The sequence below is a fragment of the Lissotriton helveticus genome, chromosome 7 (assembly GCF_964261635.1).
Source record: "Lissotriton helveticus chromosome 7, aLisHel1.1, whole genome shotgun sequence".
Classification (NCBI taxonomy): Eukaryota; Metazoa; Chordata; class Amphibia; order Caudata; family Salamandridae; genus Lissotriton; species Lissotriton helveticus.
The window spans coordinates 518,264,262-518,408,440 of NC_136068.1; the positions used below are offsets into that span (position 1 = coordinate 518,264,262).

Below are 144,179 nucleotides of genomic sequence, written 5' to 3' on the forward strand. Positions count from 1 at the left end.
GTTGTAATCCAGCAATTTGATAGATATTTTACTTAGCCGTGGTGAAGCATTTTGTACACCGGAGGCAGAAAGGATTTTAATTAAGGGTTTGTGGTCTGTGCGTAGATGTACATTGTATCCCCAAATGTATGCTCTGAAGTAATTGAGCGCCCATGAACAGGCCAGCATCTCACGTTCGATCACTGAGTATTTCTCCTCAGCAAGGGTGAGCAAGCTCGAAGCAAAGGCCACAACCCATTCATGGTTCAAAGTATCCTTCTGTGCTAGCACAGCACCCAGTCCTTTGTTGCTAGCATCAGTGGTTACAAAGATGTCAGCTTTGGGGTGAAATCCTTTGAGAAAGGGTGCATCACTGATTTCCTTTTTGATTGTTTCAAAGGTGTTCTGACATTCCAGGGACAATTCAAATTTTGTTCTATTTTTTAGTAATTGTCTTAAACTGTACATTTTTTCTGAAAAATTTCTAATGAATTTCGAGTAATATTCAGTTAATCTGAGAAAGGCTCTAACATCTTCTTTACTGGATGGACAGGGAGCAGTGAGAATGGCATCCACTAAACCTTGTTTTGGTTTGATACCATCGTGGCTAATAGTGTGCCCAAGATATACCACTTTGTTCTGGGATAGTTTACATTTGTCTAACTCAACAGTTAGTCCATGCATTTTTAGTTTGTTAAAAACTTGCCTAAGGCGTGTGTCATGTTCCAATTGGTTGCTGCCCATGACAAGGATGTCGTCTTGGAAAAACCTGATACCATCAACGCTGCGGCCGAGGCTAAACCAAACGGTACTCTGGTGAAACGGTAACAACCAAATGGGGTAATAAATGTGATGTATTTCTTGCTGTCCGCGTGTGGGGTATTTGGTGATACACTCATATCATTGGTGGCATTGAACATCTCACAAATACGAGGTAGTGGGTACTGATCAACATTAATATTTTTGCTAAAAACCCTAAGGTCGATGCAAAGTCTAATTTTCCCATTGGGACGTTTGACCACTACTAAGGGAGAAACCCACTCCGCAGACTCAACTTCTTCAATTATTCCATCTTTGACCAGTGTTAGACCTGTCAGCCCTTTGGGTGGTCCCTCCTATTATTTATTTATTTTCTCCCTTTTTCTCTCCTAGTAATTTTCATTTTTATGTCCACTGGAATTTTTGGGTGTTGTCCTAGGGGTTAGGTACTTCCTTGTCCCTATAATTTTTTAGGCCTAGGTGTCCCTCATTATGGTGAAAATGTAGAGACACAAAATGGTGGCTTGTAACTGCTACAACTTTTACCTCAGAAGTTCTGACCCATAGGACTACATAGGGAAACTCTAGAACCTTCCAGCTGGTTCTGGTAGCCTGAGGCCGGTCTATATAAGGCCAGTATCAGGGCGGCCATTTTAGAGTGACCAGTGAGAGCACGGGGTGGAACTGGTGAGTAGAGAAGCGACGTTGAGGAGGAGGACAGCGCACTATAAGGAGTTGGATTGACCTGTGGGCCGGCTGTTCTCCTGTACTGATGCGACCCCTTTCGTGTTGACCAAACCCTTGCATGGCAGTCCACATCTAATTTCTCAAAAGACCCCCGTGTTACTCCTAATGCCCCTGGAACCCCGAACTATGTAGCTACTGAGGAGCTGAAGAAATCTAGCTCTGAGGGGACATCCATAGCAGCAGTGGAACCTGATTCTCCCCTTGTACTGCCTGTGGAGAGTTAACCGGCAGGGCTGTGTGCCCAGTTTAACGTGGACACGACGCGTGAGGGAAACAGAACTCACCGCGTGAGGGACTCGTGGGGCCAGCTGACGAACCTGTGGTGCAGAGGCGCTCCTCTCCGGCGTGGATTCCTTCCATTGTGCTGGTGGAAGCGGGACCCGGCAGAGGCTCTGTGACTTCTGGAGGAAGTCGGAGGTGGCGTCCGAAGAGGCGGACCAACGCTGGAGGAGGCCGGACGTAGGCGGAGTTTGACGCGGGTGGAGCCAGCGAGTGAAGGATCGCGGAGGTACGAACGAACGCCGCTACGGGCAGGTAGAGGAGGAGAGCGCCAGAGCTCCATGTCTGAAGAGAGGGAGGGCCAGACGGTTCGGGCCCCAGCGGTGCGTTCCCCGAATCAGAGGCACAGACTGGGGGACTGTCGGGAACTCACATAACCCTGCACAATAAATGAAGTAAGCTGGGAGCTGTCCTGGGCGAGGGTGGCGGTAAAGACGGTCGGGCCTTGATCTTAGTGGGTGACTGAACCGGAGGCTCAGGGCGTGGCACACAGGCCTGAGGGGTCGAAAATCAGACATTCCACACGAGCAGTATCCCTTAGGAGTAGGATCTGTTCATTCCAGAAACTGCCGTAAATTGAGAGGAAGTTAACTCGGGGAGGGAGAGATCTCCGGATAAACTGCTCAGACATCAGCCACTGGAAATCAGGGCCGGAGGGCTGTATTAAAAGACAGGAACTAACTTTATGTCGTGAATCTAGGGCATGGGAATGTTCTTGAGATAAGCTCAACCCTCGCCTGTTGGTCTAGAGCAACTGTTTGGCAATCTGAAATGCATCATTAATTTACCTGTCTTCTTTTAGACATACAGCTGGTTGATACAGTTTACAAGAGTGCTAATGGGACAGATTTGCTGAGCAGCTGTAACGTCTAGCTATTATTGACCCCGAGTTCCCAAGGGTAATGTACATGACAGAATACTCACAGAGGCGCATTATTCTGGTGAATCATCTTATTTAACCTGTGATATTAATGCTGAAAACTGAAAGTACAAGGGTAATTGTTGTGGGTCTACCCTCTTAAGAACAGATAATATGAAATGTAATGTGTAGTCTTGAGGACGTCAAGAAGTGAATGTATTGTATTGTATTGAATGATAAACCCTGCTAAGAGACGAAGAGATACTAAAAGAAGATTTTTATAAAACAGACCGTATTTTTCTAAATTGGTGTGGAGTGATTCTTTTCTAGTGGATGGGCGCTGAGTTACTGAAAGAGTGAGATGCATGCACAACACAACTGCCTTTGGGATTAGCTGTTCCTACTCTGTGCCAGGCTACCCTATGTGGACTGGTAAACCCAGGTCCAACATATTTGGTGTTCAGCGGTGGGATTAGAGCTTGTGCTTGCTTCCACTTAGCAGTGGCTTAGTGTACTCCACAGACCTACGCCTGGAGTTTTCTCCTAGCGGACTCCCTAATTAATATTTTTGCTTTTCCAAATTTACTCCTGGTGGTGGGTGGAGGTAACTCTCACTTTGCCCCTTTCTTAACTTCTTCTGAGTGGCTGTCCCTGACCCTAAGTGGCAAAATGGAATTTGATCTGGAAGAATTGGAGACCTATACTGCGGCCCAACTCAGAGACTTTTGCCAGAGAGAGGGGGTGTACTTCAAGCGAGTTGCGAAAAAGAGTGAACTTCAAACTAGCTTGAGGGCATGGGGGAAGCGCACCAGGAGGGGAAGATGGAGGAGGAAGAGGGTGACCAGGACACTGTCATCGAGGTTGATGGTCTGTACCCACCGGAGGGGGGGAACCTACTAACAGGTCCTTGGACACTCTCAAGGGAGGGCAGAAGTGTTTCCGTGAGGATTCTAACTGAAGCTGAACTAGTGGACTGGAGGGAGGAGAGGCAGTTGAAATGGGAGTTGGCGAAATTAGAGAAGGAGAGGGAGGAGAAGAGGCTAGCTCACGAACTGAGTATCAGAGAGTTAGACCTTAAGGCCCTGCAAATAGGGACTCCCAGTACACCTAATGGTGGCAGCGAATCCAAAGACACCAGCAGAGAACCCAGACCCTACCTACCCAAGGACGTAGTCGCCAGCTACAGCGCAGGGGATGACATTGCAAAGTGGCTGGCTGCCTATGAGGTCTCCTTAAGAGCCCATGGGATATTGGAAAAACACTGGGGGGGTGGTTTGTACAAATACATGCCTCCGGCAGGAAGGGATACCCTTTTGGCCCTAGAGCAGGGAGAGCAGACCCACTACCCCACCATGAAAGTGGCGCTGATAAAAAAGTTTGGTCTGACTCCGGAAAAATACTGACAGAAGTTTAGGAGCAGCCACAAACTGGGCACACAGAATTGGGTGGATTTCCTAGGTTATGCAAAGAAGGCCCTAAAGGGTTCGGTACAAGGCAGCGAGGTGGGGGACTACGAGGGGTTGTACGATCTTATCCTCAAGGAGCACCTACTCGAGAAATGTTTTCCCGAGCTGCGACAACACCTGGTGGACAGCAAGCTGACCAGCCCCCGGAAGCTTGCTGAGGAGGCGGACATCTGGGCTAGTACCCGGGTGTCCTCAAAGGGGACTGGAGGGGATTCCCAAAGGACCGGACAGGGCGCTCCCCAGAAGAAAGAGGGGGGGGATAAAAAGAGGGAGTTCTCAAGAGGCCCCCAAAACAGTTTCCAGGGTAAGGGAACAGGATTCATTCCCAAGGCTAACCCGCCAAGAAACCCTCATCCTGATCATAGTCAGCAGCCAAGGGTTGTCCGCTGCTATGAGTGTGGTGGGGTTGGGCACTATAAAGGAGACATCAAGTGCCCAAAGAGACCAACCCCTCCCACTGGAGGAAAAGCCCCAGGAGTAGCTAGTGTAGTGCTCGGGGAGGAGTTGCCCTTGGATAAGGGGGGGGAGTGGGCGGGTGTCACCTTAGTGTCCCATGGAGATCGGGAGATGGTTCCTAAGATCCAGGTGCCCACAAATACTACTAAGTATGGGCAGTAGGTCACCATCAATGGCCAAAGAGGGGAAGCTCTGAGAGATACAGGAGCCAGTATGACTATGGTAAGAAGTCATCTGGTGTCTCCAGAGCAGGTGATTCCACATGTACTCCACCCGCCGCGATGGCTGACGGCAGAATGGGTCACTACCCGGTGGCCGAGGTTCCCTTTGAGTGGGAAGGGGTTGCAGGTCTACTTCGAGTTGCCGTAAGCCCTGCTGTGCCAGTTGATTGTCTGTTGGGGAATGATATGGAGCACAATGCTTGGACGGAGGTGGAATACCGGACTCATTCTGAGATGCTGGGTCACCTGACTGGGCCTGTGCCAGCACAAGGTCCGCGACTACCCGGAGGGGGAGTTCGCTTGGGCTGGAACCTGGAACAAAGGCACAGCCAGCTGCCAGAAAGGGAAAGATTCGGGGACAGGAGAAGCCTGCCTCGGCATCCATGCCCCGTGAGACGGATAGGCCACCTGCGGTGGTGGACCAGGAGCCCACGGAGGGGGATGTTATCTCCCTGGAGAACCTACCTATCCCTGCTGAGTGGCATGTGGAAGGAGGGCCAACCAGGGAGGAGTGTTGTAAGGACCAGAAGGAGTGCCCTACCCTTGAGGGACTGAGGCGACAGGCCGAAGCCCAGGCAGCAGGTAACGTTACGGGGAACTACCATATTTACTGGAAGGATGGTCTCCTCTACAGTGAGCCAAAGGCACCAGTGCATGGTTCGTCATGGGCCTTGGTTGTCCCTCAACGTTACCGAGCCTTTCTTTTAGAACTGGCTCATGAGATACCCTTGGCAGGACACTTAGGTCAGGACAAGACCTTTGCCCGGCTTGTCCCCCACTTTTATTGGCCTCAGATGAAGGTGGCTTCCGACACTTACTGCCGGACATGTGTGTCTTGCCAAGCCAGTGGGAAAACGGGTGAAGCTGAAAGTTCCCCTGGAACCACTTCCTGTCGTTAGCACCCCCTTTGAAAGGGTGGGCATCGACATTGTGGGGCCGTTGGATCCACCAACTTCAGCTGGTCACAGGTTTATCCTGGTTCTGGTGGATCACGCCACACGGTACCCAGAGGCCATTCCTCTGAGGACCATTACTGCACCTGCAGTGGCGAGGGCCCTGATGGGGATCTTTACCCGGGTGGGTTTCCCCAAGGAAGTTGTGTCCGACAGGGGGACCAACTTCATGTCAGCTTACATGCGGGCTATGTGGAAGGAGTGTGGGGTTACCTACCGGTTCACCACTCCTTACCACCCACAGACCAATGGTCTAGTGGAAAGGTTCAACAAAACCTTGAAAGGCATGATCAGAAGTCTGCCTGAGAGCCTGCGGAGGAAATGGGACGTCCTCCTACCCTGTCTGTTGTTTTCCTACAGGGAAGTGCCACAGAAGGGAGTGGGCTTCAGCCCCTTCGAACTTCTGTATGGGCACCCTGTGCGTGGACCTCTCAGCCTGGTGAAAGACGGATGGGAAAAGACTCCCAGGAAGCTTCCCCAGGATGTGGTGAGCTACATGCTGGCCTTCCGGAGCCAAATGGCTAAGTTGTGGAAGCAAGCTTCTGACAACTTGGAAGCCAGCCAAGCAGTGATGAAGGAGTGGTATGACCACAATGCTCACCCTGTGGAGTTGGAGCCTGGCCAGAAAGTGTGGGTGAAGGAACCTGGAGAGCTTAGTGCCCTCCAGGACCGCTGGACAGGCCCCTTTGAGGTGATGGAGAAGAAGGGTAAGGCCACTTACTTAGTGGATCTGAAAACCCCTTGGCAGCCCCTGCGGGTGCTCCATGCTAATCGTCTCAAACCCCACCATGAGAGGCCCAAGGTCATTTTGATGATGGTGACTGATGGAGCAGAGGAAGAGGAAAGCGAGCCTCTCCCTGATCTTTTTTCGTCTCAGGAAAAGGATGGGTCGGTGGAGGGAGTGATTCTCTCCCCATCCCTAACTCCTGAGCAGCGGGAGGACTGCCGCCAGGTCCTGGGGCAGTACTCCTTGCTGTTCTCCCTTGTCCCGGGAAGGACCCACCTGTGTACCCATGATGTGGACACAGGAGACAGCCCACCTGTGAAGTCTAAGACCTACCGGCTGTCAGACAAGGTGAAGGCCAGCATCCACGGTGAAGTCACTAAGATGCTGAAGCTAGGAGTAATTGAACCTTCAAGTAGCCCCTGGTCCAGTCCGGTGGTTCTGGTCCCAAAAGCTGCCCCACCGGGCACCACTCCAGAACTAAGGTTCTGTGTGGATTACCGGGGACTGAATTCAGTGACCAAGACTGATGCTCATCCGATCCCTAGGGCGGATGAACTCATTGACCGGCTGGGAGCTGCCCAATACTTGAGTACCTTTGACCTCACCTCAGGGTACTGGCAGATCTCCCTTACAGATGGAGCAAAGGAAAGGTCAGCCTTCTCCACGCCTGAGGGCCACTACCAGTTCTGTGTAATGCCGTTTGGGCTCAAGAACGCTCCTGCCACCTTTCAGCGGCTGGTGAACCAGGTCCTCTCCGGGATGGAGGCCTTCTCCGCTGCTTACCTGGATGACATTGCCGTCTTCAGCAGCAGCTGGGAGGACCATTTGTGTCATCTACAAGCTGTTCTCCAGGCCATGAAACAGGCTGGCTTGACAATCAAGGCCAGTAAATGTCAGATCGGGCAGGGGTCGGTGGTGTACCTAGGCCACTTGGTGGGCAGGTGAACGGTGCAGCCCCTCCAGGCGAAGATTGAGGCTATCATGGGATCCCCCCAAGACCCAAACAGAGGTCCGAACTTTCCTGGGCCTCACAGGATATTACCGTCGTTTTGTGAAAGGGTATGGCACCATTGTGGCACCCTTAACTGAACTCACTTCTAAGAAGCGACCCCGACGGGTAGTCTGGACAGAGGCCTGTCAACGAGCCTTTGACACCTTAAAACAAGCAATGTGCGTGGCTCCAGTCATAAGAGCCCCTGATTTTTCTAAGGAATTCATTGTCCAGACAGACGCGTCAGAGCATGGCATTGGGGCAGTGTTATCACAACTCAATGAGGAGGGTCTGGATCCACCTGTTGTCTTCTTGTCCAGGAGACTGCTTCCCAGGGAACAGAGGTGGAGTGCAATTGAGCGGGAAGCCTTTGCGGTGGTATGGGCTCTGAAGAAGCTGCGGCCACACCTGTTTGGCTCGCACTTCCTTGTACAGACTGACCACCGGCCCCTTCGTTGGCTGATGGAAATGAAGGGGGAGAACCCTAAGTTGTTGAGATGGTCCATCTCCCTACAGGGAATGGACTTCCGGGTGGAACATCGGCCTGGAGTGGACCACGCCAATGCAGACGGTCTCTCCAGGTATTTCCACCTTAGTGCTGAGAACTCCCAAGGGGTTGGGTAGCTCTCCCCACTTTCAGCTGGGGGGGACGGGTGTTAGACCTGTCAGCCCTTTGGGTGGTCCCTCCTATTATTTATTTATTTTGTCCCTTTTTCTCTCCTAGTAATTTTCATTTTTATGTCCACTGGAATTTTTGGGTGTTGTCCTAGGGGTTAGGTACTTCCTTGTCCCTATAATTTTTTAGGCCTAGGTGTCCCTCATTATGGTGAAAATGTAGAGACACAAAATGGTGGCTTGTAACTGCCACAACTTTTACCTCAGAAGTTCTGACCCATAGGACTACATAGGGAAACTCTAGAACCTTCCAGCTGGTTCCGGTAGCCTGAGGCCAGTCTATATAAGGCCAGTATCAGGGCGGCCATTTTAGAGTGACCAATGAGAGCATGGGGTGGAACTGGTGAGAAGAGAGGCGACGTTGAGGAGGACAGCGCACTATAAGGAGTTGGATCGACCTGTGGGCCGGCTGTTCTCCTGTACTGACGCAACCCCTTTCGTTTTGACCAAACCCTGCCATGGCAGTCCACATCTAATTTCTCAAAAGACCCCCGTGTTACTCCTAATGCCCCTGGAACCTCGAGCTGTGTAGCTACTGAGGAGCTGAAGAAATCTAGCTCTGAGGGGACATCCGTAGCAGCCGTGGAACCTGATTCTCCCCTTGTACTGCCTGTGGAGAGTTAACCGGCAGGGCTGTGTGCCCAGTTTAACGTGGACACGACGCGTGAGGGAAACAGAACTCACCGCGTGAGGGACTCGGGGCCAGCTGACGACCCTGAGGTGCAGAGGCGCCCCTCTCCGGCGTGGATTCCTTCCATTGTGCTGGTGGAAGCGGGACCCGGCAGAGGCTCCGTGACTTCTGGAGGAAGTCGGAGGTGGCGTCGGAAGAGGCAGACCAACGCTGGAGGAGGCCGGACGTAGGCGGAGTTTGACGCGGGTGGAGCCAGCGACTGAAGGATCGCGGAGGTACGAACGAACGCCGCTATGGGCAGGTAGAGGAGGAGAGCGCCAGAGCTCCACGTCTGAAGAGAGGGAGGGCCAGACGGTTCGGGCCCCAGCGGTGCGTTTCCCGAATCAGAGGCACAGACTGGGGGACTGTCGGGAACTCACATAACCCTGCACAATAAATGAAGTAGGCTGGGAGCTGTCTCTGGGAGAGGGTGGCGGTAAAGACGGTCGGGCCTTGATCTTAGTGGGTGACTGAACCGGAGGCTCAGGGCGTGGCACACAGGCCTGAGGGGTCGAAAATCAGACATTCCACACGAGCAGTATCCCTTATGAGTAGGATCTGTTCATTCCAGAAACTGCCGTAAATTGAGAGGAAGTGAACTCGGGGAGGGAGAGAGCTCCCGATAAACTGCTCAGACATCAGCTACTGGAAATCAGGGCCCAAGGGCTGTATTAGAAGACAGGAAATAACTTTATGTCGTGAATCTAGGGCATGGGAATGTTCTTGAGATAAGCTCAACCCTCCCCTGTTGGTCTAGAGCAACTGTTTGGCAATCTGAAATGCATCATTAATTTACCTGTCTTCTTTTAGACATACAGCTGGTTGATACAGTTTACAAGAGTGCTAATGGGACAGATTTGCTGAGCAGCTGTAATGTCTAGCTATTATTGACCCCGAGTTCCCAAGGGTAATGTACATAACAGAATACTCACAGAGGAGCATTATTCTGGTGAATCATCTTATTTAACCTGTGATATTAATGCTGAAAACTGAAAGTACAAGGGTAATTGTTGTGGGTCTTCCCTCTTAAGAACAGATACTATGAAATGTAATGTGTAGTCTTGAGGACGTCAAGAAGTGAATGTATTGTATTGTATTGAATTGAATGATAAACCCTGCTAAGAGACGAAGAGATACTAAAAGAAGATTTTTATAAAACAGACCGTATTTTTCTAAATTGGTGTGGAGTCATTCTTTTCTAGTGGATGGGCGCTGAGTTACTGAAAGAGTGAGATACATGCACAACACAACTGCCTTTGGGATTAGCTGTTCCTACTCTGTGCCAGGCTACCCTATGTGGACTGGTAAACCCAGGTCCAACAACCAGTCTGTTCAGTTCGAGTTGAACATCATTTCTTACCGAAACTGGTAAATGTCTTACCTTGTGAATGCATGGGATGGCTGAGTCTTTCAGTTCAATTTTATGTTGAAAACTGTTAAGGAGACCTACTTTACCGGAGAACACTTCTGGAAATTCTTTGTGGATGGTATGTTTACATGACTCATCAACCGACAAAACAGGGTCAGCAGTATTGGGGTTGAGGATAATGCCAAGATCAGCTGGATCACTCCAACCAAGTACCGAAGGTCCTTTCTTAGCCACAAAGAGTCTACAAAATGCTTTCCTGTTTTTGAATTCGAATTCTAATTCACGTGTTCCTAGAAACTCAATGTTGTTGCCAGTGTAACTTCTTGCAATGACATTAGATTTTTCGAGTGATGTACCAATTTTGTCTGTGAACTGTTGTTTCCAAACATTCTCATTAATAATAGTGAAAGGAGAACCAGAATCAGCCATTACGTTTACAGTCACCCCACCCAATTTTACATCACACATCGTTTTTTTTTTCTTTGTGGGTGTGAGTTACAATACATCATATTCAATGGAGAATACGTAATTGATGCTGTTAGAATCTGAGTACTCTGAATTTTCCTCTGCTGAGTCACTCTCCTCTTGAATGTGTTTGACATGTTTGCTTTGTTTGAAAGATCTTCTATTACATGCTTTTGCAATGTGACCGGTCAAACCACATGACATGCACTTTTGATATCTAGCAGGACATTTTGTGTAATCAGCTAAATGGGTGGGAGAACCACATCGAAAACACTTGAGTTCAGAGAGATCATTGTTTTTCATGCTGTGACTCTTCTCAATTCTGTGTTTAGATTTGTATTGTTCACCTTTCTTGTGATAATCATGTGCGATTTCCCTATTGTTGGCTTTTTGTCTCAGTTTGTTAGCATTGGATGAATTAATTGCTTTAACTAAAACTGGCTCATCTAAAACTGCCTTGGCTCATCTGCCAGTAAGTTCTGCCTTTTTAACCAAAGCGACAACTTCCTTTAAAGAACATTCTCCATTCACCCAGAGTTTGTCTTGGATATTTGGGTTGCTAGCATGCATGATATTTTGATCACGAACAAATTCCTCTTGTAGTTGTCCAACTCTGCAGGTTAAGTCTAAATTGTTCAAGGCAGCAACATAATCATCAGTGCTCTCATCTTTACCATGTTTTCTCCTTGAAAATTTGTAATGGTCAACAGCAACACATACAATAGGCGAGAAATGAGCATCAAGATCATCTAAGGCATGTTGATAAACATTGTTGCCTTCTCTCAGTTTTTTTTCTATGTTGTTGTAAGTTTTGACACCCCCAGGACCTAAACAGTACAAAAGCACTTTTTTTTTTCTTTTCAGCTGTGAAGTCCTCATCTTCCACAGTTTCAATATAATTAGTCAAATACTCTTTCCACTCCTTCCATGGCATGCATGGAGCACCTTTGAGGGGCAGAAACGCTTGAGGCTGCGCAAGATTCAAAGAACTCAGTGCACACATGACGATTTAAAGTCAAAGAAGGAATCCAAACAACTTCCTGCTTTTCATGCACAGTGAAGGTCAGCGTTGCAGTTGTTATTACAAATATCTTTGGGGTCCTTCTTCACTTATCACTACAATAATGAATCACACAGTAGCAGAAGAGTGTGAAAATGATGTCAGACCGGAAAAACTAAGGACACATGTGATACTCGAATAAGCAATCTTCCTTAGCTTTCTTTACACGCTAGAGTACTTTCAGTTACAGAAGGCAGTGTTTTATTTAAAAAGGCCTTTTTTTAATCATTCTTAATGGTGTGCACATCACCGTGAATGTGCCAGAGTTGGAATCGAACTCACCAAATTGCCGACTATAATGAACTCCAATATGGCGCCAGACGCTGCGTTCCAGTGACGTAGGACGCACGTGGGCATGCGCAGAAGATACACAGAGAGAGGCATCTAGGCGCGAAAACACGCTGACAGGAAAACAATGAAGTAAGCATGCAACACTGCCGAATGCCCCAAGGAGGTGAGTAGATGCGCGGGAATCAAAGTACCTGTGACCCGGAGGTCCGGCAGCCGAAGAACACTCATTGGCAAGGCTGAGATCATCAATCAAATGCTTTGCTGGATCAAAGGATGCATCAGGTGGGCACACGTCCGTAGACAGGAGCCAGAACACGAGTAGACGCTCTTAAGCAGCAGAAAGGCACAATGCTTAGAAGGCTGAAGCGAAAACCCAGGTAGGAAGCCAGTTCTTCATTAACTCTGTTAACTACGCCTTTCTTGATTCCTGAAGTTGACCGTAGATGAGGCTGGAATACATGGAATCCGCGGTGAGGGGCTGTGATTTCCGCTCATCGCCACTTGTAGAAAGTAGATGAAGGAGACTGAATAGTAACATCAATAGTAAGTTTATTATCAACAGCCCCAGACCTGGTGCGGTGCGTAGGTAAGGAAAAGATCTCAAGAATGACAGTTAGTAGTTGGGGAAGGACAAGTGGAAGGGTGGAATGTTGAGGAGCCAATGGGAAAGGAGAGGGGACAATGGGTACTCTCGCGCAGGAGAGGTGGGTTGTCACCGTCACGCGCAAGGATCACGAGAAGGTTGCAGAACTGGAATACAACAAACTAAAAGCCCAAATCACCTTGAAATTCAGTAGCGGGTTTCCATAAAGCAACCGTCGAGGCAAAGCACACTGTCACAGGCCCAAATCTGTAGTTTTAAGAAAGGGGCATAAATAAGTATTCTATCTCTAACCCGGACTGTTAAACCGGAAAAATCCCACGTACCTGAGTCCGCCTCGCAATTAACTTCGGGGTGGAATGCCTCTGAGTATTGTCAAACGCCACCCCATCTTACACTCGTCTTTAAATACTCGCCACTCTGAGGGCCAAGGTCATGGAAGTTCACTATTACTTCAGTTCACGCTAATAATTAGAACTCTATAGTCAGCGGCAAGACCCGTCCGCCATCTTGGAAGAATAAATATCCTTCGACAATCCAACAAACCTACACTAGTTGTACAGATATCAGTCAGTTCATATTGTTCTAACATACATCTAGGACGAAAAGGTATAAGCTAAAAAAATATATTCGTCTTTACTCCTACAGTGCCCCTCAAGTCTCAACGATACAATTCAGATAACCTAATGTCGGTTTTATAAACACATTAAATAAAGTCAACCTATCATAGTACCCTCAGAATTCTCAATACAGAAAGCAGATCAGCCCCTAGCAGTCTATGGAACAGGTACAAAGGTTGTTCATGGTCAACCCCAGTTGAAATAGTACCAGCCCTAACTTAACTAACTAATGTCGCTCTAGAATTTTTTTTTAATAAATAGATTAGATAAAGTCACCTTCTGATGGGCAGCCCTGCCAAGTATCACGCATCAGGCGTGATACTAACGCATTTCAGTGTGGTGTTCCTCACCACTGCACTGAAATACAAAAGCCACGCATAATAGAGCCTCCTTAGCTGTAAAGCTGGAGCTCTAGTATTCATGCACCATATTAAAACTGAAACTAAGCTGGAGAGGCAGCGCGGCATGGGCGCTGCACCCGGTATGCTTGGGGGCTGGCACAAAGTCCGCGGCACTATGATACAATGTAACAATATTGACCAGACCCTGCATTGTACGTGTTTGTTATAAATCCGTGAGGACGTGATAACTCATGTGACCTGTAACAAAGGCAGGACATCCTCACACTGCCGCCCGGCGCTGCGCGGCCGTAGTTCAACAGAATAAAGTCACAGACTGCTTGCACTGTGTGTGCCACAGACGGAAAATTATTTTAAAATGAAGATCCCGCGAGTCGACCAGGTCACCCCTACCCCACACCCCCACCCGACGACCGGTGCCACCTGTGGATTACATGGACGTTACAGGTCTGTCCTCCTGCTCAACTACCATCTGCGGTGCAAGCAAGTGGGCGAAATAAGTTTCGGCTGTGCTTTAAATTTCGGCCCAAGAAATCACTGAGTGCGGTGCCGATACAGCTCCTCCGAACTTGTTGCAAGAACCGCAGTCTAGTGCAGGTGAACCGCAGTGCTGGGCGCCAGGACAAGGCACAGCCTGCCAGCAGCTGCTCACTGCCGCCTGGGCTTGTAATAAATCGACGACCAATTGTATGCGTAAATATGAGATCCCGCCTGCACTCGACCCCAGGCCCACCAGCGCCGGCTGAGAGTGACTCGGAATGGAGGCAGGCCATTGTTACAGCCAGTAAGTGAAAGTGCAGCAAATATAGGTCCCATCACTGTAACTGCACATTAGAGCGGGAGGAAGCCTGAATGTAACCTGACCCCAGCCCACTGGGCCACGGCGCTGCCTCAGCAGCTGCTGTGAGGAGGAGTCCACAGGCTGCATCACAAGTGCCCCAGAGAGTGAACGCAGGTAAAGTATATTTATTTCTTATTAAACTAAGTAAACATTATTTGTGCCACAAATAATGTGTTAATTGCTTATAAGACTAGTAGACTGTGCAACTTACTCTTTTATTATACAACTCAGTTACTCAGTGCGTCTTTTTTTAAATACATTACACCCTGCTGTGACTGGGCTGTGACCCCTAGGGTATGAGTGTGCCTCTACTGCCCTTCGATTTCTGGTGCTTTGCTGAAGTTCTAAGATCTTCTTAGCGTTTCTTGTTGCTCTAATGGGTGTAATGTCTAATATTTATGTGTTTCCCTGGTCATCATTGCTTAATTTTGCTTGTGACAAAGTGTCACTCATAGTCGTTGAAATGTCACTCATAATGACACTGAAATTATGAACATGTCACACATAGCGATTTGAAACCTTGGCAGCTATGGATGGTATCCCTAAAAATTCTCAAATTACAATGCAGGTCTTTAGAACAGGAACAAAAACAGAAATGGTTAGTGTTGCACCCTAGTTGTAATAGTGACAACCATAACTTAGAAGTGAGATAAATAGCAGAAGGCATATACCTCAAACATAATTGAACAATGAGCAACAGGTAGCAGATGGACGTAAATGAGCAAAACTTGGGACACTGCTGATCATCTCGTCCCTAGGATACGCTCCCACTCCTCTCTCGAATTCAATCATTTTCTCGCCGTATTCAACTGGGAAATATACCATTGCTCACGTGCTTTCCGCTTCGAGTGGATATTGCCCCCTCTCCTGTCTAATTTGACTTTTTCTAGAATAAACCAGAGAAAATCATTTTCTCTATGACCAAGTTCCAAGAAATGGGGCAAAAGTGGTGCCGTAAGTTTCTTGGTCTTGATGGCAGACCTATGTTCTTGAAAACGGGTGCGAACCTCTCTCCCAGTCTCCCCTACATAGCCCTAACCACAAGGGCACAGCAGGAGATATATGGCATTCCTACTTCTCCAGTTATTGAGAGTCCTAGATCTAAAAACACATCCGTTGTGAGTGATTTCCTTGGTTTGTAGGCATTGTGGACATACATTACATGTACCGCATCTGACATTGCCTACAGCCGGGGTATTCAAAATAGTCCTCTGGGTGTCCTGATTATCCTCTCGGTAAGTATGCACCAGCATTTCTCTTAAGTTCCCATTCTTTTTGAATGCATACAAGGGTCTCTCTATCTTAACATCTTCCTCATGATTCAGTATATGCCAATTTCTATTGACAATGTTCTTAATCTGGTTACTCATGTTGGAAAATGTACTAACAAAGACTACTTTATTAGGAGGTTCCTTCTTCGCCACCGGTCTATTAACCAGTGCATCTAGTGAGCCAGTTAAGCCAGTAAGTCAGGCTTCTTCTAGGGGATTTCATCCTAGATTCTTTTTTTTTTAAAGAATAGGGTGCAGCAGTGCATTGTAAAATACAATTTGCATATAAATTTGCTAAAATTTCATTGGCATTGAAAGTGCACTTATTAAATATTCAAGTCCTTCCATGGTATGTCAAGCCAATGAAACCCGACGTTTCTTAGGAGTTGACCCATTTTCCCCCCAAAATAAGCGGTGAGTGCCACATGTCAAAAATTACCTCCATTGTGCCAAGGCCAGTATTTTCTCATGGGTGCCTCCAAATGCCATGGGTGCCCCCTTAAATCATCAAGTGCTACAGCAACAAATGATGGACAGAATGCTGAATAAATCAACCATTCACCCCAGTCAAGAGATTTGGGTTAAATCCCTCGTTCTTTTGCTAACTACGCCTCCCCAGTTTGGACCCAGCCATATGCAAATCAGTCTTGACCCTGTACTGCCAAGCCAGGTCCTCACTGGACAGGAAACAAGCATCATGGGGCCGGTTTCGGGGTTTCACCCCTCATCACCCAGGCTAGCAGTACTATATCTCAAACCTGGAGGTAGTCCAACATCCTTATATAGAAAATAAAGAAAGTAATGGCGGAAGGGACTTTAAATAGCCCCCAATAGGAAATGATGTTAAAATTAATTAATTCATTTGAACTTTTAAACTATTTATAAAAATATTGGATTGAATGGGGATAAATAGTGCATCTTAAAGCACATTTTTCATATGCATTTGCTAAAATACCATAGGCACTGAAAGGGCATTTACAAAATATTCAAATCCTTTCATGGTTTGCCAAGCCAATGGAAACTGACGCTCCCTAGGAGTTTTACCCCATTTTTTTAAAAAAAAATTCAAAATTCTTTCCATTGTGCTATGGCCTACATTTTGTCATGGATGCTCCTTTATATTGAAAACGGAATTTCGCAATTGATCACGTCCTTATACCATAGTTGACCCTTATGTCAAATATGACCTGAGTGTGTCAGGGCCAGCATTTTGCCATGGTTGCCGCCACAACATATGCCAGGTTGTTCACCTTTATGATACAATTTACTTCCAGTGTACTAGAGCCAGCATTCTGCAACTGGTGCCCACATGCCAAGAATCTCCTCAAGTTTGCCGGCATTTTTCCACAGGTGCCCTATATGCAATGAATTACCTGAAGTATGTCAGTAGCAATATTTTACTATTGGTGTCCTTTATGCCACGAATATACCCTGTGTGTCAATGCCAGTATTTTATCACAGGTGTCTGCCATGCTACGATAGCCTTAAGTGTGCCAGAGCCAATATTTTGATCTGGGTGTCTCTATAAGACAATATTTACCATCAGTATGCCATGGCTACTACGACAAACTTGCAAGAATCACAACACGTTCTTACACTCACGTTCGCTCACTCACACTCATTCTCTCAGTCATTTTTTCTTGTTCACACTACTTTGCACCCCTTACACTCATTCATTCTCACTCTCACTGAAATTCACTCAATCTCACTCATACTCACTCGTACTTACTGACGCTCAATCTCACACAATCTCACTCACTACCTGTCACTGATTCTTACCCACTTTCATTAACCCACACATGCTTTAAACATACAGTCACAAATACACACAAACAGATACGCTCTATCACACATTAACACACTCTACCCCACAAGCAAGCACACAATATACATTTAAAACCATTTTTCATTACGAGAGCTGCCATCAAAGGTCTCGTCTCAGTTCTGTTTGTTAGATTTTTTATAACACTAATAGAAAATATTAGAATATTATTCCCCATTATTAACTCAAAAAATGGGCAGAAAATAAGGAATGCGGACCCACCCATGTGTTCTTGACACTGATTTTGAAAGCTCTAAAGCCATGGTTGCAAAGGCAGATCCAGGGGTCGCAAGGTTTAAGCCAGGGGTCACTGCTGCAACCCCTGGTGAACAGAGGGCTTTTAGAGAGTATTTATATTTCTGAATCGTTCACTGCCTACATGACCATTGAGACAAAGGATTCCAAAGGACAGTGCTAGAGGTAGCAGATCTTACCTATTGATTTGGGGTTTCCTATTGACTGGGTGGTGGTGATCTGGAGTCTTTGTCAGTGAAGAGAAAAACAGCCTGTTAATAACTATTTTTTTGTGATGATGAACTATGTTTTTTTATTTTACGGAGTTTTATATAGCACAAACTTGACCCGAAGATATTGGGTATCAACAGTCCCTGTATTTAAAAAAGGAGACCGAAACTGCACACTAAACTATAGGCCTATCTCCCTGATAGACTCCATTGTAAAGGTCCTAGGGGGCATTATCCTGAAGAGGCTGTCCATTTGGGCTGAAGAGAATAAGATCATCTCTGATATACAATATGGGTTCCGTAGAGGGCATTCCACCTTGGCTCAGTGCCTCAACCTCTACCTACTCCTGGGAAAATACACCATCGCACGACCAGGAACAGTTTACATGGCCTTCATGGACCTTTCCTTGGCTTTTGACTGTGTCAACCGGGGAAAGTTGTGGCAGTCCATGGAGGCCATGGGGGTAGAGCGACACCTCGTGAACTTTTTAATGGACTTACACAGCGACACAAAGGCTAACGTCAGATACACCAGGGATCTCAAGGTCACACGAAGTTTTAGCACTAGTCGGGGGGTAAGGCAAGGGTGCATCCTCGCCCCCTTTCTTTTTAATTTATATATCAACGACCTAGAAGATCACCTGGTTAAGACGGGGCGGATTATCCGTATGTGGGTCGTCGGGGCTTACCCGTTTTATTATACGTTGACGATGCCGTCCTGTTAGCCCGTACCCCCAAAGGGCTTCAAACACTATTGGACGCCTTTTATGGATTTATGTTAAAACGAGATCTGCACATAAATAACACCAAATCCTATGTATTGCAGGTAGGGAAGGCAGCTAGAAAACAGCATATGTTTAATGTCAACGATACCAGGGTGCCTATTTGTACTTCCTTTTCTTATCTAGGGGTACTTCTAGACCAACAATTCAACTGGGTCGCTTGTATGAACAGGAAAAGGGGAGAAGTAGTTAGGGCTAACGCTGCGCTTTTTGATTTCGCAGCTAGAATGGGTAACAGACCGGTGGCAGCCATGTTGAAAGTTTATCGCTCTAAGAGTATAGCTATAGCCACCTATTGGAGGGAACTCTGGAGTTACAGTAATCATGCGTGCCTACAGATTGCCGAAAATAAATTAAAAAAAAACCTCTTATGTGTCCCACAGAGAACCCCTAACTTATCAGTACATGAAGAAACTGGCATGCCTCTTTTATGCGACACTTTGTCACTGCGCCCTCTTCTGTTCTGGCTGCAATGTTGGCTCAATAAACATCTAGGGCTAACACATAGCTTGTTAAAAGAAACTCTTAGCCTAGACAATATGTCCAAAATTCCCTGGCTGAGTTATCTTAAAGAGAGTTTCCGCAAAGAAGGGCGACCAGATCTTTTTTTAAACCCGGCTAACAAATAAAGATTCTATACTCATAAAACAGTCTTTTATTACTCGCAAAAAGCTGGACAGAGAGGGTAGGGAATTATTGAAGCCTAGTGTACGCTTCCACCTTCTGTAAAAAATCTCACCTGCGGAGGAGCAATATTTACTCTGGCCCATACCAGCATATGACCGTTTCCTTTTAATCAGGTTCAGGCTTAATATGTTTCATCTTTTACTGGCTGTCCCCAGGGGCTGCCATAAAGGGATGGTGTTAGCACCCTGTGGCTGCGACTCCCAGTCTCCACACAACTTGCTTCACTTTATGTTTTTTTGTAAATATTATGATTTCCCAAGGATCCTCTACCTTAAACCCATTTTAAAAAGGATGAACTTTGTACAAACCGGCCTGCTCTATTTTATTTACAAATGTTGAACCCAGAAATTATACCCCATGTGGCGGGTTTTTTAAAATGTACTATGAAGTATAGGAAATGCCTGGACATGTAAGAATCATTAAGAGCTAAACTTTTTAACTGTTTCTTTTTCAAAGTGCAATAGCAGAACAACCACTGTCATGAATTGTGGGCTCTCCATATGCTGTATTTCGTTTTGTAAGCTTTTTAAATGTAGCTTGGAATGCTATGTTTTACTGTAATATGAACGTTTATGCTTTTGTATACAAAAAAAACGAATAAAGTACTTTTGAATTTGGGTATCAGAGTGCTTTCCATAGCACCAGTTGCGTTACATGAGGACACATTCATTTTTGGTTAGGCACAGGGAAATTAAGTGATTTGCCCAGAATCACAGGATGTTCAGCGTCGTTGCTGAGACTCAAACCCAGTTCCCCAGATTCGAGGACGACCGTGTTAGACCAACTCCTCTCTCCAAATGTGCTTGAGCACATGTGTTTTAGGGCTTTTACATTTGTTGTCTGCCTTGAGGATAAACTGTAGTCATATGTCCTCCTAAAGTGTTATGGCCGCTGAGCACCTGGAGAGTGGTTCTAAAATCTATGTGTAAAACAAAAGAATATGCATATTCACTTTTCAGTGCCGATAATTGAAAACTTTGATGATTTTACTGATTTTCCTTCATCTTACCAATGTGCAAGCTGAGTATTCTACATGGTACACTCACTGTCAGTCTCTGATTGGCCTGGGTGTTTAGCTAGGGCCCAGGGACTGGTGTGCTCTCCGCTTGAACTTTCATCTACCGCCCGATCTTCTTTCCATCACCGCACACTAGAGACATGTTTCCTTGGATATTCTTTTCTTGTCCTACTGCTTGGACAGGTGAGAGAATTTTGTAGTCCTCTTTCTTTCTTTCTTTCTTATGTCAGAACAATGCATTTCTACCATGGTGTAATAATTGATTCTATCAGGGCTTTAAGTGGAATGAAAAAACAAGGGGGTCTCTCAAAGGGGCTTGGCCGATGTAATTAAGGGCGTGGCTTAACTACACGCAAGCTAAAAATCTGTGCTTAGCGTCGTGTGCCGCCCAACTGGTATTTTGCTGCTTCTGTCATTGCATACAAATATATAATACTGATGCAACAAGTAACATTACGCCTACAACAAGCCAGGGCTTTTTTCTTTGCCAATGGTTGTTGTTTGAGTAAGATAAACCAACAACTATGGCTTCGTTGAATAGAATATTGAAAATGCTTTAGTTCTGAAATGATGAGACTGCAAAAGTACTATAGCAGGTCTCTTTGAAGTTACCTCAAAAGCGGTGAAGGGTGGAACTGACACAGAGGTAAGATGTTTTATTTCACCCTGAGGTAAAAAATGGAGAGCCTGATAGAGACCCGATTTGGCACCTGCTTTATAGAATTGCTGGTGCTCAAGCCCCGGCCCATTTAAAGCCCTGGATTCGATAGGTGTTACGCACATTGGAATTTGTTTTGGTTTCTTTCCTTTTAACCATCTTTAATTGCTAATTTAAATGTGTATGTGCTATTTTTAATCTTTGAAATATAATTTACATTCATTAATATATACAATATTCTCATACCTTTTTGTCAGGCTCTCACAAAAATACTTTCATTACTTTAAAATAAATTACTCACAACAAATGTCGGGTCACTTGCTATGACCTTCCTGTCCGAGCTTCCTGTGAAATCCCTCTCATCTCCTTGCTTTGTGAGTCCCTAAAAGGACAAAATCTGTTCTTCAGTTGTTTATAACTCTTAATAGCTATTTGTTTTTCTTGCAATTTACTTTAAATGCCAAATGTACCTTAGGAAAATAGGCTTAGCTGAACAGTAGGCTGAGAACTGAAGATGGTATACATTGTTCAGCACATTGTGTGCACTTATGTTTAAAGAGATGAGTCGTTGACCAACAAGTACGTTTCCTTGAACATTTATTCCTGGGATAAGGAGCCCACGACCAGCTGGAGTCCTTCCTCATGGATGCCCAGAGTCAACTGCCATAACAGTACACAAAACTCCATAAAGAAAACTCTGATGGATGAGGAATGGAAATCAGACTATAAAAAGCAAGCATAACAAAGGAGTCTCGTGCATGAGAATCCAATAAACCATTACATATTGGTTCATCCCCCTTCCCCTTGTAACAAACCAAACAAAAGCAAGAAGGAATGAGAAAAAAGACAAAAATGTAACTTACATAGACATCCTTAAAGCAGCTAGGCATGGACACATTGTGTGAACTTCTAGAAGGATATAAGAGTGTTGTGGTGGGAGTGTTATTGACTGGGGGCACAGCAACACATCAAAGCCACCACCCAAATGAATGCAATTAAGTGATGTATTTTTGGCAACACTTGCCTGTGACTGTGTATATAGATAGATAATGTATCGATATGTACATATATATACATATAAATACATTATACATATATATTCACATATATACACATATATATTCACACACACACACACGAATGCCGGAGCGGCCAAATAATAAAAAGCTGCAGTCTTTACTCAAGTTCGTGTCTCCTTTTTCCACCGCCTGCCACTTCCTGTGTTCGCTCATTCCTGCCGGTTCCTTTTGACGCCTGCTTTCGCCCTTTGGCACTGTTTCCAATCTTTCTCTTTCTCCTTCTATCTGCCTTTCTGCGCTTGCCAAAGTCAGACAATGAATAATAAGTTCCAGTCCCTAAAAAAGCGCGCCGGTGCCAACCACCTGCAACCACCACTCAGATTAAGCAATGGGGCTCGTTAGGTGATGATAGAGATCTCGTAACATCAACAAACAGTAATCTCACGTCAGTCTGAGCCAGACGCACGCCTGCGTCACTCTGTGTACTGGGTTTACCACGCCTTCCTTGGCACTGCTGTGTGCGAGTCACCCCTTGCTGTATAAATGCGCGCGGCTGCTGCTCTCCCAGGTAGCACTGGGCCGCACACCTCGCGCAGGTCTTATCTCTACTCGACTGGAAGCTTTGAGGGGTTCGGCAGCTTCAAGACATGACGCTTCTACAATTCTCCTTGCTTCTGGTGGCATGTCTGCACTCAGGTGAGTCACTGCGCATGCGCCCTCTAGTACAATGACACCCTAGGCCAGTGGTTCCCAAACTTTTTTGACCTGTGGCTCCCCTGACCTAATCGGCAGTTGGCCGTGGCTCCCCACCATTTGTTTACCGGTGGGTGGGTGGGTGGTGTGTACCTCCTGTTATCTTCCTTAAAGTATTTGGGACGCAATGAAGGTATTATATTGGTTGGAATGCTTGAATTATTAATCTCATCCACTGGCAATCACTTTGGCTGCATCCCAATCCATCGTTTTTTCCCCTGGTCCCAAACCCTTATTTATGCCAGCTGCTGCTTTCAGTACCTTTTGGTACTGAGACCCGCTCTGAGAAAATGGAACATTGAGTTTGGTCTGTCGTAATCAGTATCCCCAGCCTTATTTTTACACTAAAAAGGTCTGTCCTTCCATCTGTGTGCCCATCTATATCCAAACATATTCAACCATTTGCACACCTATCCACCATATATCCTTCCGTCCATCATTTCACTCACCCATCCCTCCATCCACCCTTTCACTCATCCATCCATTATTCATCTACCCACCCTTTCACCCCATCCATCTGTACAATCATCCATGCATCCACTCTTCCACCCAGCCATCCATTCACTTACTCATCCATCCACCCATTCACTTACTCATCCATTCACCCAGTCATTTATCCTTCCACCCATTCACCCTTTCAGTCATTCATCCTCCCTTTCTCTCTCCATCCCCCTTTCACTTATCCATCCATCAACCCACCCATTTACTCATCATTCATGAATCCATCCATTGATCCTATTACTCATCCATTCTTTCACTCATCCAACCATACGTTCACTCATCCAGCCATCCGTTCTCTCATCCATCCACCTTTTCACTTCACTCATCTATCCATCCTTTTGTCCATCTACCCCTTTTCACTAACTCATCAATCCTTACATCCACCCTTTCACTCATCCATCCATTCACCATTTCACTTATCAATTCATCCATCCACCCATTCACTTGCCCATCATCTACCCTTTCATTCATCCACACATCCATCCTTCCACACACCCATCCACCAATTCACTCGCCCATCAGCTGCCCTTTCACTCATCCATCCATCCTTTCACACACCCATCCACACTTTTACCCATCCATCTACCCTTCCACACATACATCAACCCTTCCACCCATACATCCATCTATTTACCTTTTCTCTCATCCATACTTCCATTCATTCACTCATCCATCGTCCTTTCTTTCATTATCTATCCATTCCCCCTTTCATTCATGCATTCATCCTTTCAGTAATCCATCCAACCATTCAGACATTCCTTCACTTATTTACTCACCCACCTTTTCACATTATGAGCTGAGCCTTTGTTTGCAGAGTTGCAGGCAGAAGAGTCCCATTAAGAATGAACTACAGCAAGGGGTGGGCTGGTGGAGAGTTCACTATGCTCCTGCACATAGGCAGACTGAAAACGTAGAAGTCATGCATGATGCACAGTGCCAGGATGTGAGGTTACTGTAACATGGTGTTGTTTCCAGGGCTTTAAGCGGTGTAAAAAAACTGGGGGGTCTCTTCAAAGGGGGTGTTTGACGTAATTAAGAGCGCAGCTTAAAACACCTTGGCTAAAAATCTGCGCTTAGCATAGTGTTCCGCCTCACTGGTATTATGTTGTCTCTGTCATTGCATCCAGATATATAATACAGCAAGTATCATTACACCTCAACAAGCCAGGACTATTGGCTTTGTCAATGGTTGCTAGTTCCTTAAAGAAAAAAAAAGGAGCAACCATGGCTATGTTGAATACAATATTGAAAATACTTCAGTTCTAAAATGAGAGGACAGTGAGAGAACGATAACCTGTTCTTTTAAACTTATTTTACAGGCTTCTTTGAATGAAGTGTTTTCCTAACGTTGCAGCTGGGCGTTTTACTTTTTATCGTACAGAATGCCCTTCTGTACACTGAGGCAGGAGGAGGCCGCCACATGGTGTCACACCCCCAGACTGCCCCATTGTCATTCAGTAATTGGCAATCAGCCCCATACAGAATTTCAATGGGCGGGAGGGGCTGCTCTTGTGCTCCTGGAGGAGTGCGAGGCGCCTCCAGCAGCAGGGGTGAGGCCTCTCACAGGGGAGCAGCGCTGCTCCCTGTGATGGCCAAAATTACAGATAAAAGGCCCGTGGAATTTACGGACAATTGGTCACCCTAGTGTACGCGGCGCCCCTGGCACCTCATTACGGCGCACTGGGGCGCCGCGGCGCACAGTTTGGGAACCACAGCCCTAGGCCAAAGAGCAGGTTTTCCCAGAGAAGGGGGTTACCAGAAAAATGTGTGAAAGTGGTGATGGATTTAGGGAAGTAAAGGGAGGGTAGTGTGAGAAGGACAGAAGATGATTAAAGGGAATGAGAAGGGATCGGAGTAGTGTTCTAAAGAAAACTTGGGGGGGTCCTCATTCCATGTCACCATGATCCCCCACTTTCAGGACGGCTGACCTATTCCACATGCACAAACTGTCCCACCTGCACCGTGTCTCACTTCTCTCCTGTCATTCTCTCCTTGGCTAGTCGCTGTGATGTCGGGCCTCAGGCCCACATCATGCAAATAAAGGACACAGGCTGTATTAGAGTTAGTGGGTTAACTGGCCACGAGCACGTGCACCCGGGCCCATTTATTAGCCGGGTCACGTCACTCGTGACGCCGGTGGTGGATGGGTGCGGGGTGTGTTTGCCCGCTCCCATAGGGGGAGTGGTTATTAAACCAGTGCCTGGCGAGACACTAGAACGTGTCTCGCAGGACACTACATTCCTTTCCACGTTTATTAAAGAACGAACAAAATGATGGTCCACCCTGTAGGGACAAAACAATTAACTAAAACACCACAGAGTCCATCAGTCTTCCGAGACAGGTGGCAGGAAGACGCCAGACGTGGGCTGTGCCTCCGCCTTGCTGAGGTTGAGTTTCAGTGCCGGCGTGACACGTATTGTGTGGATCCTCTCTTGCCTGCCTTGGGGCCACTGCCGACTCCGTCTTGAGGCGGTGTGAGGAAAGACACTTGATACTGATCTTCACCCATGACATCTGCAGTCAGGAGCAGGGATTCCGTTTGACTTAGACTGCTGACACTCTGGGGTGGACGATCATCTGGGGACGCGTTGGGATGATACACGGTTTGCGTTTGCTGTGACTTGTGTTCCGCTCTCCCGTGAGGCTGTATCCAGGGACGCCGGTTGACGCTCACCTGGGGAAACAGATTTTTTTTTTTAATAAAGATTTTATTCACATATTCACATCATATACAGCTTCTATGTGCCTACAACCCGGAGGCCGGCAGCAGGTGACATTCGTAAGGCACTTTCTGAACACAGCTGTATCGCCGACAACCCTGGGTTTCGGCAGCGAATCAAAGTGAACAGTGATTGTAGTCAAACGGAGCACAATGAAGGCAACATGTCAATTATCCACTTAGTGTAAAATACGGAGAGCAGCCAGAGTGCCTTCTACACATTCTCTCATTGATCTAATTAAACAAGTCTCTCAAAAAACCCACCCCCCCAACCCCTGTGTGCCTGTAAAAATGCCCGTTACTTTCTGAATAATAGTGTATCTGCATAGCTGGTGTCAACCCATGGACTACTGGAATATGTAGTTTGTAATATAGTGTACAGCTTACGATGTGAGTGTGTGTGACATTTCTATTAATCATTCTGCAACCAACAGCCCGCATCTTATGAAGTACTTCCAATTGTAGGAGTCAGTCTACCCCGCTTGCTCGTGATCCGCCCCACCAGGATCCCCCTGGGGAAACTTTGGGATGATACTCGGTCTGCGCTCGCTGCGGCTTACTCTTGGTTCTCCCTTGAGGCTGTATCCGGGGACGCCGATTGACGCTCACCTGGAGACGTATTGGGATGAGACTCAGTTTGCGCTTGCTGCGGCTTACTCTTTGTTCTCCCTTGAGACTGTGTCCAGGGACGCCGATTGACGCTCACCTGGGGAAGTGGTGGGATGAGACTCGGTTCTCACTTGCTGCCGCTTTCATGTGGTTATCCTTAGTGCTGTCGCCAGGGCAGTTGGTCTGCCTTGGTGTCTGTCTGGTGTCTTTGGAGGTGTTCTTGGGTTGTGTTGCTACGAGTCCTTGGGCTTCTCCTCTTGTTGTCTTTGACATACCTGTGGGTGTGCAGCTCTTCTGGGTAACACCATTTCCGCTTTTCTTCTTCTTCTGGGGCAGTGACATGCCACATGTTCCAACAAGGCCAACGGGCCTATTAACTTCAATGGTCTCGCGACCATTCGGGCGAGCCTTCAGCCGCTCTTCTTGGCGGCATGGCAAGCAGACCCTCGTGTTGGGTGCTCCTTATTCAGGGAGTAGCTTCCACGGGCAGTGGTGAGCTGTGGTGGTGGCTGGCCACGTGTGGTGTACGACTCTCCTCTTGTCAGCCTTGGGTTGCTGATGACTCCTGCTTGCAGCAGTGTGAGGGAGGAAACTGTGATGCGTTCTGCACCTTACGGGCTCTGTTGCTGCTGTGGAGATTTATTGCAAAAAACACAGTTGATGGACAGAATGTAGAACAATGTCATACATTCACCCCAGTACAAGGATCTGGGCCTAAATCCATCGTTTTTTTGCACTCCACACCACCCTGGGTTAGACACTGGCTATATGCAAATCAGCTCTGACCCTGTGCCTCATGGGAACAGTCCAGTCCGAACTACCAAGCCATGTCTTTCCCAGACCGGAATCAAGCATCCAAGGACCGGTTTCTGGCTATCAGCCTTCATTCAGCCTGGATAGCTTGACTCCAGTGGTGTGGAGAGCCTGGGACTCACGTCTGAGCATACCCAGCCCACTCGGGGTGAAAATTGCAAAAAACACAGTTGATGGACAGAATGTAGAACAATGTCATACATTCACCCCAGTACAAGGATCTGGGCCTAAATCCATCGTTTTTTTGCACTCCACACCACCCTGGGTTAGACACTGGCTATATGCAAATCAGCTCTGACTCTGTGCCTCATGGGAACAGTCCAGTCCGAACTACCAAGCCATGTCTTTCCCAGACCGGAATCAAGCATCCAAGGACCGGTTTCTGGCTATCAGCCTTCATTCAGCCTGGATAGCTTGACTCCAGTGGTGTGGAGAGCCTGGGACTCGTGTTTGAGCATACCCAGCCCACTCGGGGTGAAAATTGCAAAAAACACAGTTGATGGACAGAATGTAGAACAATGGCATACATTCACCCCAGTACAAGGATCTGGGCCTAAATCCATCGTTTTTTTTGCACTCCACTCCACCCTGGGTTGGACACTGGCTATATGCAAATCAGCTCTGACCCTGTGCCTCATGGGAACAGTCCAGTCCGAACTACCAAGCCATGTCTTTCCCAGACCGGAATCAAGCATCCAAGGACCGGTTTCTGGCTATCAGCCTTCATTCAGCCTGGATAGCTTGACTCCAGTGGTGTGGAGAGCCTGGGACTCACGTCTGAGCATACCCAGCCCACTCGGGGTGAAAATTGCAAAAAACACAGTTGATGGACAGAATGTAGAACAATGTCATACATTCACCCCAGTACAAGGATCTGGGCCTAAATCCATCGTTTTTTTGCACTCCACACCACCCTGGGTTAGACACTGGCTATATGCAAATCAGCTCTGACCCTGTGCCTCATGGGAACAGTCCAGTCCGAACTACCAAGCCATGTCTTTCCCAGACCGGAATCAAGCATCCAAGGACCGGTTTCTGGCTATCAGCCTTCATTCAGCCTGGATAGCTTGACTCCAGTGGTATGGAGAGCCTGGGACTCACGTCTGAGCATACCCAGCCCACTCGGGGTGAAAATTGCAAAAAACACAGTTGATGGACAGAATGTAGAACAATGTCATACATTCACCCCAGTACAAGGATCTGGGCCTAAATCCATCGTTTTTTTGCACTCCACACCACCCTGGGTTAGACACTGGCTATATGCAAATCAGCTCTGACCCTGTGCCTCATGGGAACAGTCCAGTCCGAACTACCAAGCCATGTCTTTCCCAGACCGGAATCAAGCATCCAAGGACCGGTTTCTGGCTATCAGCCTTCATTCAGCCTGGATAGCTTGACTCCAGTGGTGTGGAGAGCCTGGGACTCACGTCTGAGCATACCCAGCCCACTCGGGGTGAAAATTGCAAAAAACACAGTTGATGGACAGAATGTAGAACAATGTCATACATTCACCCCAGTACAAGGATCTGGGCCTAAATCCATCGTTTTTTTGCACTCCACACCACCCCGGGTTAGACACTGGCTATATGCAAATCAGCTCTGACCCTGTGCCTCATGGGAACAGTCCAGTCCGAACTACCAAGCCATGTCTTTCCCAGACCGGAATCAAGCATCCAAGGACCGGTTTCTGGCTATCAGCCTTCATTCAGCCTGGATAGCTTGACTCCAGTGGTGTGGAGAGCCTGGGACTCACGTCTGAGCATACCCAGCCCACTCGGGGTGAAAATTGCAAAAAACACAGTTGATGGACAGAATGTAGAACAATGTCATACATTCACCCCAGTACAAGGATCTGGGCCTAAATCCATCGTTATTTTGCACTCCACACCACCCCGGGTTAGACACTGGCTATATGCAAATCAGCTCTGACCCTGTGCCTCATGGGAACAGTCCAGTCCGAACTACCAAGCCATGTCTTTCCCAGACCGGAATCAAGCATCCAAGGACCGGTTTCTGGCTATCAGCCTTCATTCAGCCTGGATAGCTTGACTCCAGTGGTGTGGAGAGCCTGGGACTCACGTCTGAGCATACCCAGCCCACTCGGGGTGAAAATTGCAAAAAACACAGTTGATGGACAGAATGTAGAACAATGTCATACATTCACCCCAGTACAAGGATCTGGGCCTAAATCCATCGTTTTTTTGCACTCCACACCACCCTGGGTTAGACACTGGCTATATGCAAATCAGCTCTGACCCTGTGCCTCATGGGAACAGTCCAGTCCGAACTACCAAGCCATGTCTTTCCCAGACCGGAATCAAGCATCCAAGGACCGGTTTCTGGCTATCAGCCTTCATTCAGCCTGGATAGCTTGACTCCAGTGGTGTGGAGAGCCTGGGACTCACGTCTGAGCATACCCAGCCCACTCGGGGTGAAAATTGCAAAAAACACAGTTGATGGACAGAATGTAGAACAATGTCATACATTCACCCCAGTACAAGGATCTGGGCCTAAATCCATCGTTTTTTTGCACTCCACACCACCCTGGGTTAGACACTGGCTATATGCAAATCAGCTCTGACCCTGTGCCTCATGGGAACAGTCCAGTCCGAACTACCAAGCCATGTCTTTCCCAGACCGGAATCAAGCATCCAAGGACCGGTTTCTGGCTATCAGCCTTCATTCAGCCTGGATAGCTTGACTCCAGTGGTGTGGAGAGCCTGGGACTCACGTCTGAGCATACCCAGCCCACTCGGGGTGAAAATTGCAAAAAAACACAGTTGATGGACAGAATGTAGAACAATGTCATACATTCACCCCAGTACAAGGATCTGGGCCTAAATCCATCGTTTTTTTGCACTCCACACCACCCTGGGTTAGACACTGGCTATATGCAAATCAGCTCTGACCCTGTGCCTCATGGGAACAGTCCAGTCCGAACTACCAAGCCATGTCTTTCCCAGACCGGAATCAAGCATCCAAGGACCGGTTTCTGGCTATCAGCCTTCATTCAGCCTGGATAGCTTGACTCCAGTGGTGTGGAGAGCCTGGGACTCACGTCTGAGCATACCCAGCCCACTCGGGGTGAAAATTGCAAAAAAACACAGTTGATGGACAGAATGTAGAACAATGTCATACATTCACCCCAGTACAAGGATCTGGGCCTAAATCCATCGTTTTTTTGCACTCCACACCACCCTGGGTTAGACACTGGCTATATGCAAATCAGCTCTGACCCTGTGCCTCATGGGAACAGTCCAGTCCGAACTACCAAGCCATGTCTTTCCCAGACCGGAATCAAGCATCCAAGGACCGGTTTCTGGCTATCAGCCTTCATTCAGCCTGGATAGCTTGACTCCAGTGGTGTGGAGAGCCTGGGACTCACGTCTGAGCATACCCAGCCCACTCGGGGTGAAAATTGCAAAAAACACAGTTGATGGACAGAATGTAGAACAATGTCATACATTCACCCCAGTACAAGGATCTGGGCCTAAATCCATCGTTTTTTTGCACTACACACCACCCTGGGTTAGACACTGGCTATATGCAAATCAGCTCTGACCCTGTGCCTCATGGGAACAGTCCAGTCCGAACTACCAAGCCATGTCTTTCCCAGACCGGAATCAAGCATCCAAGGACCGGTTTCTGGCTATCAGCCCTCATTCAGCCTGGATAGCTTGACTCCAGTGGTGTGGAGAGCCTGGGACTCACGTCTGAGCATACCCAGCCCACTCGGGGTGAAAATTGCAAAAAACACAGTTGATGGACAGAATGTAGAACAATGTCATACATTCACCCCAGTACAAGGATCTGGGCCTAAATTCATCGTTTTTTTGCACTCCACACCACCCCGGGTTAGACACTGGCTATATGCAAATCAGCTCTGACCCTGTGCCTCATGGGAACAGTCCAGTCCGAACTACCAAGCCATGTCTTTCCCAGACCGGAATCAAGCATCCAAGGACCGGTTTCTGGCTATCAGCCTTCATTCAGCCTGGATAGCTTGACTCCAGTGGTGTGGAGAGCCTGGGACTCACGTCTGAGCATACCCAGCCCACTCGGGGTGAAAATTGCAAAAAACACAGTTGATGGACAGAATGTAGAACAATGTCATACATTCACCCCAGTACAAGGATCTGGGCCTAAATCCATCGTTTTTTTGCACTCCACACCACCCTGGGTTAGACACTGGCTATATGCAAATCAGCTCTGACCCTGTGCCTCATGGGAACAGTCCAGTCCAAACTACCAAGCCATGTCTTTCCCAGACCGGAATCAAGCATCCAAGGACCGGTTTCTGGCTATCAGCCTTCATTCAGCCTGGATAGCTTGACTCCAGTGGTGTGGAGAGCCTGGGACTCACGTCTGAGCATACCCAGCCCATTCGGGGTGAAAATTGCAAAAAACACAGTTGATGGACAGAATGTAGAACAATGTCATACATTCACCCCAGTACAAGGATCTGGGCCTAAATCCATCGTTTTTTTGCACTCCACACCACCCTGGGTTAGACACTGGCTATATGCAAATCAGCTCTGACCCTGTGCCTCATGGGAACAGTCCAGTCCAAACTACCAAGCCATGTCTTTCCCAGACCGGAATCAAGCATCCAAGGACCGGTTTCTGGCTATCAGCCTTCATTCAGCCTGGATAGCTTGACTCCAGTGGTGTGGAGAGCCTGGGACTCACGTCTGAGCATACCCAGCCCACTCGGGGTGAAAATTGCAAAAAACACAGTTGATGGACAGAATGTAGAACAATGTCATACATTCACCCCAGTACAAGGATCTGGGCCTAAATCCATCGTTTTTTGCACTCCACACCACCCCGGGTTAGACACTGGCTATATGCAAATCAGCTCTGACCCTGTGCCTCATGGGAACAGTCCAGTCCGAACTACCAAGCCATGTCTTTCCCAGACCGGAATCAAGCATCCAAGGACCGGTTTCTGGCTATCAGCCTTCATTCAGCCTGGATAGCTTGACTCCAGTTGTGTGGAGAGCCTGGGACTCACGTCTGAGCATACCCAGCCCACTCGGGGTGAAAATTGCAAAAAAACACAGTTGATGGACAGAATGTAGAACAATGTCATACATTCACCCAAGTACAAGGATCTGGGCCTAAATCCATCGTTTTTTTGCACTCCACACCACCCTGGGTTAGACACTGGCTATATGCAAATCAGCTCTGACCCTGTGCCTCATGGGAACAGTCCAGTCCGAACTACCAAGCCATGTCTTTCCCAGACCGGAATCAAGCATCCAAGGACCGGTTTCTGGCTATCAGCCTTCATTCAGCCTGGATAGCTTGACTCCAGTGGTGTGGAGAGCCTGGGACTCACGTCTGAGCATACCCAGCCCACTCGGGGTGAAAATTGCAAAAAACACAGTTGATGGACAGAATGTAGAACAATGTCATACATTCACCCCAGTACAAGGATCTGGGCCTAAATCCATCGTTTTTTTGCACTACACACCACCCTGGGTTAGACACTGGCTATATGCAAATCAGCTCTGACCCTGTGCCTCATGGGAACAGTCCAGTCCGAACTACCAAGCCATGTCTTTCCCAGACCGGAATCAAGCATCCAAGTACCGGTTTCTGGCTATCAGCCTTCATTCAGCCTGGATAGCTTGACTCCAGTGGTGTGGAGAGCCTGGGACTCACGTCTGAGCATACCCAGCCCACTCAGGGTGAAAATTGCAAAAAACACAGTTGATGGACAGAATGTAGAACAATGTCATACATTCACCCCAGTACAAGGATCTGGGCCTAAATCCATCGTTTTTTTGCACTCCACACCACCCCGGGTTAGACACTGGCTATATGCAAATCAGCTCTGACCCTGTGCCTCATGGGAACAGTCCAGTCCGAACTACCAAGCCATGTCTTTCCCAGACCGGAATCAAGCATCCAAGGTCCGGTTTCTGGCTATCAGCCTTCATTCAGCCTGGATAGCTTGACTCCAGTGGTGTGGAGAGCCTGGGACTCACGTCTGAGCATACCCAGCCCACTCGGGGTGAAAATTGCAAAAAAACACAGTTGATGGACAGAATGTAGAACAATGTCATACATTCACCCCAGTACAAGGATCTGGGCCTAAATCCATCGTTTTTTTGCACTCCACACCACCCTGGGTTAGACACTGGCTATATGCAAATCAGCTCTGACGCTGTGCCTCATGGGAACAGTCCAGTCCGAACTACCAAGCCATGTCTTTCCCAGACCGGAATCAAGCATCCAAGGACCGGTTTCTGGCTATCAGCCTTCATTCAGCCTGGATAGCTTGACTCCAGTGGTGTGGAGAGCCTGGGACTCACGTCTGAGCATACCCAGCCCACTCGGGGTGAAAATTGCAAAAAACACAGTTGATGGACAGAATGTAGAACAATGTCATACATTCACCCCAGTACAAGGACCTGGGCCTAAATCCATCGTTTTTTTGCACTACACACCACCCTGGGTTAGACACTGGCTATATGCAAATCAGCTCTGACCCTGTGCCTCATGGGAACAGTCCAGTCCGAACTACCAAGCCATGTCTTTCCCAGACCGGAATCAAGCATCCAAGTACCGGTTTCTGGCTATCAGCCTTCATTCAGCCTGGATAGCTTGACTCCAGTGGTGTGGAGAGCCTGGGACTCACGTCTGAGCATACCCAGCCCACTCGGGGTGAAAATTGCAAAAAACACAGTTGATGGACAGAATGTAGAACAATGTCATACATTCACCCCAGTACAAGGATCTGGGCCTAAATCCATCGTTTTTTTGCACTCCACACCACCCTGGGTTAGACACTGGCTATATGCAAATCAGTTCTGACCCTGTGCCTCATGGGAACAGTCCAGTCCGAACTACCAAGCCATGTCTTTCCCAGACCGGAATCAAGCATCCAAGGACCGGTTTCTGGCTATCAGCCTTCATTCAGCCTGGATAGCTTGACTCCAGTGGTGTGGAGAGCCTGGGACTCACGTCTGAGCATACCCAGCCCACTCGGGGTGAAAATTGCAAAAAACACAGTTGATGGACAGAATGTAGAACAATGTCATACATTCACCCCAGTACAAGGATCTGGGCCTAAATCCATCGTTTTTTTGCACTCCACACCACCCTGGGTTAGACACTGGCTATATGCAAATCAGCTCTGACCCTGTGCCTCATGGGAACAGTCCAGTCCGAACTACCAAGCCATGTCTTTCCCAGACCGGAATCAAGCATCCAAGGACCGGTTTCTGGCTATCAGCCTTCATTCAGCCTGGATAGCTTGACTCCAGTGGTGTGGAGAGCCTGGGACTCACGTCTGAGCATACCCAGCCCACTCGGGGTGAAAATTGCAAAAAAACACAGTTGATGGACAGAATGTAGAACAATGTCATACATTCACCCCAGTACAAGGATCTGGGCCTAAATCCATCGTTTTTTTGCACTCCACACCACCCTGGGTTAGACACTGGCTATATGCAAATCAGCTCTGACCCTGTGCCTCATGGGAACAGTCCAGTCCGAACTACCAAGCCATGTCTTTCCCAGACCGGAATCAAGCATCCAAGGACCGGTTTCTGGCTATCAGCCTTCATTCAGCCTGGATAGCTTGACTCCAGTGGTGTGGAGAGCCTGGGACTCACGTCTGAGCATACCCAGCCCACTCGGGGGTGAAAATTGCAAAAAACACAGTTGATGGACAGAATGTAGAACAATGTCATACATTCACCCCAGTACAAGGATCTGGGCCTAAATCCATCGTTTTTTTGCACTCCACACCACCCTGGGTTAGACACTGGCTATATGCAAATCAGCTCTGACCCTGTGCCTCATGGGAACAGTCCAGTCCGAACTACCAAGCCATGTCTTTCCCAGACCGGAATCAAGCATCCAAGGACCGGTTTCTGGCTATCAGCCTTCATTCAGCCTGGATAGCTTGACTCCAGTGGTGTGGAGAGCCTGGGACTCACGTCTGAGCATACCCAGCCCACTCGGGGTGAAAATTGCAAAAAACACAGTTGATGGACAGAATGTAGAACAATGTCATACATTCACCCCAGTACAAGGATCTGGGCCTAAATTCATCGTTTTTTTGCACTCCACACCACCCCGGGTTAGACACTGGCTATATGCAAATCAGCTCTGACCCTGTGCCTCATGGGAACAGTCCAGTCCGAACTACCAAGCCATGTCTTTCCCAGACCGAAATCAAGCATCCAAGGACCGGTTTCTGGCTATCAGCCTTCATTCAGCCTGGATAGCTTGACTCCAGTGGTGTGGAGAGCCTGGGACTCACGTCTGAGCATACCCAGCCCACTCGGGGTGAAAATTGCAAAAAAAACAGTTGATGGACAGAATGTAGAACAATGTCATACATTCACCCCAGTACAAGGATCTGGGCCTAAATCCATCGTTATTTTGCACTCCACACAACCCCGGGTTAGACACTGGCTATATGCAAATCAGCTCTGACCCTGTGCCTCATGGGAACAGTCCAGTCCGAACTACCAAGCCATGTCTTTCCCAGACCGGAATCAAGCATCCAAGGACCGGTTTCTGGCTATCAGCCTTCATTCAGCCTGGATAGCTTGACTCCAGTGGTGTGGAGAGCCTGGGACTCACGTCTGAGCATACCCAGCCCACTCGGGGTGAAAATTGCAAAAAACACAGTTGATGGACAGAATGTAGAACAATGTCATACATTCACCCCAGTACAAGGATCTGGGCCTAAATCCATCGTTTTTTTGCACTCCACACCACCCTGGGTTAGACACTGGCTATATGCAAATCAGCTCTGACCCTGTGCCTCATGGGAACAGTCCAGTCCGAACTACCAAGCCATGTCTTTCCCAGACCGGAATCAAGCATCCAAGGACCGGTTTCTGGCTATCAGCCTTCATTCAGCCTGGATAGCTTGACTCCAGTGGTGTGGAGAGCCTGGGACTCACGTCTGAGCATACCCAGCCCACTCGGGGTGAAAATTGCAAAAAACACAGTTGATGGACAGAATGTAGAACAATGTCATACATTCACCCCAGTACAAGGATCTGGGCCTAAATCCATCGTTTTTTTGCACTCCACACCACCCTGGGTTAGACACTGGCTATATGCAAATCAGCTCTGACCCTGTGCCTCATGGGAACAGTCCAGTCCAAACTACCAAGCCATGTCTTTCCCAGACCGGAATCAAGCATCCAAGGACCGGTTTCTGGCTATCAGCCTTCATTCAGCCTGGATAGCTTGACTCCAGTGGTGTGGAGAGCCTGGGACTCACGTCTGAGCATACCCAGCCCACTCGGGGTGAAAATTGCAAAAAACACAGTTGATGGACAGAATGTAGAACAATGTCATACATTCACCCCAGTACAAGGATCTGGGCCTAAATCCATCGTTTTTTGCACTCCACACCACCCCGGGTTAGACACTGGCTATATGCAAATCAGCTCTGACCCTGTGCCTCATGGGAACAGTCCAGTCCGAACTACCAAGCCATGTCTTTCCCAGACCGGAATCAAGCATCCAAGGACCGGTTTCTGGCTATCAGCCTTCATTCAGCCTGGATAGCTTGACTCCAGTTGTGTGGAGAGCCTGGGACTCACGTCTGAGCATACCCAGCCCACTCGGGGTGAAAATTGCAAAAAAACACAGTTGATGGACAGAATGTAGAACAATGTCATACATTCACCCAAGTACAAGGATCTGGGCCTAAATCCATCGTTTTTTTGCACTCCACACCACCCCGGGTTAGACACTGGCTATATGCAAATCAGCTCTGACCCTGTGCCTCATGGGAACAGTCCAGTCCGAACTACCAAGCCATGTCTTTCCCAGACCGGAATCAAGCATCCAAGGACCGGTTTCTGGCTATCAGCCTTCATTCAGCCTGGATAGCTTGACTCCAGTGGTGTGGAGAGCCTGGGACTCACGTCTGAGCATACCCAGCCCACTCGGGGTGAAAATTGCAAAAAACACAGTTGATGGACAGAATGTAGAACAATGTCATACATTCACCCCAGTACAAGGATCTGGGCCTAAATCCATCGTTTTTTTGCACTACACACCACCCTGGGTTAGACACTGGCTATATGCAAATCAGCTCTGACCCTGTGCCTCATGGGAACAGTCCAGTCCGAACTACCAAGCCATGTCTTTCCCAGACCGGAATCAAGCATCCAAGGACCGGTTTCTGGCTATCAGCCTTCATTCAGCCTGGATAGCTTGACTCCAGTGGTGTGGAGAGCCTGGGACTCACGTCTGAGCATACCCAGCCCACTCGGGGTGAAAATTGCAAAAAACACAGTTGATGGACAGAATGTAGAACAATGTCATACATTCACCCCAGTACAAGGATCTGGGCCTAAATCCATCGTTTTTTTGCACTACACACCACCCTGGGTTAGACACTGGCTATATGCAAATCAGCTCTGACCCTGTGCCTCATGGGAACAGTCCAGTCCGAACTACCAAGCCATGTCTTTCCCAGACCGGAATCAAGCATCCAAGTACCGGTTTCTGGCTATCAGCCTTCATTCAGCCTGGATAGCTTGACTCCAGTGGTGTGGAGAGCCTGGGACTCACGTCTGAGCATACCCAGCCCACTCGGGGTGAAAATTGCAAAAAACACAGTTGATGGACAGAATGTAGAACAATGTCATACATTCACCCCAGTACAAGGATCTGGGCCTAAATCCATCGTTTTTTTGCACTCCACACCACCCCGGGTTAGACACTGGCTATATGCAAATCAGCTCTGACCCTGTGCCTCATGGGAACAGTCCAGTCCGAACTACCAAGCCATGTCTTTCCCAGACCGGAATCAAGCATCCAAGGTCCGGTTTCTGGCTATCAGCCTTCATTCAGCCTGGATAGCTTGACTCCAGTGGTGTGGAGAGCCTGGGACTCACGTCTGAGCATACCCAGCCCACTCGGGGTGAAAATTGCAAAAAAACACAGTTGATGGACAGAATGTAGAACAATGTCATACATTCACCCCAGTACAAGGACCTGGGCCTAAATCCATCGTTTTTTTGCACTACACACCACCCTGGGTTAGACACTGGCTATATGCAAATCAGCTCTGACCCTGTGCCTCATGGGAACAGTCCAGTCCGAACTACCAAGCCATGTCTTTCCCAGACCGGAATCAAGCATCCAAGTACCGGTTTCTGGCTATCAGCCTTCATTCAGCCTGGATAGCTTGACTCCAGTGGTGTGGAGAGCCTGGGACTCACGTCTGAGCATACCCAGCCCACTCGGGGTGAAAATTGCAAAAAACACAGTTGATGGACAGAATGTAGAACAATGTCATACATTCACCCCAGTACAAGGATCTGGGCCTAAATCCATCGTTTTTTTGCACTCCACACCACCCTGGGTTAGACACTGGCTATATGCAAATCAGCTCTGACCCTGTGCCTCATGGGAACAGTCCAGTCCGAACTACCAAGCCATGTCTTTCCCAGACCGGAATCAAGCATCCAAGGACCGGTTTCTGGCTATCAGCCTTCATTCAGCCTGGATAGCTTGACTCCAGTGGTGTGGAGAGCCTGGGACTCACGTCTGAGCATACCCAGCCCACTCGGGGTGAAAATTGCAAAAAACACAGTTGATGGACAGAATGTAGAACAGTGTCATACATTCACCCCAGTACAAGGATCTGGGCCTAAATCCATCGTTTTTTTGCACTCCACACCACCCTGGGTTAGACACTGGCTATATGCAAATCAGCTCTGACCCTGTGCCTCATGGGAACAGTCCAGTCCGAACTACCAAGCCATGTCTTTCCCAGACCGGAATCAAGCATCCAAGGACCGGTTTCTGGCTATCAGCCTTCATTCAGCCTGGATAGCTTGACTCCAGTGGTGTGGAGAGCCTGGGACTCACGTCTGAGCATACCCAGCCCACTCGGGGTGAAAATTGCAAAAAACACAGTTGATGGACAGAATGTAGAACAATGTCATACATTCACCCCAGTACAAGGATCTGGGCCTAAATCCATCGTTTTTTTGCACTACACACCACCCTGGGTTAGACACTGGCTATATGCAAATCAGCTCTGACCCTGTGCCTCATGGGAACAGTCCAGTCCGAACTACCAAGCCATGTCTTTCCCAGACCGGAATCAAGCATCCAAGTACCGGTTTCTGGCTATCAGCCTTCATTCAGCCTGGATAGCTTGACTCCAGTGGTGTGGAGAGCCTGGGACTCACGTCTGAGCATACCCAGCCCACTCGGGGTGAAAATTGCAAAAAACACAGTTGATGGACAGAATGTAGAACAATGTCATACATTCACCCCAGTACAAGGATCTGGGCCTAAATCCATCGTTTTTTTGCACTCCACACCACCCCGGGTTAGACACTGGCTATATGCAAATCAGCTCTGACCCTGTGCCTCATGGGAACAGTCCAGTCCGAACTACCAAGCCATGTCTTTCCCAGACCGGAATCAAGCATCCAAGGTCCGGTTTCTGGCTATCAGCCTTCATTCAGCCTGGATAGCTTGACTCCAGTGGTGTGGAGAGCCTGGGACTCACGTCTGAGCATACCCAGCCCACTCGGGGTGAAAATTGCAAAAAAACACAGTTGATGGACAGAATGTAGAACAATGTCATACATTCACCCCAGTACAAGGATCTGGGCCTAAATCCATCGTTTTTTTGCACTCCACACCACCCCGGGTTAGACACTGGCTATATGCAAATCAGCTCTGACCCTGTGCCTCATGGGAACAGTCCAGTCCGAACTACCAAGCCATGTCTTTCCCAGACCGGAATCAAGCATCCAAGGACCGGTTTCTGGCTATCAGCCTTCATTCAGCCTGGATAGCTTGACTCCAGTGGTGTGGAGAGCCTGGGACTCACGTCTGAGCATACCCAGCCCACTCGGGGTGAAAATTGCAAAAAAACACAGTTGATGGACAGAATGTAGAACAATGTCATACATTCACCCCAGTACAAGGATCTGGGCCTAAATCCATCGTTTTTTTGCACTCCACACCACCCTGGGTTAGACACTGGCTATATGCAAATCAGCTCTGACCCTGTGCCTCATGGGAACAGTCCAGTCCGAACTACCAAGCCATGTCTTTCCCAGACCGGAATCAAGCATCCAAGGACCGGTTTCTGGCTATCAGCCTTCATTCAGCCTGGATAGCTTGACTCCAGTGGTGTGGAGAGCCTGGGACTCACGTCTGAGCATACCCAGCCCACTCGGGGTGAAAATTGCAAAAAACACAGTTGATGGACAGAATGTAGAACAATGTCATACATTCACCCCAGTACAAGGACCTGGGCCTAAATCCATCGTTTTTTTGCACTACACACCACCCTGGGTTAGACACTGGCTATATGCAAATCAGCTCTGACCCTGTGCCTCATGGAAACAGTCCAGTCCGAACTACCAAGCCATGTCTTTCCCAGACCGGAATCAAGCATCCAAGTACCGGTTTCTGGCTATCAGCCTTCATTCAGCCTGGATAGCTTGACTCCAGTGGTGTGGAGAGCCTGGGACTCACGTCTGAGCATACCCAGCCCACTCGGGGTGAAAATTGCAAAAAACACAGTTGATGGACAGAATGTAGAACAATGTCATACATTCACCCCAGTACAAGGATCTGGGCCTAAATCCATCGTTTTTTTGCACTCCACACCACCCTGGGTTAGACACTGGCTATATGCAAATCAGCTCTGACCCTGTGCCTCATGGGAACAGTCCAGTCCGAACTACCAAGCCATGTCTTTCCCAGACCGGAATCAAGCATCCAAGGACCGGTTTCTGGCTATCAGCCTTCATTCAGCCTGGATAGCTTGACTCCAGTGGTGTGGAGAGCCTGGGACTCACGTCTGAGCATACCCAGCCCACTCGGGGTGAAAATTGCAAAAAACACAGTTGATGGACAGAATGTAGAACAGTGTCATACATTCACCCCAGTACAAGGATCTGGGCCTAAATCCATCTTTTTTTTGCACTCCACACCACTCTGGGTTAGACACTGGCTATATGCAAATCAGCTCTGACCCTGTGCCTCATGGGAACAGTCCAGTCCGAACTACCAAGCCATGTCTTTCCCAGACCGGAATCAAGCATCCAAGGACCGGTTTCTGGCTATCAGCCTTCATTCAGCCTGGATAGCTTGACTCCAGTGGTGTGGAGAGCCTGGGACTCACGTCTGAGCATACCCAGCCCACTCGGGGTGAAAATTGCAAAAAACACAGTTGATGGACAGAATGTAGAACAATGTCATACATTCACCCCAGTACAAGGATCTGGGCCTAAATCCATCGGTTTTTTGCACTCCACACCACCCTGGGTTAGACACTGGCTATATGCAAATCAGCTCTGACCCTGTGCCTCATGGGAACAGTCCAGTCCGAACTACCAAGCCATGTCTTTCCCAGACCGGAATCAAGCATCCAAGGACCGGTTTCTGGCTATCAGCCTTCATTCAGCCTGGATAGCTTGACTCCAGTGGTGTGGAGAGCCTGGGACTCACGTCTGAGCATACCCAGCCCACTCGGGGTGAAAATTGCAAAAAACACAGTTGATGGACAGAATGTAGAACAATGTCATACATTCACCCCAGTACAAGGATCTGGGCCTAAATCCATCGTTTTTTTGCACTACACACCACCCTGGGTTAGACACTGGCTATATGCAAATCAGCTCTGACCCTGTGCCTCATGGGAACAGTCCAGTCCGAACTACCAAGCCATGTCTTTCCCAGACCGGAATCAAGCATCCAAGTACCGGTTTCTGGCTATCAGCCTTCATTCAGCCTGGATAGCTTGACTCCAGTGGTGTGGAGAGCCTGGGACTCACGTCTGAGCATACCCAGCCCACTCAGGGTGAAAATTGCAAAAAACACAGTTGATGGACAGAATGTAGAACAATGTCATACATTCACCCCAGTACAAGGATCTGGGCCTAAATCCATCGTTTTTTTGCACTCCACACCACCCCGGGTTAGACACTGGCTATATGCAAATCAGCTCTGACCCTGTGCCTCATGGGAACAGTCCAGTCCGAACTACCAAGCCATGTCTTTCCCAGACCGGAATCAAGCATCCAAGGTCCGGTTTCTGGCTATCAGCCTTCATTCAGCCTGGATAGCTTGACTCCAGTGGTGTGGAGAGCCTGGGACTCACGTCTGAGCATACCCAGCCCACTCGGGGTGAAAATTGCAAAAAAACACAGTTGATGGACAGAATGTAGAACAATGTCATACATTCACCCCAGTACAAGGATCTGGGCCTAAATCCATCGTTTTTTTGCACTCCACACCACCCCGGGTTAGACACTGGCTATATGCAAATCAGCTCTGACGCTGTGCCTCATGGGAACAGTCCAGTCCGAACTACCAAGCCATGTCTTTCCCAGACCGGAATCAAGCATCCAAGGACCGGTTTCTGGCTATCAGCCTTCATTCAGCCTGGATAGCTTGACTCCAGTGGTGTGGAGAGCCTGGGACTCACGTCTGAGCATACCCAGCCCACTCGGGGTGAAAATTGCAAAAAACACAGTTGATGGACAGAATGTAGAACAATGTCATACATTCACCCCAGTACAAGGACCTGGGCCTAAATCCATCGTTTTTTTGCACTACACACCACCCTGGGTTAGACACTGGCTATATGCAAATCAGCTCTGACCCTGTGCCTCATGGGAACAGTCCAGTCCGAACTACCAAGCCATGTCTTTCCCAGACCGGAATCAAGCATCCAAGTACCGGTTTCTGGCTATCAGCCTTCATTCAGCCTGGATAGCTTGACTCCAGTGGTGTGGAGAGCCTGGGACTCACGTCTGAGCATACCCAGCCCACTCGGGGTGAAAATTGCAAAAAACACAGTTGATGGACAGAATGTAGAACAATGTCATACATTCACCCCAGTACAAGGATCTGGGCCTAAATCCATCGTTTTTTTGCACTCCACACCACCCTGGGTTAGACACTGGCTATATGCAAATCAGCTCTGACCCTGTGCCTCATGGGAACAGTCCAGTCCGAACTACCAAGCCATGTCTTTCCCAGACCGGAATCAAGCATCCAAGGACCGGTTTCTGGCTATCAGCCTTCATTCAGCCTGGATAGCTTGACTCCAGTGGTGTGGAGAGCCTGGGACTCACGTCTGAGCATACCCAGCCCACTCGGGGTGAAAATTGCAAAAAACACAGTTGATGGACAGAATGTAGAACAATGTCATACATTCACCCCAGTACAAGGATCTGGGCCTAAATCCATCGTTTTTTTGCACTCCACACCACCCTGGGTTAGACACTGGCTATATGCAAATCAGCTCTGACCCTGTGCCTCATGGGAACAGTCCAGTCCGAACTACCAAGCCATGTCTTTCCCAGACCGGAATCAAGCATCCAAGGACCGGTTTCTGGCTATCAGCCTTCATTCAGCCTGGATAGCTTGACTCCAGTGGTGTGGAGAGCCTGGGACTCACGTCTGAGCATACCCAGCCCACTCGGGGTGAAAATTGCAAAAAACACAGTTGATGGACAGAATGTAGAACAATGTCATACATTCACCCCAGTACAAGGATCTGGGCCTAAATCCATCGTTTTTTTGCACTCCACACCACCCTGGGTTAGACACTGGCTATATGCAAATCAGCTCTGACCCTGTGCCTCATGGGAACAGTCCAGTCCGAACTACCAAGCCATGTCTTTCCCAGACCGGAATCAAGCATCCAAGGACCGGTTTCTGGCTATCAGCCTTCATTCAGCCTGGATAGCTTGACTCCAGTGGTGTGGAGAGCCTGGGACTCACGTCTGAGCATACCCAGCCCACTCGGGGTGAAAATTGCAAAAAACACAGTTGATGGACAGAATGTAGAACAATGTCATACATTCACCCCAGTACAAGGATCTGGGCCTAAATCCATCGTTTTTTTGCACTACACACCACCCTGGGTTAGACACTGGCTATATGCAAATCAGCTCTGACCCTGTGCCTCATGGGAACAGTCCAGTCCGAACTACCAAGCCATGTCTTTCCCAGACCGGAATCAAGCATCCAAGGACCGGTTTCTGGCTATCAGCCTTCATTCAGCCTGGATAGCTTGACTCCAGTGGTGTGGAGAGCCTGGGACTCACGTCTGAGCATACCCAGCCCACTCGGGGTGAAAATTGCAAAAAACACAGTTGATGGACAGAATGTAGAACAATGTCATACATTCACCCCAGTACAAGGATCTGGGCCTAAATCCATCGTTTTTTTGCACTACACACCACCCTGGGTTAGACACTGGCTATATGCAAATCAGCTCTGACCCTGTGCCTCATGGGAACAGTCCAGTCCGAACTACCAAGCCATGTCTTTCCCAGACCGGAATCAAGCATCCAAGTACCGGTTTCTGGCTATCAGCCTTCATTCAGCCTGGATAGCTTGACTCCAGTGGTGTGGAGAGCCTGGGACTCACGTCTGAGCATACCCAGCCCACTCAGGGTGAAAATTGCAAAAAACACAGTTGATGGACAGAATGTAGAACAATGTCATACATTCACCCCAGTACAAGGATCTGGGCCTAAATCCATCGTTTTTTTGCACTCCACACCACCCCGGGTTAGACACTGGCTATATGCAAATCAGCTCTGACCCTGTGCCTCATGGGAACAGTCCAGTCCGAACTACCAAGCCATGTCTTTCCCAGACCGGAATCAAGCATCCAAGGTCCGGTTTCTGGCTATCAGCCTTCATTCAGCCTGGATAGCTTGACTCCAGTGGTGTGGAGAGCCTGGGACTCACGTCTGAGCATACCCAGCCCACTCGGGGTGAAAATTGCAAAAAAACACAGTTGATGGACAGAATGTAGAACAATGTCATACATTCACCCCAGTACAAGGATCTGGGCCTAAATCCATCGTTTTTTTGCACTCCACACCACCCTGGGTTAGACACTGGCTATATGCAAATCAGCTCTGACGCTGTGCCTCATGGGAACAGTCCAGTCCGAACTACCAAGCCATGTCTTTCCCAGACCGGAATCAAGCATCCAAGGACCGGTTTCTGGCTATCAGCCTTCATTCAGCCTGGATAGCTTGACTCCAGTGGTGTGGAGAGCCTGGGACTCACGTCTGAGCATACCCAGCCCACTCGGGGTGAAAATTGCAAAAAACACAGTTGATGGACAGAATGTAGAACAATGTCATACATTCACCCCAGTACAAGGACCTGGGCCTAAATCCATCGTTTTTTTGCACTACACACCACCCTGGGTTAGACACTGGCTATATGCAAATCAGCTCTGACCCTGTGCCTCATGGGAACAGTCCAGTCCGAACTACCAAGCCATGTCTTTCCCAGACCGGAATCAAGCATCCAAGGACCGGTTTCTGGCTATCAGCCTTCATTCAGCCTGGATAGCTTGACTCCAGTGGTGTGGAGAGCCTGGGACTCACGTCTGAGCATACCCAGCCCACTCGGGGTGAAAATTGCAAAAAACACAGTTGATGGACAGAATGTAGAACAATGTCATACATTCACCCCAGTACAAGGATCTGGGCCTAAATCCATCGTTTTTTTGCACTCCACACCACCCTGGGTTAGACACTGGCTATATGCAAATCAGCTCTGACCCTGTGCCTCATGGGAACAGTCCAGTCCGAACTACCAAGCCATGTCTTTCCCAGACCGGAATCAAGCATCCAAGGACCGGTTTCTGGCTATCAGCCTTCATTCAGCCTGGATAGCTTGACTCCAGTGGTGTGGAGAGCCTGGGACTCACGTCTGAGCATACCCAGCCCACTCGGGGTGAAAATTGCAAAAAACACAGTTGATGGACAGAATGTAGAACAATGTCATACATTCACCCCAGTACAAGGATCTGGGCCTAAATCCATCGTTTTTTTGCACTCCACACCACCCTGGGTTAGACACTGGCTATATGCAAATCAGCTCTGACCCTGTGCCTCATGGGAACAGTCCAGTCCGAACTACCAAGCCATGTCTTTCCCAGACCGGAATCAAGCATCCAAGGACCGGTTTCTGGCTATCAGCCTTCATTCAGCCTGGATAGCTTGACTCCAGTGGTGTGGAGAGCCTGGGACTCACGTCTGAGCATACCCAGCCCACTCGGGGTGAAAATTGCAAAAAAACACAGTTGATGGACAGAATGTAGAACAATGTCATACATTCACCCCAGTACAAGGATCTGGGCCTAAATCCATCGTTTTTTTGCACTCCACACCACCCTGGGTTAGACACTGGCTATATGCAAATCAGCTCTGACCCTGTGCCTCATGGGAACAGTCCAGTCCGAACTACCAAGCCATGTCTTTCCCAGACCGGAATCAAGCATCCAAGGACCGGTTTCTGGCTATCAGCCTTCATTCAGCCTGGATAGCTTGACTCCAGTGGTGTGGAGAGCCTGGGACTCACGTCTGAGCATACCCAGCCCACTCGGGGGTGAAAATTGCAAAAAACACAGTTGATGGACAGAATGTAGAACAATGTCATACATTCACCCCAGTACAAGGATCTGGGCCTAAATCCATCGTTTTTTTGCACTACACACCACCCTGGGTTAGACACTGGCTATATGCAAATCAGCTCTGACCCTGTGCCTCATGGGAACAGTCCAGTCCGAACTACCAAGCCATGTCTTTCCCAGACCGGAATCAAGCATCCAAGGACCGGTTTCTGGCTATCAGCCTTCATTCAGCCTGGATAGCTTGACTCCAGTGGTGTGGAGAGCCTGGGACTCACGTCTGAGCATACCCAGCCCACTCGGGGTGAAAATTGCAAAAAACACAGTTGATGGACAGAATGTAGAACAATGTCATACATTCACCCCAGTACAAGGATCTGGGCCTAAATTCATCGTTTTTTTGCACTCCACACCACCCCGGGTTAGACACTGGCTATATGCAAATCAGCTCTGACCCTGTGCCTCATGGGAACAGTCCAGTCCGAACTACCAAGCCATGTCTTTCCCAGACCGAAATCAAGCATCCAAGGACCGGTTTCTGGCTATCAGCCTTCATTCAGCCTGGATAGCTTGACTCCAGTGGTGTGGAGAGCCTGGGACTCACGTCTGAGCATACCCAGCCCACTCGGGGTGAAAATTGCAAAAAACACAGTTGATGGACAGAATGTAGAACAATGTCATACATTCACCCCAGTACAAGGATCTGGGCCTAAATCCATCGTTATTTTGCACTCCACACAACCCTGGGTTAGACACTGGCTATATGCAAATCAGCTCTGACCCTGTGCCTCATGGGAACAGTCCAGTCCGAACTACCAAGCCATGTCTTTCCCAGACCGGAATCAAGCATCCAAGGACCGGTTTCTGGCTATCAGCCTTCATTCAGCCTGGATAGCTTGACTCCAGTGGTGTGGAGAGCCTGGGACTCACGTCTGAGCATACCCAGCCCACTCGGGGTGAAAATTGCAAAAAACACAGTTGATGGACAGAATGTAGAACAATGTCATACATTCACCCCAGTACAAGGATCTGGGCCTAAATCCATCGTTTTTTTGCACTCCACACCACCCTGGGTTAGACACTGGCTATATGCAAATCAGCTCTGACCCTGTGCCTCATGGGAACAGTCCAGTCCGAACTACCAAGCCATGTCTTTCCCAGACCGGAATCAAGCATCCAAGGACCGGTTTCTGGCTATCAGCCTTCATTCAGCCTGGATAGCTTGACTCCAGTGGTGTGGAGAGCCTGGGACTCACGTCTGAGCATACCCAGCCCACTCGGGGTGAAAATTGCAAAAAACACAGTTGATGGACAGAATGTAGAACAATGTCATACATTCACCCCAGTACAAGGATCTGGGCCTAAATCCATCGTTTTTTTGCACTCCACACCACCCTGGGTTAGACACTGGCTATATGCAAATCAGCTCTGACCCTGTGCCTCATGGGAACAGTCCAGTCCAAACTACCAAGCCATGTCTTTCCCAGACCGGAATCAAGCATCCAAGGACCGGTTTCTGGCTATCAGCCTTCATTCAGCCTGGATAGCTTGACTCCAGTGGTGTGGAGAGCCTGGGACTCACGTCTGAGCATACCCAGCCCACTCGGGGTGAAAATTGCAAAAAACACAGTTGATGGACAGAATGTAGAACAATGTCATACATTCACCCCAGTACAAGGATCTGGGCCTAAATCCATCGTTTTTTGCACTCCACACCACCCCGGGTTAGACACTGGCTATATGCAAATCAGCTCTGACCCTGTGCCTCATGGGAACAGTCCAGTCCGAACTACCAAGCCATGTCTTTCCCAGACCGGAATCAAGCATCCAAGGACCGGTTTCTGGCTATCAGCCTTCATTCAGCCTGGATAGCTTGACTCCAGTTGTGTGGAGAGCCTGGGACTCACGTCTGAGCATACCCAGCCCACTCGGGGTGAAAATTGCAAAAAAACACAGTTGATGGACAGAATGTAGAACAATGTCATACATTCACCCAAGTACAAGGATCTGGGCCTAAATCCATCGTTTTTTTGCACTCCACACCACCCTGGGTTAGACACTGGCTATATGCAAATCAGCTCTGACCCTGTGCCTCATGGGAACAGTCCAGTCCGAACTACCAAGCCATGTCTTTCCCAGACCGGAATCAAGCATCCAAGGACCGGTTTCTGGCTATCAGCCTTCATTCAGCCTGGATAGCTTGACTCCAGTGGTGTGGAGAGCCTGGGACTCACGTCTGAGCATACCCAGCCCACTCGGGGTGAAAATTGCAAAAAACACAGTTGATGGACAGAATGTAGAACAATGTCATACATTCACCCCAGTACAAGGATCTGGGCCTAAATCCATCGTTTTTTTGCACTACACACCACCCTGGGTTAGACACTGGCTATATGCAAATCAGCTCTGACCCTGTGCCTCATGGGAACAGTCCAGTCCGAACTACCAAGCCATGTCTTTCCCAGACCGGAATCAAGCATCCAAGTACCGGTTTCTGGCTATCAGCCTTCATTCAGCCTGGATAGCTTGACTCCAGTGGTGTGGAGAGCCTGGGACTCACGTCTGAGCATACCCAGCCCACTCGGGGTGAAAATTGCAAAAAACACAGTTGATGGACAGAATGTAGAACAATGTCATACATTCACCCCAGTACAAGGATCTGGGCCTAAATCCATCGTTTTTTTGCACTCCACACCACCCCGGGTTAGACACTGGCTATATGCAAATCAGCTCTGACCCTGTGCCTCATGGGAACAGTCCAGTCCGAACTACCAAGCCATGTCTTTCCCAGACCGGAATCAAGCATCCAAGGTCCGGTTTCTGGCTATCAGCCTTCATTCAGCCTGGATAGCTTGACTCCAGTGGTGTGGAGAGCCTGGGACTCACGTCTGAGCATACCCAGCCCACTCGGGGTGAAAATTGCAAAAAAACACAGTTGATGGACAGAATGTAGAACAATGTCATACATTCACCCCAGTACAAGGATCTGGGCCTAAATCCATCGTTTTTTTGCACTCCACACCACCCTGGGTTAGACACTGGCTATATGCAAATCAGCTCTGACGCTGTGCCTCATGGGAACAGTCCAGTCCGAACTACCAAGCCATGTCTTTCCCAGACCGGAATCAAGCATCCAAGGACCGGTTTCTGGCTATCAGCCTTCATTCAGCCTGGATAGCTTGACTCCAGTGGTGTGGAGAGCCTGGGACTCACGTCTGAGCATACCCAGCCCACTCGGGGTGAAAATTGCAAAAAACACAGTTGATGGACAGAATGTAGAACAATGTCATACATTCACCCCAGTACAAGGACCTGGGCCTAAATCCATCGTTTTTTTGCACTACACACCACCCTGGGTTAGACACTGGCTATATGCAAATCAGCTCTGACCCTGTGCCTCATGGGAACAGTCCAGTCCGAACTACCAAGCCATGTCTTTCCCAGACCGGAATCAAGCATCCAAGGACCGGTTTCTGGCTATCAGCCTTCATTCAGCCTGGATAGCTTGACTCCAGTGGTGTGGAGAGCCTGGGACTCACGTCTGAGCATACCCAGCCCACTCGGGGTGAAAATTGCAAAAAACACAGTTGATGGACAGAATGTAGAACAATGTCATACATTCACCCCAGTACAAGGATCTGGGCCTAAATCCATCGTTTTTTTGCACTCCACACCACCCTGGGTTAGACACTGGCTATATGCAAATCAGCTCTGACCCTGTGCCTCATGGGAACAGTCCAGTCCGAACTACCAAGCCATGTCTTTCCCAGACCGGAATCAAGCATCCAAGGACCGGTTTCTGGCTATCAGCCTTCATTCAGCCTGGATAGCTTGACTCCAGTGGTGTGGAGAGCCTGGGACTCACGTCTGAGCATACCCAGCCCACTCGGGGTGAAAATTGCAAAAAACACAGTTGATGGACAGAATGTAGAACAATGTCATACATTCACCCCAGTACAAGGATCTGGGCCTAAATCCATCGTTTTTTTGCACTCCACACCACCCTGGGTTAGACACTGGCTATATGCAAATCAGCTCTGACCCTGTGCCTCATGGGAACAGTCCAGTCCGAACTACCAAGCCATGTCTTTCCCAGACCGGAATCAAGCATCCAAGGACCGGTTTCTGGCTATCAGCCTTCATTCAGCCTGGATAGCTTGACTCCAGTGGTGTGGAGAGCCTGGGACTCACGTCTGAGCATACCCAGCCCACTCGGGGTGAAAATTGCAAAAAAACACAGTTGATGGACAGAATGTAGAACAATGTCATACATTCACCCCAGTACAAGGATCTGGGCCTAAATCCATCGTTTTTTTGCACTCCACACCACCCTGGGTTAGACACTGGCTATATGCAAATCAGCTCTGACCCTGTGCCTCATGGGAACAGTCCAGTCCGAACTACCAAGCCATGTCTTTCCCAGACCGGAATCAAGCATCCAAGGACCGGTTTCTGGCTATCAGCCTTCATTCAGCCTGGATAGCTTGACTCCAGTGGTGTGGAGAGCCTGGGACTCACGTCTGAGCATACCCAGCCCACTCGGGGGTGAAAATTGCAAAAAACACAGTTGATGGACAGAATGTAGAACAATGTCATACATTCACCCCAGTACAAGGATCTGGGCCTAAATCCATCGTTTTTTTGCACTACACACCACCCTGGGTTAGACACTGGCTATATGCAAATCAGCTCTGACCCTGTGCCTCATGGGAACAGTCCAGTCCGAACTACCAAGCCATGTCTTTCCCAGACCGGAATCAAGCATCCAAGGACCGGTTTCTGGCTATCAGCCTTCATTCAGCCTGGATAGCTTGACTCCAGTGGTGTGGAGAGCCTGGGACTCACGTCTGAGCATACCCAGCCCACTCGGGGTGAAAATTGCAAAAAACACAGTTGATGGACAGAATGTAGAACAATGTCATACATTCACCCCAGTACAAGGATCTGGGCCTAAATTCATCGTTTTTTTGCACTCCACACCACCCCGGGTTAGACACTGGCTATATGCAAATCAGCTCTGACCCTGTGCCTCATGGGAACAGTCCAGTCCGAACTACCAAGCCATGTCTTTCCCAGACCGAAATCAAGCATCCAAGGACCGGTTTCTGGCTATCAGCCTTCATTCAGCCTGGATAGCTTGACTCCAGTGGTGTGGAGAGCCTGGGACTCACGTCTGAGCATACCCAGCCCACTCGGGGTGAAAATTGCAAAAAACACAGTTGATGGACAGAATGTAGAACAATGTCATACATTCACCCCAGTACAAGGATCTGGGCCTAAATCCATCGTTATTTTGCACTCCACACAACCCTGGGTTAGACACTGGCTATATGCAAATCAGCTCTGACCCTGTGCCTCATGGGAACAGTCCAGTCCGAACTACCAAGCCATGTCTTTCCCAGACCGGAATCAAGCATCCAAGGACCGGTTTCTGGCTATCAGCCTTCATTCAGCCTGGATAGCTTGACTCCAGTGGTGTGGAGAGCCTGGGACTCACGTCTGAGCATACCCAGCCCACTCGGGGTGAAAATTGCAAAAAACACAGTTGATGGACAGAATGTAGAACAATGTCATACATTCACCCCAGTACAAGGATCTGGGCCTAAATCCATCGTTTTTTTGCACTCCACACCACCCTGGGTTAGACACTGGCTATATGCAAATCAGCTCTGACCCTGTGCCTCATGGGAACAGTCCAGTCCGAACTACCAAGCCATGTCTTTCCCAGACCGGAATCAAGCATCCAAGGACCGGTTTCTGGCTATCAGCCTTCATTCAGCCTGGATAGCTTGACTCCAGTGGTGTGGAGAGCCTGGGACTCACGTCTGAGCATACCCAGCCCACTCGGGGTGAAAATTGCAAAAAACACAGTTGATGGACAGAATGTAGAACAATGTCATACATTCACCCCAGTACAAGGATCTGGGCCTAAATCCATCGTTTTTTTGCACTCCACACCACCCTGGGTTAGACACTGGCTATATGCAAATCAGCTCTGACCCTGTGCCTCATGGGAACAGTCCAGTCCAAACTACCAAGCCATGTCTTTCCCAGACCGGAATCAAGCATCCAAGGACCGGTTTCTGGCTATCAGCCTTCATTCAGCCTGGATAGCTTGACTCCAGTGGTGTGGAGAGCCTGGGACTCACGTCTGAGCATACCCAGCCCACTCGGGGTGAAAATTGCAAAAAACACAGTTGATGGACAGAATGTAGAACAATGTCATACATTCACCCCAGTACAAGGATCTGGGCCTAAATCCATCGTTTTTTGCACTCCACACCACCCCGGGTTAGACACTGGCTATATGCAAATCAGCTCTGACCCTGTGCCTCATGGGAACAGTCCAGTCCGAACTACCAAGCCATGTCTTTCCCAGACCGGAATCAAGCATCCAAGGACCGGTTTCTGGCTATCAGCCTTCATTCAGCCTGGATAGCTTGACTCCAGTTGTGTGGAGAGCCTGGGACTCACGTCTGAGCATACCCAGCCCACTCGGGGTGAAAATTGCAAAAAAACACAGTTGATGGACAGAATGTAGAACAATGTCATACATTCACCCAAGTACAAGGATCTGGGCCTAAATCCATCGTTTTTTTGCACTCCACACCACCCTGGGTTAGACACTGGCTATATGCAAATCAGCTCTGACCCTGTGCCTCATGGGAACAGTCCAGTCCGAACTACCAAGCCATGTCTTTCCCAGACCGGAATCAAGCATCCAAGGACCGGTTTCTGGCTATCAGCCTTCATTCAGCCTGGATAGCTTGACTCCAGTGGTGTGGAGAGCCTGGGACTCACGTCTGAGCATACCCAGCCCACTCGGGGTGAAAATTGCAAAAAACACAGTTGATGGACAGAATGTAGAACAATGTCATACATTCACCCCAGTACAAGGATCTGGGCCTAAATCCATCGTTTTTTTGCACTACACACCACCCTGGGTTAGACACTGGCTATATGCAAATCAGCTCTGACCCTGTGCCTCATGGGAACAGTCCAGTCCGAACTACCAAGCCATGTCTTTCCCAGACCGGAATCAAGCATCCAAGTACCGGTTTCTGGCTATCAGCCTTCATTCAGCCTGGATAGCTTGACTCCAGTGGTGTGGAGAGCCTGGGACTCACGTCTGAGCATACCCAGCCCACTCGGGGTGAAAATTGCAAAAAACACAGTTGATGGACAGAATGTAGAACAATGTCATACATTCACCCCAGTACAAGGATCTGGGCCTAAATCCATCGTTTTTTTGCACTCCACACCACCCCGGGTTAGACACTGGCTATATGCAAATCAGCTCTGACCCTGTGCCTCATGGGAACAGTCCAGTCCGAACTACCAAGCCATGTCTTTCCCAGACCGGAATCAAGCATCCAAGGTCCGGTTTCTGGCTATCAGCCTTCATTCAGCCTGGATAGCTTGACTCCAGTGGTGTGGAGAGCCTGGGACTCACGTCTGAGCATACCCAGCCCACTCGGGGTGAAAATTGCAAAAAAACACAGTTGATGGACAGAATGTAGAACAATGTCATACATTCGCCCCAGTACAAGGATCTGGGCCTAAATCCATCGTTTTTTTGCACTCCACACCACCCCGGGTTAGACACTGGCTATATGCAAATCAGCTCTGACCCTGTGCCTCATGGGAACAGTCCAGTCCGAACTACCAAGCCATGTCTTTCCCAGACCGGAATCAAGCATCCAAGGTCCGGTTTCTGGCTATCAGCCTTCATTCAGCCTGGATAGCTTGACTCCAGTGGTGTGGAGAGCCTGGGACTCACGTCTGAGCATACCCAGCCCACTCGGGGTGAAAATTGCAAAAAAACACAGTTGATGGACAGAATGTAGAACAATGTCATACATTCGCCCCAGTACAAGGATCTGGGCCTAAATCCATCGTTTTTTTGCACTCCACACCACCCTGGGTTAGACACTGGCTATATGCAAATCAGCTCTGACCCTGTGCCTCATGGGAACAGTCCAGTCCGAACTACCAAGCCATGTCTTTCCCAGACCGGAATCAAGCATCCAAGGACCGGTTTCTGGCTATCAGCCTTCATTCAGCCTGGATAGCTTGACTCCAGTGGTGTGGAGAGCCTGGGACTCACGTCTGAGCATACCCAGCCCACTCGGGGTGAAAATTGCAAAAAACACAGTTGATGGACAGAATGTAGAACAATGTCATACATTCACCCCAGTACAAGGACCTGGGCCTAAATCCATCGTTTTTTTGCACTACACACCACCCTGGGTTAGACACTGGCTATATGCAAATCAGCTCTGACCCTGTGCCTCATGGGAACAGTCCAGTCCGAACTACCAAGCCATGTCTTTCCCAGACCGGAATCAAGCATCCAAGTACCGGTTTCTGGCTATCAGCCTTCATTCAGCCTGGATAGCTTGACTCCAGTGGTGTGGAGAGCCTGGGACTCACGTCTGAGCATACCCAGCCCACTCGGGGTGAAAATTGCAAAAAACACAGTTGATGGACAGAATGTAGAACAATGTCATACATTCACCCCAGTACAAGGATCTGGGCCTAAATCCATCGTTTTTTTGCACTCCACACCACCCTGGGTTAGACACTGGCTATATGCAAATCAGCTCTGACCCTGTGCCTCATGGGAACAGTCCAGTCCGAACTACCAAGCCATGTCTTTCCCAGACCGGAATCAAGCATCCAAGGACCGGTTTCTGGCTATCAGCCTTCATTCAGCCTGGATAGCTTGACTCCAGTGGTGTGGAGAGCCTGGGACTCACGTCTGAGCATACCCAGCCCACTCGGGGTGAAAATTGCAAAAAACACAGTTGATGGACAGAATGTAGAACAGTGTCATACATTCACCCCAGTACAAGGATCTGGGCCTAAATCCATCGTTTTTTTGCACTCCACACCACCCTGGGTTAGACACTGGCTATATGCAAATCAGCTCTGACCCTGTGCCTCATGGGAACAGTCCAGTCCGAACTACCAAGCCATGTCTTTCCCAGACCGGAATCAAGCATCCAAGGACCGGTTTCTGGCTATCAGCCTTCATTCAGCCTGGATAGCTTGACTCCAGTGGTGTGGAGAGCCTGGGACTCACGTCTGAGCATACCCAGCCCACTCGGGGTGAAAATTGCAAAAAACACAGTTGATGGACAGAATGTAGAACAATGTCATACATTCACCCCAGTACAAGGATCTGGGCCTAAATCCATCGTTTTTTTGCACTACACACCACCCTGGGTTAGACACTGGCTATATGCAAATCAGCTCTGACCCTGTGCCTCATGGGAACAGTCCAGTCCGAACTACCAAGCCATGTCTTTCCCAGACCGGAATCAAGCATCCAAGTACCGGTTTCTGGCTATCAGCCTTCATTCAGCCTGGATAGCTTGACTCCAGTGGTGTGGAGAGCCTGGGACTCACGTCTGAGCATACCCAGCCCACTCGGGGTGAAAATTGCAAAAAACACAGTTGATGGACAGAATGTAGAACAATGTCATACATTCACCCCAGTACAAGGATCTGGGCCTAAATCCATCGTTTTTTTGCACTCCACACCACCCCGGGTTAGACACTGGCTATATGCAAATCAGCTCTGACCCTGTGCCTCATGGGAACAGTCCAGTCCGAACTACCAAGCCATGTCTTTCCCAGACCGGAATCAAGCATCCAAGGTCCGGTTTCTGGCTATCAGCCTTCATTCAGCCTGGATAGCTTGACTCCAGTGGTGTGGAGAGCCTGGGACTCACGTCTGAGCATACCCAGCCCACTCGGGGTGAAAATTGCAAAAAAACACAGTTGATGGACAGAATGTAGAACAATGTCATACATTCACCCCAGTACAAGGACCTGGGCCTAAATCCATCGTTTTTTTGCACTCCACACCACCCTGGGTTAGACACTGGCTATATGCAAATCAGCTCTGACCCTGTGCCTCATGGGAACAGTCCAGTCCGAACTACCAAGCCATGTCTTTCCCAGACCGGAATCAAGCATCCAAGGACCGGTTTCTGGCTATCAGCCTTCATTCAGCCTGGATAGCTTGACTCCAGTGGTGTGGAGAGCCTGGGACTCACGTCTGAGCATACCCAGCCCACTCGGGGTGAAAATTGCAAAAAACACAGTTGATGGACAGAATGTAGAACAATGTCATACATTCACCCCAGTACAAGGACCTGGGCCTAAATCCATCGTTTTTTTGCACTACACACCACCCTGGGTTAGACACTGGCTATATGCAAATCAGCTCTGACCCTGTGCCTCATGGGAACAGTCCAGTCCGAACTACCAAGCCATGTCTTTCCCAGACCGGAATCAAGCATCCAAGTACCGGTTTCTGGCTATCAGCCTTCATTCAGCCTGGATAGCTTGACTCCAGTGGTGTGGAGAGCCTGGGACTCACGTCTGAGCATACCCAGCCCACTCGGGGTGAAAATTGCAAAAAACACAGTTGATGGACAGAATGTAGAACAGTGTCATACATTCACCCCAGTACAAGGATCTGGGCCTAAATCCATCGTTTTTTTGCACTCCACACCACCCTGGGTTAGACACTGGCTATATGCAAATCAGCTCTGACCCTGTGCCTCATGGGAACAGTCCAGTCCGAACTACCAAGCCATGTCTTTCCCAGACCGGAATCAAGCATCCAAGGACCGGTTTCTGGCTATCAGCCTTCATTCAGCCTGGATAGCTTGACTCCAGTGGTGTGGAGAGCCTGGGACTCACGTCTGAGCATACCCAGCCCACTCGGGGTGAAAATTGCAAAAAACACAGTTGATGGACAGAATGTAGAACAGTGTCATACATTCACCCCAGTACAAGGATCTGGGCCTAAATCCATCTTTTTTTTGCACTCCACACCACTCTGGGTTAGACACTGGCTATATGCAAATCAGCTCTGACCCTGTGCCTCATGGGAACAGTCCAGTCCGAACTACCAAGCCATGTCTTTCCCAGACCGGAATCAAGCATCCAAGGACCGGTTTCTGGCTATCAGCCTTCATTCAGCCTGGATAGCTTGACTCCAGTGGTGTGGAGAGCCTGGGACTCACGTCTGAGCATACCCAGCCCACTCGGGGTGAAAATTGCAAAAAACACAGTTGATGGACAGAATGTAGAACAATGTCATACATTCACCCCAGTACAAGGATCTGGGCCTAAATCCATCGGTTTTTTGCACTCCACACCACCCTGGGTTAGACACTGGCTATATGCAAATCAGCTCTGACCCTGTGCCTCATGGGAACAGTCCAGTCCGAACTACCAAGCCATGTCTTTCCCAGACCGGAATCAAGCATCCAAGGACCGGTTTCTGGCTATCAGCCTTCATTCAGCCTGGATAGCTTGACTCCAGTGGTGTGGAGAGCCTGGCACTCACGTCTGAGCATACCCAGCCCACTCGGGGTGAAAATTGCAAAAAACACAGTTGATGGACAGAATGTAGAACAATGTCATACATTCACCCCAGTACAAGGATCTGGGCCTAAATCCATCGTTTTTTTGCACTCCACACCACCCTGGGTTAGACACTGGCTATATGCAAATCAGCTCTGACCCTGTGCCTCATGGGAACAGTCCAGTCCGAACTACCAAGCCATGTCTTTCCCAGACCGGAATCAAGCATCCAAGGACCGGTTTCTGGCTATCAGCCTTCATTCAGCCTGGATAGCTTGACTCCAGTGGTGTGGAGAGCCTGGGACTCGTGTTTGAGCATACCCAGCCCACTCGGGGTGAAAATTGCAAAAAACACAGTTGATGGACAGAATGTAGAACAATGTCATACATTCTTCTTTTTTTTTTTTTTTTTTTTACCCCAGTACAAGGATCTGGGCCTAAATCCATCGTTTTTTTGCACTCCACACCACCCTGGGTTAAACACTGGCTATATGCAAATCAGCTCTGACCCTGTGCCTCATGGGAACAGTCCAGTCCGAACTACCAAGCCATGTCTTTCCCAGACCGGAATCAAGCATCCAAGGACCGGTTTCTGGCTATCAGCCTTCATTCAGCCTGGATAGCTTGACTCCAGTGGTGTGGAGAGCCTGGGACTCACGTCTGAGCATACCCAGCCCACTCGGGGTGAAAATTGCAAAAAACACAGTTGATGGACAGAATGTAGAACAATGTCATACATTCACCCCAGTACAAGGATCTGGGCCTAAATCCATCGGTTTTTTGCACTCCACACCACCCCGGGTTAGACACTGGCTATATGCAAATCAGCTCTGACCCTGTGCCTCATGGGAACAGTCCAGTCCGAACTACCAAGCCATGTCTTTCCCAGACCGGAATCAAGCATCCAAGGACCGGTTTCTGGCTATCAGCCTTCATTCAGCCTGGATAGCTTGACTCCAGTGGTGTGGAGAGCCTGGGACTCACGTCTGAGCATACCCAGCCCACTCGGGGTGAAAATTGCAAAAACCACAGTTGATGGACAGAATGTAGAACAATGTCATACATTCACCCCAGTACAAGGATCTGGGCCTAAATCCATAGTTTTTTTGCACTCCACACCACCCTGGGTTAGACACTGGCTATATGCAAATCAGCTCTGACCCTGTGCCTCATGGGAACAGTCCAGTCCGAACTACCAAGCCATGTCTTTCCCAGACCGGAATCAAGCATCCAAGGACCGGTTTCTGGCTATCAGCCTTCATTCAGCCTGGATAGCTTGACTCCAGTGGTGTGGAGAGCCTGGGACTCACGTCTGAGCATACCCAGCCCACTCGGGGTGAAAATTGCAAAAAACACAGTTGATGGACAGAATGTAGAACAATGTCATACATTCACCCCAGTACAAGGATCTGGGCCTAAATCCATCGTTTTTTGCACTCCACACCACCCTGGGTTAGACACTGGCTATATGCAAATCAGCTCTGACCCTGTGCCTCATGGGAACAGTCCAGTCCAAACTACCAAGCCATGTCTTTCCCAGACCGGAATCAAGCATCCAAGGACCGGTTTCTGGCTATCAGCCTTCATTCAGCCTGGATAGCTTGACTCCAGTGGTGTGGAGAGCCTGGGACTCACGTCTGAGCATACCCAGCCCACTCGGGGTGAAAATTGCAAAAAACACAGTTGATGGACAGAATGTAGAACAATGTCATACATTCACCCCAGTACAAGGATCTGGGCCTAAATCCATCGTTTTTTTGCACTCCACACCACCCTGGGTTAGACACTGGCTATATGCAAACCAGCTCTGACCCTGTGCCTCATGGGAACAGTCCAGTCCGAACTACCAAGCCATGTCTTTCCCAGACCGGAATCAAGCATCCAAGGACCGGTTTCTGGCTATCAGCCTTCATTCAGCCTGGATAGCTTGACTCCAGTGGTGTGGAGAGCCTGGGACTCACGTCTGAGCATACCCAGCCCACTCGGGGTGAAAATTGCAAAAAACACAGTTGATGGACAGAATGTAGAACAGTGTCATACATTCACCCCAGTACAAGGATCTGGGCCTAAATCCATCGTTTTTTTGCACTCCACACCACTCTGGGTTAGACACTGGCTATATGCAAATCAGCTCTGACCCTGTGCCTCATGGGAACAGTCCAGTCCGAACTACCAAGCCATGTCTTTCCCAGACCGGAATCAAGCATCCAAGGACCGGTTTCTGGCTATCAGCCTTCATTCAGCCTGGATAGCTTGACTCCAGTGGTGTGGAGAGCCTGGGACTCACGTCTGAGCATACCCAGCCCACTCGGGGTGAAAATTGCAAAAAACACAGTTGATGGACAGAATGTAGAACAATGTCATACATTCACCCCAGTACAAGGATCTGGGCCTAAATCCATCGTTTTTTTGCACTCCACACCACCCTGGGTTAGACACTGGCTATATGCAAATCAGCTCTGACCCTGTGCCTCATGGGAACAGTCCAGTCCGAACTACCAAGCCATGTCTTTCCCAGACCGGAATCAAGCATCCAAGGACCGGTTTCTGGCTAACAGATCTGTGGAGATCTATGGCAACTCCCTGCTCCCAGCAGTGCTTCTTCCTTCAGAGATTTCTTCTCCTTCCGGGTGTCCGCCTCTACTGACCTTCTTCTGGCTGCGTGTGTTACGCACTATGGGCTGTGCGTGCTCCCTCCTTGCCAGGGCACGCTCTTCTCAAGCGCTGTGACGTTGGGTAGCCACTGGGGTGCGCTCTCTGCATCCGCCTCCTTTGTGCTGTTGGTGGGGACCGTTCCTTTGTGACGTCGCTGTCAGGCTGTTTTCCCACTCTTGCTGGTGGCGGCAGTGTGCCCCTTGGATCTGTTGGCTGGTGTTGATGGTCGTGCACTGTGGGTCTGTGGGGTGCCGTGTAACTACGCTTGTCGCAGGTCTGCAGCCTTTGGTCGCGGTGGGCAATCAGAGTGTTGGATCGCTCTTTGGATGCGCCCGTGTGTATCCTCTTGCTAGGGTCCCTTCACAACCTATTTTCTGAAACTGCCGCTTCTGGCTTGGTAGAGGGTGTCAGGGCCTCTCCTTCGCTCTGTGGTGCTATGTGGGCTGACGGTCGTGGGGTGCAGCTGGCTATTAGATCAGGCCTGGTAGCGCGTCTGTCCTTCTGCGCATTGCTCCTGGGGAGCCACATGGTGGCGCTACAGTCTTTGGCACTTTCCTTCGCGCCCCTTTTCTGGCTGTGGGTTTGGAGTTCTTCTTCCCACTGTAGCAGCACCGTGGCATGGAATTCAGGAGACACTCCTGAGCAGGCCTCAGGTGGCACTGTTGCCGCCTGTACTGTGGCTTCTCTGCTGCTCATGTGGTATCTCTGTGTTCCCTAGGCAGCACTGTGGCCGTCCCCTCGTGGAAAATCTCACTCACAGCCTGGAGGCTCCTGATGGGTGCTGTTGGCTGTTGTGGTACAGGGTAATTTTCATCTGGGCTTGCCCTGTGTCCGTGTGTGGAGGTAGTCCCCCTCACTGTCTAGCAGGTACAGAGACTGCCGGTTGTGGAAGTGTGCAGGTCTGATGCCCTCATGCGTGTGGCTGCTTTTCTTTGTGGGGATCTAGACTGGGAGCTCCTGCCTGGGCTTGTTATCTGTAGGGGAGTGTGTGTTGTCCCTCCTGCCCACTAGGTGGCAGCGGTGCGTTGGAGAATCTGGGCCTTGACTGTCTGTGGCGTGCCTTTGCCTCTCTGGCTTGGGTATGTGGATACCGGGCGGAGCTGTGCTCTGTACCTCTCGATGCAGGGTCGTTTGTGCAGGCCAGGGGGGGCCCCTTTGTCTCCTCGCGTGGCGCTTGTACACGGCCGCAGGGTGGCGCCGCGGTCCTTCTCCTGCTCGGGTCAGGCCAGGGGGTGGCTTTCACCAACTCGCAGCAGCTTTGATCTCCTAGCTGCGGGCGGGTCACCCAGCTCACAGCGCCGGCACGACGACAGGCAGCACTACAGCGCCGCCTGGGCCCCAATCTGCGGAGGCTGCTGACGCGCTGGAGGTCAACGACTTTGGCCGGTGAGTGCGAGCAGGGCCGCAGGCTCTCTAGCCGCTATGGGCCTTTTGCAGTGTTCTCCCGGGGCTTGTTTGCTTGAGCGGCGCTGCGCTCTGACTTTATACCTGGCTTCTTCCACGGTGGGCGGTCTCGCCGGGTTCTCGGTCTTGTCGACTTGCGGAGGCGGTTCGTCACTGCCGGGTGTGTGGGTGGCGGAACGGTAGCAAAGTTGCGGGGTTCCTTGTTACCCCAGTATTACCCGTTCATTCTCTTCCCCTCCCGGCATCAGTGAGATGGGGACACAGCTGGACCTTATTGCCGCTCCGTGGGTTGCGGGGAGCAGCGTTGCGCCAGATCGACATTGCAGGTGCTGGTGGCCGTGGACCTCGCCGTGGGGGTGCCGTCTCTCTGGCACATTTCTTTTCTTCTTCCCCCCCCCACGAGGGACGATGAGGTGCTAGTCAACTGGCCCACGGGGTCAACTGCCCGCCTCGTCGCCAGTGTGATGTCGGGCCTCAGGCCCACATCATGCAAATAAAGGACACAGACTGTATTAGAGTTAGTGGGTTAACTGGCCACGAGCACGTGCACCCGGGCCCATTTATTAGCCGGGTCACGTCACTCGTGACGCCGGTGGAGGATGGGTGGGGGGTGTGTGTGCCCACTCCCATAGGGGGAGTGGTTATTAAACCAGTGCCTGGCGAGACACTAGAACGTGTCTCGCAGGACACTACAGTCGCCTACCATGCACCTCACCCTGGTCCTTGCTACAGGTAGCTCTTCTGCCATTCTTCACTCCTTTCGTCCCCTCTTCATCAGTTGTTTCTACCCTGTTGTTATTGCCCCTTTTCATCTTGCCTCTCCCTTCTCTCTCTCTGCTGTCTTTCTTGCCTATCCCTTGACCATTCTGCTACCTGCCGCTTACTCACCTCTCTCACTTGTCACGTTCTGACTTGTTTCTGTTTCAGTATCACCGCTCTATCCTGTCTCTCCCTTTCTCAGTTCTTCCCTTCACACCTACCCCTGTCTTTTATCAACACACTCTCGCCTCGTCTTTCTCGTTTGTATCTTGTTAGCACCGCTATGTCTCCTGTCTTCCTCTCTGTAGTATTTGCTTTCTCTCTCTCACATCTGTCTCCTTATCTTGTCTCTCAGTCTCAGCTGTCCCTCTAACTTTTTCACAGCTGCCCCATCTCACAAATCCAAGCCTTTTTCCACCGCTCTCTTTTTATCCTCTTTTATCACCCTCTCTCTCTCAATCCAATCTATGCTCGCTCTCTCTCTTTCTTCTCTCCGTCTTCCATCTTTTTTTCACTTCCATTCTATTTTTTATCCCTTTCTGTATGTAACATGTTTCTCTATCAACTGTATCTGTCGCTTTATCACTCTCTCTCCCTATAACCAGGACCACTAGAATTAAGCAATTCCGCGGCTGCTGCGTTTTATGCATAGTTATGGATTTGCTGCATTTGCCGCATACTCCATCATCTGCTGCATCATCCCCATATTTTAACAAAAAAAATATTGTTCTAGCTCAACCGGATCATAAGTTACCAAAAAATATTGCAACCTGTGTTCCCATGAAGTGGAATGCCCTTTGTAAAAGTTGACTGGTCATTCTTCAGTTGCTTATTGCTGTAGTTGGTTGTTACACTGGTACTAATGAGTTGAAGTCTTTTCACTGACAGTGTTACTTTGAGTAACAAGCATTGGCAAATACAATAGATTCCCCAATGTGATTAATAATACTTTTAAAAAAAAAGTTTTAGCTTGGTGAGCAGCTGTGCTATATGAGTTAAAGAAACTCTAAAAAATGTAATGACTTGTTTATTGAGAAAGGCAATATATTTTGCAGTAACTGGTGGTAATATAAAGCGCTTGTGTACCTTCGGGTGATGTTGGAGCTATATAAAAGTGTTCCAAAAATTAATCACATTGAAAACATGTTAAATACCAGCACTATAACATGTTTTTTTATTTAATTACCCATGGGGAACCATCAATGGCTCTCAGCCAATGTTGGTAATGACCTTTAAAAACTTCAAAGGAAAAGACCTTTAATATTTACACGTTTAAACAACAAGGGGACCCTAAGGATTCGGCCATGGACCTTGGGAGTAATACTTTATAAACAACACTGGTCCATTGCGAAAGTAAGTTTGAAGAGAGACAATAAAATATAGACACAATCGTAGCTATATTTGGTTTAAAGACCAGCCCAGCCGGGCTAGGGTCTGAATGTATTAGTGTAAAATAGAATTACAAGAATTTTAGACAATATTACAAAGTGGGGCACAAGCCTGTGGCCCACCGTTCCCACTAAGACATATACATACAAACAAAACACAAGGGGCTTTTTTAGGCAAAAAGTGGTTGGTTTGTAACACTTCCAATTCAATTCTGGCGAAGTATTACAAGACAGTAAACCATAACACCTTTACATTCCTATTACCATCTTTCGTATAGTATAAGGTGTTAAAAAGGGTGTCGACGGCGTTTCGATTCGCTTTTTAGATCATGCGAATCATCATCAGGACATGAGGTTATGCCTAAAGATAGCCTTAATAGCCACGATTGGGGGGCAATGCCGTCCTAGTCGTGACCAAGGATATGAAGATCTTTCTATACCTAAATAGGTACGGACCCTAATGATAATAAGGTCTCGTTTCCTCTTGGGTTGATAACCGATATTTGGAGTACGAGCTCTTCCCAATGACCGTCACACCCGATGGCAGCAAAACAAACTCTACTCGCCATGCTGAGATCTCAGCTGCCCAGCTTTATCCTGAACAACTTATTTAGCATTCAACGCTCTACCAAAGAAGGTCATATCCCTGCAGGGCTCTACAGAATGTCATTCCACCCATCACAGTCTTAAACACAACCACTTACCTTCCCAAATGGAGTGGCATACATGTCCGTTCTACTATCTTCCAGTGTGTCAACTGTCTCACACAAAATAGGGCCTAGAGGATATTTGGACATCAGTGCTCTGCTATTTAAACATTTCCAAACATCAATATGCTGAAAGAGTTTATTGTGTTTAAAAACAATTGTAACGTATGAGCAAAACTGCATCGGCTATTCAAGACACATTTAGTGGTTGACAACTAACACCACTCCCAACCTTCATCACATGGATCACCACTAGAGCATGGAGGCATATGTATACAGCGATGGGTCTGAATACTATTTAACTACACCACCACCAATATATACAAGCACAGATTGTTGTCACCCCTCGAAACAAGCTGCAATATAAATGAAAGGTTTTAGTCTGTAAATGCAATGAATACATGATGCTGAGATTGCTTCAATGCTGAGGTTGTTCTTAGATTCTATTCACTGTGGGTGCTGAAATTGATTGAGATATTCCACTATCATATGGGCAATGCAAGAGTTATGTTAAAAATGTGACTATGTTGCAGGAAAAACTTGCCCAGTCACCATTTTTAAGTAACTTTATGAGCAACACCTAGCATACAGAAACAAGCATTTGCAATGCAATAGGTCTCGCATTTACGCAACTTTAAGCTATTGGCATTATAAATGACAATGCCTTTTATTTATGTTTTAAAAACCAAAACGTAAATAAAAGGCATTGTCATTTAAAATGCCAATAGCTCAAACTCGCGTAAATGCGAGACCTATTTCATTGCAAATGCTTGTTTTAATGGTGGCTGGAAGGGAAAGGGCAATGAGGCGGCTGCACTGGGGGTTATTACGGAAGCAGCATTTGGCATTAATGGGGACTGCCTTCCAGTGCGAGGAGGGGGAGGCTGTGGGTGAAATACCTGGACACTGGTAATTATGGAAGATGATGAAGCCTTACGGCTACTGCGGCCGATTTTTGAACGGGGCAACCAGGTTGGAGTCACAGCGTCGCCTCAACACCCCATGATTCTGGGCAAATCGCTGTAAAAAAGGAATGCAACCTTCTGTAATGTAACTGGTGGTCACGTAAATTTAGTTATTTATTTGCAAAGTTTTATATAGCGCTGGCTAGACCGTCAGGTATCAGAGCGCTTTACATGAGGATCAGTGAGTTACAGGTTTCATAATTACTTAGACAAGTATAGACAAAGGAGGGAGAGAGGTTGGCCTAACGGCTAAGGCGCTCGACCTCGGACCTGGGGAACTTGGTTCGAGTCTCGGTAACGTCGCCAAAAACCCCCTGTGATTCTGGGCAAATCACTTAATCTCCCCGTGCCTAAAAAATGAAAGTGTGTCCTCATGTAACGTAACTGGTGCTATGTAAAGCGCTCTGATAACTGATTCGGTTCGGTTCAAGTTCGCACTATATAAAACTCTAAAAAAAAAAATACAAAAAAATTAAAAAATAGGAGAAAAGACAAAAACCATGAGATTACACAATAATGTGAGATTATTAGCGCATACACAAGGCTTATGGTGAGTGAAGAGGTAGAGGGGGGAATGGTAAATGGGGGCAGGGAATGCAGGTAGGAAAACACAGTGAGAGGGCGTGGAAAACGATGTCCGATGTCCGGCTGGGTAGGTGCCGGCCAAGGGGTGAACCAGAGCCAAACTCCTCTATAGCTGCATATGACAGCTCCACTGGGCATCAGCCAAAGTTGCTCGGGCACTGCAGTAAGTTCAGAAAGTTTTGGTTTCCGCCCAGGGGGCATCGTTAAAGTTTCATCAAGCGCACCAGTCACGGTGTTGCTGGTAAACGCCGTCTGCCTCATCCTCCAGCTCGCTCCCAGTTCAAGAGTGGAGAGAGGAGAGGTGGAAGGGACAGTTCCAAAGTCCGCAGATCTTCCCCATTCCCAGTAGGAGTCTCTTGTTACGGTGCCAATGATGTTCACAATTTTGCCTGGAGTGGGAGTTTCGGGCCGGTGTGTTTTGTCTGTTCATCCCTGGCTGCTGCTCCGCCCCTCCCCCCAGCGTACTTGGTTCATTTAGAAAAGGCCTCCATTTTGGTCACGCTGGCAACCATATTAAGATCAGGCAAGCCGCGGTGAGTCTCTGCTTTGCACGGGGGAGGGGTGAGGAGGGTTGGGGCCCACAGCCCTCTTCTCCGTTACCTCCCAGTGCGCGAGCTGTTGAAAATCACTCCGCTTTCAAGACACCTCTTCCCCCCACACCGGTGCCAAGATGGCCCACAATCCCCCGCCATCTCTGTATCCCCGGCTGCTCACCTGCAAATCTTCACCGAGTCCCAGGCTCCCACCGCCCCCTCCCAGGATCGCTCCGACACCGCTTGGCCACCTTCGTGCAGCCGGGCTGCTTCTTGTACCAGCTGCGGGGTCCTGAAGGTGTGCTCATACGTTCAGGATGCTCCAATTCACTTTTCAGTTATAGCTCAGCAATCCTTGTGGGCCCCTGGTGCACAGCGGGAAGGTGCAGGCAAATGGAAACCAGGGGCCGATCGGGCTTATTGCTGTGCCACTAGAATGCTGGTGTGCTTTTCACATAACTATCTGGCTGAAGACCTCTAGTAGAAAAGATTCCAAGGCAGAGAGGTCCCAGAGGTCACCCCTGGAGGACCAGCCGCACACATAGCCAGCACGCCCCAGCAAGGAGTCGGATCTCAGCCCGTGTGCTCACCCATCCCAGCCGCCGGCCCCAGCTACTGCTCCTGTGCACTTCTTACACGGGACTCGGAGGGTGCCGGTCGTTCCACTGCTGCTGCAGAGAATGATCGCAGATCATGGGGGGGGTATCGCGGGAGCAGCTCACTCACCGATGGCAGGCTCCGCGGCGCCGGGCTCCGCACGGCTCTCCAGGCCACACCAAGGAAGCACGCCATCCGGGACCGCCAGGGAGCGGTGCCTCCGATGCAGGAGCCTCAGGCCCGGGGGGAGCTGCCCGCCCTCCTCGTTGCCCCCGGGAATGCTCCGGACCGTAACCTGCAGTGCAAGGCTAGTCTCGTGCCCCGGTGGTCATCCCCAACTTCAGTGTCCTACAGGGAGCCACTTTGTGCAGGTTACGGCGGCCCGTTCAGAGCCCACGCTATAGGCCGTGGCTCCCTCCACGTCCGGACCCCACCGATTTGGGGTGAAATGGCGCCACTCGCTCCACCAGCCGCCGCCGTATTCCTCCCGGTGCTATGGGGCCCCCTTTGCGAGTAAGTAAGGCAAGGGGGGGAAGCTGTTTTAGATGCTTTTTCCCCAGGCAGGGACGGAGCGTGAGGGAGAAACGTCTCCCCACTCCGCCATCTTGGTATTACCCTCCAAGCGTAAAGCACTACAGTTCCTCCAGCTCGGCTTCGGGCTATATGAAACTGCAAAGAATAGATATATAAGCGCCTGGGGAGAGTGAAAACGAGTAGTAGTGTAACCTTTGGAACAAAACACTCCCATCATTGGCATTGACTGAGCACTGCTTGGCACAAAGTGGTTAAGCGCCTCGTCAGGGGTAGGAAGCGCTCTGGAAACACTTGTACACTGCCATAGTATGTTAAGAACAAGCATTGGCATAGCCAATAGGTCTTGCCTTTGGGATCTTATAAGAGTTTAGCCAGAGATATTGACTTTGCCTATGTCTTTAAGCTGTGCTGTACAGAAGTCTGCAGCATGCTGACAAGTTAACTTTTATATGAACAAGAAAGCATTATGTACAACCGAACGACCATATTAAAAAAGTATTAACAATAAGTAATGTCTTAATTTTTTTTGTTGTCCTTTCAATGCTGGCAACTTCTATCTGCCTGTCCCAATGGTTGCTTGTTATGGTTTTTTTGGTATGGGGTGTCATAAATAACAGGAGGGTGAAGGTTTGGAAATAGTACCTGTATAACAGTCAGCGAGAGAGTCAGTGAGTGAGTGAGAGAGTCAGTTAGTTAGTCAGTCAGTGAGAGAGGGAGAGAGTCAGTTAGTGAGAGAGGGAGAGAGTCCGTCAGTGAGAGAGACAGAGAGTCAGAGAGTCAGTCAGTGAGAGAGAGAGAGAGAGAGAGAGTTAGTCAGTGAGAGAGAGAGAGTCAGATAGTCATTGAGAGAGAGAGTCCATGAGAGAGAGCGAGTCAGAGTTAGTCAGGAGAGATAGTCTGTGAGAGAGAGCGAGTCAGGGTTAGTCAGTGAGAGAGAGAGAGAGAGAGAGTCAGTCAGTCAGTGAGAGCTTGAGAGAGTCAGTCAGTCAGTGAGAGAGTGAGAGTCAGAGTCAGTCAGTTAGTCAGAGTGTGAGAGTCAGTCAGTGAGAGAGAGAGTGAGAGGCCATGAGGACAGAGGGGTAAACATATAAATCTAATATCAAAAGTTACTAAAAATGCAGCAGCACTGTTGCCGCACAGGGGAAGGCCTTTTGCAAAAGTTGACTGGTCATCTTTCTGTTGCTTATTGCTATATTTGGGTATTTTACTGGTACTAATGAGGTGCACCCAATGCCCAGACAGTTATCAGTAGAGAAAAGGTACAAAATATTGAAATAATACTATTTGAAAATGTGCTGCATTATGCCACATAATTTGCATTTTCTTCCTGCATAATTTACTCAACTCTGCTGCATAATTTGGCCCTCTCCTGCAGCATAATTCAAGTGGCTTTGGTAGTAGGCAAGGCGTGAGGGGAGGGAAAATCTTAAACCCAAACAAGGCCCATCAGTAAATAACATGCAGTGAAAAGGGGTCACCAGATGACGGGGCACGGCCAAAGACCCCCCACCCCCTCCTTCCGACTTGACTGCCCAGAAGTGTATGTAAAGAGCAGGAAGTTAAATAGGTGGAGCGATAATAAACTGGAGACCACGTAAGTAACCAGGAACACCACTACTTGGTAAAAGATGGGGACTGTGCAAGATCAAAAGTAGTGGGCAAAAAGTGAGGCAGTGGGATCAAAGTAAAGCCAAAGACGTGCACACTAGTCATTAAAGAGCATGCTGGGAAACAGGCAAGCTGGGTGGGGGCAACAAAGTGAGAGACTGTGCAGTGATAACTGACAGGAAGTCCAAGGGGGCCGGCAACAGTAACCCCACAGAGGACATGCAAGGAACAAGGTAGCTTTTGGGGACTTGGATGGACTTGAGAAGAAGCTGGTACCACGCGCCACCATTTGCAGAGAGTATGCATGCTAATGCATGTACCAGGGTCAAGATGGAGGCCAATAACGTCCGTGCCTAATGCACTGAGGCACTATAAGGTGGTGTGCCAGTGACCAGGGTATTGCTGGGTCTCACATGATGTATCTGTGAGTAAAGGGAGGGCATTGGTGCACGGTCCCTCTGTGCATCACATGCTATATTTGTGGGCACGGTACACAGTCAAAATATTGAGTTTTAAATTTCGATCTACCAAAATATCGTGTTTGTAATTTCAAAGGTACAGAATATCGATGTCAAGAATATCGTAGGACAGAATATCGACCCTAAGGTAAGTAATATCGAATTTATTTATATCGATGTAAGTAATATCGAAGTTAGTAATATCGATAGCATATATATCGATGTAACTAATTTCGATGTCACTAATATCGATATTTGTATTATTTTTATGCTTTTTATTATGTATGTGTTATATGTTTCTGTTAAATATTTAAATTAATTTATATTATATGTGTATTTTTTTTATATATTAGTAAATTTATTTTTAGGTAAATTATATGTTTTAGTAACGGAGCGGGTTGTGGGTTTATAGGGGAATAGGGTGGGAAGTAATTTAATTGTAAATAATTTATGATTTTTTTATGTATAAATCATTTTTTATTTAATTATTAATTGGCAATTAATTATTTTAATTGATAAATTAATTATTTAATTGGTAATTAATGTTAATTTTTATTAAATGTTATGTTTTAGTACCGGAGCGGGTTGTGGGTTTATAGCGGAATAGGGTGGGAAGTAATTTAATTGTAATTAAATAAAAAAATGTATGTATAATTTATTTTGTAATTACTTATTAATTGGCAATTAATTATTTTAATTGATAAATTAATTATTTAATTGGTAATTAATTTCAATTTAAATTAAATGTTATGTTTTAGTACCGGAGCGTGTTGTGGGTTTATAGGGGTATTGGGTGGGAAGTAATTTAATTGTAAATATTAAATTATTTATACATTTTTTGTTATGGATAATTAATGTATTAATTAATTATTAAATGGCAATTAATTAATTGAATAAATAATTATTTTTTTTAATTGGCAATTAATATTTGTCATTTGTAATCATATTTTAATCAGTAGAAAAATTCATCAATTAATTGGTAAACATTTTTTAATTTTTTTTTAAATTTTGTATATTGTTTCTTTATTGTTTTTAATTGTGATTTAAATTTTAAAAATATATATTATTTTTATGATAAATAGTTTAATTTTTTTATTTATTATTTGGTGAGTAATATTTAATAATTATTATTTATTGGTGTTTGTTGTTAATTTATTGTCAATTAATTAATCAAATGATGTATTAAAAAAATTAATTATACATTATTTCAAATATAAACATTAATTATAAGTATGTTAAAATAAAAATCTACGCTATTAAACGCTTTCCCTACTGTTGCACCCTTTGGAGTTGGAATAGTTATTTTTCCCCCTATGCTATCCAACACTTTCCCTACTGTTGCACTCTTTGGAGTTGGAATAGTAATTTTACCCCTACGCTATCCAACACTTTCCCTACTGTTGCACTCTTTGGAGTTGGAATAGTAATTTTACCCCTACGCTATCCAACGATTTGCCTACTGTTGCACCCTCTGGAGTTGGAATAGTAATTTTTACCCGTACGCTATCCAACGTTTCCCTACTGTTGTACCCTCTGGAGTTGGAATATTAATTTTTACCCGTACGCTATCCAACGCTTTCCCTACTGTTGCACTCACTTGAGTGGGAATAGTAATTTTTCCCCCTACGCTATCCAACGTTTTACCTACTGTTGCACCCTCTGGAGTTGGAATAGTAATTTTTCCCCCTACGCTATCCAACGCTTTCCTTACTGTTGCACCGGTTTAAAAATTGTCTCTTGGAATGCCGCTGGTTTGTCTAATTGCCCTGAGAAATTTGATTTTCTTCTTTCCTTGAATGCAGATGTGGTATGTATACAGGAAACATGGTGTAAAACTCTCCCATATGGTGGGAATGATTACTTCGTCCTAGAGGCCCCTGCGACTCCATCTAAAAAAGGCCATGCTAAAGGTGGAATAGCCTGTTTGCTATCAAATGCACTTCAATGGCAATTCTCACATCACAAAGACGAGAGTAATCTATTCCAATCCATAACCATATCCAACTTGGACCACATCGCTCAACGGTCCTCGCTTATAATATTAAATGCCTATATTCCCCCAGAAGATAAATTTACGATAGTTTTAAAACGTATGTTTTCCCATGTAAAGCAACTAATAGAGGTGGATCACCCCCCATACTTATTCTTGGTGGGGGACTTAAACTGTAAAGTGTCTAATACTTCATTAGACATGTTTAGAAACAAAGTAAAGGAAGAAGCTTATAATATACCTCAAGCTCTCCTGCCTATTAAAATAAAAACTAATAAAAGAGGCAGGACTTTACTCGGGGAACTTAGTTCCGTGGAGGGAATTATCATAAATGGCAGAATGCCTTCTGATTCCCCGGCTAATTATACACATGGTTCTACTAGGGGAGAATCTATATTGGATTATGTAATAACAGACTTCGATACGTTCCCTTTTGTTAAAGATTTAGTAATCTTGCATACCCCCCTGAGCGATCATAAATTCATCAACTTAACTGTCTCATTAACTCCCCCTGAAACTAGCCGCTGGTCCCTAAAGCATAGAGGTTTTTCTATTAACTGTAATAAAGATAGATGTTATTGGGGAGCTATTAACATTAAGAATGTACAAAACATTCTTACCCAATTACTAATGGAGCTCGAATACTGGCAAGGTAGGGAATTCTTGTTTATTGATTGTCTCATTAAAAAAGTCACTGCTATGGCTAGAATCACTGCAAATCATAAAAAGAAATATTTTTCTCCTAGTCCATTATTGAGGTTAAACAATGAGATTAATAAACTTGTCAGGGAGCAATACTTGAATAGATCAAGGGAAAATGAGGCTCAGTTAGCTCTACTAAAAAGAAGGAGGGTAAGATTGAAATCCAAGTTAAAAAGAGGAAAAGAAGACATTTTATGGATCAAGTTAAGAGAGGCATCAACTCGTAAAGATTCTAGAGAGTTTTGGTCCATAATAAGGCAAGGATGTGGATCTATAATAACGTCCACCCCTATAGTTATTACGGAAGATGCCTGGTCCCAATTTGTATTCACCTTATATGCGCCAAATGGGGCAGGAGAGCACGCATGGGATCCAGGGTTTAATAGTGATTTTAATATGGAACTCCCCACCGCGGATTCCATAGCTTCCGTAATAAAGAGCATGCGCTCTTCCGGGGCTATGGGACCTGATGAATTACCCATGTCTTTAATCAAGCAAGATGTAATTTCCTGGAGTAGGATTCTCCTTCCAATATTTCTGGCGTGTTTTAGGACACAAACAGTCCCCGAATCTTGGCGGGGAAGTATCCTAATCCCAATTTTTAAAAAAGGTGATCGGGATAATCCCTCTAATTATCGTCTAATAGCTTTATTAGACTCAATAGGGAAAATTTTTGCTAAACTTTTATTAGGGTTAATAACAGATTGGGCAAATCTAAATAATATTATACCTATGGAACAGACAGGATTTCGAAAAGAGCATGGAACGTTAGATAATTTAACATCGTTACAGGTAATTACGGATAAATATGCTCGTGTGCGGGGTGGTGGCGTATACGTAGCTTTTATAGATTTCTCCACAGCGTTTGACAAGGTGGATCGCCCAACGTTGTGGAGAAAGTTGACGGCATTGGGTATGCCGGGACATTTATTGAATTTAATTAAGTCATTACATGTGAATACATGGTGTAAGGTGTTACAAGGCGGTGAAAGGGGTCTTTCCCAATCGATCCCTTCCCGGAACGGACTAAAACAAGGCTGTATTTTGGCACCCACATTGTTCTCCTTGTATATGGCTGATTTACCAACTACTGTTGCAGTTTGTGAGGGAATAGCTCCGAAAATTGGAGGGACAGCTATATCGATTCTAATGTATGCGGACGACATACTGGTTTTAGATCTGACCCCGAAAGGTCTCTCTAACCGTCTTCATGCATTGAATCAATTCGCCGATGCACATTTTATGAAGATTAATAGCTCTAAAAGTAAAATCATGTGCATCTTTGGAAAGAAGAAGTGCAGATCTAGTAGCTATAACTGGTCAATTAGCGGAGAAAAACTTGAGGTTGTTAAATCCTACATGTTTTTAGGTAAACTAATCTCTGCTAATCTCAGTGAGAAACTACACATTGAACATAGCTCACGAAAAGCAATGGCACATGGAAGGGGACTATGTTCTTTGTATAGAGCTACGGGGAAGAGGCACTTCTCTTTATGCTTGGAGGTATTTAGAGCAAAAATTCCTGCAACCCTCCTTTATGGAATGGAATTGGTGGACATGAAACAATGGGGTTTCATGCAGAAAATGGAAGGAAAGGTACTAAGGAAAATCTCCTCATTCAATTCTGCCTGCTCTACAGCTTCATGCAGGCTGGAATTCGGACTCCGAAGCTGTTGGGCTCAGGGGTTGGCTGCCCTAGTAAGATGGGTAGCCTGTTTGGCCAGAGGTAAACCGGGCACCTTACGAGCAATTTTAAAAAAGGAATTATTGGGCAACTTTAATGAGTTCTCGCAGCTTGTAAAGAATTTTCGAAAAGCGGTTTTGTTGCTTGAACTGGATGAAAGCACGTTATTCCTACTTTCTCCATTAGAGTTAAAGTTACAGTTAAAAAGTATGTCCTGGGAACTTTGTTATAAATCGGATATACTTGCCCAACAGAAGTACAAAGAAAAGGAAGCCCTGGTTAAAACCTATACACCAAAATTAGGCCAACAATATCTGAATTGGAATATACCTCACGGAGTTCGTAGATTATGGTACCTTTTACGTCATAATTTACTTCCTCTTAATCCACTCTTAGCAAAATGGTATGGAGTTTCTCCTCTATGCAATTTATGTAATAATGCTATTCAAGATCTCAATCATGTTTTGTTTATATGTCCGGTATTACGCGCTATGCGGCAAAAATGGATAAAACCAATTTGTTTACAATTGGGAATTGTGAATGTAAAAATGTTTTTCCATGCTCTTTATTGTCCCCCTAACGAAATGTTCTGTTTCAGAATTTTTAAATATTTTAAAGAGTTTTTAGATATTTATTAATGAATTTACGGGAGATATTGATGGTTGCACTACTTGCAGATAATTTGTATCTAGTCCTGTTATCGTCTGACGCTTTTATGTTTATTGTTATGCTAATATGTATGTCCTTTTATGTGGCCCTCAGTGAGAGCCAAATCATAATAAACTTTTGAACTTACTGTTGCACCCTCTGGAGTTGGAATAGCAATTTTTACCCGTACGCTATCCAACGTTTTCCCTACTGTTGCAGTCACTGGAGTGTGAATAGTAATTTTTACCCACCCGCTATCCAACGCTTTCCCTACTGTTGCACTCTCTGGAGTGGGAATAGTAATTTTCCCCCCTACGCTATCCAACTCTTTCCCTACTGTTGCACTCTTTGGAGTTGGAATAGTAATTTTACCCCTACGCTATCCAATGATTTCCCTACTGTTGCACCTTTTGGAGTTGGAATAGTAATTTTTACCCGTATGCTATCCAATGATTTCCCTACTGTTGCACTCACTGGAGTGGGAATAGTAATTTTTACCCACCTGCTATCCAACGCTTTCCCTACTGTTGCACTCTCTGGTATGGGAATAGTAATTTCCCCCCTACGCTATCCAACTCTTTCCCTACTGTTGCACCCTTTGGAGTTGGAATAGTAATTTTTACCCTTATGCTATCCAACCTTTTCCCTAATGTTGCACTCATTGGAGTGGGAATAGTAATTTTTCTCCCTACGCTATCCAACGCTTTCCCTACTGTTGCACATTTTGGATTTGGAATAGTAATTTTTCTTTTTACGCTATCCAACCCTTTTTTTACTGTTGCACCCTCTGAAGTTGGAATAGTAATTTTTCTCCCTACGCTATCCAACGCTTTCCCTACTGTTGCACTCTCTGGAGTGGGAATAGTAATTTTTCCCCCTACGCTATCCAACGTTTTCCCTACTGTTGCACCCTCTGGAGTTGGAATAGTAATTTTTCCACCTACGCTATCCAACGCTTTCCTTACTGTTGCACCTTTTGGAGTTGGAATAGTAATTTTTCTTTTTACGCTATCCAACGCTTTTTTTACTGTTGCACCCTCTGGAGTTGGAATAGTAATTTTTACCCATACGCTATCCAACGCTTTCCATACTGTTGCACTCACTGGAGTGGGAATAGTAATTTTTACCCACCCGCTATCCAACGCTTTCCCTACTGTTGCAATCTCTGGAGAGGGACTAGTAATTTTCCCCCCTACACTATCCAACGCTTTCCCTACTGTTGAATCCTTTGGAGTTGGAATAGTAATTTTTACTCTTACGCTATCCAACGCTTTCCCTAATGTTGCACCCTCTGGAGTTTGAATAGTAATTTTTACCCTTACGCTATCCAATATTATTAATATTTATTTATGTATTTAATATGTTACATAATGTTGTATTTAATTAATTTTTAAAATATTGAAAGTATATTTAATTGTTTTTATTTATTAAATATAATTATTTATTATTATTTATGTTATTATTTTATGAGTGTTGATGTATTTGTAATTTATAGTATTTGTTAATATTTTTTAATTAATTAAAAAATATATAGATATTATTATTAATTAAGTATATATTAAATATTGTATGTTCAATTTTAATTAAATGTTTAATATTAAATATGTATTTCTTCATTTTAAACATTATAACATATTTTTAAATAAGTTTAAATTATATATAAGTATTATTAACTTAATGTAACTTTTTTTTTTACACAAAAAAACCCGATATTTTTAATTCCGATATTTTTAACATCGATATTTTAGTTTCGATATTTTTGTACTTACCATGTTGTAGATAGGGTGTCGATATACTTGCCTTCGATATTCCAGCGTCGATATTTTGTCCGTCGATATTCTGACCCTCGATATTCTGTCATAGATTCTGTGGGCACACCTTCAAAACTTTGGTTTTAGAATACGGTGTTGAAAGAAAAGGAGCTTTGTCGCTATAGCCTTTTGGAGAAAGAAATATGATAATTGTCACTTGGACGGGTCGGGAATCAGAAAACACTGAAATGAATGTATCCTTTTGTCATGGGGCGCCAGGGGAGAGGGGAGGAGTGTGAGATGGAGGGGATAAATAAATGTCAGAGCAGTGACGTAACGAAACTTGGGGGGGAAGCCCCCCACTCTCTGGACCCAGTCCGGAGCGCTCCGGTCATAGACCTGCCATTGGCGGAGGAAGCCCCTGGAGCTCAGGCCGGGGTCTTTTGTTACACCACTGTGTCAGGGAATATTTATTGTTCCAACCAAAAGTATCGTTAACCTTTTGTTTGCATCACCTGCCCCCTCCCGCAAAACGCTCTGGAAGTAAACATTTCCAAAATAGCTGGGACAACCACACGCCTTTGGCCAATTGCGTGCTAGAGCCCGACGCAAAGGCCAATAGCGTATAAGCACCACACGCACAAGCTTCTACAAAGCCTGAAGTGATTCCAAGAGGCCTATTCCTAGAGCAGCACATGCGCACTGCGCTAGGCTCGACCTAAAGAGGTTAGTGAGAGAAAAAAATCCATATTCTGATGTACATGGATTTTGAATGTATGCATATACAGGTCTGGTAATGTATAGTGTGAGCCATTATGGGACGCTGACACTCATGTGGTGCATGGTGTACTGCACTTCCCAGCGTAAAAGAAGCTCCTTGAAGGGAATCTTGTAATAAATAGAGCTTGAATTACAGTTCTGGCGAATGCATTTGTTGAGGATTAATTGCAGTGTAGAGCTGTTTTTTCATTCCAACAGTCAGTACTTGGAATCAAGCAGTGTGTACTTACATTTTGGTTGATTGTCCATATTGATGAGACTCAGGCAATTCCAGAAACCTTGTTTCTCCCCCCCACCCCACCCGACGTCCCTTGTCTATTGCACTTTTTACTCTAAAACGCACCTTCGCCCGAACAAAGTTACAAACAGAAACTACCAATCACACTGGCCGCTTCCCTTATCGCATTGCATGTGGTCGTGTTGCAGCCTTTTGGTCCTTCACCCATTTTCCTGTTTAAATCAAGCCTTATATAGCTGCCTAACAATACCAATGCGTGAATTACCCTTTTGGGACTTTTTTGCCCTCCTACTAAACGTATTTCACTCAAATTGCAACTCTGTCTATTTCATTCACACATGTTTGTAATTCAAACTCTAATAATTGCAAGCTCTAGAAAGGAGCTATATCTGGTCAGAGTAGAGAAAGTCATATGAGGTGTAGAAATAACAGGGCCTCCTTATGTAAGTAGAGATGGCTTCTCTCAGCACCTTTGAGGTAGAGATGGGTGGAATTCACCGTTCCACAGAAAACATTCCAGAGCGGAAACAGGTGCACCAACCACAGGTCACTTGCTGTCTATAACTGCCTGCTACATTACTGCTCTACGCCGCAGAGGCCAGAAAACCAAAGTCCTACCCTGGATGCCTCCGTGTGTTACCATGTCTATATGCCAGGTGTCTCCTTCCCTTCGTTTCAGATACCACGAAGGTTCACAGACCCAATGAATGGTAAACGGAAAACTTTAATTTGTGTAACAAAACGCAAAATAAAAATCTTAAGAGGGTGAAATGTAACGGAAAAGTAACTTAAAACATAACGAAATGGACCACGAACAAAAGAAGAAAAAAAGGCGTTTTGGATGCAATTTAAAAACAAACATGGCTGCTTAAGTGAAAGCGACTGCACTGCAAATAAAACAAGCATTTACAAACAAAGCACAGCGTGTTGTGTTTAATTAGTAACCTGATCCACGACGAGGAATGCAGCTGCCACCCTGCGCGCCGCTGCTCGCTCCCTAGAGCAAAAGCCATGGGAGTGAACATTAAAAAAAAGATGGTGGTACATGCACCCGCCTTTAGCCATTTGCTAGCTTTTATTATTGAACGACACATGCAAAAACCAATCCTATGTGTGGGAAGAGTCAGACCCACACGAAGTAAACACAAGAAGCCTAGGCTCAACCAAAAAACTAGGAAAATGTGCAATGACGAGGCCAGCTCTGGCAGCATCACGATTCAGAAAAGGGGGTGGTGATGGACAGAGCATCTGAATTAAACAGAACACTCATACCCAGTCAAAAGATCAGGGCTTGATCCATCACCGTTTTTTAGCTCACTGTACCATCCCAGTTCAGAACCTGGCTACAGGCAAATTAGTCTGTCCCTGGCCCAGTGCATCATGGGAACAGGGCAGACCAAACTACCAAGCCAATTCTTTACTGGAAAGGAAACAAGCTTCCGGGGACCGGTTTATGGCATTGCAGCCGTCTTCGGCCCGGCTTGCTTGAATCCTGATGGTGCAGTGAGCAAGGGACTCATGTCTGAGCATACCCTGCCACTCCTATAGTGGCCAAAACGATTCAGAAAAGGGGGTGGTGATGGACAGAGCATCTGAATTAAACAGAACACTCATACCCAGTCAAAAGATCAGGGCTTGATCCATCACTGTTTTTTAGCTCACTGCACCATCCCAGTTCAGAACCTGGCTACGGTATACAGCGGTTAGCACGCATTTTTTACAACGCGGTACTGTTACCACGCTACTTTTACCACGCAAGTCGTTACCACGACTTGCGCTGGGGGGCGCTCCAGGATAGTAAATAGTTTAATTTACTATCCAACTCCTTCCCTAGAGTCCACGGGGACTGGAGTTGGAATAGTAAATTAAAAAATGTACTATCCAGCGCCCCTCCACGCAAGTCGTGGTAACGACTTGCGTGGTAAAAGTAGCGTTGTAACGGTACGCGTTGTAAAAGTACGCGTGGTACCGTCATACATCCCCTGGCTACATGCAAATTAGTCTGTCCCTGGCCCAGTGCATCATGGGAACAGGGCAGACCAAACTACCAAGCCAATTCTTTACTGGAAAGGATACAAGCTTCCGGGGACCAGTTTCTGGCATTGCAGCCGTCTTCGGCCCGGCTTGCTTGAATCCTGATGGTGCAGTGAGCAAGGGACTCATGTCTGAGCATACCCTGCCACTCCTATAGTGGCCAAAACTGCACCATCCCAGTTCAGAACCTGGCTACATGCAAATATCCAGTAAAGAATTGGCTTGGTAGTTTGGTCTGCCCTGTTCCCATGATGCACTGGGCCAGGGTCAGACTAATTTGACTAATCGGAAGTGCCACGTTAATCCATTGCACCCTTTAATTATCATTTTGTCCAGAGTGGAACGTCCCAGCCATCACCAGAAGAAGGAAGTTACAGAAAACTGCTGATTTGGTAGACATCTGGGCTTCACCAATATTGGAGAGGCTCAAAGGCTAGGAGTTTGGAAAAAGTTAAAATATCATTTTTATCACAAAATGGGTTTTCTTGTGACAGGGTTCTAATGTGCCTTCCCTTCGCATTTCTAGCCGCATGTAGATGCAGAAATAAGGCTTGTCACTGGCGACTGGAGGGAATGATGGCCCTGCTCTTCAGTGTACTCACTGAAGGGAAAGAAACGTACTGAGCCTGCTCTCTACCTCCTCTATCTCCCACAAGGAGTATATAAACAAGCTTATCAGGTGACAAAGTTTGATGCAGCTTGAAGAGCGTGCTTTTTAAATCTTTTTACCACCCACATAAAATCTTCTGGGTCAAAAAAGGGAAATAAAAAAAATGCAGTTCTTGCACTGTGTGTGCAGATTGCTACAGATCCCGTTGGACTCCAACTAGTGTAAAAATAAAAAAAGTAACAGTGCGAGAGGTGGGCTGGAGGTACAGAAGGGGCAACAATCAATGGGATGGGAGAAACCTGGGCAACAAACGAGTGGGAAGGGTGGACAACAAGCAAAGCGACAGGAGGATTGTCGGCAACAAGCAAAAGAGCGAGAAGAAAAGGGGAAAAACATGCAGACTCACACAGCAGCCAGTTTAGAAAGGTATTTGTGGCAAAGGCTTCGGAATCCTGAAAATGCTCAAAAGAGTCTTCCCCTGGATCCCACTGGAGTGCAGAAAGATCCTGGTCCAGTCACTCTTGATGAGTAGGCTGGACTACGGTAACTCCTTGTTCGTAGGCATGGCCGAGTACCTTTTCTCCAAGCTCCAAATGGTGCAGAACGCAGCAGCCAAAGCCATATGCATGAAAAAGAAATACGACTCGGCCAAGAGCTGTCTGCGCCACCTCCACTGGCTACCAATGAGGCAAAGAGCCTCTTTCAAAATTATGTGCATCACTCACAGAGCACTTCACAAAACTGGCCCCCTCATCCTCAGAAATAGGATGCAGTTCAATGCGCCCACTCGGAACCTCCGCTCTCAATCCCTGGCTCGCGCAAAAACCTGCAGGGTAAAGAGAGCCAGGATGGGCGAACGCGCTTTCTCTCATATTGCAGCCGCCAAATGGAACGAACTACCTACAGCGCTCCGACTCACAGAAGACCACCTGACATTTAGGAAGCAGCTAAAAACCTTCCTCTTTCCTCTTCCCGAATAAACCCCCTCTTGGCTTCCATCCATGCTACTCTCACATTAGCGAGCATAGCGCCGTGATATCCTACCCAGGATGATTGTTAGCGCTTTATAAAAACCCAAAATAAAAAATAAATATGAACCCCTGCACTGCCATGTGAAGCAAGCACGCTAGAAATACGTGCAGCTTCGGGGAGAATTGTTTGTAAAAGCTGACTCACACAGCCGCCAGTTTACAAAGACTACGACCCCTGTGCACTGCAATGTAAATAAGGAGAACAGTATTGGCATTATTTTTGTTTTACAGTAGTCAGTGGCTTGGCCTTGCTGTTGGGAGCCCATACCCAGTGGTGCTTTTTCTGCAATGTAAAACAAGCATGCTTGAAATGTGTGCACATTAAATAAAATATGTCAAATGAGAAGATTACTTAAAAGGCGTTAGAGAAACGAAAAAAAAACATGCAGCTTACAAGCACGTTTGAAGTGCCTGTTGACACAAGGACAATAAATAAAAGACGTTGAACAAACAAAAAAAAAAAGATTAGAAGATAAACAGTAAACGCTGTGTAGGCAAACCTCCTAAAAGAAGTTCCACCCATCAAAGCGAATGAGAAAAGGAGCACTTGGGCCATGGGAAACTGATAAGAGAAACAGGCAAAGAAAGAACAGGAAATAGTATGCAACCTTCAATAGAAACAGAGGAAAAGTAAGTGGCAAGCACAGCAACAAATGAAACATAGGGCTGGATGTAAGCCCCTTTTAAGATATATTAAATGCAATAGATTTCACAAGCGCTGTGCAGGTGAAACCCAAAAATGACAAAGTAATGAAGTAATACTGTTAGAAAATATGCTGCATTATGTAGCCAAATTACCTTTTCTTGCTGCATATTTTAGTAAACCCTGACACATTGGCACTCACCTGTAGCATAATTTCAGTAGCCCTGCCTATAACTGTCTTTCATTTGCATGAGCGAGTCACAAATGTTTTAATTGTGCCCTGTTTTACTATTGTACTTTCCCTTGACTTCAATTGTAAATCTTGAATTTGAACTGCAATCGGCCCGTGTTCTGGGTAGTGGGAGTAGCTGCATTAGGTGGTGAAAGTCTTCCTGCATTAACGACCAGAGACGACATTGTTAGCTGGTGTGTGCTCTAGTTGTCGCGGGGGCATATGTATAAAAAGACATACGCTGCGTGGAGACGCAGCCGGTGCGCCAAAGGTGTGCCTAAGGCAAGCCAGTCTGCACCCGTCAGTGTCCCAGAAGCGGCCAGCACCAGCCATGCTGCCCATTTGGTTACAAAAGTTCAGACGTTCACGCTAAAATACAGCAGAACGGAGCTCCTGCAGCTTGCCCCTGCTAGAGAACACACCCCATGTTGTGTGGAATGTAACTTTAAGTTTTCTCAAGGCACACTGTCACAAGTGCAACAGGGAACGAGTGCACACGCCAAGCAGGGCAAGTGCATGGTTAAAGCAGCCTTAATTAATGCACAATTTATTCAGAGACATGCTCAGAACATCTTTGACCTGGTAGATGAGGAACTGCTTGACATGCTCTTAATCACCGAAACTTGGCTGACCGAAACCTCAAATCCGGTAACTGTGATGACTATCCCCAAGGATTTCAAGGTTATTAGGGTGGATCAGAAAGTGGGGAGGAGAGGCGGTTTAGCAATTGTGCTAAGGGAACAATGGGGCTGCCAGTGGAATGAGCTTGCGGAATTGACGAGAGCTGAAGCATTAGGCTTCTGTATCAACCGCTCTCCCCAGTATGCACTATCTGGAGTTCTGATATATAGACCACCGGGTCCAGCCTGCACGTTCTTGAAAGCTTTGGATAATGCTATCACTCACCTTGCTTTGAGATACTCCCACTTCATGATCCTAGGTGATTTGAATCTACAATTAGACAAACCAGAGATGGGGGAGGTGCCCGAGTTTATGGAATTCATGAACCGGCTAAACCTCAAACAATTTGTGGTGAAACCTACTCATCAAGGGGGACACATCTTAGATCAAGTATGCTCCAATGAGGGGATACTATTTATTTATTTATTTGTGTATTTTATAAAGCGCACAGCTGCCCCGACGGGGCGTCCCGGCGCTGATAGATCTGGAAACAGGGGGTGCAGAAAAGGAGGAAAAAAAGAAACGTTATAGGCAAAAAAAGATGGGTCTTAAGAGACTTTCGAAATACCGATTCTGTCTGGCAGGCACGGAGGGCAATCGGGAGCTTGTTCCAACACTGAGTGGCGCAAACTTCAAACGTTTTCCCTCCTGAATGAGTTCTTTTGAATCTGGGAGTGGCAAGAAGAAGTAGGGAATTGGAGCGCAATGTCCTGGCATTGTGGTACGGCCGCAGAGTGCTTTTCAAATGGGCCGATCCTTTACCCTTTGAAGCTCTAAAAGCCATAGTCATGGCCTTGAATACGCATCTCTTAGCAATGGGTAACCAATGCAGTTTGCGGAGATGTGGGGAAATGTGATGTCTGGCAGGAATTCTCTCCACCAGCCGAGCGGCGGCATTTTGGACAGTCTGGAGTTTATGACATAAACCTGCTGTGATACCAAGGTATAGCGCATTGGCATAGTCAAGGTGGGATGTTATCAATGCTTGGACCACAGTCTTACGGCAGTCAACCGGCAGATAGTTAATAAGCCTGTTTATTGTCTTGATCTTCGCAAAGCAGGATGCTGCTACTGCTTGGACCTGGGCATTAAAACTAAGATGGTTATCCCAACGAACTCCCAGATTCCTCACAGAGTCTTTGGGCGTGGGGGCTTAGCTCAGGTCCTCAGGCCACCACAGGCTGGCATCCAGAGGGGACGGTGAATTAAAAAACAGGATCTCCGTCTTTCCTGCGTTGAGTCTGAGAGAATTAGAATCCATCCATTTAGAGATGTCCCTTAGACAGGATTTCAAAGGATCAAAGGCAGAAGCAGAAGGTTCGTCAAAGGTGAAGAGTAGCTGAATGTCATCAGCGTAGGAAGTGGTTTTAATCCCAGTTTGCGCAATCAGTTTAGCCAGAGGGGTGAAGTAAACATTAAACAGGAGCGGGCTCAGGGATGAGCCCTGAGGAACTCCCCATTTGAGTGGTCTAGCGGGGGAGGTATAAGGAGAGGTATATACCTGCTGTGTGCGGTCGCATAGATAAGAAGAGAGCCACTTCAGCACAGCGCCGCCTACACCCAGGTCCCCCAGCCTTCTCAGCAAGATCTTATGAGAGACGGTGTCAAATGCTGCCTAAAGATCCAGCAGCACTAACACCGCCCATGACCCCCGGTCCAGCGTCCATCTCACCGAGTCAGCCATTTCAATCAGGGCTGACTCCGTGCTGTGGCCCGACCGAAAGCCATGCTGAGAGTCATGCAGAAGCCCATTGGATTCAATGTAATTCGCAAGCTGGGAGTGTGCCAATTTTTCCAGGATCTTAGCTGGAGCGGGCAAGAGAGAAATTGGCCTGTAATTACCAGGATTGTCTGGATCCAAATTGGGCTTCTTCAGGATGGGGACCAGGGAAGCATGCTTCCATTTGACGGGAAATCTACCCGTTCTCAAGGACTCATTCCAAATATGGTTTAGATAGGGATTGAGAAAGGCTGCCAATTTCTTATATTGTTTCGCTGGCCAAGGGTCGTTTGGTGATCCATATTTGCATTTGAGTAGTTCTACCATAGAGTCGGCTTCAGATATGTCTGCAAATTCTAACAGGGCAGGGGTCCGTAAATTATGAATAATGGGTTCCTCCTCCAGTTCATCACAATTGGAGATAGGGAAGGAGGTGTAAATATTCTCAATCTTTTCCTCAAAAAATTGCGAGAGTTTGTCACAAAGGGACTGGGAGGCAGGCTGATTCCGAATCAGCGCGTTAGTGTCTGTAAAGGATCTGACTATGCTAAAGATCTCCCTGGCGCTATGGCTAGCTTGTTTAATTCTAGAGGCCAAGTAATCCCTTTTGTGCTCCACAATCAGTGTGGGGTATTCCTTGAGGGCCGTCTTATAGGTAGCTTTGCTTTCCAAGGAATAGTTCTGCCTCCAAGATCGTTCAAGAATTTTACATGAGGCTTTTTTCTGACGGAGCTCATCGGAATACCAAGGTGCTGATGGATGACCTTCTTCCGATAATCTGATCGGGTCACTTTCTGATTAAATTTGCCTGGCAGACGTGGAATAAACTGGAACAGATCACTAATGAATAGATACTGAGGGGGAAAGCCTCTAATAAGATAGACCCCCTTTAATTCAAGAAGGACCTGGCCTTGTACACTAACGAGCTGTCTGGAAAAATCGAGGATGCTGCATCAAGCTGTTATCTGTGGACTAATAAAGTTGCTGAAGAGCTGGCTCCCTCCTTGCAGGATAGAGGAGGAAAAGTACTCCCTCTAAGCTCTGGTTTTCTGGTCCCTTGAAAATGGAAAGACAATTCTATAAGAAGTTAGAATGCAAATGGAGAAAGAATTATAGTTTAGAGGACAAAAGAGATCTTTAAAAAAAGCTCAAAAGAACTATTATGCGGCCATCCTAAGAGCTAAACACCTTCACTATGAGGAGCGCCTTGTTTTCTCTGGTAACAACCCAAAAAAAGGTTTTTTTATAGTCAAGAGTTTTCTGACTCCAGCTACCTGTACTCACTCCACTGAGGCTTCCAAGGAGTGTTGTGAAGAATTGGGTGGCTTTGTCTCCGCAAAAAGTCCAAACTATTCTAGGCGGCAGTAGAAAGCAGGACTAGGAGGATGATTCTCCCATCATTAGGAATTCGGCTATTCTCCCCAAATTAGAGGCCTTTGAAGCCATCTCCCTGGAGGGCTCCCCGATTGATGCTTGCCCCCCCAAACTGTTAGCAGCAGGAGCAGATGTTATTATCCGGTGACTAATAGACTGCTTAATTTATCCTTAGCAGTGACCAAGGTGCCCAGAGGTTGGAAACAGACACTGATTATTCCCCTGCTTAAAATCTTTCAGCAGATATCTCCTCACCTGCTAATTAATCAGGGGCATCCTGGATGTTGGGAGTAGGGCGGTACTGGTACTGCTGGATCTGTTGGCTGTGTTCATTATGGTGCCACAGGCCCAGCTATTAAACTGAGTGCCTGAGATAAGAGTGACTGGTTCAGCATGGAACTAGCTTAAATCCTTCCTGGAGGACAGAAGCCAACAAATCTGCCCCCCCTTCTCCCCTGCTCCTCAAAAATTGGACACTGGGGTTCTCCAGGGTTCACCACGGAGCCCCACGCTATTCATTATTTATATGATCCCATTAATTCAGTTAGCAGATAACTTTGTGGCAAAAGGTATCTCCTGTGCGGATGATACACAGGTGCTCTTTTCCTGGAATAAGGGGAGTGAGGCTCTCATGTAAAATCTTGTCTCACCTCAGTTTTCCATTGTTTAGCTAGGGCACAACTGAAACGCAATGAGGACAAAACAGAGATTCTTTGGGGACTTGCCTCCGCAGTTTTGGCTTTCATTCTGGCCGGATGATACACCCCCGCCGGCTGCCCAGGTGGACCAGTAAAAGATTTGGGGACATGGTTCGATGACAAGTTATCTTTTGAGCCTCAAATCAAAAGGCTGGTGGGAACCTGCTTTGGGATCCTGAATGCCCTAAATACATTTTTGAAGCTCTTACCTTTGCATGCTAAGAAAACGGTCATCCAAGCCCTGATTATGTCCCGCATTGACTACGGCAGTGCGCTGTACGCAGGCGTGCCTGGATATCTTTTCGGCAAACTCATTGTGATCCAGAATGCGGCGGGTTGGCTTCTGCTTAACCTCCCTAGGAGGACGAGTGTCAGGCCTCATCTGCGGGAGCTTCACTGGCTGCCTATTAGGGAAAGAGTGAAGTTCAAGACCCTGGTGTTGGTACATGCCGCTTTATATAGCAAAGGACCCTCCTATTAGAGATCCAGATTCAGCTTCCACAATCCGTCAAGGCCATTGCGATTCTTGAATAAGCAGCTGGTCTGTACACCCAGGATCCACAAACAGAGAGCTGGTGGCAGATCGCTTGCCCTGCTGGTTGTGGTAGATTGGAATCAGCTTCCGCTGGATTTACGATCTGTAAATGATCCGGGTCTATTTAAAAAGAAGCTGAAAACATGGTTCTTTAAATAAACTGTTTATGTTCTTGCCTAACCGTACTGTAGCTATTGCGCTGGGACACTCCTTGGAGTAGCTGTTCGCACTATAAGTGCTGTTAACTTAATTAAATTATCCCTTTATAAACCTTCTCTTATCTGTACCACTTTCCTATCCATTTGTCTCGCCACTCTTTACTTCCTTCTCTCACATCAGTCTCTCTCTGTCCCTATCTATCTGCGCTTTGGACTCCACCGGGGGTCTAGTTTTCAGAAATGTCTGGGTTTAGAAGTATTCCAAGGGTTGCAGCCTTGACGAGGTCCAAATACCACTGCCAGCTCAATTTTCATGATGAAAATGTGATGCCTATGACTCCATGTTCCCTTTCATGGCTTTTTCTGTAGCGGTTGATAGATCCACCCACCAAAGAGGGGTACCGTTTATTTTAGGAGGAGTGTGGGAAACACAGATTAGCCGAACGTTTGTTATTATCCATTGTAGATGTAAATAAAAGTTTATTAAGACCATAGTCTATTAAACAACAGTAATGCTTAACATTAAGGAGTAACACCTATAAACATACTTAACATAATTTTAATTTAATTTAAAGAGTTTTATATAGCACTGGCATGACCCGAGGTATCAGAGCACTTTACAGCAATGTCACAACAGTTATCAATAAACACAGTACAATATAAATAAAATTCGACCTCTCCTGCCCAAATCCATATGGAGTTCCGCTTGTTCTCCCAACATTGGATCATGAAAGCAAGATTCATTGCCTACTGTGCAAAAAACAAAATGGCCCACACCTCCACACTAAAGAGTTGCATCTGGACACTGATAAATAACCCCAGCACTTCCTGGAATACATTTTTAACATTCTGCTTGGACGCATTAGAAGCCCATGATCTATGGGTGAGCTCGCTAGCCATAGGGGTTGCCGCCAAAGCCCTGACCAAACAAGCAAAAATACTTTCAGTGAAACATGATGCACTCTCCGTGAAAAAGCTATCACATGGCAGCTGGGCGTCAAAACTCTATGATCTAAAAACCCTACCACACTACCTGTCATCCTCCATGAAGCCATCAGTGAAACACCAGTTAATGAGACTACGCTTTGGGCTAATCCCCCTGGTGGCGTACAATTATGAACGGAGGTACAAGGCAGATATGTCCTCCCAGTGCCGCTTCTGCAACAACGGGGAAGAAAGTTTAACACACGTTTTATGCATCCGGAGAACTTTACTCCCCCTTCGAACTTATTGATTGCGCCCCATATGGAGAATTCTTAATGTGCGGACATGCCAAGAAGCCCTAGAGGAGTGTTTGAAGGGGGACCCAGTGCAAATGGCTGCCCGTTTCGTAAAATTTATGACTAAGATTAACTCAATTCTACCGGCAGATACCACCCATGAACCTTTGCTGTGTCAGATATGAATTTCGTTTCTCTTTCTTTTAAATTGAGAGCAGAAAGTGTTTTTTATGTTCTTTTTTGTATGAATTGCAATGATTTTAATTAATTGTGCAAAATAAATATATGGTTAAATACAGCTGTGAGAGTCGTTTCATTATCATTCAGTAATAATACAATTTTGAACTGTGGAGATGAGTGTCAATTCGTTGAGTAGGGATCACTGACATAATATCGACGACACAAATATCGAGATACACAAATATCGAGTCAAAAATATCGATTGACAAAATATCGACTCCCTATCTTCAAACAGGTAAGTACCAAAATATCGACTCCAAAATATCGACTTACAAAAATATAGACTGTCAAAATATCGATTTTTTAAAATGTCTTAAAATTAAGTTAAAACTAATATAGTAATACATATATTTAATATAAACTTAGAAATAATTATTAAAAAAATATAATTTTAATAAATAATTTATATAATTAAAAAAATTATATCACCAAAAATTACACACACACATATATATATATATATATATATATATATATATATATATATATATATATATTTAAACATATTATTAAATAAACATATATAACATTTTAGAAAATGTTTAAAATTTATTGTTACAACTATAGTGAGTTCAACATTAGCAAAAGTGTTGGATAGCGTAGAGGTAAAATTTACTACTCCCACTCCAGTGGGTGCAACAGTAGGGAAAGCGCTGGATAGCGTAGAGGTTAAAATTACTATTCCCACTCCAGGGATGTATGACGTTACAACGCATACTTTTACAACGCCTACCATTACAACAAAACTTTTACAACGCAAAAACTTTTACAACGCATACATTTACAACGCAAGATTTTACAACGCATATACCTTTACAACGCATACCATTACAACATAAGTATTGGTAAGTATATAATAATTTTTTGAATATAAATTAATAAAAAATATTATAATATAATTTAATATAATTTAATTTTATTAAATAAATGTAATTTAAATGTAATTTTACTTTATTTTTACAAAGTACCCCTGTACCCCAAAAACCCAAAACTGACCCTGAACCCTAAAAATACCCCTTTACCCATAAACTGAAAACTGACCCTGAACCCTAAAAATACCCCTTTACCCGAAAACTGAAAACTGACCCTGAACCCTAAAAATACCCCTTTACCCAAAAACTGAAAACTGACCCTGAACCCTAAAAATACCCCTTTACCTACAAACTGAAAACTGACCCTGAACCCTAAAAATACCCCTTTACCCCAAAAACTGAAAACTGACCCTGAACCCTAAAAATACCCCTTTACCCAAAAACTGAAAACTGACCCTGAACCCTAAAAATACCCCTTTACCTACAAACTGAAAACTGACCCTGAACCCTAAAAATACCCCTTTACCCCAAAAACTGAAAACTGACCCTGAACCCTAAAAATACCCCTTTACCCAAAAACTGAAAACTGACCCTGAACCCTAAAAATACCCCTTTACCCAAAAACTGAAAACTGACCCTGAACCCTAAAAATACCCCTTTACCCAAAAACTGAAAACTGACCCTGAACCCTAAAAATACCCCTTTACCTACAAACTGAAAACTGACCCTGAACCCTAAAAATACCCCTTTACCCCAAAAACTGAAAACTGACCCTGAACCCTAAAAATACCCCTTTACCCAAAAACTGAAAACTGACCCTGAACCCTAAAAATACCCCTTTACCCAAAAACTGAAAACTGACCCTGAACCCTAAAATTAAAATATTGATCAATTAATCAATTATAATTAATTACCAATTATATTTTAATTAATTACCAATTAATAATTAATTAACAATTAATTTTTAAAAAATATCAATAAATAAATTAACATATTTAATTAATTATAATTAAATTACTTCCCACCCTATTCCCCTATAAACCCACAACCCGCTACAGAAAATAAATTACTAAAATTAAAATATTTATCAATTAATCAATTATAATTAATTACCAATTATATTTTAATTAATTACCAATTAATAATTAATTAACAATTAATTCTAAATTATTATCAATAAATAAATTAACATATTTAATTAATTATAATTAAATTACTTCCCACCCTATTCCCCTATAAACCCACAACCCGCTACAGAAAATAAATTACTAAAATTAAAATATTTATCAATTAATCAATTATAATTAATTACCAATTATATTTTAATTAATTACCAATTAATAATTAATTAACAATTAATTCTAAATATATATCAATAAATAAATTAACATATTTAATTAATTAGAATTAAATTACTTCCCACCCTATTCCCCTATAAACCCACAACCCGCTACAGACTTATATTACACAAAAAATAAAAATTATTATTAACTTACCTTAAATTCGATATTTTTGTTGTCTATATTATGTCTAGTCGATATTATGTCCATTCTATATTTTTGATTCGATATTATGTCCATTCTATTCGATATTAATTTTCTCTAGTCGATATTTTTGTTGTCTATATTATGTCTAGTCGATATTATGTCCATTCTATATTTTTTACTCGATATTCTGTCCAGTCGAAATAATTGACTCGATATTATGACTGTACACCGTTGAGTAGATCTTGCGGGAGAGGTGCATATAACTAGGGGGTGTTTCCATGGTGCAATTTGTTGGTTATTTCGCGGAGGGATAAAGGTGCCGGTTTAAGAGGACATCCTAATACAGATACTGCATACATGCAGTATCTTCTTAACCTAAAACTGCCTTTACAAACATTCTTACCACACAGGCTACATAAACAAATTGCATATTATAAATCAGCCAGATTGCATCACTTCTTGATCTACTGCCATATTTCCAGAAAATCAGTTTTAATAACGAAAGTCCCACTGAGGTACAATAAACGTACAATATATAAGCATTAAAATTTCATCTTCCTAGGCCACTTGTACACTGCCCATCCCCACACACTAAATCGTGTACCTTGTCAGGACATGCATATAAAAAATTAAAACCTATTTGAAATTTCAATAGATTCGCAAGCATTTGAGGATTAGGTAGCTCCAATAGATATGGGTACACTAAAGAATCCTGCCAGGATTCAAATAAATATAGTGAAGAACTCTTTGTAACCAGGGGGCATATTTACAAGGGAATTGTACCAATGGAACTTCACTTTTTCTGATGTTCCGATGGCGCAATGCCCTCACCATATTCACAAAATGGTGTTAAGCCACTTTGTGTGGTTTAATGCCATTTAGTAAATATGGTACACTTTCATGCAGTTTTCTACGTAAAAGGGGCGTGCAATGGGTGTTGCTGTGGCCGTTCCACTGCAATACCCATTGCTTTATGACGCTGCCCTAGATTGACATGGATCTGTAAATCTGAGGCAGCACCAAAAACTACCGCCATGCAAAAGAAGGCGTTAGATTGGTGCATCAAGGAGAAATACTTTGATTTATCTTCTTTTTTCCTTTTTGTATGTGTGCTGCATTCTGCGAATTAGAGTGCAAGTTCATTTTCTAGAAGATTTTAGAACTTCCTTATTTCCAAGTCTACTCAATGTTTAAAGGAAGCATTGCCAATATGTTTAAATGAGGATCCTTCCAAGGATGCCCCTCTTCTTCATGTTCACCATGTTCTCTACCATCCTAAAAGCAAAACTAAACTGAGCAGAGAAATGCAGAAGGAGGAAGATAGACGTGATTCTGGAAGTTCTATAGCTATATAGCTAGATCCAAAACGTCTTGCTCTTTTTCTAAATTACCATTTCTATTAATTAAGGAGAGTTCATGAGGGATGGATGCGTCATGGTCACAACACATGGATGGTGCAAAGGGTCTGTCCTCATTTTTGCTTTAAGGATGTTTTCCTACAAATGTCCTTATTGATGAAGCTAAAGGAACAACTGGGAAATGATTTGGGAGAGGGCACGCTCATCTGGAGGAGAGTCAGTGACACAAAAGGAGTTCTGTATGACCTCATCGCCAGAAGTCTAATTTTTTGCCCTTTTACTTTTCCTCTACTTCTGTTTCGCCCTTACTTAGAGCTCCTAGAATCTTTCCAAGCCGTTTTTTCTTTAAAAAAAAAAAAAAGTAAGCCGCTTTCTTTCCACTTACCTCCTTCCTGGTCTTCAAATGCAGCCGCCGCCACCACCTATGAAATCAATGAAGTTTTAAATATGTTTGCTTCCTTAAATAGTACCATCACCTCTCAATGTTCAAAAGGCACACTAGCAAGAGAGAATCACAAGGAGGACCGAAATGAGATCAACTCTCCCACCACTCCAACGCCCTGCAGCTCGTCTGCGATCCTAGATCCTGGGCCTGCGTCTCAAACATAGGACCTACAGTCCAGCATGCATGCGATCAGGCTGATGAGTGCATGTGGGCAGGCATGAGCACGGCCATCGAGCACAACAGGAGGAGTGTAAGATTGGAATATGAAAAAAACAGGAGAATTTTTATTTTTTTCATTTTTTGCTACCAAATGTAAGCCAGTGTGCAAGAAAGAATGTATTTTTTCAAAATGACCTCTGAATCCCCTACGAATGGGTAAACCCAAATTCTGCACAAATAACGACTATTACTTAACTTTGTATCTTGGATACATTTTAAAATTGCATAGGTTTCCTGCATACTCATTTATCATTCATTATATGTTACCATATGAATTAAAGCATAATTGGTACACAATAAAAATCATTCTCCGCTTCAGCTCAGTTGTTTGTTATGGGTATTAAATGTTTTTGGACAACCAACCAGCTCTACATATCATTTTGACCAGAAAGGTCTGACAGACATTAGAGTAAATTGACAATCGAGCCAAACCTTGCAAATTACATTTTTGTCAGCTATTTTCATATGTCCTATGGTTTTACTTTACTGTTGAGTTCATCAATCAGCTAATGTGGGAAAATCATGAGCAATCCTCACAAATGACTCCTTGCTAAATTTGGAATTCTGCCTATATTAAAAAAAATGCACAGCTTTCACCCATTGGGGTTCACACCTGGTTCCATCACAAACTGCAAGTAGGAAAAAACTGCAAAAGATAGGAAATATCTACTAACACTCAAAATAATTCAAAATCCGTGGGGAAAAATCTGATTTAATTTTTAGAAAACATTTTATTCTTCAGGAGCATTGTTCCCATTTTTCTATCCCTTTTGGATATTTGCCTGGTTTCCTCCAGGGAAATCCACAAACCCTGGATTTCTTTAGAATCGCTTATATTTGGCGAAAAATGGATGTAAATTTGTACTAGTTACTTTTTGTAGGAAAAGAATTATGAAGGCATAAATACAAACTGGCCCTAACACCAAAAAAGAGCTCAGCTTTGGGGCAAGAAAAGCCTCAACAAGTAAGACATTGAAGGCCCAAAACCACAGCTATATTCCACAGCTGCAGGCCTATAATGAAGGCGAAGCCCTTTAACAACCATTTCAGCCTGAAGCAGACAGGCTATAAAGCCATTAGAACATTCTACCCACTAAGGACAGAATGATATAAATTAAAAAGGGAGAAACAGAAAGACAGAAGGGGGATGGGAGCACACTGCCTCACATGCCAGCACAGTTTTCCCCTTTGTGTTATTTTGAATGCAGTTCACAATTAGCGCTTTCTTGAATATTAGTAGTAGTATTTCACCAAAGTTGGTGCAGGTAATGCTGTTCATCTCCAGACATGTGCTTCTGGATTTTATCCTTCATCAGTAGAGATCAAAAACAAATTTTATCAGGGGTTACTGAGAATACTGCCATAGTCCTCTCAGGTCTCAGTACCTCAAAAGAGACGCACAGGTGCATCTCCAAAAGCTCGTCAGCTCACTGGCTTAAGGGATGCACCGGTGTACCTGTGACCTTTGAAGACTTGGGCAGCATTTCAGCAACCCCAGAAAACTTATCTCTGCTCTCTACTACTTCTGCTCTGTACGGGTGAAGGGCTAAACCCAGAAACACGTGTCTGGAGATAACAGCACTACCTGCACCAATATTAGTGAAAAACAACAGCAACTTTGAAGTAAGCGTACTGCATTTACCAGAATGCAATGGGATGAACTATGCTGGGATGAGAGGCAGTGTGTTCCATCCCCTCCTGTGTTTAAAAGGCTCCCTTGAGCCAACGAGCTGACGAGCTCACCTGGGATGCACCTGTGTGCCTGTGAAGTGGTACTGTGACCTGTGAAGACTTGGGCAGTATTTCAGAAAACCCAGCATACTTTTCTCTGCTCTCTACTACTTCTGCTCTCTACTGATGAAGGGCTAAACCCAGAAACACGTCTCTAGAGATAACAGCACTACCTGCACCAACTTTGAAGAAAAACTCAACCAAATTTGAAGTAAGCGTACTGCATTTACAAGAATGCCATGGGGTGAACTGTGCTCAGATGAGAGGCCTGGTGCTCCCTCCCCCTGTGTTTAAAAGGCTAATTTGAGCAAACGAGCTGACGAGCATACCTGGGATGCACCTGTGTGCCTGTGGAGTGGTACTGTGACCTGTGAAGACATGACCAGCATTTCAGAAATCCCAGATGACTTTTCTCTGCTCTCTAGCTCTCTACTACTTCTACCCTCTACTGATGAAGGGCTAAACCCAGAAAAATGTGTCTAGTGACAGAATCAATACCTGCCCCAACTTTGGTGAAAAACGACAGCAACTTTGAAGTAAGCGTACTGCATTTACCAGAATGCAAATGGGGTGAACTGTGCTGGATGAGTGGCAGTGGGCTCCCTCTTCCGGTAATGAACAGAAAAACAAAAATTGGAATGTTAAAACATAAAGTATGACCAGCAATTATTCGTCCTGAGCCACTTTAACGTCTTCAACAGAACTCTCAACATTCCAGTGTTCTAATATAGCCTTATAGCACGCTGCCGAGAGCTATACCAGGCGAGTGTCTATAACAAGTGTGAGTCCTTTAACAACCAGTATAGCCAGAGGCCGAAGGACTATAAGGCTATTAAAACATTCCACCCACTAAGGATAGAATGTTCTAAATTAAAAAGGAAGAAACAGAAAGGCAAACATTGGAATGTTGGAGCTCTAGGCTTATACCAGCCATTATAAGCCCAGAGCTAATCCATTTTTTTCAATGTAGCTCTGAACATTCTAATGTTTTAATATATAATACAGTAAACAAACACAGGGTAGCAGAGGGTCATTAAATAACTGTCTCAAAAATATGTATCTGGAACACGGAGCACTCACCTAAGGAGACCTAACCTCAAAACTACGTATAAATACGCTGTCTGGGTGTGAAGTATCTTTCTTGTATGGAAAAATACCCATCAGTTGCCGATCCTTGACGCCCTGTTCATCATCTGGGTGCTTCCACACCGGGAAGACAGGTGTTTTCTAACCACTGGAGACAACCGTTCTCACTACAGTGGAACCCAGTGGAAATCAACTGGTATCAGGGTGTGAATGGACAACTGTAGAGCAGTGCAAGTGAAAAGTGAAAGGAAGTGAACTGTGAAATGAACAAATAAAATTGGATAGTAGAAAGGAAAGAAACTTTATTATAGCCTTAATACTCCCAAATACTTAAAATGCGTGCGAAGATAGTGGTTTCAACAAATAACCACTAGTACTAATGTGTGGAAACTATCACCTGGGTATTTAGTAGATCTCCGGACGTCCTTCTGGGCTGTCACCTCCCCGAGACAGCCCAGAAGGACGTCCGGAGTACCGACCGGAAGTGCGGGGCTCCATGTACCTGAGCTGTGGCCAGGTGGGGTGGAGCGTTACTGTCCTCTGAATGAGAGGAGAATGAAGTTCTACTAAATACCCAGGTGATAGTTTTCCTTTTTTACACTATTTATTGAGCAGTCGCGATTATGGTCCTGAAGAAAGCAGCAGGATACCTTTAGGCTCCAACTAAGTCTGCAGAAACATGTCGACCACACATTAGTACCAGACAGCGTATTTATACGTAGTTTTGAGGTTAGGTCTCCTTAGGTGAGTGCTCCGTGTTCCAGATACATATTTTTGAGACAGTTATTTAATGACCCTCTGCTACCCTGTGTTTGTTTACTGTTTGATTAAGGGGCTGTAGCGGTGTGAGGTCGGTAAACATCCCCTTGGGCCCTCCTCTCCCTTGCTGTTTTGTATTAATATATAATACATCATTGGCTATCAGATACACTTCATCAACTATTGCTCAACAACACATTTGTATTGTATGAGCATATTAAGGATTTCACACCCAAGAGCCCCAACGTGAAACAGTGTTCCTCTTCAGGGGACCACCAGTTGGGAGTGAATACTGTGGGGCTGTAGTAGTCGGGCTGTTCACATTTGGAGTGTTCACTATGTCATGCTGTGATGTGTATATGGAACCTTGTTGTGGCGGGATTCTACCCGAGCCAGTGATACTGTGGCTGGCGAACAGAGAATCACACTACATCTTGTGTGCGTTCAAATAAAGGTTTTCTTTGCATTTTAAAGTTGTGTGGAGGTGTCACATCAACAGGGGCCTATTCAGAAATTGCACTTTGTAGTACGTGAAGTAGTACTACAGTACTATTACTACCATTCTACAAAATGCTAGTCACAAACCTGTGGGTGAAAACTTCCATCTCCGCTTCCCCAATTTTATCTATGTATACATCCCCCCACCAGTGGCAGAGATCTCCACACACATAAGCATAGGTTTTAGTAGAGAATGTGCAAGGGATAAGTGGGAGCGGCTGGAAAATGGGGGATACTTACACCTCAATGGGAGAGGCTTCCAGATGGTAAGGAGAGGTTTAGGGAGGGACATGCAAATACAAACACTGACTCCGAAAAGAGTAAGCCCATTGGACTTCACACACTCGACTTAACACAGCCAAAAAGGTCACAAAACAGTACTAAGTGTACTCCAGTTCATCCTTGGAGTAAGGCCAGCACCATATATGGCCACTGCCACCTACACACTCCTGTAAAAAAACGAATTGAGGCAGAAAGTTCAAATAAAACCCCATAGGAAATAATCTTAATTGAATAAAAATATTTTGACTTATGAAGTCAATAGCTGAAGGCCATTGGTGAGTCCCAGTCTTGTTTTGAGTGCTGCCAAATAGAGGTTTCAGTTATTCTTATATATAATTAAGTACATAATATAGTAATTCAAAGTTCAATAATTAACTTTTTTAATTGAAAATTAAATTAAACTTTTAAACTTTTGTAAAAACGTAAAAAGAATTAAAGTACTGTATGAGGTTTTCAATGATTTTAAAAAAGTGTTTAGAAATAAAATATATTTTAAGAAATGAATTATACAATGCATAATTACAATAATGTGTGGTAACATTTTATTTTTATTTGTTCTAGGTTTTCAATAAAAAAATGTAAATTGTTTACATTAAAATTTACATTACACGATTTTTAATATGTTTTTAAGTTTAGTAAACTTTAATATTTGTTCCTATATTAACTATATGGACGTCCCTGTCCCGGTGGTAGGTGTTTCTGCCTACATGTGAATAGTTACTTGAAATTATTTTACACTTGTTAATTCTGCGTCAGATGCTCCACCCCTAGAATCAGGAGATTGAGTTATGTAAGGCTACACTCTGGAGTAGCTTTACACTGGGGAACGAGGAATAGCACCAACAACAAAAAGTGTATAGTTACAACAAAGTTTAGTAGTAGAATTACTCATGAGTAAATATGCCTGTGTAAATTTACCTTTGTGAGTAGCGCCCTGTAATAAATCTGTTACCAAAAACAAGACATACTTTGAGTGGAGCATTTACATGGTAGTATTTGTCCAAAACAGACAAAGATAAAGTGGACACAAGAACCAGAATTCTGAGAACAGCCCTTCACTGTAACCTGACATATGGCTGACCTCCCTACTGTCTTGTCAGAGTAATTAGACCATTAGGAAATCCACTGATGTCAATGCAGCTCAAAGGTCTTGTCTCCAGGCCATTGTCTCACTGCATTAACTTCACTTAATGTACCAAGACAGCCATTAATGGACTAACTCCCCATTGTACTTTCCATATTTACAGCTTCAGCTTTAAAATGCTTCACCAAAAATGGGTACGACAGTACTGTAACCACATGCGCGGAGCAACAGACACAATGCCTCTACGTACAACTGCCGTGTAAGTATGTTTCATCATAGACCTTAGCCTTGCTCTCTCCCCTAACCACACCTTGGATTGACTTGCCACAACATGAACAGAATAATTATAAGTGGGCTTCTGTAACAGTGCTCGCTCCAGTGCTTAATTTGTGACGGTGGTTGCTGGTGGTGGGCACTGGCACTTATGTTGGGGGACCAAGACATATATTTCATCATGAGACTTTGACCCCGAGCAAAAAAGAGAAAGGCATAGAAGGGAGAAAGGAGAAGGAGAATAGCAAAAAACTGTAACAAAAAGGGAGAGCGCAGGGATGAAAAACAACCTGTAAGAGTGAGATAAAGGGACATTGAGTGCACTTTTGCACGCTTCTTCGCATTACGGGGTCTTTTCTCTTCATATTTTGGCAGGGTTGTGCTGATGAAATCTTTGTGGGCAAAACAACTCGGGTGAGTGTTTTTTCTTGTACAGCAGATAGTCCCCATGAAGATGGAAACCCTTGTTTCCTCCTAGTTGGGTTTCATGATTTTCTCACAATGCGAGCCTTAACTACCCCCGCCCCCAACACCTTTTGCAGTACCATAGACTCTACTTAGACCCTCATTGCCAGCTGACCTGATGTAGGCAGAGAGAGATAGGGGACATGCGGCCAGATTCATCAACGTAAGGAATTGCGAGTCCTTAATAGCGAATGTTAAGGATTCGCTATTAAGGACTCGCAAAACGGGATTCATGTAGGAATCGCAATTGAATTTGCGATTCCCACTGATTCCTTATTTGCGATTAGCTAATTGCTAATAAGAAATAACTCCCCATTCATTCCTATGGGCCTAAAGGCCCATAGGAATGAATGGGGAGTCATTCCTTATTTGCGATTAGCAATTAGCTAATCGCAAATAAGATTGCGATTTCAAGGGTGCCAGGGGTGTCCAAAGGACACCCTGTAGCACCCCTGAAATGTAATCTACATTGGTGTTGCGCACACACATGTCCAAACGACATGTGTGTGTGTAACATGCAACTTAGAAAAATGCATTTAAATGTATTTTTCTAAGTGTTCACTATTTACCACGAGGTTTGACCTCGCGGTAAATAGCGGCCCAAAATTGCGATTTCGCAATTTTAAAATGGTTCATGAATTGCATTTAAGGAATCTCAAATAGAGATTCCTTAAATGCAATTCCTCGCAAATGTGCGAATTCTTTATTAGCGAAATTTGCATTTGGGATGATGAATCCCAAATGCAAAAATTGCACTCTCAAAGGGCCAGATTCTCAGAATCTGGCCCTTTGCGAGCGCAATTAAGCTGGATGAATCTGGCTGATGGAATCTTATTTCTGGGTGGGACAGGGGTACTTAAATCCAGCCATTCTTGGATTTGATTTGGCAATAATTTGGAAAAAGGATGCAGAGCCTCACTTACGGGATCCTTTTCTACAGGTTTTACACATATCCAGGGCCAATTCTGCTAATATTTACCTGCTCTGAGATGGTGATAAATATATGTGAGGGGCAGTGCAGGTTGGGGTTGTTTGGCAGGGAGTGTGGAGGGCACCTGGAACAAGGGGAGGCTCTGGCTTATTTTGGGGGCAGTGTTGTCTGCTCCCCCATGGTCCAGAAGGGGCAGTGGGTGCCCAAGCTACATCTGTGCCCATTCCCCTGTCCCTCTTTGCCAACCGGGTGGTGGGGGTGAAGCAGTATAACACTCTAGCCACCTCGTAATGAGGGTCTATATCTCCAGCTTGCCTGCACTCTATTTCTCCCTGTTTTTCTCTCTCTCTCAATGTCTGAATTGGTTTTATGATGTTATATTGAAATAGATATTAAAGACATTTCAATGCATGCTGCATTAGCAACATGGTACTTAGAAACTGAGTCAGAATAGGGCGGTAAACCTATTGTTGCCAATAAACAGGACAACAAGACAATCTCTATTCTCAATTATGGTGGCCAAACAGAATTATTTGTAGCCTCTTGGGTGGCAAACAACCTGCCGGCGAATCCTGCTCCTTTTCTGCCATTGGGCTTAACAAGGATGCAGTGTCAACTTTGCCAGACATATTGGCATATGGCTTCTCATTCTAGCATATCTAGTCCAGAACAATGCCTGATAAAGTTAAAACCATGATAGATCTCTATGGAAAGTGTGGCATACTGCGACAAACATACTGTCCGTAAACTGGGAAATCCCAACGCATATGAGGAGACTAGATAGGTGAGTAATGGCAACCTGCCCCCACTTTTCTTTTTGAGGCGCACTCCCAGTGTCCGCTGATAAAGTCCGAATTTTCACAAGTTTTCCAGTTCACTGGCATTGTCAAGATTTCAACAAGGGGTTCAGAACTTAGTAGCCCCTCCCTAGGGAGAGATAGGCACCTTGGGAAAAAAATGTCCACCTATATAGCACAGAACTCAAAATACTGCAAACGTTTCACGGGCAATGTGGCAGAAGACATATGACATTTTGCCAGCAAAACACTTAACCGGCCTCTTAGTCGGAAGGCCAATCTTTCCTCTCCATTATAACATTGCATCTATCACCTTATTTAAAGATTGGGTTCATTCACTGTAAGGCTAGGTTGGAGGCCTACTCGCCATATTTTATGTCCCGTTTTTCCATCTGTTGACATGCCATACACTCTACCTCATGTCGCGTCTCAACTTTAATCTCACAGCATGGTTACCCTCCAGGCCTTTCTGTGCTTAATACATTTGTTATCAACATTTAGAGTGGTCTACACCAACAGCAATGGCTACTTATTATGACACTGAGACCCAGTAAAATACTAATAAAAACACAAATGTTTTGCCCTAAAAAATGCCAGACCTATAGTGTTTATCAGAAATTGGTACTCTTTTCCTCTTCCACCGGATCTTTTGACTCCCATTTTTAGGTGTGGCAGGTGGGAAATTGAACTTTTTCACAAAGCTTTCGCATCTATCTACAAGAAACGTAGAAGGCCTCTGCTGCGCAGTGAATCATATTCTACTTTTCATTGGCCCACCTCAGAATGGCTTTCTTGTTGATGGGATCTGAATTCGCACCTTGTGTGCATCTGCAAACAAGAAGCCACTCTTCAGTGTGACAGACCTATTGTGTTCTGGCACAGGGAATCCTAGCAATATGCCTGCTATGATACAGATGATTCAACGGCTAGCACGAAATGGAAAGTGGGTTGGATAAGGACCACTCCAAGCACCCAGGACTGGTTCTACCCCTATCGCTGCACTTGCATCCCCACTGCACCACCACTCCCCCTGCACCCACCTCTGCACTAAATCACTGTTTCTTCAGCACTATCACCTTACAGAACCACACTGCAGCACACAAAACTGCACCACAAGTTCCAGATGTGATCCTGCCCAGCATTACTACCCCTACTATAAGGCTCCCACCCCATGCCTGAACAGATTCCTAATCTCACAACACTTCATTACCACTTTCCCACTGCACAGCAATATATTACTGCCTCCCACCTCTGTCCCATAGTGCACTACAGCATCACTCACCACCATTATATCACTCCAAAGAGGCACATTAGAGCAATACCGTACTACCATCTGCTAGCACTCTTCTCACACTACTTAGCACTTCAATTCAGCCCTACTCAGAACTCTCATGTCCCCTTCTGCAACACAGACCCACCTCAGGTCACCACTATAGAACACCAGACTACCATCTGCAACAATTAAATGCACCTCCACACTACTTCTTCCACACCACTGTAGTATCATCCTTTAACACCACACTTCTGCCATAGTACTACACATCAACCCATACCATGTCTGTGAAGCCTCCAGGACCACACTAACACCAACACAACAAATAAATACCATCACTCTGCTGCCAACATTACCGCAATACCCCAGTAACTCTTCAGCCAATACTACTTCACAACACAACTATATGTTACACTGCACTAACACACCCATGTACTATTGCAGCTAGTGTCTCTCAGGCCATCATCTCACCACCACCCCTGAGCACCACACAGCCTTACACATCTTGCAACTGCTACCCTCATTTCCATGCTATCCCTTCCACCACCACAGAACCATCTCAAGAGCACCACACTAACACCAGCTACCATGGCACTGACACCTCCACTGCCACACGATCACCCACCAAGCACCATTTATTTTGCCAGTACATCAACAACTCCATTGTTCCACCTGCATACTTAGTCTGCTCCAACCAAAATTGCACTATCACCATACAGATAAACGGCTAGATTCATCAAAGACCCGTTTTGCGAGTCTTTAATAGCGATTCATAAGGAATCGCTATTAAGGACTTGCAAAACGGGATTCATGTAGGAATTGCAAAAAATACTGCGATTCCTACATGTTCCTTATTTGGGATTAGCAAATTGCTAATCGCAAATAAGAAATAACTCCCCATGCATTCCTATGTGCCTACAGGCCCATAGGAATGAATGGGGAGTTATTCCTTATTTGCGATTAGCAATTTGCTAATCGCAAATAAGGATGCGATTTCAAGGGTGCCAGGGGTGTCCAAAGGACACCCTGTAACACCCCTGAAATGCAACATTACAGCGGTGTTGCGCACACACATGTCCAAAGGACATGTGTGTGTGTAACATGCAACAGAGAATAATGCACTAAAGTGCTTTTTTCTATTTTTTTCGCTATTTACCACGAAGTCTGACTTCGTGGTAAATAGCGGGCAAATATTGCGAATTCGCAATTTAAAATTGGTTAATGAATTGCATTTAAGGAATCTCAAATAGAGATTCCTTAAATGCAATATCTCGCTAAAATGCGAATTCTGTAATAGCGATTTTTGCATTTGGGATTATGAATCCCAAATGCAAAAATTGCGCTCGCAAAGGGCCAGATTCTGAGAATCTGGCCCTTTGCGAGCCGATTTTCCTTTCATGAATCTAGCTGAAAAGTCCCCACACCCATTACTACACTGACTTCTATCACCACATTACCAGCCCAGCACTGCTTTCCACCCTCTTCCGAGAGCACTATACTAACACCCTATTGAAATTCTCACTTTAACACAACTATACATAAAAAACAAAATTCTTACAGAATTTGTTTTACTGGTGAGGTCAGACTTATTGGCTTTGGCAATGTTTATTTAGACATGTTCTCCTTTGTATGTGACATTCACATCTCAAGATTATGCAAAGAAACATTTTCATTAAAGGAAATACTTCATTATTTTCCCCACTCAAATGAATACATTACTGATGTTAAATGTGTTCTCCCTGTTTATGTATTCCACGTGCATATAGTGCAAACTGACAAACAGAAAACATTACGTGCCTAATTTAGAGTTTAGAGGACAGGGTACTGTGTCACAAACATGATGGAGTACTCTGTCCACTAAATTGATGGTCTGCCCAACTCATTTAAAGAAAGGTGGACAGTCAGCTTTCCGTCGACAGAGGCCCTGTGGCTCCATCCACCGAAAGCTACATCCGACACCCTTCGGAGTAAAGCTGTCGCACTGCCCACTCTAGTCAGAGTGGATGGTCTGGTTTTTTTTTCTATCTGCATCACCATAAAAAATTGGCAGGAATGGACAGAAAATAATATTGGCGCCACACCCTCTGAGAAAACTCCCAGGGTGTCGGGTTTATTCGTTTTATTTTACATTATTTTTAAAAACAAACTCCCATTGTGCTTGAAAAACATTTTTTTTTTTAAGTTTGATGATGCTGTCAAAACTGACGTCGTCCATCGACCAACGTTTTTGTACTTTGACTGCAGTTCCTATCAAAGTAGGAAGATGGTGATCTCTTTATTTGGCAGATGGTAGTCTGTCAGGGTTGTGGACCTCTGCCTCCTGATGGACAGAGTACCATCTATTTAGCTTTAAATCTCCTACATTCTGAATCTTAAGGCCTGAATGTATTTGCTGAATGATATTAATAAAAATGGGATTCACTTACCTACTGATGTCTACCAGGACTAATGTTTCTAAATTGCACCCTCAGCCTCTGTGATTCAAGCATGCATGACAGTTCAACAGTGTGCTGAGTTGCTGGATGAAGTCACAGCCATTGGATATCCAGGAAAGTGCTGCTCTGAAGATCTCTGCAACCGGAATGAGCAAGATTTTGAGACCACCACCCAGACCACAACTTCAGCATTCCTGGATGGACCACAGTGACACCAAAACGGTCCAGACACTGTATCTCCAGCATCCTAATTGGAGTAGGGCATAACTTTGAACCAAGTCTGTGCCTTTTTTTTTCTTTCAGCAGTGCCTTGGAATTTGGGAACGTTGTTCCTCATTCTTTTATAACATCTTTTCTTATGGTTGATGTTCCTCACACAGCCCCCTTGTAAGGCTGGGAGTCTGCACTACTGCAGAGTAGACAGTGTCTCTTGTCAACATATGTACTAGCCTCTAAGGAATACTTTGAGTGTATAAATGAATGCACTTCGGTATTTTGATAAACTTTACTTATGTTTAGAAATTCTACTGACGACAGACTCGCCAACCACTTGTCATGCTGCATGTATACCTCTGTCTTCACTGCTCGTCGAGCTAATAATGTTGTGAGCATCGGTTTATTTTGTGACAAAATATCCAACAGATAAAAATGTTCATGCTGTATATACACTAAAATAAATCAGTATTATATGCGTAGCAGAATTTGCTTGTCGGTCAACAGCGGAGCATACACACATGTTAGTTGTTTGTGCAGAATACTGTCAAAACATTCAGAATTTATAAAGTTATATACTTTATCAATGCTCATTACATCCAGCAAATTAACTGTTTATAAGGATAAAAAGTACATTTATTAGGTGCAAAAATACACAGTTTTAAACAAGAATGGAAGCATTCATCATAAGAGTTCTGGCAGAAAGACATGCCCCCATCATCAAAAAAGAAACATGAACAATGTACCTAAACCTGAACATTATTTTCCAGACCCTCCCTGGCACCGACCTATTTTCTTAAAGCACTCTTCGGCCATCTTCTCAGACATAAAATAATCCACAGAAGCAGCACTAGACTTGGAAAAAGAAGTCAAATCAAAAGACTGAAGGGCTCATCTGTGTACCTTTCTGCCCACAAAATGGTTTCCTTACACTCTCTACACCTTTCAAAAAAGAGAATGGTCCTTTGAAATCAGTGCCTAAAATATATCTTCCCACAGGCCACCAAGTCGGCATAATCATGCCTTTAGGCTCAAAAATAGGAATAACCACAGGAGGTAACCCATAAACCCAGTTGAGGACTGGGTGACTTTTGTGTAACAAGCAACACTGTCTCAACAGGTAATATTTCTAGACGATTAGATAAGATGAAAAGATCAATTGCGACAGAACAGAAACAAGGGAATAAAAATTGTTATTTTTTGAAAATAAAGTGGTCTACATTGGGAATTACAGATACAAATTGGAAATGTTATATCAGCACTGTTACATTATATGTAAGTGTAATACAAAAAAAAGTGTGCACCAAAGTGCTTGTGCAGGAAGTGAATGACACAAGTGAACATGTGACAAAGTGCAAGGAGCAGAAAAAATGGTACAGCAAATGTTGTTTAGAAAATGGTTACAAAACATGGAAAATGAGGATACAGTTAATGATAAAAAAGGGAAAGAACCAAGAACACCAGAAAATGCTCTGAGTGGTTGACAGTGTTTCAACCTGTTTGCTTTTCAGGTCATCATCAGGACCGGATTACTAATGACTCTGTTGGTGCTGTATAAATAACATTAAATGAAATAAGAAAGGGACAGAATGAGGATGATGAAGGTAATGTGGGGTTGGGAAGGGGAACAATAAAGGGGAGAGGGTATTTTAACACATGGAGTGGAATCATATCGACTTCCATGTAAAGAACAAGATGGTAAGTCATGACACAGGTTGAGTTCTGAAAGGGGAAGGAAAAGAAAATGAGTGGGGAAAGCGCAGTGTGAAAAGTGCAAGTCAATGGGGGGGATTGGTAAAAACCGTGGAAGGACCCGTGAGGGCATGGAAACTCAGGCGGCTTACCTACTAAGTCAGGTAAGTCCATCTTTACACTCTTGACACAAGGCCACAACCCACCTGGTACACTGTATGGGGCTCTCAGTGCTGCATACCTGGGAAATATGCATACTGGGACTGCGCCGTTATGATAATAAACACAGAGCCACAGACCGGTTTCTTGGCCTAGGTACTTTATTAGCCAAGCGCCTTATCACTTGATAAAGGAAATCCCCCACTCCCCTACACACATAGCATGGGAGCGCTCAGGGACTGCCTGGGCTTACATAGAGAGTGTCACCCTTCACTGATAAAAACACACTGGGTTAATGTAAATTTCACTTGGCTAACAACTGGGACACTATACACACAGACTTTCAAATGGTTGCCCAACCGCCAGAGGACTCATGGTGATCTCTCTACTATTGGTCACATGTCTAAGTGAGCATACTGTTCTAGACATCAGCTTTGCACAGCATGCCCCCTCAAATGCGCCACAGTGTTACCGTGCACCCTCATTCTGATCACCACATTACACAATGATTTTTTATTTTTTTTACAACATATATTATTGAGTTTTCATGGTACATTATGGGCCATGGCCCTCTGTATACTTTTGGAAGGCACAATAAATCAGGAGTACCAATAAAGACATGAAACTGTAAGTCCTGCGTAACCTGCAGGTAAAACAACAAAAACATGGCACAGATATTCTCAGATCCCATGAGGCTCAGCAAGTCTGAATGACACACAATAGGTTTTTGACAATTATTCCTTAAATACGCTGGTTGGGTGCAGCTTCTTTTATAGTTTACCAGAGTTGATATTTCGATTGTATTTACATTGTATATACATTGGGGCCGAACTTAAAGTACAGGGTTCCCCTCCTATTCGGCTACATAATATCTATCATCCCCCTGGTCACCCTTTGCCCTTTGTGAAAGAATTTTCTGACCTTCTTTCCCAAGCCTCGATTTCCAACTCCAAAAACCTCTTCCTCGGAGATGTTAATATTCACTGGAACAATAAGGATGATCCCTCGGGTAACATCCTCAATGACGTTACTGACTTGAACCAACTCTGTCATTTACCAACACATTCCAAAGGGGCTACTCTTGACGCCATCATTACTAGCAAAGATCTGGCTTCACTTTGCCACATTGTCCCCATTGACTGGTCGGACCATCACCTTATCCTCTTCACGATCAACAGCGCCATACCTCCCCCTTCCTCTAAAAACATCATACATAGGAAATGAACCAGAAATCTACAGCTTATTCCTCCAGGCAAATTGGAGACTAAGATTAAAGCAAAACTTCAACTTGCAACTCCCTCACAAAATGCGAATGACCTTACCGAACACTAAAACAAATCCATCATTGAGGTCCTTGATCAAATTGCCCCAGTGAAATTAAAACCACAAAAGAAATCCCAGCCAAATCCTGGTTTAATGCTGAGCTCAACAATGAAAGAGGCTCGCTTAGGATGACCAAACTCATGTGGAGACAACGCCCCTCCCCCTCAAATCTTGCCCTCCTCAGAACCGCAAGATCTAATTACAAAAACACATCCTCAATGAAAAGGCCTCCTTCCGAGTACAACTCGACCGAGCTAAAAATAGACCCAGGGAATTATTCAGCATTATCAAAAATCAAACAGCTTCTGCCCCCCCCCCTCAAATTGATGGCCACTATCGAAAAATTTGATGAAATTGCAAACTTTTTTTCCCAAAAAATCGCCAAGATTGATCTATCCTTTGCCGTTACCCCCTCACCATAGTGCTCATCACCACTTTATGACCTCCATCCCAAGTCTCCTTATGCACCTCCGAACCCTCCTGACTACCCCTCCACCGTCTCTCTCTCAGACCAATTCCTCACCAGCCCACTGCTATAATAATGCATCTTGGCTTAACTTCAGCCCAGTTACAGAGCGGGAAGTCCTCAACATCATCACTAAGCTTAAACACTCCTTTCATACCCTGCACCCTCTTCCCGCTAACCTCGTTCAAGATTTAAAGCATATCATCGCACCTTATTGGACTACCATCATCAACTCCTCCTTGCCCACAGGGTGTGTCCTTGTTTCCCTTTAACTTGGCCAAATCACTCCCACCCTCAAAAATGCTAATGCTATTAGTAACTTACCCAACCCATTCTTGAAACTAAAAGACTCCTGGACCAATGAGGTAGGAGAGTTAGATGAGTCAGATTGGCAGACTGCGCTTTCATCCCCCGAGAAGTAGCTATACCCTCCAGACTTAGGCTCGTACAATTGAAAATATTACACCGTGTGTACTACACTAGGGTCACTTTACACGCGATTGGGAGAGCCCCACACAAATATTGTTTACGAGGGTGTGGGGAGGAAGGGTCATTCTTTCACACCATCTGGGACTGCCCCCTAGTGGCCACGTATTGGGCCAAAGTCATGAGGACTAAGTCACAAGTGGTGAAGGTATCGGTAACCCCGGAACCCAGATGTTGTTTATTGAACATCTGGGAACCAAATGATCTAACACACTCCACACAGGACTGGATGACATTAGGTATAATGTATTCTAAAAGGAACATAGCCAAATTCTGTGGATTCCAATGGTGCCAGCGGTCAAGGATTGGTGCAGCGATCTAGACTTTGCAATGATGGCGGAGAGGACTGTGTACCTGAACCGGAATTGTCCGCAAAAATGGGTCAGACTATGGATGCATGGAACGAGTACAGGGGTTATTTATGCGAACTGCCGGTGTTAGATAGCGAGGATGACTCTGTGTGAGGGTGGAGGGGGCATGTGGATCCTAAGCACTGTATTGGGTACTTTCGTTGCCATTCTTTTACATATACCTGTCATATGTATTCTCGAATTGCATATTTCATGTGATGATCTCTACATACGCACTGTACGACTAATGTATGCCCTATGTTTCATCAATAAAATAATATAAACTGTTAAAAAAAATGCTACTGCTGACCCCACTGACCTTAACAATCTACGTCCCATCTCTAATCTTCCTCTTCTATCCAAGGCCCTCGAAAAATATGCCTTACTCCAACTGGACAATCACATTGACTCTTTCAGCCTTTTGGACAGATTACAGTCAGGCTTTAGAAAGGGCTGCAGTACTAAAACTGTTATGCTCAACGTTGTTGATGACATCCATCACTCCCTCGACAAGGGGGAGGCCTCCCTTCTCATTCTTCTTAACCTCTCTGCTGCTTTCAATACTGTTAACCACTCCGCCTTACTCAACACCCTTAAAGACAGGTTTGGCTCCAATGGCCTTCTCCTCGAATGGTTCACCTCCTTCTTTCAGCACAGAACCCAAGAAATTCAAATTAGCAATTGCCTCTCCAAACCTATTCATGTCTCTCTGGGTGTTCCCCAGGGTTCTATTCTCTCTCCCTCTCTATTTAAACTCTTCATGGAACCCCTTACCCTCATTCTTAAACAAGCAGGAATCAACTACCACCTCTATATTGACAATACCCAGCTTTACTATAAAATCAAATCCCAAGCTGACATTCTACACCTCAATGATGCCCTGACAAAGATTCAACAATGGTTCCATCACAACCACCTGAAACTCAACCCTAAAAAAACTGAAGTCATTCCCTTTGCTTCCAAAAACAACCGGCTCCCCAGTCAACACTGAATCTCTGACCTTAAAGCTCTCAACTGCTCTTTGTCCACCTCTAGCTCAGTCAAATCCCTCGCAATAAGCATTGACCAGAACCACAGCCTTTCCCCCCACAAAAAAAACGCGGCCAAAGGCGCTCTCTTCTCTCTACAGTACCTCAAGAAAATTAACCCCTTCATTCCTGCTGATGACTTTAAATTAGTTTTTCAATCACTAGTACTTTCTAGATTGGACTGTGGTAAGGCCAATCTATCTGGAACACCGAAAATCCACCTAGCTCCAATCAAATCAGTCCTTAACCTAGCGGCAAGGCTTATTACGGATTGTAAGCAATTGGACCACATCTCTCCCATCCTCAAAGATCTCAAATGGCTGCCCATCGAAGGCAGATCGACCTACAAAAATGCTTGCATTATGCATAAAGCCTTACATCATCATTCCCCATTATATCTCTCAGACAAACTCCACAAAGCAGGCTGCTCTAGAGAAATGAGGAAAAACAACAAGTGATGGACTGAATGTGGATCAATGTCACACACTCCCCCAGTCAAAAGATCTGGGCCCAAATCCATCGTTTTTTTGCACTCCACACCACCCTGGGTTAGACAATGGCGATATGCAAATCAGCTCTGACCCTGTTGCCCCATGGGAACAGTCCAGTCCGAACTACAAACGCCATGTCCTTCCCAGAACGGAATCAAGCATCCGAGGACCGGACCGGTTTCGAGGTAACACCTCTCTTCAGCCCGGCTAGCTTGACTCCAAGTGGTGTGGAGTGCCTGGGACCCACGTCTGGGCATCCCCAGCGCACTTAGGGCGGCAATTGCAAAAACAACAAGTGATGGACTGAATGTGGATCAATGTCACACACTCCCCCAGTCAAAAGATCTGGGCCCAAATCCATCGTTTTTTTGCACTCCACACCACCCTGGGTTAGACAATGGCGATATGCAAATCAGCTCTGACCCTGTTGCCCCATGGGAACAGTCCAGTCCGAACTACAAACGCCATTTCCTTCCCAGAACGGAATCAAGCATCCGAGGACCGGACCGGTTTCGAGGTAACACCTCTCTTCAGCCCGGCTAGCTTGACTCCAAGTGGTGTGGAGTGCCTGGGACCCACGTCTGGGCATCCCCAGCGCACTTAGGGCGGCAATTGCAAAAACAACAAGTGATGGACTGAATGTGGATCAATGTCACACACTCCCCCAGTCAAAAGATCTGGGCCCAAATCCATCGTTTTTTTGCACTCCACACCACCCTGGGTTAGACAATGGCGATATGCAAATCAGCTCTGACCCTGTTGCCCCATGGGAACAGTCCAGTCCGAACTACAAACGCCATGTCCTTCCCAGAACGGAATCAAGCATCCGAGGACCGGACCGGTTTCGAGGTAACACCTCTCTTCAGCCCGGCTAGCTTGACTCCAAGTGCTGTGGAGTGCCTGGGACCCACGTCTGGGCATCCCCAGCACACTTAGGGCGGCAATTGCAAAAACAACAAGTGATGGACTGAATGTGGATCAATGTCACACACTCCCCCAGTCAAAAGATCTGGGCCCAAATCCATCGTTTTTTTGCACTCCACACCACCCTGGGTTAGACAATGGCGATATGCAAATCAGCTCTGACCCTGTTGCCCCATGGGAACAGTCCAGTCCGAACTACAAACGCCATGTCCTTCCCAGAACGGAATCAAGCATCCGAGGACCGGACCGGTTTCGAGGTAACACCTCTCTTCAGCCCGGCTAGCTTGACTCCAAGTGGTGTGGAGTGCCTGGGACCCACGTCTGGGCATCCCCAGCGCACTTAGGGCGGCAATTGCAAAAACAACAAGTGATGGACTGAATGTGGATCAATGTCACACACTCCCCCAGTCAAAAGATCTGGGCCCAAATCCATCGTTTTTTTGCACTCCACACCACCCTGGGTTAGACAATGGCGATATGCAAATCAGCTCTGACCCTGTTGCCCCATGGGAACAGTCCAGTCCGAACTACAAACGCCATGTCCTTCCCAGAACGGAATCAAGCATCCGAGGACCGGACCGGTTTCGAGGTAACACCTCTCTTCAGCCCGGCTAGCTTGACTCCAAGTGCTGTGGAGTGCCTGGGACCCACGTCTGGGCATCCCCAGCGCACTTAGGGCGGCAATTGCAAAAACAACAAGTGATGGACTGAATGTGGATCAATGTCACACACTCCCCCAGTCAAAAGATCTGGGCCCAAATCCATCGTTTTTTTGCACTCCACACCACCCTGGGTTAGACAATGGCGATATGCAAATCAGCTCTGACCCCGTTGCCCATGGGAACAGTCCAGTCCGAACTACAAACGCCATGTCCTTCCCAGAACAGAATCAAGCATCCGAGGACCGGACCGGTTTCGAGGTAACACCTCTCTTCAGCCCGGCTAGCTTGACTCCAAGTGGTGTGGAGTGCCTGGGACCCACGTCTGGGCATCCCCAGCGCACTTAGGGCGGCAATTGCAAAAACAACAAGTGATGGACTGAATGTGGATCAATGTCACACACTCCCCCAGTCAAAAGATCTGGGCCCAAATCCATCGTTTTTTTGCACTCCACACCACCCTGGGTTAGACAATGGCGATATGCAAATCAGCTCTGACCCTGTTGCCCCATGGGAACAGTCCAGTCCGAACTACAAACGCCATGTCCTTCCCAGAACGGAATCAAGCATCCGAGGACCGGACCGGTTTCGAGGTAACACCTCTCTTCAGCCCGGCTAGCTTGACTCCAAGTGGTGTGGAGTGCCTGGGACCCACGTCTGGGCATCCCCAGCGCACTTAGGGCGGCAATTGCAAAAACAACAAGTGATGGACTGAATGTGGATCAATGTCACACACTCCCCCAGTCAAAAGATCTGGGCCCAAATCCATCGTTTTTTTGCACTCCACACCACCCTGGGTTAGACAATGGCGATATGCAAATCAGCTCTGACCCTGTTGCCCCATGGGAACAGTCCAGTCCGAACTACAAACGCCATGTCCTTCCCAGAACGGAATCAAGCAAACGATGGATTTGGGCCCAGATCTTTTGACTGGGGGAGTGTGTGACATTGATCCACATTCAGTCCATCACTTGTTGTTTTTTGCAATTGCCGCCCTAAGTGCGCTGGGGATGCCCAGACGTGGGTCCCAGGCACTCCACACCACTTGGAGTCAAGCTAGCCGGGCTGAAGAGAGGTGTTACCTCGAAACCGGTCCGGTCCTCGGATGCTTGATTCCGGTCTGGGAAAGATATGGCTGTTGTAGTTCGGACTGGACTGTTCCCATGGGGCAACAGGGTCGGAGCTGATTTGCATAAAGCCATTATCTGACCCAGGGTGGTGTGGAGTGCAAAAAAACGATGGATTTGGGCCCAGATCTTTTGACTGGGGGAGTGTGTGACATTGATCCACATTCAGTCCATCACTTGTTGTTTTTTGCAATTGCCGCCCTAAGTGCGCTGGGGATGCCCAGACGTGGGTCCCAGGCACTCCACACCACTTGGAGTCAAGCTAGCCGGGCTGAAGAGAGGTGTTACCTCGAAACCGGTCCGGTCCTCGGATGCTTGATTCCGGTCTGGGAAAGATATGGCTGTTGAAGTTCGGACTGGACTGTTCCCATGGGGCAACAGGGTCAGAGCTGATTTGCATAAAGCCATTATCTGACCCAGGGTGGTGTGGAGTGCAAAAAAACGATGGATTTGGGCCCAGATCTTTTGACTGGGGGAGTGTGTGACATTGATCCACATTCAGTCCATCACTTGTTGTTTTTTTGCAATTGCCGCCCTAAGTGCGCTGGGGATGCCCAGACGTGGGTCCCAGGCACTCCACACCACTTGGAGTCAAGCTAGCCGGGCTGAAGAGAGGTGTTACCTCGAAACCGGTCCGGTCCTCGGATGCTTGATTCCGGTCTGGGAAAGATATGGCTGTTGTAGTTCGGACTGGACTGTTCCCATGGGGCAACAGGGTCAGAGCTGATTTGCATAAAGCCATTATCTGACCCAGGGTGGTGTGGAGTGCAAAAAAACGATGGATTTGGGCCCAGATCTTTTGACTGGGGGAGTGTGTGACATTGATCCACATTCAGTCCATCACTTGTTGTTTTTTGCAATTGCCGCCCTAAGTGCGCTGGGGATGCCCAGACGTGGGTCCCAGGCACTCCACACCACTTGGAGTCAAGCTAGCCGGGCTGAAGAGAGGTGTTACCTCGAAACCGGTCCGGTCCTCGGATGCTTGATTCCGGTCTGGGAAAGATATGGCTGTTGTATTTCGGACTGGACTGTTCCCATGGGGCAACAGGGTCAGAGCTGATTTGCATAAAGCCATTATCTGACCCAGGGTGGTGTGGAGTGCAAAAAAACGATGGATTTGGGCCCAGATCTTTTGACTGGGGGAGTGTGTGACATTGATCCACATTCAGTCCATCACTTGTTGTTTTTTGCAATTGCCGCCCTAAGTGCGCTGGGGATGCCCAGACGTGGGTCCCAGGCACTCCACACCACTTGGAGTCAAGCTAGCCGGGCTGAAGAGAGGTGTTACCTCGAAACCGGTCCGGTCCTCGGATGCTTGATTCCGGTCTGGGAAAGATATGGCTGTTGTAGTTCGGACTGGACTGTTCCCATGGGGCAACAGGGTCAGAGCTGATTTGCATAAAGCCATTATCTGACCCAGGGTGGTGTGGAGTGCAAACAAACGATGGATTTGGGCCCAGATCTTTTGACTGGGGGATGTGTGACATTGATCCACATTCAGTCCATCACTTGTTGTTTTTTGCAATTGCCGCCCTAAGTGCGCTGGGGATGCCCAGACGTGGGTCCCAGGCACTCCACACCACTTGGAGTCAAGCTAGCCGGGCTGAAGAGAGGTGTTACCTCGAAACCGGTCCGGTCCTCGGATGCTTGATTCCGGTCTGGGAAAGATATGGCTGTTGTAGTTCGGACTGGACTGTTCCCATGGGGCAACAGGGTCAGAGCTGATTTGCATAAAGCCATTATCTGACCCAGGGTGGTGTGGAGTGCAAAAAAACGATAGATTTGGGCCCAGATCTTTTGACTGGGGGAGTGTGTGACATTGATCCACATTCAGTCCATCACTTGTTGTTTTTTGCAATTGCCGCCCTAAGTGCGCTGGGGATGCCCAGACGTGGGTCCCAGGCACTCCACACCACTTGGAGTCAAGCTAGCCGGGCTGAAGAGAGGTGTTACCTCGAAACCGGTCCGGTCCTCGGATGCTTGATTCCGGTCTGGGAAAGATATGGCTGTTGTAGTTCGGACTGGACTGTTCCCATGGGGCAACAGGGTCAGAGCTGATTTGCATAAAGCCATTATCTGACCCAGGGTGGTGTGGAGTGCAAAAAAACGATGGATTTGGGCCCAGATCTTTTGACTGGGGGAGTGTGTGACATTGATCCACATTCAGTCCATCACTTGTTGTTTTTTGCTAGAGAAATGAGGAGCACAAATACCCTCATGCTAATACCTTCCTTGGTAAACAAGAATTCTACCCAGTTACGCTCTTTCTCAGGAAATACGCCTACTATCTGGAATTCACTCCCCAAAGATCTACGTTGCAACCCCTCCTACTTCAGCTTTAAAAGATTTCAAGCGGCACCTTCTCAACAAATGCTGGGGTCCTTAATCCTGCCACCTAATCAAGGTTTCCCATCCTGCCCACGACTGTGCGATGGTCCCTCCTCCTTATACCTCAATTATTACCCCCCCTCTTCTCATTCCCTCATGTACTGCCACCCTCCCCCTACTAGTTCTCTTTTCATCACTGCCTACTCCTACACGCTATCTCCTCTCCCTTCACCCACCTCATTTCCCCCTACCTACATACTCTCCCCTCACTCTACCCTGACCACCCACGCTAGCTCAACTATTTTGTCCATTTATTTATTGTTCTTTGCATTTTGTTCTTAATATCTTGCAGTTTTCCATTTTGTACTGTTGTCATATTGCAATTTGTTCCTCTCCCAACCTTTGTAAAGCGCTCTGATACCTTTGGGTCTAGCCAGCGCTATATAAAACTGTTTAAATAAATAAATAAATACATTTCTACATGCCTGAACCCTTATTGTTGTCTCAAGCAGATGAGATAATCTATGACACTGATCCATGCAGTGATGTCATGAACTTCTTCGAGTACAAAGGTGAACTCTACCTACAATCAAGGGGCACTTCGATGGGTAGTACCTTTGCCCCAAGTGTGGCGGGGTTGTATGTTTTCAACTTCGAGAGCAAACACATCCTTACAGACCAGAACCCTTACCTTCCCTACCTGAATTTTTGGAGGAGGTATATCGACGACGTGATAGTCATCTGGCAGGGTCCAGAAACCATACTGCTCAAATTCTTCAACTAGATAAACACTTGCGACCCCCACCTGAAATTTACCTATGCCTACCACAAGGACGAGATGGTGTTTTTGGATGTTGTGATCACTAAAGTTGGCAATACACTCCAGACACGCACTCATCATAAACCGACGGCCAAGAACAATCTATTGCATTTCACCAGCTACCACCCACGCCCCCTTCGGGAAAATCTCCCCTTTGGGCAATTTCTGAGACTTCGACGCAATTGCAGTGAAGTCGCGGTTTTCAAGGAACAAGCAAACAAATTGACAGAAACACTCAAGAAACGGGGTTATCCCGAAAGGATCCTCAAGAAAAGCTGCAAGAGGGCATGTAATCAAAACAGAGAAGCCCTTTTGGAAGATACTACGAAGACCCCGGGAGACATCCCGTTAACCTGCGTGACAACTTACAACAATGCCTCCAATGCTGTCAATAAGTCTATCCGTAAGCACTGGAAAATCCTGGAAAGCAACAACCACCACTGGGAACTGCCTCTCTTTTCGTACAAAAGAGTGAGGAGTCTCAAGGACTCCCTTGTACACACCTGTCCCAGGAACCAAGTCTATGCAACCACCCAGACAATTACGAATGCATGGGGCCTACCACCTGTGACAGGACACGTCCCGTGCGGAGGTTGCAGTGTGTGCCACCTGACGAAAGCAACTAAACAACTTAATTTGGAACCAGACAAAATCTGGCGACAGAATGCTCTTTTGGAAGATACTACGAAGACCCCGGGAGACATCCCGTTAACCTGCGTGACAACTTACAACAATGCCTCCAATGCTGTCAATAAGTCTATCCGTAAGCACTGGAAAATCCTGGAAAGCAACAACCACCACTGGGAACTGCCTCTCTATTCGTACAAAAGAGTGAGGAGTCTCAAGGACTCCCTTGTACACACCCGTCCCAGGAACCAGGACTCTGCAACCACCCAGACAATTGAGAATGCATGGGGCCTACCACCTGTGACAGGACACTTCCCGTGCGGAGGTTGCAGTGTGTGCCACCTGACGAAAGCAACTAAACAACTTAATTTGGAACCAGACAAAATCTGGCGACAGAATGCTCACACTAACTGCAATTCCACCAATGTGGTTTATTTGATTACTTGCCCCTGCAACCTAAGGTATGTGGGCATGACAACCAGAAAAATCCAACAACGAGTGTGTGAACACCGGAGCAACATTAGGTGCCACAAGACAAGTACCAAGCTCACAGACCATTTCCTGTCCTTAAACCACACTACTAATGATTTAACTTGGACAATCATAGAGCAAGTAAAGCCAGGCTTGTGTACCCAACAGTCACTCTTTGAAAAAGAGCAACGATGGATATATCGTCTCGCCACTCATCGACTAGGGATGAACAACAATATCTCATGGGGTTCTGTCCTTAGGTAATCACCTGGCCCGTCGCAGTGGCTCTGAATATCTGTGTCTCGCACTGTTTTTACGGACTAACTAGTTCTCCTATGGCAGCCTTCTAGGCAATATTTTCTTGCACCTATCCCACAGTTGAAACTTAGTTCCCATCATGTAATACCAACTGTGAGCTTTGGGCCATGACAATGTTTTCAATGTAGGCACAGTGGCTCCTTTGGGGCTTTGTGACATCTGGTAAAGTACCGGTCCGCAGTCAACCTTAATCTATTTGGGCTGGTAACGGTGCATTATAATTTTAATGTAAATTACACCAGGGGATTCTCTGCACGTTTATGGCCTGTAGAACCTTCAGCCCGTTCGAAGAATACGGAAATAGCCTGTCTTTAAAATCACATTCGGGCATGCTTGAATCCGTAGAGCCCATGGCCCGTTCTGTGATCCCTGGCAATAAAGCTGTCTTTGTTCAATGACAGGACTCCCTGACACGGTCTAGCTTTTCCTGGAAACGCGGTGACGGCATACGCAACGCGAGCCCTGCGTCCCACATGTCCCGGAAATAGTTTATCAGTAACAATCCATTACGAGTTCCCTAACATTCGGTCCAAGGCGCACGACTTTAGGCGAACGGCGGGTTCCTGCCCATTTGGAAGTAAGTAGTTAATGTCCGACGAGGGAGGGGGGGCCCCCTTCCCTACCGTATTCTAACCTTCTCGCGGCTATTGACCGTTTTCCCTTGTGTACTTTTAACCAGCAGTTTCCAGGCAGTTCCCCCGCCTTTTGATCCATGATGCATATTGCATCTCTACTCTAAGTAAGCTTTCTCCTCCATGCCGTTTGATTAATCCCAACACGTAACCTAGTGCCTCACTGTCCGGGATTTAAGGCACACCAGCCGCGCTTTTGTACGGCTGGGGCTATGTTATCCGTTGTTTGACCGGCACATGGTTCACGTTTTTACTGCACACCATCATGGTAGTACCCGAGTATGATCGGCACTAGAATGACACATGTTAACAAGCATTTGCAATGCAATAGGTCTCGCATTAGGAAAGTTTGATGTTTTGGTATTGTAAATGATATTTATTTTTATTTATGTTTTTTAATAGTGAAAATATGGGAATTAATAGTTTTGTATTTTACAATGCCAATAGTTTTAATTTTTTTAATGTGACACCTTTTGCAATTGTAGTACAATATGTGTTGTTTGTATGTGACTTATATGTATTGATATTACAAATAACAATGTCTTCTAATGAAATGTATGAATACATTTTTAAATAAAAGTTATTGTAATGTATAATGGTAATTGGTAAAACTTTTGCAAATAACTTGGTGGACTTGTATTTGGCGGGTGGAGTTTGATTGTGGTTTTTTTTTTAGTCTGTTGTTTGATGGTGGATTTGGAGGGTGGAGGGTGCAGTTGGTGTTGGAGGGTGGATTTGGAGGGTGGAGTTGGAGGGTGGAGTGCTGAGTGTTGCTGTGGTGGTGCTGACTGGTGCTGTGTGGTGCTTAGTGGTGCTGTGGTGGTGCTGAGTGATACTGTGGTGGTTCTGAGTGATAATGTGGTGGTGAGTGGTGCTGGGTGGTGTTGATTGAATTTGTGGTGATTGTGCGTGGTGCTGTTGTGGTCCTGAGTGATGCTGTGGTGGTGCTGAGTGGTGCTGTGGTGGTTTTGAGTGAAGCTGTGGTGATTTTGAGTGGTGCTGAGTGATGCTGTGGTGGTGCTGAGTGGTGCTGTGGTGGTTTAGAGTGAAGCTGTGGTGGTTATGAGTGATGCAGTGGTGGTGTTGTGGTGGTTCTGGGTGGTGTTGAGTGGTGCTGGGCTTGTGCTGAGTGGTGCAGTGGTGTTACAGAGTGATAATGTGGTGGTGCTGAGTGGCGCTGTGGTGGTGATGAGAGATGCTGTGGTGGTGCGGAGTGGTGCTGTGGTGGTACAGAGTGGTGCTGTGGTGGTGCTGAGTGGTGCTGTGGTGGTGATGATTGATAATGTGGTGGTGCTGATTGATAATGTGGTGGTGCTGAGTGATGCTTGGGTAGCGCTGAGTGATGGTGTGGTGATGCTGAGTGGTGCTGTGGTGGTGCTGAGTGGTGCTGTGGTGGTGCTGAGTGATAATGTGGTGGTGCTGAGTGATAATGTGGTGGTGCTGATTGATGCTGGGGTTGCGCCGAGTGATGCTGGGGTTGCGCCGAGTGATGCTGGGGTTGCGCTGAGTGATGCTGGGGTTGCGCTGAGTGATGCAGGGGTTGCGCTGAGTGATGCAGGGGTTGCGCTGAGTGATGCTGGGGTTGCGCTGAGTGATGCTGGGGTTGCGCTGAGTGATGCTGGGGTTGCGCTGAGTGATGCTGGGATAGCGCTGATGGAGGGATGGATGGAGTGGGGGGATGGATGGATGGAGTGAGATGGATGGATGGAGTGGGGGGATGGATGGATGGATGGAGTGAGATGGATGGATGGAGTGGGGGGATGGATGGATGGATGGAGTGGGGGGATGGATGGATGGATGGAGTGGGGGAGCCGAAGGCAAGAAAAAACTAGTACAATCAGGGAAGCAGAAGGCAAGAAAACGAGGGCAATCAGGGGAGCAGAAGGTAAGAAAAACGAGTGCAATCAGGGGAGCAGAAGGCAAAAAAAAAACAAGTGCAATCAGGGGAGCAGAAGGCACGAAAAACGAGTACAATCAGAAGAGAAGAAGGCACAAAAAATGCTTGTTAAGCTATGTGACCCAACCTGTGCCTAAGAAGAAAAGGGAGCGTTTGATGTACCCAACAATTAGAGAGCTTTTAATTGTGGATTAAATCGATACAAAGACCTTAATGTTTTAGTTAAAAGTGTGGTGTTTTCAATATATCAACTTTCGAAGGCTGAGGGACTGAGATGGTGCAAATAGCAATGTCGGCAACTTGTGCCTGAAGCAAAGTACTGTGTTTTCATTGTGTAGTTTGCATGAAGGTGCGTGAGGACATGTCCAGTGCGCCCCAGGCGTACACGCACGTTGCGATGCTCTCTGCATAAAGGTACGTGCAGACACCGTCACACCAAGAGGCAGTGGAGTCGACAATTTACACAGCACCACCACTGATCCCTATAGCCATCAGCATGAGAGTCGAGTCCATGACTAGTATCACACAACACTAACTTTGCGCTCTTGCACTAGCACCAAGAACTTGGGCCGGCTGTACAATGAACAACCAATGAGCACTGGCAACTGTGGCACATGCCAGCGACAACACGGAGCTCAAAATAATGAAAATAACAGGGGGGGGGGACTGAGAAATAGAAGGAAAATAGAGGGGTTAGAGAGAAAACGAGAGGATGGAAAGAATCAAATGGACAGCATGACAAAGAAAAGAGAGGCTGCGAGAAGGAGACAGAGAGGGGGCTCAGGGGGGAGAAGTAAATGGGGAGGGAACGAAAGAGCGAGAGAACGAGGAGGAAAAGAGATAAGCGACAAAGGAGATTACAAAGAGCAAACAAGTCTATGAAGTGCCATGAAGGTGCGTGAGGACATGTCCAATGCGCCCCAGGCGTACACGCACGTTGCGATGCTCACTGCATGAAGGTATGTGCAGACACCGTCACACCAAGAGGCAGCCAAATTTTTGGCTGGGATGGCGGCGGTGGTGAACCCGCTGGTCAATCCCATCCTCAATGCCTCTTTGAGGGAGGGGAGGGTCCCTAGATCTTGGAAAAGAGCAATGGTGATCCCCCTCCTAAAGAAACCGGGTCTCGACACCGAGGTTCTGGCCAATTATAGGCCAATTTCACTTCTTCCGGCCCTTGCGAAGATCACGGAAAAACACGTCCACGGTGTCCTGTCGAGCTTTCTGGAAGCTAACAATCTGCTCCACCCATCTCAATCCGGTTTCCGTCCTAATTTTAGTACGGAGACGGCCTTGTTAGAAGTTACGGAGATCATCAGGGAGACTCTGGATGTCGGCGGGAGGGCTATGTTGGTCATGTTAGACCTATCGGCGGCTTTCGACACCGTCCCCCATAGGGCGCTCCTAGCGAGGCTTTATGACATCGGCCTTAGGGGGACGGTGCTCAGGTGGTTTACATCTTTCCTTGAAGGCCGCCGCCAGATGATCTGGGTTTCCCAGAGCTCTGCCGAGATGCCACCATTGGGAGTTGGGGTTCCACAGGGTTCTGTGTTGAGCCCCACGTTGTTTAACATCTTTTCGTCCCCTTTGGCGGCCTTGGTGGAAGCATATGGGGCCCAGATCGTCTCCTACGCCGACGACACGCAACTCCTCTTCACATGTGAGAAAGACCAGGAGTTTGATGGAGGGAGAATTCGGGACTGTCTTGCTTTGGTCTTTGACTGGTTCCAACGGAGCAGTCTAAGGGCCAACTCAAGCAAGTCCGAGGTTCTATTCTTTGGTTGCGTGGCCGATCCGGAGTGGCAGCATTGGTGGTCGTCTGACATGAGCCCTCCTGCACAGTCTTCCGTGGTAGCAAAAAATCTGGGTGTCAAGCTAGACAACCAGCTGTCGCTGAGAACTCACATTCTGGGTCTGGCTGGCACCTGCTATGGAATCCTGAAAATGCTCCGTAAATTCCTGCCCTTGCTATCTGAGGAGCACAGGCGGATTACTGTGCAGGCTCTCGTGGGCTCAAGGTTAGACTACGCCAATGCCCTCTTTCTGGGCCTCCCTGACTACCTAGTCCAGCATCTACAGGTGGTACAGAACTCGGCCGCCCGGGCTATTTTTGGCCTGCGTAGACGAGCCCGAGCCTCCGGCTTGTTAGTGGCGTTACATTGGCTGCCCATCCGGAAGCGGATCCAGTTTAAATCCCTGACCCTGATGCACAAAGCCTTGTATGGATCTGGGGCCGGATACCTTCGGCGGAGACTCGCCTTCTATCGACCAGTCCGCTCTTTGCGTTCAGAATCGCTTTATAAAGCGGTGGTCCCGCGGGTGAGGAAGGCCCGTGCGGGAGGGCGCTCTTTCAGCTGCAAAGCTCCTCAGCTGTGGAATTCGCTCCCGCTCACGCTCCGCAGCACTGCCAATTTGTTCCAGTTCAGGAAAAGCCTGAAGACCTGGCTTTTTAGTCTTTAGGCTCTTTTCACCATTCTCTGTTTAGACCATTTTTATTTCTGCTGTGTTGTGTTATTTTTATCCTGAGCTGCAGGTGGAAAGCGCCGGGACACTCCTTTCGAGTAGCCGTGCGCTATACAAAAGCGCTATAACATAATATAACATAACATAACATAACAGTGGAGTCGATAATACAGAGCACCACCACTGATCCCTATAGTCATCAGCATGAGAGTCGAGTCCCATGCCTAGTATCACACAACACTAACTTTGCGCTCTTGCACTAGCACCAAGAACTTGGGCCGGCTGTACAATGAACAACCAATGAGCACTGGCACCTGTGGCACATGCCAGCGACAACACGGAGCTCAAAACAATGAAAATAACAGGGGGGGCGGCTGAGAAATAGAAGGAAAATAGAGGGGTTAGAGAGAAAACGAGAGGAGGGAAAGAATCAAATGGACAGCAAGACAAAGAAAAGAGAGGCCGCGAGAAGGAGACAGAGAGGGGGCTCAGGGGGGAGAACTAAATGGGGAGGGAACGAAAGAGCGAGAGAACGAGGAGGAAGAGAGATAAGCAACAGAGGAGATTACAAAGAGCAAACAAGTCTATGAAGTGCCAGATCAGAAACCTATTATATTTTTACCTTCAGTGAGTATGCTCTGAAGTCCACACACTACCGGGAACGCGTTCTGTACCGGATGCAGTCAGACACGTACCGGATGCAGTCAGACACGTACGTGCCAAGTCTATGAGAAGTAGAACGTGCACCTTGATTGTCAGATGAGGCGAGAAATGCAATAACGGTCACATGTTGTGCTCGTTGTGTGTATTTTGGGAAAAAACACTGTTTATGATGTGTGATCCCGTGACAGTATACCTGGACCCTCAACCAATGTGTAGGCTATCCTCAAGGAATCGAGAGTGAAGGACAAAACTAGAAAACAGATTAAAAAAATGATAGGTACAGAAGAATAAGAGATGGGATCATGTTTGACGGTGAAGTTTCAAGACACACAAAAAACATAGTAAAAGAGGAATTCTATAAGGAAAACGCGGCCGCGAAATGAAAGTAAATAAACGCGGCCGCGAAATGAAAGCCTTTGATGCAGCAGGGGGCGGAGCGGATCCCTTTGAAGTGAAGCTGCTGGCGGCACCATGCTGGGGAAGCAACAGATGGCTGGCTTTGATGTGGTGATGCGAGGCAGGCAGGCAGGCGGATAGAAGCGCGTGCACGGGACACATGCACTTCTGGAAATCCGCATTTTTGAGAGCTTAGTTTAGCTCTTAGTTTAGCCCCAATAGTCTTGTCCTATCCATTCCTTGCGGAATGGGATAGGCGAGACCTAAAAACAACCCTCGAGAAGGGGGTATTAGTGCAGGTTGCCTCAGGAGCGAGAGGCACCCTTTTACTGCATGATTAGTCACTGAAAGATGACTTAAACACTCCACATTTACATTGCATGGTGTGGATGAGTCTTGAAGCCTGACCACTAGTTATTAACAGGCGCATTTTTCACTTATATACTATATTTTGTTATCAAGGGCACAAGCTTTGTTTTTTGTTAAAGCCATCAAACGAGACAACACAAACACAGGAGTGTTACAAAGTGTATATATGTGTTTTGTTGTTATTTCTCTTCCAGGCTAAGACTGACCTAGGAAATCCCTACAGGTCTCCGTGGTAAAACCGTGAGTTTTGCTACCACACTAGACCACAGGTTAGGGTACGCCTTAGCGCACGTATACCGCCGTAGTCTTTTCTTCTTTTTTCGGTCCTGATGAAAGCTTTGCAGAAAATGCATGAAAAAGCAGAAACATGTCGACCACATTTCACACTCTTACGCAATCGGATCCTCCTGGTCACATTTAAAGGCTAGCAAAGGTCCGTCACCTGTTTTTAATAGTGACCAAATCACCTTGAATAAATGGTTCTTTAGGGAGTATTTGGTGACTTTTTAACTAGCACTGACCCCGCACACAAAAAACAAGCTCCGCTGCAGCCGAAGGAGTCGTAGCACACCAGGGAGGCACTCTGCTTCCCAGGTGGGGACCCTATGATGAAGCATGTCACCAACCAGGTTGGTGAGTGAGGGTCCTTATAACAAATATTTGTGTGTCCCCTTGTCCTTATTCTAGGTAGTCACTCTTTTGTTGTTTTTACTTATTACAAGTAACAGTTAACAATTAATGAGTTAATGCTCTACGATGCCATAGGTGTCAAATATCTCTTATGCAGATCTATGATATCGAACTACTGTTGTCAATGATGTATGTATGGAAAGTTAATAAACAGATTAAAAAAAAAAATCATAGGACTGAGCCAGGCAGGTGCACAGATTGGGGCAGCCCCCTCTTCTTCCTGGCGGCCTTAATATATTCCTGTTCACCCCAGTCCCCGCCCATAGGAAAGCAGAGTGCCCACAGGAACGACTTGAAATGAGCAATGACCAGTCAATCAGCTACCTGCTGCACCACCAGGGGGTAAGACTTGAGAACAATCATGAACTGGGCACACATTTGACTATGGAGAAACTAAGAACTCCATATGTACTTATTTCATGGTCTTGTATGTACACAAAAAAGTGGGGTAGGGGGTAACCAGGAAAGAGGAACTAGAATGAGATCTCAGTGGGTTTAGTCCCGAGTGGGAGAATCATACCCAGGGATACGTGTATTTATTTATTTATTTATTTAAAGAGTTTTATATAGCGCTGGCTAGACTCGGAGGTATCAGAGCGCTTTACATGAGGATCAACAATATAACAGAAAATCAACGATGTAACAGAAAAAGTTCTACAATTACACAATAAATACCCCAAAAATAGGCAATACAATTAGGAGAGGATAGAAAGGAGAGAGAAAAGTAGTGGAGGGGGCAGGGGAGGTGAGAAAGGGAGGATAAGGGAAGAGACAATACGGAGAGACGAAAAGAAGTCTGTCAAAAGACCGACTGGGTAGGTGATGACCAAGGAGGGAATCCACGGCCCATCACCCCTATAGCTAAACCAGGTAGCTCCATCGGGCATAAGACAAAAAAAGTTCAGTCTCAATACATTGAGAGAGGGGAGAAAGAGAGACATAAATAGAGTGAGAAAGCGGGAGGAGAAGACAGGAGGGACGAAAAGAAGTGCAACAATGTGGTTTAACAGTATAACAGAAAAAGATCAACAATTACACATTACATCAAACAATCAGCAATACATTAGGAGAGGAGAAAAAGGAGAGCGAAAAGAAGTGGGGGGTAAGAGAGGTGAGAAAGTGAGAATACGGGAAGAGACAACCGTAGAGACGAGAGGAAGTCTGTCTAAAGACCGACTGGGTAGGTGACGACCAAGGAGGTCCATCTCCCCTATAGCTAAACCAGGTAGCTCCATCGGGCATCAGACAAAGTAGTTTGGTCTCAAGTGTGGAGGGAAGAGGTACGCAGAAAACAGGATGGGAGGGATATACGGCAGAAAGACGAAGGTAAGTCTGCCCAAAGGCCGGCTGGGTAGGTGACGGTCGAGGGGGAAGTCCCAAAACCCATCTCCTCTATAGTTATCAGGTAGCTCCACCGGGCTTTGGCCAAATAGCTAGGTCTCAATGGGAAACATTTAAATAACATGAGGGCAAAATAAATGGAGCGTAGAGGGGAGGGAATAGGGAAGGTAAGAAAGGGGGGATAGAGGAAGAGACAACAAGGACAGATGAAATCAAATCTGTCTAAAGGCTAACTGGGTAGGTGACGACCTAGGAAAGAATCCACGGCCCATCTCCCCTATAGCTAAACCAGGTAGCTCCATAGGGCATCAGACAAAATAGTTCAGTCTCCGTACATTGAGAGAGGATAGAAGGACAGATATAAATAGAGGGAGGAAGCGGGAAGAGACAACAGGAGAGACAAAAGGAAGTCTGGCTAAAGACCGACTGGGTAGGTGACGTCCAAGGAGGGAATCCCTGACCTGTCTCCCCTTTAGCTAAACCAGGTAGCTCCATCGGGCATCAGACAAAATAGCTTGCTCTCAAATGATGCGGGAAATTCACAGGTAAACAGGGTGGGGACTAGGGCAAGGACAGGTGAGGGCAAAGGTTAGTAGCAGGAAAGAGGAGAGGAGTAGAGCGGGGAGGGGTAGGGGGTAGGTAGTATATATCCTATACGTGTATAGTATCCTCATAGGAGCAATGGAAATTATTCTGTATTAAAATGGTTGGCTTGGGATCAAATTCTTAAAGGGGAGTCTTCCTTCTTTCCACTAAGTATCCTCAGAGATGACGCAATGGTAGTTGGCAAGACAGAGGTAGTACAAGACAGAGGTACTGCTCTTTGGCAACAAAAGCTCCCCATGGTAAGCCTCCTGTTGGCCCTACACCCACCCCGACTGACCATGCTAGAAACCTAGGCATCATCCTGGACAACAAGTTTACGACGATTACCCAAAGCAACTCCACCTCCTCCTTCTGCTTCTTCATCCTTCGCATGCTTCATAAGATCTTCAAATGGCTACCGGAGAACTTAAGATGCACCATCACCCAGGCCCTCATCTCCAGCCGATTGGACTACAGTAATGCTCTCTATATAGGGATCACAGCCCACCTCCCCTGAAGACTACAGACTATACAGACAGCTGCACCAGACCGTCCTGGACCTCCCAAGATAAACCCATATCACCCCCTACCTCAGGGAACACCACTGGCTCCCTGTTCAGAAGAGATGCCAAATCAAACGAATGACCCCCGCTTTCAAGGCCCTACACAACTGCAGACTCGTCTTTATGAATCACTGTCTGAACTTTCTCCAGCCGACCAGACACCTCCAATCTGCCTTCCTCTCACTTACCCACAACCTCCACATCCTACGAAGCAGGACTGAAGGATGCTCCTTCTCCTACCTGGCAGCGAAGACATGGAACAAACTACCCCTACATTTCCGTATCTCCCCATCCCTTGCGAAGTTCCATAAGGCGCTGAAGACCTGACTCTTCAGCTGATCACCTTGTCCCTTCCAGTGCTTGGATACCCTCATGGGTGACAAGCTGCGCTCTAAATATCAACTGATTATTGATTGATTGAGTTTAGAGTTTCGTTGAGACGAATGCCTTCAACCTTGGGGTATGCGTAAAGATTTGATCAAACAACGCCACTAAAGCCATTCAGGGATGTTGCCTGTAAAAACATTTATTAAGACAATATTTCTGGTGGCCCTCCATGGATGCTGAAATAGAAAGGTGGATGAGAGAATATGAAATCTGTTCCAGTTCGGACAGGAAATGTAGAACAAAGAATGCGCCTATGCAGAGTGCATCCTGGCCCTCTTGTGCTTGGCAGAAAATGGGATGGGATAGTTCTGGACCCTTTAAATGCCTGCCTAACAGTATATGGTATGCAATTGTTGTGACTTACTATCACTCGCAGTGACCTGATGTTTTAATGACTAAGAATGTTACCACATTGGTGGTTTTAGGATTCTTAATTGACGTGTTCAGATGTGAGGGTTTTCCCAAAGTAATTGCCGTTGATAATGGAGAACCGTTTACATGTATGAAGATGTCTGAGTTTCTTGACACTTACAAAATCAAACCCATTATGGTAGCACTCTATGATCCTTGACAATGGAGTCTCTGGCAGCCCAAGCCAGATGATGGGGCAGACAGGGGGGCATACCTCTCCCACAGGCTACTCACATCATCTCGCTTCACACGGATGACGTCTTCTTCTACCTACGGGACGCCTCTGCTGACAATACTCCAATTGCCCATTTCGTGTCCCAATTTGGCACCCTTTTGGTCTCTGGGTCAGCTGGCCTAAGTCCTACATATTTCCTTAATCTCAGATGGCTCAATGATGAGCTTGTTTTCGGTGAGGGCCCTATCCAATGAGAACCCACCTTCTTCAAATACCTTGGTATCCGTAATTTCCACAGTACTTCTGACCTATTTGATGCTAACCTAATGGCAGTGTTGTCGGCCCTCTGTTCCCAAATAAGTTCTGGCGATCACTACAATTATCGATAATGGGTAGGAGTACAATATCCAAAATGGTAATGCTCTCCACCTCTTGTACTTTTTTGCAAACCTTCCAATCACTCCCCCCACACATTTTTTCCAGAACCTGCACTCTCTACTAGGGGACCTCATATGGCACAACTCCTGTAGACGGATGGTCCTCTCAACACTGCTTCTACCCCCCCGAATGGGGCAATCTCTGGACCCCCAATTTTGAATACTATTTTTTGATGGCCAACTACAATAGTTGACATTTTGGCTGGCAGACCGCTGTCTAGAGGACACTGCGGTGCTCGATACTCTTTTGATCCCCACTGCACTCTTCCGATGGATACTCCATGGGGCCATGCTCCCAGCTAAACCTCTGAGCCTCCTCCAGGTGGTTCTCTTCTGTCTCAAACAGGGACTACAAATGATAGTCACTGGCTCTGCATGCCACTGCTACCCTACTAGTGGGCCTTCAGACCCGAAGAGGCAAACTATCATCTCACCAACTGTAGCCTGGGGCACAGGCTGGCCTTGTCACTCTAGCACTCTAGGGGACTTGTTCAAGAACGGACAGCTACTAACCTTTGCGGAGTTACAAGAACAGTTCGGCCTTCATGAGGGCAAGTTCCTAACATTCGCAATACTGATGGGAGCGCTCTGAAACCTCTGGTGCATCCAGGGGAGGAACCAGATGCCCAACTTCTGCAGACCCTGCACACCATGGGGAGTTACCGCTGCTTGATTAGTTGGCTAACCAGAGCCTTTACTGATTTGGTGTGGCCCTCCCTGAGCTCTTCACAAGACTTGGGAGGAAGAATTTGGGGCAGTGTTGCATGAGAAAGAATTGACCTGAACCCAGATCTACCCAAGAAGATCTACCCAAGAAAATCTCCAGAAACACTCATCACCATCCTATCCAGTTCTAAATAGTTCATAGGGCCAATCTCTCTCCCTGTCGCATAACTCAAATCTTTCCCGGGGCTCCTGACTTGTGCTCCAGGTGATCCAGCCTGGCCACTGGACCAAAACCCATCTTCTAGGGCTGCCCCACATCCGCCCCTTTTGGTACCATGTGTTACATTGCCTAGACTGGATCATGGACTAGGAAGGGTTTGACTACTGGGTGGTTTAGGCCCTGGGAGTCTTCAAAAGGACCAAATGCCACAATCTATTTTCTAGACCTCACATAAATCATGGCCAAGTGCTCTATCACGATGCGCTGGAAACTACCCCAACCCACTCCCTAGAAACCTGGGAACACGATCTTCTTAGTTGGGCTTGGGTAGAGGAAGTGACCCTACGTCAGGAGAAGGCCAGAGGTCTTTGTCGCCAACCCATTGTACACACCTGTAAGGGGCTGATATAATGGCTGACAGCCCTTCAGTGAACCATCTTTGCCAGGAGATATCTTCAGGTTGCCTCTAGACCCAAACATGGAGAGGTTCCACCTTGAGGGGTTGACGGAGGACACGTAGTTTGCCCCCTCCTACTCTGGCCACCGGGGGGCACCCCCACTGCCTTTCCCTCTGAAATCCTGCTGCCCCTTCCCCAGATGACCTTCCTGGTGTTCACCTCCCATCCCTCCAGCCGCAGGTTATTCCAGATCAAGTTATCCCCCGTTTAACACACTCCACTCTTCCCCAATTGTGTAGGCGGCTGGTGCTCTCACCGGCCTGCCCTTTGATTACACACAATATAACAAGCTGACAGCTACACTACCAGTCCATTCAATGGGCCTCCTCTCCTGCTCCTGGGGGAGATCAAGGGGGCTGGAGAAGGGTGGACACAACAGGGGACAAGGATAAATGTTATGGTATCTGTATGCCCTTTTGTCAAAATGCAATGAAAATTGTTTGGAAATAAACAAAACAGGAATGTATGGCCCTCAATGCAATGGACAGGTAGAGATTTAAAAAAATAATATGCTTTCATTTGTATTTTTCTTTAAACACAGGTACAGCACATACTTTCAAGCAGTTGATTTTCTTAACTTTCTTTGTTCATCCTCAGGCTATGTATGTTGTATTTAGGTCTCACCTGAGCCAGCGTATGCGCTGTTCAGGCGAGATATTTAGTAAGTGGGCTTAAGAAAACCGACCACACGCTTTTGCTTGTGGCCTAAAGCTTGCGGTTATGCGCACAGGCGCCATCTGGCTTTCCGTCATGGCTCATTAAGCGCATCGCTCGCGCGCACCACTCATGTGCTTTTTTTAAAATGTCCTTTTTGCGCGCACGCACACAACTCCCGGGCTTGTTTTCGTGGGCATCTGTTGTGAATTCTTTGCAGACCGCTTACTCCGTCTGCTTTGTTCAGCCTATTCCTCTGTGTGGCGAGCAGGGCCGGCTAAATGCATTTTTGTGATAAATTGACAGTCTGAAATTGCTGACACCCGGTGCTGCATTCCAACACACAATGACGCACTGCTGCTTTTTGTGATCAATTAACAGTCTGAAATTGCCACACCCGGTGCTGCATTCCAACACACAATGATGCTGCTGCTGCTTTTTGTGATAAATTGACAGTCTGAAATTGCCAACACCCTGTGCTGAATCCCAACACACAATGACGCAGCTGCTGCCGTTTGTTGCAAGCCTTGGGAGCAAGGTCCTTTATACCTCAGCTCACTACTCACCTTTTGTTTATGTCCCTGCTGCAGACCGAAGGCTGAAGGGCAGCCATCTTTCCCCACTGCCTTATCTTCTTTCCTTCTCCCTGCAAAAATATAAACAGCAATATCCAGAACCACTCGCAGGCTCACCTCCTGATCCCCCTCTCACTTAACAGTCCCCAGGTGCTAAACACTGGATTCACCCCTTCGCCATATACGTGCGACGGAGGCCTGAGACGGCATAGGGCATACTGAGGGCCTATTTAAAGCATGGGGAACATTTTCACGTTATAAAGAGCCCGGGGGGTGCTTTGGTCCCGACGTTGCGGTCTGGATGGAGCACAGCCGCGAGGAGAACATGGCGACCAGGCCCGCTGTTAAGATGCTGCTGGGGGCCGGAGCGCGATCCTCGGCACCGGAGCAGATTTCGGCGCTTTGACTTCCCCCTAGTGCCATGGCGCTGGTGAGACGGATTGCCACATGAGAAGGTGCAAAATCGGCTGCAATGTTCTTTATGCAGGAAGTGTGACGCCAAACATGAAATGGCAGCTAGCTTGGAGTGAAGGCCCGAGTGAAGGCCCCATGCAGCAGAGCCTACCGATGCGGCTGAGGAAGGCACGGAGAGACAATCGTGACCAGGGCACAGGCTACCTTTCAATTACACCATCACAAGTTCCTCTGTGGCGTCCCTGATTGCGGAAACTGCTACAGGTACAACAAGAGGTGAGAGCAAGAGCGATACCCCGGAAGGCCCGGGGGGCCTCCACTTAGCTGTCAAGAGACTCCCGCCTCCCGATCTGTGGCGCACTAGCCTGAGTGGAACCACTAGCAACGGGGCTGAAGGCAGGGATACTGCAGCGAAGGAAGAAGTCCCCAGAAAAGGTCTGCCTGACCTCGCTGCCTGACCTTAAGATGGCGGCTCAATCCCTTATATCTCAAACTCTTAAGGCACCCGGGGGTATACAATAGGCCACAGCCACTCGCAAGACACTTCCCAGAGGCCCTGAGGAGCGTACACCACGACAGGAAAGATACCCTGACCTACAGTGCCACTTGAGAACCACAAGTCTAGTCCCCACAGCTGAGTGAGAGGGGGAACATACGAGCGCACCAACGTGCTGCTTGGCCCTGGAAATTGTCCATATGCCTCCCAAAAAATCACAAGCCAACAAGGTCTTAAGCTACTTTGGAAACTCTAACAAGGGAGACGGACAAGAACTAGGGCATAAACAGCCAAAGGAGAATTTGAGGCTAACCGCGATGATCTCCTGGCCACACTCAGGGACTTTAACCCCTTGGGCGCGGCTGCGATTCTGCGCCTGTGCGGCACATTCCGATCGCGGGTGCGGCCATGACGACCGGGAGCCGTCATCAGCACACGAGCACTGTGTGGCATGACGGCTCCCGGCCGTCATCAGCATGGAAGGGGTTAAAAGAGAGCTGCCCGACAACATTAAAGCCGACATCAGCGCTTCTCTCGATGCTTTCAAATCTGCCCCTTACCCTTCCTTGTTCCATCCACCGTGTCCCCTATGTTCCCCTTACCCTTCCTTGCTCCATCCACCTTGTCCCCTATGTTCTTTAAATGCTTTTCTTGATACTTATGTAACGTTTAACTGCTGTAAATTGCAACATTATTGTTCCTCATGTAAAGCGCTCTGAGTCCTTCGGGTCTAGCCAGCGCTTTATAAAACTCTTTAATTAATTATGTTCCCACTTAGTACTCTCTCTCTCTTTGTCTCCTTCCCTAGCTCCTATCCCCTCTCCCCTGAATCTCTCCCCTTGCATGCTACTCTGCCTAGCCCCCTGTCCTTTTTGCCCTTTGACTAAGCACTCCTTCTCCCCTTGTTGGGGAAAGATCCAATATTTATACTCTGGAGTCTCAGCGAACCCGCTGAGAGAGTCCACTGCACCAAGGGAGCCACTCACAGCTGAGGTATGGTATGGCACCCCTTGCCAAAGCACTCCCTCTCCCCGTTTTGGGGAAGGATCCAGTTTGTAGGCCTTGGAGTCTCGGAGAACCCTCTGAGAGAGTCCACTGGGTAAAAGGAGCCTCTCGCAACAGAGATAGGGAAGTGATACCACTTCCCCTGGGATCACAGCTTACTGGACTTTGGACGTTGCTTTGACTCGTCTACCGGTTTGTGTCCCCGTTGCCCTCCCCTCCTCTTTCCATGCTATGACTCTCACCCTACCCTCCTCTTTCCCGCCTTCATTATCTGTCTACTTCCCCTGCTCCTACCCCCTCCCCTGAATCTCTCCCCTTGCCTGCTTTTCCCCTTACGTATTTGTGCTTATTGTTTATCTCGACCTTACAAGTAACAATGTTGCCATGCTCCAATAACTGTGTAACCTTTGTAACGATGTTACCTGTAACTATGATCTGATACTCATGTAAAGCGTTCTGATACCTCCGGGCCTAGCCAGCATTATATAAAACCTTTAAAATAAAATAAAATAAACGTTTGTGGCCATGGGGCCGCGCTTGTGTTTTAGCGCTTTTTTTGTGGCTATTGAGTACTCCGTACTAGTGTATCTAATGGCAGTCTTCTCTCCTCCCCAGCATGTTAACCGACCACCCGCCGCCGTTGTTTTTAACAAACCCCCGCTGCTGCTTTTAAAGACCCCCGCCGCTGCTTTTAAAGACCCCCGCCGCTGCTTTTAAGAAACCCCCCTCCGCTGCATTTAACCCACCATGTTTTCCTCCCTGCTCTCTAATGTTTCACCCACCCCCTGCTTCACCATCTCCCATGCCCTCACTCCAGTCCCTGAAGGTAATGGAGTGATTTACATAAGCACCATTTGCATTACACATAGACACTCTCCTCTCCCCCAGCTTATTTCAACCCACCACGTCCTCTTCCCTGCTCTGTTTTTTTTCCCACCCAATTCCCCCCACCCTCCAACCACTTCAGCCACTTGCCACGCCCTCCTCCCATATCCGCGAAGGTATTGGAGTGCTTTACATGAGCTTCCTTTACATTATACATAGAAACTTTAATTTTTTTTCTATTACGTGATTTGCCCAGGATCACAGGATGTTGAGCCAATGCCGAGACTCTAACACGGATCCCCAGTTCCTAGGTCGGCAGCGCTGCCTTTGACATGCATTAGTTGTATTAAACCACCACCCCCACCCCCACCCCCACCCCCGCTGCCACTGTTCATAACAACCCTTCGTGGTTTTTAAAACTCCACTATCTCCTCCCGCTCTCTGATTTACGCACCCCTCATCTCCAAACAGAAAAACAACCCATAAATAATAGAAAAGTGCTTAAGCGCATGATCCGAAAGTATTCCTTGAATACTCTCAAACAATAATTATACAAGCATTGACAAAGCCAATAGATCTCGCATAGACGAAATCTATTGGCTTTGCCAATGCTTGTTTTCTTTATCTTGTGCTTCCTTTTACACACTGCTTATCCAACACACATGCCCTAAACACATGTCCTTAAAATCCAGTATATTATATTGCGTTTGCTCAGCGGGATTATCTCCATGATCTGAGTCAGTGCTGTTAATAAGCAGCAGAATTTAATTTTGCAGGAATTTCTGCTAATCTTTTATCTTAAAAGGAGATTGTATTTACCCGAATGGCATATATGGAACACCAGGAGAAAGTTCTCTTGTGGGAGTGTCTGGCGAGTAGCCTGGCGAGCGTCTGCATTCAAAGGCCGTCTTTGGAAGGAAGGCGTTATCTTTGAGGATGAGAACTCTTATTTATTTATATATGTATGTATATATATATATATGTGTATGTATACACACACACATATATATATATATTATCTCGAACTGTTATTCTGCTGTTTCTAATCTGTGTACATCACAGGTGTTACTATTTAACCACTTCAGAGAAATGGAAAGCCGAGTTAGCCCGGCTTGAATACGTGACCTGCAGACAGGGTCGGATTGGGATCACAATTCGGCCTGGGCACTGATGAAAAAAGTGGCCCACATTCAAGAGGTGTGGCCCATATTTAAGGGGCGTGGCCCACATTCAAGGGGCGTGCCCTTTCATGAAACACCATTTGCACAGACAAGGAATGAAAGTGGGAGGATACTGTTCTTGCACAGGACACAGGGCCAAGGTGACAATGGCCTACATGCTGAGCAACTAAAAAAAATAGCAAGGCCCCTTTCTGTCACCAAATTATTCCAGCCCTCCAGCACAGGAGCACCTGAAAAGCAGCAAAGCCCCTGCTATTACTAACCTACTTAGCCCTCCCCAGACCTTCAGCTCAGGAGCACATGAACAGAGGTAAGGCCCCTGCAATTAGTACATTAATCAGCCCTCCAGGCCTCGGGAAAATGTCCTGGCAGGGGAGCACAAAACACAGCTTTCTGGGTCATCCAAGGTAGCCAGGTAGCCAGGGGGGCTGAGGTGAAGCTGGAGCACGGGAAGTGCCTTCCCAGTGTGTTCTGGCAGTTTGAGTGTTTACCATTTACTGTAGTATTACCCTTGTACCTGTGTATGGTACCCTTTTGTAACTTGCAAACGTCACTTTTCTCTGGTATCACACTGTATGCTACCTCTCACTTTTGCTTGCTTTAGATACTTGCACAAGTGCCACCATTGCCTACGTAACGTTTGTTCTTGTGCTGGAGTGTCTGCCATTTATTGCAGTATTATACCTCTACTTGTACTTTGTACGCTTTTGTAACCTGCACACTTATCACTTTTTCCTCCTGTAATGTACCGATTGCTACCTCATGTATTTTGGTTGCTCACTATTGTCACTTTTGATTCATGTAACTTAACGTTTGCTTTTGTAATTTGTCCACTTGTAATTTTTCTCCTCATGTATTATTGCTGTTCCTAGTGTGAAGCGCTCTGACACCTTCGGGTAAAGTCCGCGCTATATAAAATCGCATAAATAAATAAATAAAATTAAAAAATTCCAAACATCACCTGGCCCCCACAGCAAGACCCATTCTTCCTCGCCCACTATGCCCTGAATGTGAAGGGCTGTGGGCGAGGTGTTAAGACTAACACCGTTTCTGGGCTGCACGGGCCCCAGGGGGGCCGAGGTGAAAATGGCTCAAAGGCCTGAGAAACACCTGGCCCCCAGGGAGGCCGATTCTGGCCACACAATCACCCCTCCCCAGCCCAGCCTCAGCTTGATTGCTTGGCAGGGCAGGGGTGAAGGAGAGGCCACAGCTGACAATCGCTGTCCGACCGCACAGCGAGGCTGCTTTCATTTTCTCTGTCTGTCTCCGTGCACTCTGTGGGCCGTTTTTTTTTCTCCCCTTTCCCAGTCCACTCTCTGTGGACTGGGACAGGGGAGAAAAAAACGGCCCACAGAGGGCACTCAGGCACCGGTCCTTCGGCCCATGCCCGAATGCCCGCCTTGCCAATCCGCCCCTGCCTGCAGAGCAGCGTACGTTTCAGGGGCGAGCGCCAAACTTACTTTAGCCATCATAATAGGTCCATAGCAAACTGGAATCTGACGCCTCTAGCCCAGGTCCTTGTGGCCTGGAGTACATCGTTAATTGCCACCAGGGCTTATACGAGGCATCGCTTAAGTTTTCTCTGAATGCAGGAGAGAGCATGGCTGCATTGATACTCGAGGGGGCCATTTGCTATATCCCACCCGTGACTCGAGCCAGCAGCTCGCGCCGCTTCCAGATTTTACAGCGGTGGCATTATTTAATTTCACTTTAAAGGTAAGAAGAGGTAATCTACAGAGGTAAGTCTCTGACACCCGGGTCCTAGATGTTGAATATTCCTCAAACCAATCCTAAATCTAGTCCGCGTTGTGCACTGTACAACAGCCATGCCGTGCCTCTGCTCCGGATGTTTGCAACGTGCACATTATTAAACTGGTCAGTATTCTTTGAAGATGATGAAAAGACTAACCCCTGGCATAACAAGCATTTGCAATGCAATAGGTCTCGCATTTACGTGAGTCTGAGCTATTGACATTGCAAATAACAATGCCTTTTATTTTTGTTTCCGTTTTTAAAACATAAATAAAAGGCATTGCCATTTACTTTTTTTTTTTTTTTTTCATTGTGTGAGCAAATGTTTCATTTATTCAGCAAATCGGAGCACATAAAAAATAACCGTCATATTACCCTAGCACCCAAGCACTAACCTATTTTAAACTAATTATTCAACAAACTCTATCTAGATATCTTCCGGTGGTGTTTGAACAAAATTGACACATTGACAATAAAACTTTCTTAGAGTGAATAGATTCAGTATAGAACCTGAAGATATAGTTACAAGTAACAATTCTACATCCGCCCCATGGAAAGTTAATTGCAAGCACAGCAATATAGCAATGAAAATTAGGTAAGGTGACCTCAGCTTGACTGTGTGGTGCGGACCCTGTGGAGAGATAATGTGTGCTTGGGGTAGCAGTGGTGGGGGGCACGAATGAGGGACACAGATAGCTTCCATATTGTTTAAGATGCCGTTTGCATAGAAATGTGACACAACGTAAACATTCTAATAAATGCATTTCTACACATCTTACAAAATTCGTTTGAAAAGCAATTACATTTGATCTGTCTGTAAATGTAAAATCGTGTGTAAAAATGAATACTACACATCGTTAATTAGCCATAAGAATATATAGCTTTACAAACTCCTACAACTGCAAACCTAAGGTTTACTTTTTACTGACACTCAATGTCCATGCCAAACAAAGACAGCCATTGAAGGAAAAATTGCCTCCCATCCCGAAAAGTTGGTCTGAAGTAGAGTTTTCTCCCTCAGAATGAATCATTGTCCATTGTCCTTCTAATCCCCTGCTCAGCAATGTAAACTAATATTTTTAACATATAACTTAATTTTAAGAGCTGCATGAATCTGGTGTGATGTATAAATGCAAATCTGCTGGATCAATACCTGGAGTTTCTTGTCCTTGAAAACATGGACGGCTATTTAGACTTGTAAGGACTGGTAGCAACAGTCATTTTCTGCTTAGCGAAGGGGCAGCCTATATATATCTGGATACCCTCATCATTCAGTGTTGGCTGTCATTTAGCCGAACAATTTATGATCCTAAATCTACCTTTTTTTGCTTGATTTCTAAACGGCTAAATGTAATGAAGCAATAATGCTTATGAATTGCTACTATTTTCATGTAAACTCTTTGGTACCTACTTGGATATTGTCCTCACTATATAAAATTGCGGATTAATATATATATAAATAAATAGGACCTTATATGGTAGATAAAATATGTAACTTTTTGTCAATAGGTACTACATGTGCAAATATTTTCTGCCCTGGTCTGCAAAAATGTGCATGTTTCTCCAAATGTATCATAGCACTTTCCCCCTTTGTGTATCATGCATATTTTGCATAATCACAAGTGGTTCTTTGTGTGTGTGTTTTTTTTAAGCACTAGTCCTTTGTGGAAGCAAATTTGTCCCCTGTGAATCGTGTGTCAAGTTCTCTTAATGGAAAACACCTTAGATTGTGAGACATTGTCTTCAGACATGTATAGCATGATCCCAGCAGTGTAAATCCCGTATTATGGTCCTCGCATTCAAGATAGCATCACATTTCAGCTTTTTGAAATACGGAATTTCTTTTTTTTTTTATTTAAAAAAACTTTTATTGGCATACAAAAACCATACAAAAATATATATATATAGGTGGTGCGTACAGTAGCGGTTTTTTCTATAACAGTCCATTTGTGGATGCGCGCTCTTCTCGTTTGTTTTCCCTCAATTACAAGAGGGGAAGGAAGAGAAAAAGAGAAAGAGGGGGGGGGAGAGGGGGGGGTTTACTGGGGTTTCCTCAGGTGGTCATCGAGTAGGCGCCACATGTGCAGTTTGGCGTTGTGTTCTTTCGAGAAGTTGCCTGTGATGTTGTCTGCTCCTCTCAGGAAGGTGACCCAATTAATCCATGTTTTAAAGTTTGCTTTGGCTGTGTTCTTCCAGTTCGTTAGGATTGTTTTAAGGGCTGCTGTGAGGAGTAGGTCTAGGAGTTCTCTCTCTTCTCTACTTTTTAGGTTCGCTGTTAGGTGTTCTGTCGCCAGGCTTGCGAAGCTGATTGTTAGGTCGGTTTTGAGCATATCGTTCAAGAAGGTGTTGATTTGTGTCCAGAACCTCTTGACTTTCACGCAGGTGAAAATGAGGTGTTCGAGGGTGCCTTCTTCTTTCTGGCAGTTCCAGCATTTGTCTGATTCTGCGATGCCGACCTTGTGGAGCTTGGATGGCGTCCAGTAGGCTTTGTGGAGTAGCCAATACTTTGTTTGCGCTAGTTGTGGGGTGACTTTGTTTGTTGTCGCTGAGCTCCACATTTTTGCTCGTTCTATTTCATTCAGTTGCCTGCCCAGGAGCGTCTCCCATGCGTTAGTGGCTTTCTTGTTCTGCGCCAGTGTGGAGGGGCTTAGGAGCTTGTAGATCTTTGCAGTTTGGTGGCCTGCTGAGTTGAGGAGTTGCAGGTATTTGATGATGCCTGGCTCCCCTCTGCGTAAGTTAGCTTTCGTTATTGCTGTCTTGATCTTTAGGAAGTTGTAGAGCTCTTGGTTTGGGAGGTCGTGTAGCTGCTGTAGGTTCTGGAACGTCAGCGGTCCTTGCTTGGTTTCTGTCTGGTTGGGGAGGCTGATGCCTTTCTCGATCCATGTGTCATTGTGCAATGTCGCTCCATGGTAGGTTACTTTTGTGTTGAACCAGATAGATTCCCATGCTGTGCTTTTCAGCTTCTGCGCCATGCGTCTGTCTACTTTCATCAGTGCCTCCCTCGTGTGTTTCAGTATGGCGTTGGACTTTAGTGGGTGCCGGTTCGCTGTTAGAAGGGCTATTGGCTTGAGCCCTCCCAGGATGTCTTGTTCGACCTCTAGCCATACTGGTTTGTATGTTTGTGTGCCGTCTATCCAGGCAATACCCTGTCTCGCCAGGCATGCCGTTTGGTATGTTTTGAAGTTCGCCAGGTTGAGGCCTCCAAGGTCCCTTGCCAGTCTTAGTTTTTGTAGGCTTATCCTTGGTTTTTTGTTTTTCCATAGGAAGATGTTTATGAGTTGGTCTAGTTTTTTGTGGAATGTCTCTGTCATTGGGAGTGGTAACATTGTTAGCGTGTAATTTATCGCCGGGGTTATCATCATTTTGATGGTTTCAATTCGTCCCCACCAGCTTATGTATTTTGGCGACCATAGCTCCAGCCTTTCTTTTATTTTTTAGGTCTCGCCTGTCGATGCGCATGCGCATCGAGCAAGCGAGACTATAGGGGCTCATCGACTCTTTATCTAACTTGCAAGGAATCGTGGCGATTCCTTGCAGTGCCCGTGACTTTTAAGCTCAATGCGCATGTGCATTGAGCTTAAAAGTGCGTGCACAGCCGCCCGCATTCCTCCGACACCTTTGAAGTGAAGCTTAGCTTCACTTCAAAGGCCCGGCTTCTTCACACCCACATGCCGCTCTGCCCCGCTCCGCCCCCTCCCCTGAGTCATCCTGCCTGCCCCTTCCCGCCGTGTCGCATTTCTCCTCCCCCCTCCCCTCTCTTCCCTCCGTCTTGTTTCTTTTGGCGATGTTCTTGTGTTCAAAAGCGGTCTTCACAAGCCTTTAGCATAAGTACACGGTCTGAATTCCATCGCCGGATCTGAAACGTTGACAGTGTCAGGGGTTAGCTAACACCACTCTCCGTCCGTCTACTAATGGTTATGTAAAACTACAATTTCATTTAATGTATCGCCTCACACAGCAGTCCAGTCCTGCTGTTTCTATACGCTGTAAATCATATGTTACTGTTAACCAGCTTAATAGTAATCGACTCAGGAGAATGGCAGCCAGCCTCGTCAGGATTCGAACTCAGGACTTGCAGATGCACCACATGCTTCAGAACGGGCATTCCCCTCACTGAACATCCCAGAGAGGTTTCGGACCAGTAATCCGTTTGCAACCAACACTCCCACACCGAGTGGTCTTAGTCAAACGTTGTGTAGAATGTCAGCCATGCTTTCTTGTGTAGGTCGGACAGAGGCAGTGAACTGAACCCAGCCCGCCTATCATGAGCATAAGTTGTTGGTACTCTGGTCGGTGCAGTGTTTCTCCTGCGCCCCCCTTCCTAGCTCAGGGTGACGGGGTTAAAGAGCTTCGAGTCGGGCTGAATGCAAGGACTGAACAGGATATTGCGCAGCCTGCTGTTCAGGACGTTTCCTCGGATTCCGCCTTTTGTTTGATTCAGCTGGGCTGAGATTTTCCAGAAGTGTCCCCGACCTTAAGATATCTCTGGGTTGCTGACCCTCCCATTCAAAACATCATTAGCGCTCTGTCGATGCTTAGAGTTCAGTCAGCTGGATTTATTTGCAGTTAGTATTTTATTTATTGAATAACATGTTATTCTCTATTTCTTATGCGGCCTTTGATTCAGGGTTGTAAAATCCTATGCAGGTATAAACGTATTTTCATAATGGCGTTGGGGCTTGTCAGTGAGTGGCACTTGGGTAAAGCGCTGGAAACTGAACAGTACGTAGGTTAAACAAACCTGCTTTTGTAACGCTGCTCCATAGGTATGGGAAGACGTTAAGTACATGTACTTCCGTTCACTGTGATGGGGGTGCTCCAGTGAACGTGCCTCGCATCTAATCGCGTGTTTGTGTCTATCCCACGCAAGGTCTGCCCCATCCATATTTCCATAAACTTGCGGTGTGTCGTCATTTTTCTGGCGTATTGGTACATGGTCGCAGCGTGCGGTTGTGGTCTGCCTCATAGTACTTTGGTGGTGACAGTCACCAAAAGCATGCAACCCTGTCCCTGGTAGCCGCTCCTCCGCACCTAGAAATGACACTTGCGTGAACCTAGAGTGGCTTAGTTTTGGGGAGCGTGACCTGAGCATATGCCAAGCATGCTTGCTGGACCTGAAGGAATCCTCGTAAACATGAAACCTTTCCTTCACCGAATTCAGTCAGTAATAGTACTGTGTACATATGTATATAATCTACTTCACTTGTTGCGTCCGATTGTTAGTGACTTTAGATACACGTTATGAGTTGTACCCGTGTGCTGCTAATAAGTTGAACACTGAGACTCTTTCCCACAAGCCTATCCTCAAACTCCCATGATCACTCAACAGCAACACTCCACATCACACCTCGCTTGTTTGAACAAATAAAAATATCCTCAAGCCAGTGTATTTCTTATTTATGCGCCCTCCTTTTTACTTGTTTTGAATCTCCCAAAGGGACAACAATTGAGTGTTATTGTTCTCCTTGTTTTGAATCTCCAAAGGGAACATTTATTGAGTGTTATAGGGGCGTTCCTTTCTAACCTCTGCTACTGCCCTGTGGCTTTTGAAGGAAATGGTGTCTTAACAGTTAAACGAGGCAGACAAGTAGTGAGGCTGTTATTGTATGTACATAACGTGATGTATAGGCTCCGGATGGCAAAACCTAACTTGACCTGAAAATACACCCTGACTTTTGGAAGTTAAATATGTCTGCCGATCAGTTTTATTCCAGGATGCTTGAAACGTAATGCTCCTAATATTTCTAAACTGATGCGTGGGAAGCAGCGTTTGGATCACTTATGTACTTTGCACAGATTACGCTGTCGTATGTGTGCCTTGCCTGCACTTTTAGAGTATTAAAGGGCTAACTAGCTGGCATGTGAGATGCACGTGCAGATCATAGCAGGGGGTCATAGATACTGTAGACAATTTGTAGACAGCCAAGACCCAGGTAGTCCAGTGTTTGGGGATCCAGATTACGACTCAGATCAGTGGCTAAATATGCAGTGAAACCCAAGATAATCGTTAGAAAATGACCATGAAGGCCGATGGGATTA

General features: G+C 46.4%; 1 protein-coding gene across 1 annotated transcript; it reads left to right on the plus strand.

The window, feature by feature from the left end:
* Positions 1-22,652: 22,652 nt before the first annotated feature.
* Positions 22,653-106,098, plus strand: LOC144768696 (uncharacterized). Its single transcript, XM_078652557.1, has 3 exons — positions 22,653-22,805; positions 99,393-99,488; positions 105,440-106,098. Exons 1-3 carry the CDS (start codon positions 22,757-22,759, stop codon positions 105,613-105,615), a joined length of 321 nt encoding a protein of 106 aa, XP_078508683.1. The 5' UTR covers positions 22,653-22,756; the 3' UTR covers positions 105,616-106,098.
* The last annotated feature ends 38,081 nt before the right edge of the window (positions 106,099-144,179 follow it).

Bases quoted from the DNA above. Each gene is read 5' to 3' on its own strand.
- LOC144768696 (XM_078652557.1), top strand. From the start codon at position 22,757: ATGACGCTTCTACAATTCTCCTTGCTTCTGGTGGCATGTCTGCACTCA. The intron at 22,806-99,392 runs GTGAGTCACTGC...CCATATTTACAG, and splicing joins GGTGGCATGTCTGCACTCAG to CTTCAGCTTTAAAATGCTTC. The intron at 99,489-105,439 runs GTAAGTATGTTT...TTGCACCCTCAG, and splicing joins CCTCTACGTACAACTGCCGT to CCTCTGTGATTCAAGCATGC.